Here is a 144179-nt window from a genome sequence, read left to right on the forward strand (position 1 = left end):
TCATCTTTCAGGACGTGGTGGCTGGTGATGCCGGGAATCTGCACCCTCCGCTTAGCCTGGCTCCGTACTGGGCCGTGTTCATGAGCAATGCCACTCTTAAATATCCGCACCTTTAATTTCTGCTCATGACCCCTGAGTGCCCCTGTATATAATTTTCTTATCCTATGTCCCTTTTGGCATGGTAATTTGGATTAAAGTGGTTTCGTGATGAGGTTGTGCTTCTTTTGTCCTACTCTGAACTTCCTGAGGATAGAGGTGCATCTCATTTATTCATGTTTCTCCTGGGTTTGGTGTTCATGCACTAGGTAAGTAGCAGTCACTTTTGACTTGAATTCCCCTCTGGTTGCTCATGAAAGTCCACTGCAATGCCCCCCACCCCCAACCGCATCCCTTTTGTACCCTTGCCCAGCTCCCGCCCCTCACTATCAACCTCCAGCGCCGCGAGCTCAGAGGTGACTCCTGTCCGCTGTGTGTGATGTCCAGCGTGGTAGCCACCAGCCCGCCTGTGGCTGTGGAGCCCTTGGAATGTGGCTGGCACGAATGACTTTTAAATTGAAAGAAGCACTACTGTCTTGGATAGCACAGCTCCTCAAACGGGGAACAAACCAGCTCCCCAGCCTGAAGTTTGACCGAAGAGCAGGTGTTTGCGAGAATTCTGCAGAAATATGTTCTGAAGGACAGAAACGCCGCTGACGCAAAGCCGTGCACTTCACTCCCAGGCGGGCCGTCACTCACATTTGTTCTCGGGTGGTCCTCAGCAAGTCAGCATGCGGCCAGTCCACGCACTGAATGCAGAGACGCCACTGTGGCCTCGTGGGGGCAGCACCATTAAAATGACATTTGTGCCTGTGGCATGAAATGGGGGCGACTTCTAAATGGCCTGTTACTGAATTGCCCCCAAATCCCTTCACAGGCATTGAGGTGCTAACTGGAGAAACATTCCTCCTTTTTCCTCCCCTCCATGTCTGTCAAATTTATTTTCTTGTCTTCTTTTCCCAGAGCTCTAGTAGCTGTCCAGAATGCATTGCTGGGAGTCCAATTTGTCATTTCACCTTTGGTGGTTGAAGAACTTGATTTTCCTTTCCGGGGGCAACGCGTCCCCTGTTAGAGGACAGCTCAGTGAAGAGGTGCTCCCGAAACAAGGTTTGTTCGGCAGCTTCCTCCAGTTTGTAAAAAAAAAACAAAAACAAAAACAAAAAACAAAAAACCACACACATACAAAACCAAAAAATCCCAGCAGCCCCATTTTGTCATAATGCTCTGAAATGACTTGGAATTGTCTTCTACCTACTTTTCTTGTCTCTATTATCTAAAATGTGTTGCAGGGGAAAAGAAAACAAATGTACAATTTAACGTAATACTTACACATGCATTGTCAAAGCTAATTGTTTTAGGCAAGGTGTCTTATCTTTGACGAAAGTGATCAGTGCCTAGTGTGTAAGAGAAACCAGAGTCGAGTTTCATGTGGACTGTGGGGCCTTCTTCGTAACAGGCCCCATACTTAGCCCTTTCTCGGGCTGACACCGATAATTAAGACGCCAGTCCTGACATCAGCAATGGTTACCCATCAAAATAGAGAGGTCAATGGCACATTCACTAATTAAATTTTTTGAGGTTCCTCTGTGTTCTACCCAGTTAGAAAGAGAGACACTTTTTAAAAATATTTTATTTATTTATTTTTACAGAGGGGAAGAGAGAGAGAAAGAGAGGGAGAGAAACATCAGTGTGTGGTTACCTTTCATGTGCCACCTACTGGGGACCTGGCTCGCAACCCAGGCATGGGCCCTGACTGCAACCCTTTGGTTCGCAGGCCAGTGCTCAAACCACTGAGCCACACCAGCCAGGGTGAGAGGCATTTTTTAAAAAATTCTCATTTGCAAAGAAGGAAACTAAGACCACCAATCTTAAAGCATTCCCAGTCCAATGGGTATCAGCAATATTGAATATTCAGCATAACTTTTAAGCTTCCTCAATCCCAGTGCCATCTTCAAAGCACATGCAGCATCTCTCCAGGCTTAGCCATTCGCTCTGACACAGACCTGATGTCTACTGCTTGTATGTTTGATGTGAACAGCGGGTCATGAGAAAGCACAGGGAGATTTTCATTGTCTTCACAAGGTAGGTGGGGTGGAAAAAGAAGAACACCACCTCATTCATGCCCGGGCGGTGTGACCAACAGCTTCTCTTCCCTGGATTCCTGCCCGTCTTCTCACCCTTCATCCCTGTCACGGGCAGGCTCATCCTGACAATGCTACTGCTGGGAAGATCAAGTTCACTGTCATCCAAGAGGGTCTCCTGGAGATCCTACAATGCATCAGGCCCTTTCCACAGCTGGTCTTCCATCCTCACGTCACCCCTGAGTGTTGGTGGCATTTCCACTTCACAGACAAGGAACCTGAGGCTAAGCGAGGTGCAGTGAGTTCCCTGTGACCCAGCTGGTAAAAGGTGACAAGACCTGAACTCGAAGCTGAACCTTGATTTTAAAGCGCCACACCCTGCAGCTTCACTGGGGAGAAAGAAGGTTCACCTGGTGGATGTGGAGGCAGGACTTCCCGGAGCTTCTGGTACTATCCTGTTAGACCTCACCTTGGCTTCCGTGGTGGGCTGGCTCACGGTCACCCAACCATGTCCATGTCCAAACCCTGGAACCTGGGAATATGTTACCTGGCATGTAAAAGGGACATTTTAATGATCTTGAGGTGGGGAAATTATGCTAGGACCCAATGCAACCTAAGTGTTCTTCTAAGAGGGAGGCAGGACAGTCACCGTGAGTGGCAGTGGCAGCAGGAGCAAGAAGGTGGAGGAGGTGGGGGGGGGGCATCAGGCAGGGGATTTAAAAGCCACAAAAGGCAAGAAAGTAGGTTTTCTTTGGAAGTCCCAGAAGGAATGCCACCCGGCCAACACGCACCTTGATTTTAGACTTCTGACCTATAGTCCCGTAAGAGAATCAATTTGTGGTGTGTTATGTCACTAGTCTGTGGTAATTTGTTGCAGCAGCCGTAGGAAAATGATACAGCTTATTAACACAAGGGAAACAGCCACTGGGCGGTTAGGTGGGCCTCCTGCTGTCCTCCCTCACTGCCCTCCCCGACGATTCCTCCTGCCCTCTCTCTTCTCACGGCCCTTCGGGGGCCTCTCATGTCACAAACACCATGAAGCCCTCAATTTTTGAAAAGTTGTTGAATTGTTCTTGTGTTAAATCTATTTGTTGGTATTATATATACGTGTATTTGTATATGCATGTATAATATGCGTATATAAATATATATATACACACACTGTATCCGCTGCACTGCTGACTCAGAAGGAAGCACAGAATTAAGAGAACTTGTTTTCTGTGATTTAACAAATGAAAATGAGATCTTGCATAACACCATGCATCTCCTCCAACAGAACACAGCGCCAGGCTGGGAGGAGCCTGCAGGGGCAGGTAACTGACAAGCAAAGGTGTTAGAGATGGAATGCCCTAATTCAGCACACGTGGTGAGTGCCTGATTGAGAAAAAAATATATCCGTCTAGAGCAAAAACACCTTTCAGCTACACCGGTTCTCCATTAGGGGAAGGTACTTTCCAGGGAACGTTTACAAATGTATGGGGCGATGGGGGCGGGGGTGGGGGTTTGGTTGCTATAGCAACAGGGATGCAGGTGGAAAATGAGGACAGGTGATGGGAAGCGGGAAGGGTGGGGAATGACAGTGTTTGGTGTCCGGGGTCGGGAAAGCCCAGTGCCTGTGGTTCTCAGGACAGTCCCGGCTCAGGAACTGTCTCACCTGAAACGACGATAACATCGCCACTGAGAGGCGCTGGAAGGGACGGACACTCAGATAGAGAGTATTCCAATAGATGGTGACAAAGGCTGTTTGGAATTCATTCTTTACGTGTGTTTCACATATGTAATATATACTGCACTTCATGTATAGTTTACTCTGTGCAGGAAGTAGGGTACATGGTAACAGGAAACTCTTGCCCCCCGCAAGCTGCGTGCAGTTTGGTGGGAGACAGGCCAGTTCCGTGATGACAGCCTAACCCAGGGGCAAGGAGAGCAGAGGAGGGTCTGTGGCACGTGCGTCCCCCCCTGACGTCAGCGTTGGAGTCAGCAGGGAGACGGTGGGCAGAGCCGTGTGCAGGGCAGCAGGGGTTCCAGGTGGGAGGCAAAGGCCTAGTGTCAAAGGGCACAGTGCCAGGCGGTGGGGGCGGGGATTCTGACCTGGGGGCGGCTTCAGGACTGAGTCTGGGGAGGGAAGCCGGGTGTGATGACACAGGGCCCTGAGGTGCTGGTCGGGAGCTCGGGCTTTATCCGGGGGCCACGAGAAGCCCCTGGGGAGTTTCAAACAGGGGATGATGACAGGAACCCAGGTCGGAGACGGCATCACTGAACCGAGAACTTTGTTGGTGTCAGGTCTGCATCACCTGCTTTGGGACACTGGATGGGAAATCCGTGGAGCCTCCTGGGCTTTCTCGCTCTCTCCTTGTGGCTGCATGACTTCCAGGCTGCACAAAGACGGGACCGGCCTCTCGCGCCCACCTGGGAAGGAGGGCCTTCTTCGGGCAGGCCATGCCGCCTCTGTGGTCACAGATCACAGGCTGGTCTGGGAGGCTGGCCCTAAGGTCTAGGGATAAGGGTGGTTACGACCAAACTCTCTGACTCGGAATTCCAGCTTCACCGGTTGGCAGTTCTGTGACCTCTGGCTCTTCGTTTAACTTCGGTTTCCTCATCTGTAGAATGGGAATAATGACAATAACTACCTTACAGGGTTCTCATAAAGATCGGATAAGACTACGTAAAGAGTTCCGCACTTGCTCTGGCTGGCGTAGCTCAGCGGATTGAGCTCGGGCTGTGAACCAGAGCATCACAGGTTCGATTCCCAGTCAGGGTACATGCCTGAGTTGCAGGCCACGGCCTCCCAGCAACCGCACATTGATGTCTCTCTCTATCTCCCTCCCTTCCCTCTCTAAAAATAAATAAATAAAATCTTTAAAAAAAAGAGTTCCACACTTAATGAGCACTCAGTAAGTTTTCGCTGTTACTGTGATGGGAGGCAAAGAGCCCTGTTTAGCTCGGAGAGTAAAGGGGTGCTGGTCAGAGCCGCACTGTGGAGTTTAAAGTTTAGTCCCCTCGTGTGGGGCTGTGGGTGCCCTGCCTGAGCCCATTGCACCTCATTTTCAAATTTTCTGGAAAAGGGGTAACGATAATAGTTTCTATTTCAGAGGGCTGACGTGTCTTGATTTGAACCATGTAACCCTCTAAGAACACACTTAGATTTCTCTTAGAAGTCTCCTGGCCCACAGTGAGGCATCTATAAACCTTCATTATTGTTTTAATAGAGTCAGCCAGACAAGCAACGTGGGGAGGAAGCCGGACTCCGAGGGACTTCCAGTGAGTGTCACACATAAAGTGACGGGAGGGGGAAGAGAGCCAATAGGTGCTTTTTATAATTTATATGATATATTGGTCAACTACAGGTGACATATAACAGTCTGTTAATTCCAGACACACAACCCAGGGATTAGACATTTATATAACTTACAAAGTGACCTGCTCTGTGAGTCTAGTGCTCATCTGACCCCACACAGTTATTACAATACTGTTGGCTATATTCCCTGTGCTGTCTGCTACATCTCATCACTGTTTTATAACTGCCAGTTTGTACTGCTTAGTCCCTTTACCGGTTTCACCCAGCCCCTAACCCTCCTCCCCTCTGGCAACCATTGATAGAGAACCAGGGGTTTTTTAGTGCTTAGTAACTATTTGGAACTCAATATCAAAGGAGATGTTTTGAGGGTCCAATAAAGTCAGATACCCCCTTGTCCAATGTAGGTCATTCTCTCATCCCAATGTTACAGCTGGGCTTACGGAGTTTAAGTAGTTTACCCAGGATCACGTGATAGGTAATGGACCTGTCCTTCCCCTCCCCCTTGCTGTGTCTAGCTACAAGGAGAAGGGACGTGACCCGGGAGGGTGTGGGGACATGAGGAATTAGTTCATCTGCAGTCAAGGTTGTGACCCGGGTACCAGGTCAATGCTCTCCTTCAAGTTCAAGAAACTGGGGTGCTGGCCCCACGATGGCCACCAGGTGTCAACGCTAACAACCAGTTCCTCCCCTTGCGCCTGTTTCCGGGGCTGGGTACCAGGGTGCACTAGCTTCTTCACTGGACAAGCAGTGCCAGCGCACCCGTCTCAGGGAGGTGGAACCCGGCCGTGGTGCCCGTCTTCAAATGCACCAAGTGTGGGGTGGTGCTGGAGGCTGGGCCAGAGGAACCTCTGCTGGCGGAGCCCGGACTGAACTCAGAGGAGGTGTGCGGTGGGGCACCTGGCTCTTTAAGATCAAGGCCCGCACCTTCCCTCCCCAAGGAACCATTTGTGTTTGGAGGATGGAAGTTCCCTGAGGGAGGTCGACCGTGGAAACTGAAGGTCACCTGAACCCGTGGATTCACTAAGTGAAAAACTTGTTGATGGGTCATTGGTCGTTAATCAGCAGAGGCTTGGAACTGTAGCTTTAAAGATTGTTAAATCATAAAATGTAATTTACTCACAATGCCAAACTACATGTGCAGACACACAATTAAAATAAAAATGTCCTGTAACAATGCTTTTACAACATGGGAGAGGTACTCTGATATTTTCTATTCTACTCTTCTATTCTGTTCTCTCCATAAAGAGAGACCAGCTGAGACCCACCGACCGGTGACCCCCAGTGTGGAGAACGGCGACCTAGGAGAGTGTGTCGCAGCATGTTTCAGGAGCCCTGGGCTTGCACTGCTTGACCGCGGTCAGGTGCCAGGATGAGAGTAGCCTAAGGGACAAAACTCCTGCTTTGGATGGGGACCTGGACTCAAATCGCAGCTTTTCCTCAAGCAAGTTATTTATTTTCTGAAGCTCCGCTGTCTCGTGCGTAAAATGGGTACAGTAGTGCCTCCTCACGGGACTGCTGCCAGCTGTCTGCTGCCTCGCAGGTTTCCGGCACACGCCCACCCATCTGTCCTTGAAGGGCTGGCTGTCCGTGGCCTGTGGTTAGAGGCCTTTACAGGGTAACTGAATGAAGGCGTTCTGATGTAGGAGCGGGGGTCAACACTAAAACCTATGATCCTTTAGGGTTAAGGAGGATCCTTTAGTGTTACGGGGAGTTACCACTAAATCCTTAGCACAGAGCGAGCCTGCGGGTGCGGTTCCGGCGTGAGAACACTCAGAGGCAGAGGGCTGGAATGACGCCCTCAGAGGTGTGGGCGGAGGGAGGTCTGTCCAGACGACAGTGACGCCTTTCACTGGAATTCCCCTATCTGTCGCTGTCCTGGTACTTACCGCATGAATAACACTTAGTGATTTTCCCTGCGAACATCTGTGCTTCGCTGGTAAACAGTAAGTGCTCACAATATTGCTGGATTAATGCATAATTATGAATGAGTGTGAGACAGCGGACCAGAGACCCCCCCCCCCCACCTGGACAATTCTGGCAGAGAGGCTCTGTGAGGTGCTGAGGGAGGAGCTTGGAAGACTGACCTTTTAAGGTCCAAGGTGAAAACACTAATCACAGGTGCTCAGACTTGTCTTATCGAGGAGCAGCTTATGCAGGTGTTTTCCATCTGCAGTTGCCACCTGAGCAAGAGACGGATTCCCTAGAATTTCAGCTCCCCTGAACCCTTGGCATGACTAAGAATTCGAACTCTCGTTGGAGCTGTTTCCTTGTGATGTATTTATATCTCTCATCCTCATTAGACTGCAAATTCCTTGAGCCCATTTTAAGGTACACTCCAGTTGGTTGGGGATTACCTGCCCTAGGCGTGCCGGAGTACCTCCCCTCTCAGCTACCCGAGAAAGGTGGATGTTGTTATAGCTCTGTCTTACAGGGGAGGCAGCCAAGGCCCAGAGAGGCTAGGAAACTTCCCTGAGGTCACAGAGCAAACAGCGGAGCCAGGATTCAAATGTGCCGCTCTAAGGCCAGTGCTGGGGCATGCACCCACAGCCCTCACGTCACCCCCCTTCCTCTCGGTGTTTGCCAGCCTCGAACCCAGAGCCAGCGTGTGGGCAACGCCCAACAGACACCTGCGGGTGGTTGGCCAATAGACCCAGGGCTCTTCTCTACATGCAAGGAGGGCCCTGAATCCCCGAGCCCAGGCTGGAATTGCTGTTCCAGGGTCCTGGGCCTGGTGGGGAGCAGCGAGGGGGTGGGGTGGGGGGGCTCTGCTTCAGAACACAAAGCCAGGGACTGGCGATGTGAGGGAGGATGTCACAGAGGGAAGAGAAATGGAGAACCACTAGGCTTTGGGTCCTCGGGATGAGAGCTGAGGAGAGAGAGACGGCGATGGAGAAGGGGAGAGGAAGCGCAGTCGCACACCATCAAGGGGGTGCAGAGGATTGCAGGGGAGACAGGCAGGGAGGTGGAGGAGCGCTCTGAGCCCCAGGAGCACCCCGGACTCTCCAAAGGACACGGAGCAGGACGCTCCTCCAGCTCCCACGACCGGCTGGTTTTACCCCTCCGTCCTCGGGCCTGACAGCATTCCAGCTCTAGATCCTTTTCATGAACTCGCGAAACTTGAAAGCTGGGCAAGACTTCGGAGATTATTTGCTGCCATCTTGTGGCAGAATCCTTCCTCTCTGTCCCCCGCCCCCTCCCCCTCCCCTCCTCTGTCTCTTCAGATAAAGCCACGCGGGACCCACAGAGTGAAAACAAAAGTAACAACAACATCAGTACTAACAATAGCCAGAGGTGGTAGTAAAAACCTTTTACAGTTGCTGACGCGCGGATGCTGAGCTGCTGGTGAGGCTGTATCCGCGCACTGATGTGTGGCTGCATTTCAGCCCCGGGGACAGCTAACAGCCTGTAGAGTGCCCGAGCTAAGGGTCACCTAATGACATCCCCAGAAAACATGACGATCCCAGGGGCACTTCACCCGAGGAGGGGACGTTCGGGTCGGAGCAGCGAACTTCCTGTGCGCTGCAGGACGCAGCGCACCTTGGGGCGGGGGGGGGGGGGGGGGGGGGGTCAAACTGGGAGCTCCTCGCGCTCCTGCCCACTCACTCTGGGGCGACTTACTTGGGAGCACAGAACTGGGACCAGGCCGCGACAGGAAGCGTCTGCCTGAAGTCTGGGAGTTTGAGACACGGGAGTGAGGGGATCTTTTCCGTTCTGCTTAGATCCTTAGATTTCTTCCAACAAGGGCCCCGAGAGAGGTCATTGCCGTCCTGGTCTCGGATTCCCGTTTGGGCAGGAAACGAATGGGGACCTTCTTCCTATGTTCAGGTTTTCCTTGCACTTTTGGGGGATGGGTTTGAAAACCATTTCCATTATTGTTACTTCCAGCCTTCTGCCCACTTCAGAAGGGCTCTTATCCAAGGAAAACGGCCGGACTTGATTCAGGCGCGACCCTGCAGGGGCCGGTAGCCCCAGCCTGGGTTCCTTCACAGGGTCCGTGCTCTCCCGCTGCTCCGCTCTTCCTCCGACACGGGCCCTTAGTCTTTTCTCTCCTGGGCCCCTAAGTGCAGCCAGGAGGCCCCGGGTGGCCTGGCGGCGTGACCTGGGGCGAGTCACAGCCTCACTGAAAGGTACATGGAAGAAATTGAGGGGTGAAAACACCTCGGCCTGACATGTATGCCCACAGTAGTTTGAATTTCATAAACAGACAAATCTCAAAGGGAGAAGTAAGGATTTCTCAAGCAGAAGCACAAACATCAGTCTATGAAAAGACACTGGGAAAATCCACTGAGCAAAAAAGAACCCCGATAAAATTTCCCTCCCACTAGGCCTCAGTTTTCAATAATAGTAATAGTAATAGTAATAATAATAACAACAATAATAATAAAGCATAGAATATTTTGGTGGGAAAAGTTGACATGATTTTCTTGTTTGCTTTTGTTGAATATGCGGGAAGGGGCAAAAGTAGGTGTACAGTTGTTCATATGGAAAATAATACAATCATTAAGAAATAATAAGTAATACAAGAATGAACTCTGTGTTTTGCACACTCACAATGGTAAACCTACTTTTGCCCACCCTGTTCTTTCTGCCGAGTCAGCCATGGGCACAGGCATCTGCCTCGAGAAAGGAGGATAATTACAAGAGAAAGAAACGGGTCGTGTTCAGGTTCTGCTTCTCAGAACGGGATCTTGTTTCAAGGCAATAGACTTGAGAGCAGGCATTGTGCGGAGAAGATTCTCTCAATGCCACCATTGTCTTCCTTTGCTCAGGAAGACCCAGGGCTGGTGAAGCAGACCACAGGGTCTTCTCCGGGGAATTCGTGCAGGAAGAGGAGTGGGAAGCAGACACACATCCCTCCCGGCTGTGGGAGTGGCTGTAACAAGAAGGCCCAAGAAGGGAAGATCTGTGTCCAAAAATGCAGGTGTCACAGAGGCGGAGGGGCCAAGAGATGTCGGGCAGAGAGCCAGCAGGCTTGACAGGGACCCTGCCTCGGTGGGAGCAAGTTTTGGGGCTGGAGGAAGCACGTGGAGAACAGGGCAGGGAGCAGAAAGTCTTGGGGATTGCACGGAGAGATGCTAAGCATTTAAGTAGAGAGTTACCCCAACTTTCAATAGAAAGTTACCCAAAGGTGACATGGGGCAGGGGGAAGACGGATTGCCCACCTGCAGCACGAACAGGTAAGTCAGAGATAAAATAAAGGATGCCCTGCCACTCAAACTGCCCGTGATGTCCCAACACACTTGGAATAAAACCCGGAGCCCTCACCCTGGTCTGCAAGACTGCTCCTGACCAGGGGTCTCCGTCATTGGGGGCCAGAGCCGCCTGCAGGGCTTGTGAAGGCGGGTCTGCTGGATGCTGCCTCCACATTTGGGTTCGGTAGGGCTGGGTGGGAGCTGAGAATGTGCATTCTGAAGGCAGACCACACTGAAAATCACTGCTGTGGACACAAATGGCTTCAAGTTCCTTTCTTCTCTTCAGACTTCTGAACTATTTTCTGTCTCTATAGCCTTTGCTTGAGCCCACAGTAATGAGCTTCTTGTGGATGCTCTGTGCTTCCCAAGTCTGTTCTGGCTTGGCCCTCAGGAGCCTAGAGGAAGACCTTTGCCACACGGTGGCAGCAGCGTCCCAGGTATTGGGTTGCTGGGCCGGAGGTGGGGACAGCTCATTAGCACACATGCCCCAGGTTCCCACAGAGCGGGTCTGACTGCCTCTCCATTTCTGCTTGACAGGGAGGACGGGCAGGGGCCTGGCTGAGGGGAGGTCACTGGCACACAGAGGGGCAGTTTTGTTCTCTGGGACACTTGGAGGAAGCTGGGTGGTCTCCTTCACAAAACCTCCATGCAGCGCGGGGCTGCTGGGCGAGCGGGCCTGACAAAGGCCTCGGACAAGTCTGGCAGGGGCTGGCCGCCTGTCCTGGGCCAGAGGCCTGGCAGTTCCTCTTGGTGCTGGTTTCCAGGGGCAACGGGCCCCTGCAGAGCCTCCCTCTCAGGAGATGAAGGCCTGCAGTCCCCTCGGGGAGTTCCGTCCTGCCCACAGTGCACCCGGAGGGAGCCTGGACCACCTCTCCGCCCCCAGTGTCACCTCCACGCCTCTTCCTCCTTCCCGGAGCCTGTTTTGTTCTAAACATCTTAAGACTCTTCCCAAGTGACAGGAACTGTGCTGAGAATTGTATATTATCATCTATTTAGTTCTCACTCCATCCTCTTGAGAAGGTATTACTATACCCATTCATGATGAGGAAGTGGATTCACTCTGGCACTTGCCACGCTTAGCCGGCCAGGGATCCCCACTTTCACACCACCCCCTGTAGGGCACAGGGGACCTGGTCTCCAAGGCTGGGTTGGAGATCGCAGTTCTCTGTCCAACCCCGCACGCACAGATGCTGCTGCTGCTGCTGCTGCGGCCCAGGGAAGCGGAATGGTGAGGTCAGGCTACCAATGTGGGCTCACGGCAAATCAGAGTCTAGGACTCCGCTTCCCTCCTCCGGGTCTGCTTCCCACTCCGTCTGCCCAGTGAAGAAGCAGCCCCATGAAAGCTGCCATTACCACGATGTCAAAAGATGTCCTAAGGTTCGCCAAGACGCTCCGGGCGGGGACCCTGATGAAACTCCTCGAGGATTCGGTGGGTAGCAGGTGTGCGTTCCCCCCCAGTGCCGTGCGTGGGCTTGGGTCCAACCTCCACCCTGGAGCTGAGGGCCTTCGGGGTTGAGGGAGCAGGAGGCCTATGTTCAGTCTAGCGGTGTTCATTTTCTAACACACACGCAGACTTCCTTGATTTTTCTCTTTCTTTGGCTAACAGCTCGTCCTCAGCTTCAGTGACACTACCTCCCAGAGACACTGTCGCACGCCGCGGCAGTGGAATCTGGTGGCCGTTTGCGGGCGTGGGCTGCTCACAGAGTCTTTGAGTGCCCAGCTCTCCCTGGGGCAGCCCCACGCTCAGTTCCTTTGGGGGCTGTCGGGACTCCTGGGTGGTTTTCGTTTTCTCCCCCCATGTCTTCACGCTCCTGGCTGGCTGCCTTCAGGACGTGGTCTGATGCCCTGAATCCACTGAGTGGGAAAAGAAATTTAACAGCTGTCATCCGATGCCATCTTCCAGGAGATTCACCGCTCCCTTTAGGACGGAAACACTTGGGAAAGTGTTTACGATGTTAAGGGGCCTGTTTTGCCCCCCCCCTCCCCCCCGTAACACCAGTTCACATTCTTCAGCTTGGGCTTAACGAGGGGGCTTTTAAGGGGCAGTGTCTGTCCGTGGATGCCAGAGTTCCTTGAAGAGCCTGAAAAATGCCTCATTCCCACCTTTACGACGACTGGGAAGTCACGGTCTCCGACTGGTGCAACATGAAAGCAATATGGGAGCCTGTGTCAAAGGAGAACCCCAGATGCAAAAGCCATGTGTTCCCCATTGGAAAACAGGGTGTGGGTGCCACATCTCCCAGCCGCCTGATGGATCGCACGGAGTGCTTTATGTTTGAGGTGGAAAGGGAGGACGGGGGGGAAGGAGCAAGCGAAGGAAAGGAAAAGGGAACAAAGGGGAAGACAGATGGGAGCCTTAGAATACTTCACACATGGGTAACTGAACCGTGTTCCATTTATTTAAGATCATTCGGTGAAGTCTTAAAGGTGGCTGAGCAGGCTTTTGGAGAGCAGCCGCGGGGCGTATAAGAACATAACGAAGGGGAACCTCTCCAGAACAAATAAATAGTAGGAAGTGTCCCAGATCTGGGCTGCCTTTGAAAGCTTATTTTTTTTGCCTGCAGAGAGGAATTAAGCATTAGATAGTCATTTTTAATAACGCCACAAACTCTTTCACCTATAATAGTCACGTCACTGAATCTTCATTTCACGTTAGGAAGGGTTGCAAGGAAAAATACAGGCTGCCCCACGCAACGTCAGGGGAAATACATGAAAACAATGGTTATTTGATCCTTATGCTAAAACATTTTTTTTGTTACTTATCTGAAATTCAGATGTAACTGGGCGTCTTGTATCTTATATAGGGGTGTCTTACTCCTCCTCCCTGTGTGTGCAAGTTCAGTAAAATGCCACTGTTCCCAAAGTGAAGGTGAGACAGCGGTCTCGTGGAGATGGTGAGCAAGTCCCTCTGAAAATGTTTCCATGCTGTTCTCGTAGTACCTGCCTGTGTCTGGGAAACAGAAAGGAGGGGGCTCCTGGGAGAGACTGCTGCAGAAGCGGGGTGACCAGAAGGAAAAGGGAAATGGGGACAGTGAAGAATTTGAAACCCCTCGATGGCTTTCACATACTGATTATCCCTCTGCACTGCAGACTTGGAATTCCATAGGCGCTTAAAGCGAATTCTATTTAAGAGGACATAGTCCTGCCTCTGGAAGAGCTTGGAGCTCTCCCTAGTGGCTGTTGTAGGTATCGCCCCCCCCACCTGACCTCCTTTATCCCTGAGATTTCTCCTCTCCCACTTTCCCTCTTAGAGCACTACCCACCCGTTTCCTTCGTTCTTCCTTCCTTGCTGTCTTTCTGTCGGCTCATTCATGCCGAGCCTGCCTTCGGGGTGACACCTCCCGACTGCTCTGGCTGTGCCCCACCCCCGGAACAGGCCACACAGAGTTGGTCGTTGTTGCCCCAGATCTGGGACCACCCTGGTGGAGAAGGCTCCCATCGGCCCCCCCCCGCCGCGCTGCGGAGGCCAGATGATTGACAGCCATCTCGGGTCAAGTGCCCAGCAGGCGTCCGGAAAGGGGGCGTGCGCTCGGCGCCACCCCAGCTCCCCCGGGAGTATCCTCCTTGATCCGGCCCCCAGCCTTCGGAAATGAGCCCTTCCTCCCAGCGCTCTTCAGACCCAGCAATCACTGGCGTTAAAATCCCTGTTTTCCGCGTGGTGCACGGGAACGAAAACTTCGCAGAAGAGGGTTTCACGGGGAAAGCGGGACTTCTCCGCTTGGGAGAGGGAATCCTGCCTGGGGTGGAAAAGGGGTGCTGCATGGATAAATACGGGCGGGGGAGTACAGAGACCCCAACTTCTCCAAGTGTAGGGCTTAAAGCACTCGTCAGGTAGGCATTTACTTAATAGAAACATGTAAGAAGCGTTAACCTGAAAAATGTCCACGAGTCCACTTGGAAGCAGATCTGTGACTCCCACACGGGATCTGTGCTGGCTCCCCTCCGCGGCCTCCAAGCGACACACTGATGGACGGCCGCCCTGTCCCTTCCAGCAGCGACGTCTCCGTGGATCTTCCACAGGCGGGTGCCCGGCTTCGCAGCCTCTGTGGGCGGCGAGGAAAGGGCTGACCAGCAGGAAGTGTGCCCTGGCAGTCATTTATCTCTCTGGGGGACCTCGCGGAAGGCCGGTGTCCTGGATACCCCAGGTGTGCACCAGTGTGCACCCGTGAGCCCTGTGGATCCCCACAGGGTGGTCTGAGCCAGTTCGGTTCCCTCCGGGCTGTGAGCAGCTTCCCTCCGTGGCCCCGTCTGCCAACCGGGCGTCACAGATGCCTGGGGAAACGTGAGGATGCACTGATCGCACTGTGAGTTGTACGCTTATTGGTCAGAAGATCCTTTAGAGAAATGGATGGAAATGAAAGATTTCTACCGCAGAAAAAGGCAAATGCACAGAACGTTCCTATGCTTTCCAAAGGCTGTAGGATTCATTGACGTCTTCCTGTGGATGTCCTGTGGGTTGTGTCCTAGCAGAGGCTGCCCCAGGCCAGGAGAGGGTCCGATGAAAGGGTCTCCAGAGACGTCAGCTGGGGCAGTCCATGGCATTGGCTGCCAATTACTGACTAAAAAGCACAATGGAAAAGAGCTGCCGCCCCCAAGTCATCCTTTTTGACTGGAGCAGTTCACCAGCACGACGGCTGGTTCTGCTACATCCTTGAGGTCTTGTCCAACTCTTCACAAATGGCAGTAATAATCCCACAGATAAATCTACATAATTTAAAGTCAGATGGGAAATTACCTTTTTTTTTTTTGGAAGAGCCCATGGCAGCATTTCACTTTTTTGATGCCAGCCTAGGAAGGATTCACTTTGAGAACTGGGAATCTGATGTGGACAAGCATGGGCAGATACTTGTTACAGCCAAGGGCTTCTCTCGCCCGCTCCTGTTTCCAGTCAGGTTCTAGGAGTCGGGCGGGGCAAGTGCGGTCTTACTTACTTTCTCGTGGCTGCCTTCCCATCGGGTCCTTCTGAGACGTTACCCAGTAAAACAGAAACAAATCTGCCTGGTATCCTTTCCCAGCATCGCCCTGAGCTCATTGCAATGCTTTTTTTTTAAAGATTTTATCCATTTTATTTTTTTTAGAGAGGGAATGGAGGGAGAAAGAGAGAAAGAGAGAAACATCAATGTGCGGTTGCTGGGGGCTGTGGCCTGCAACCCAGGGATGCGCCCTGACTGGGAATCGAACCTGCGACACTTTGGTTCACAGCCCGCACTCAATCCACTGAGCTACGCCAGCCAAGGCAATGCTCTCATGAGAGGAAAACTTACTTTCCTTCCAGGAGAAGAATAACCACAACATGCAAAGGTATAATGTAAAACTATCTTTTTTTTCCTTTATTGAAAATACATCTACAATGTAATGCTTCTCAGTCCACACGGGTGCATGTATACATGGAGCCTGTGATGGGCTGGCGAGAGGGTCATCCTAAAGGACTTGCTTTCCGTAAGAAATGGTTAGTATAAAAAAAGATCACACCGCGTAACAGAATTAATGGACATGATTAATTTTTGCCCTACCGGCGTCAAAAGAGGACATCCATGTACAGTGACTTTTGTAGTGTATTTCCCAAACCAAGCCTCGACAGGGCTACTCCATGGCAACCTATCTTCCGTGCACACAGAATGGTTGGGATCTATATAAAAATATCTCTAATTGTGTATCAGAGGGGATGCGTCTAGATTTTCAGTCTGTTAGCATAATTAAGTCCATTCGTCACCATTTGCAATCAGAAACTCAAACACAGATGGTGTTGTGTGACAGCTCCCACTCCATGTCTTTGAGTGGATGTTCCTTTGGGCGGTAGAAAATTAATCTCTGAACCTGGGAGCTGCCTCGCCTGGAACCAGTGCCCCTGTGGGTTTTTTTTTTTGTTGTTGTTGGAACCGCACTGGCAATGTCTTCGTGCTGATTCATCTTCCACCGTTTCTTTCAGAGACTCAGAGAAAACAAAACCGAACCCCACTTCAGCTGAAGGTTTTGAATGATTTGGTAAGTGGAATTCCAACACAAAGAAGTATCTTGTTTCCCTCATTCTAAGAGCTTTTGACGATAGTCAAAAACCTCTTCAAATAAGAGACCACCCACCCAGCTCACAGACCTCTATTAGAGAGGGCTCATTCATTCGACTTGTTGAAAATATATAAGGAGTAACCTTGTATTTTGATATGCAGACTTCCTTGGGGGATGTTTTTGATTCGAAGAGAAAAACGTGTTTCCAGCTTAAAAAAATAAACCTCTTTTATTAAAAAATTCTTCCTTAAAGATGACCTACATATAACCTTGGTGTTTTAAAATCCTCTCTGTATCATGTCAACTGCGCTTCATTCTTTCCTAGCTGGCTCTGTAGTGTTCCGTAGTAAGACCACGAGCACCCTTGCTAGTTGCTAGTCTTACATTTTAGTTTCTAAAAGTCTATTGTCAGTTGAGCAGTGGTGGGAGACAGCCTTCCCAGAGCAGTCCAGTGGAAGGTAGGAGGAAGGGAAAACTTCCCTGCTGGGAAGAAGTGAGTGAAGAGATTGTCAATCTTTCCACTCCTAGAATGCCTCTGGCCTGGTGACTTGTACACCTGACACATTGGACACAGGACCTAGTAAACCACACCGCCATCCCCCCCTGACTTAGAAGTGTTCCTTTCCAATAAAGCCCTTTCTGAAGGTCCCATCCTCCATGGGGTGACACTTGCTTTAGGGTGTTCCCAGGAGAAACGGAGGACAGGCCCTTGCAATGATGCCACAGGATACTGGGCTACAAGAGACCACAGGGACATTTAGGGAGCTCACCCATTTGACAGTGGAGGCCACTGAGGCCCAGAGATAAGACCTAGCTTGCCCGTGGCCACGTGGAAATTTCACTTTGTGCACCTGCTCACAGCTGCGCTAGGTGTGAATTCATATTGTCCTGCTGCTAGTAAAACAAGAACACAAATCAGGACAGGAAGCGGAAGACACCCTCCTGTCCAACGGTTAACCGATGGCAGTCTATCGAGTTGTGTTGTTTTGATGCTAACACTGAAGTGTGTTCCAAAGAAATCTGAAGGATTTCTAAATTCTGAATGTCGATTTAAATGCCTGTTTTTAGCCTACGATTGGTTTGACTCCTTAACTTATAAAAAATATCACATTTACAGGATTGTGTCACATGAACTTGCAAGATCCGACCAAGACTACTTTTGATCTCAGTACCTTATTGTAGATAAGACTAACATGAAATGACTTCAAACTTTCCAATGTGGGATGAAGACTATACATTTTGGCCGCTGCAAAATCCTCCCTGGTTTTTGGATGCAGACTTTCAAATCCTGTGACAGCTGGGAGGAGGAGGGAGGTAAGGGGCTTACTGACGAGAAGGAGTTGTAATGAGATGGAAGCATTGTATCGTGGCTTTCAAATGCCTGCTGCTCACGAGAGCCCGTTCTTGCTGTTAGTCTACATCTTGGTTTCACTGTCGAGGGGCTTCTCAGTTTCGCTCTCCTGGGCGATCAGCTGATAGGGTTTCTTCATCTCATTCTCTTCGATCACTGAGTTACCCATCTCAGCGTCTTGGTTCTTCAGTTCATGTCGAGACAAATGCTCAACGATGCCGGCCCCCAGGGAGTCTCCCAGCACGTTGGTGGTGGTGCGGAGGCGGTCCCTGGGGAAGGGCGGAAGAAGGGACAGTGAGGCTCCTGTGAACAACGTCATGGGACATCAGCTCACCTTCTGAACCCCCGGGGAAGTATTCAGAAGCACCTCCTAAAATTCTACTTGGCGTACCCTCCAAATGCATCATGAAAGAACAGACACGTAACCTCTATCAGCAATTATTAGAAGGGATAAGGACATATAGGTGATTAATTCCCAGTCACTAGTTAGATTACCACTCGTTGGGGGAATGGCTCTCCCTTTCTCCTCTTATTTAAAATTTCTCTTTGACTCTCTTTCCTCAACTCAGCTTTCTTTACAGCAGCAGTTTTCAAAGTGTGGTCCAGAGACCCCTGGGGATCCCTGAGGTCAAAACTATTTTCATAGTGATGCTGGGATGTTATCTGCCCTTTTTGCTCTCAGTTCCTCAGAATGTCTGGCAGAGTTCTGCAAACACTACAGCACAACTCAGAAAGTCCCACAACTGAGTGGATGCCGAAGCAGTTGATTTTACAGGGGAGACGACTTGGGGTGGCTGGGTAACCTGCCCACGTCACACAGGGCTGCGATGCAAACGCTGCCCAAGCGGCTCTGGAACTCCTGCTCTCCGATTACCCCGCGCCCCTGGCCCTTCTGCCTTGGGCACACTCTCGGGCTCCTCCTCGTGGTCATCAGATGTAGTGAAGTCAACGTATGCCGGCTCCGACATCTACTGTGTCCTTCTAGGCATTGGCTTTGGAAATCCTGGGTAGAAATTTACTTATTTTTGCAAGTGGGTGGGAACTTATGAGGGGAAAGAGGCAGAGAATGTCAGCTGGAAGGGTGAGGGGGAAAAGGGCGGGGGATGGGCCCTAGAGGGTACTTTTAGGGAACCTTCCCCAGAGCCCAAACTCAGCCCACTCAGGAGGCTCTCTCTCTTCCCACTGTCCGCAGGGGCTCGCTGCTGGGCTCAGACGGGAACATCTGTGCTGCGTGGTGCCTTTGGAATGGGAAGCACAAGGAGGCAGGGCCAGAGCCAGCACGTGAGGCCGGCAGCTCTGTCTGTCCCAGCCGCTCTGGGGAGGTTGTGCAATTCAGACTGGCCTTGCTGATTGCTGTTGGCTTTGCAGACCGGGTTTCCCAATCCCCGAATGGCTTTATGGAGTGAGAGGTGTAGCAGCCAGATGCGCGTGCCCCGCAGGCTGATAAGGGAGTGAACGCCCATGGCGCCTGGGGCGTGGTCTCCAGAGGAGGGCGGGATCAAGCAACAGAGACCATTTCACTTCTGGCCCAGCTGCCCCTCTTTGGGGGGCCTTTTTGGCAGGCACGCCAGGCTGCGTGGTGCCCTAGGACGGCAGAGGGGTGCCCCACGACTGGGAGCCCAGACACAGTCCGAGCATTCTCGCATACTCACAGGAACCAGTCCACCGCGATGATGAGTGTGATGTCGTCAGTGGGCAGGCCCACAGACGTCAGCACGATGACCATGGTGACCAGACCCGCCTGAGGAATCCCAGCTGCCCCGATGCTGGCGGCCGTCGCTGTGATGCTGTTCAAAGGAATCCCCAAACAGAACACATTGGTACAAATCTCCCCAAACAGAAAGTACACCCTGCAGACACACACAGTGCAATGTCTTACCAGGTTAACAGAAGAGGCTGTGCTTTAGAAAAATGTAAGTGGGATTGTACAAAAGCCCCACCAAACTAATAATCATACTACCTAGTATCGATTAACTGCTGATTAAGTGCCATCTGACATGCTAAACATGGCTCATCTCATTTGCTCCTCACAACACCCCTTGGGAAGTAGGTTCTACTATGGCGGCCCTTTCTAAATGAAGAGACTGGTGGCTATGCACTTTCCACGTGCCTGAAAAATTCAGGGTCCGGCACAAATAACGCCCCTTTCTTATTACAAAATCTTCTATTATAAAATCATACGCATGTCATTTTGTAACATAACAATATCCTACCAAAGCACATCCTATGACCTTTTAGGTGAAATGTTCAAACTGCTGCCCATCTCGTGTGAGACATTCACGTACGCCACCAACCCCACTCAAGCAGGCCTTACTTCTGCCGGACCCTGCATGTATGTTGTAAGGTCTAAAACACTATTTAGTTCAATAACAACTTGCTTCTAGTAGCTCCTATGTCCAAGTAGAGGACTGTATGGTTAATGAGGTCAGAAAAAAAATCAGATTTATCAACTAAAAAGCAAAAGGATCATGAACAAATTTCTGTAGCACTATAAATATTTTTTATGGGGATAACATGGACCTGCTTTGTAAGGCACATACCCCGTCTGGGACTCGATTTGTTAAATACCTATTTGATAGGCTGATGTGGGAATGTGAGAATGTTTCAAAAATAGCAAAGTATTACCTAGATATAAAGCAGTAATAAAGTAACAGGTCTGTGGAAGAGACTGTTCGTGGTTCCCTCACATTGTCCCCTTCCATGGTAATGGAATTTGTAGCTGGGGTACGGCTGCCCGGAATGAAGGCTACATTTCCCAGCCTCCGTTGGAAGCCCTTTAGACGAAGTGCTGGCCAAAGAGGCAGGAGTGAAAGTGATCCAGCGATTTGCAGGCTGTGCAACTCCTCCTCTTCCCTGGGGCTAAAATTTGGAGATGGTGACCAGCTCTGCTGGACCGTCTGGGTGAGGGGAGCAGCACCCGAGGGGCGACGGAACAATGAGCTTGGCAGCTGTTCCACATGAGAGAGACACAGTTCGGTCTGACTGAAGTTGCTGTGGTTGTTGGTATTATTTTTTCACTCTGTCACATGCAACTACAACTCGGGGCTTTTTGACCTGAGCGCCAGGGCACGCCCGAGAGCAGCTTACAGAGAGCTGAGCCACTGATCTCCTGGCCCCGGTGTGGCCAGGCTGGGCCGGGGGCTCCCAGAGCTCCCACGCCCGTCTCCTCCTTGGCCATGATCGCTTTCTAACACAACATTTTAAAATAATTGATGGCACGCACTCACTCGCACACACACACACACACACACAAGTGTGGGAGCTAGGAAAGATTTGAAAAGATTAAAGTGACATAAAAACCAAATGCAAGCCATAAATCTGAATTTGATCTTGGTCTAGGGAAAAAAGCTATAAAAGATACTTTGGGGAAATTTAAATGTCTAGACTAGATAGATATTCTGGAAGTATTTTTAAGATTCTTACTATTGTGTTTATGTAGAAGACTACCTTATTCTTAGCAGATGCACGCTGAACTGTGTACAAGTGGAATGTCATGACGGGGAAGGGAGACAGCAAGAAAGAGAGAGAGAGAGAGAAGAGAGGGAGAGAGGACAGAGAAGGCACGAAAGTGGCAAAATGTTAGCAGTTGTTGGATCTGGGTAGAAGGTATTTGTTGTAATGTTCTTTCAACTTCCTTTTTTTAATTGTTGTTCAAGTACAGTTTTCTGCCTTCCCCCCCACCCCTCCCCACCACCCCAGTCCACTTTCTTATATGAGACAATTGTTATAATAAAAAGTTGTGAAAAAAATCTGACTTATTTTGATCTCCAAAATAAACTGCTAACAACACTTAACACACACACACACACAGTGCTGAGCAGGGTCTGATCTGGATGGAGGCTGCAGCTCTCCTCTGCAATTACTCCTTGGTCTGCGTGCAGGCTGACTCTCAGAGGGACGGTGCCCACCCGTGCACGCGGGGATGTGTGGACTCCGCGGGAGAATTCTAGGGAAACTAGCAGGCAACGGTGGCTGTCTCTCAGGGAAACTGGGTGATTAAGGGAAGTTATCGGGGGGAACCACCTTTCACTAGACACTGCAAATACAATAGCTAAAAAAATAGTCCCCCCCACCCAGAAATAAAATTCTGAACCTCTTTGTCAGGATGGCCTGTCATCTACCTTATACTGCCTAAAAATGAACTCAGGAGAACTCATCAATCCAGTTTTTCAAGTATAGTTTTCTTTTCTAATACTGCCAATAAAAGCAAACATACTTTAATGCCTTTTAAAATTCAAGGATAATCTAAGACTTTTTTAAAAAGAGAAATAGCCATGCTACATATTCTGCAGAAAGATATATTTTTCTATTTCTCTGTGTTTCTTCAAAGAGACAGAGCTGGATGTATTTATGGATGATCTATTGCTAAGTGAATAATCGAGTGGCAAGCACCACGGATGGTGTGATCCCATGAATCCCAAGTAAAGGAGTGTGTGTGTTTATGCACAAGACAAGGTCTTTGTACCCCAAACATCAACAGGGATCACCTGGAGAAAGATGGGGAGAAATGGCAGCAAGCAAGTTTCACTTTTTACCTTATGATTTCCGTATTCTTAGAATTTCATTATTAATTAATGTGCATGTCTGTAACTTAAAAAATAAAAATATCTAAATATCAAAAAATCAAACCATTCCCACCAACCCCAACCTCCTATTTATGTGTGAGCCCTTCCTCGTCACTTTCTTCCCCTAATCCCTGATCACCATCTCAACATTTGCAGCGATTCTTAAGGAAATACTGTGCAGAACTTTCCTGGTACCTGATTGTAATAATCTGTCCAAAGTTCAGCTCGAAGTTGTTGACCTGAGCGATGAAAATGGCAGCCAAAGCCTCATAGAGGGCGGTCCCATCCATGTTAATGGTGGCCCCTACCGGGAGCACGAATCTGGTGACCCGTTTGTCCACGCCATTGTTCTCTTCCAGGCACTTGAAGGTGATGGGCAGGGTGGCAGAACTGAGGACAGGAACACAGGGCATGTCAGCTGACCACCCGGACAGTTCGGACCGTGCCTGCGTGTGTGGTAGTTTGGACAGAGAGTTCCTTCCTGTTAGAGGGAACTGAGTCAGCACTCATGGAGTGGGAAAGCGTGTGGGCTGCCCCCTGGGCCATTTGGCAATGCTCCTGGCTTCTGGGTTCCTCTGTGAAGCATCCCTCGTCCTTATTTCCCCATCACAACAGCCAGTGCCCAGTGGCTGCCCTCTGTCCCTCAGGCAAATGTCAGCTGGAAGAGGGAGAGGGCCGTGTGCGGGGAAGGAGAGTCGATTTCCACTTTGCGTATAACCAGGCATTCCTTGACTCTCAAACAAGTCTGATGAGCACTGAAGTGCCAAAGGCAATTCGTACACCTGGAAGTTTACATTTCCACTCCCCCCACCAACGTGTCCCATTACTCTGAACCTGAGGGCTCTGGTCCAAAGCAACGTTTGAGTCACATCTTCTGATCGGAGTGAGCCGCACCGACACGTACCTGGAGGAGGTTCCCAGAGCTGTGATGAGCGCCTGCAGCAGCCCTCCGATAAACACCCAGGGGTTTTTCCGAGTTACGAAGAAGTACAGGAGGGGCAGGACGATGACGGCGTGAATGAGCAAGCCCACGATGACCGTCAAGGTGTACATGGCCAGCTGGCCCCCGATCACGCCCATGTCTTCCATCTCCACAATCTTCCCTGCAATCAGGAAGAGGATGCCCAGTGGGGCGTACCTGTGTGGGAGCAACACAGGCACAGTCGGAAGTCTGCTTGCCAGCCAGCCCTTCTACCCGCAGAAGTTACCAAGTGGTGAGAACAAAGGAAACAGTGGGTTTCCAAATGTTTCTGCCCAGGGTACCGTTAGGACTTGGGAACTTCTTTTCTTTTTTTAAAATAGAAACGTAAATATAAATACTGCAGAATGAGGTTTTCTTTTCACTCAGTCTTTGTCTAGGTCACATGTGTTTCCCCCTAAACTTGTGAGAAAAGACAGGTGCCCCTGTTTTTCTAGACGGTTCCTGCTACACCTGGGTCCCGTTTGTGGACTTCAGATGCCACCCACGACCCTGCTCCCGCTGTGCTGCTACGGGCCCTGAGCCACCGGAATCCACCCAAACGATCTTTCCCGCATCAGAGCCCGATGCCCAAGTTAATGCGACGTCAGTGTTTTAGATTTGCAGTCAGAGCTCTCGTTCGAGGACCACTTTCATTTGTTCTCCCATGTCACACGTGACTTACAATATGACATACCTAATAGCAGTCTTCAAATCAACTCTTTCATTTAAGTACATTTCTCCGAAGAGGAAATGTTGTTATAGTGCAAATGGAAAACGAGTACCATTTGCCATAAATAGAAGGCAACCATAAAAGAAACTCAGAGCCATTAAAATGAACAACGTGCATGTATGTCCTAATGCAGGCAGGTGACAGGTGTCCTAATTAAGTCATTATTACCCACGGGCTGCTACTGCCATTGGGGAGCTTCCCCCTGCAGACCCGGCACAAACGAAGGACTGAGACACAGGATGACTTGTGTGTGGGCTGAGACAACCCTGCCGCTTAAAGGCCCCACTGCCCGGCGTTCACCTCCCTGTCTGGTGTGTGCGGCAAACGGCAGCCAAACTCACGTTCCCAGAACCAGAGAGGCCGTCGCCCTGGTCTGCTGGAGACTGTGGAGGACTTATTTCAAATAGAAAAAATACAATGTTGCTTTTAAAAAGTCCTTTATAAACAAGGACCAGGAAATTATAAGAATACCTGTTTGCAGAAATGTAATAATTCAATGTTGCATGTGCAGGCAAAAAGCACAGCTAGAAATGCTACATGTGAGGTTCATTCAGCAGCCTTGAATGGGCCTCTTTCATAGAAGAGGTGAAAGGTGCAGGCATTTTAATACTATGAAGATAAATGTCCACTTTCAGCCCTGCCAAGAATTCAAAGGAGGGCCCCCAGGATTTCGTTTGGGGGCTCCTGTGGAGACTGTATTCTGATCCGTCTTCGTGTCCAACTTTTCATATCCGTCTTGTGCAGACGTCTGAAAAATGAACTTCTCTGGGCTTTGGTGGCAATAAAGACAAAGAATATTTTTTAATCATGTTGGTGAGCATTTTTCTTAGAAATGGATGACTTCCTGCCCCAGGTGCCTGGAACGGGCCTGGATTGGAAATGCAGGCGAACCCAGCGAAAGGCCTCTTTCCCTGCTGGAGAGAATGTACTCTCCAAGGTCAATGCCCTTCTTTGGATTGAGTCTTCCCTTTGTCTCCTGCTCTTGACTTTATTTGAAGGAAGTCTATCACAAGCTGTGGCCTATTCTCTACTGCTTCCCGTGAGGGCTTCCGGCTTGCCGAAGAACCACATTGGGTTTCTTTCTTGGGGCGGCTCAGTCTTTCTGGCGGTCCGGGGGCCTTCGTGTTGGTTTCTCCTGCTGCTCAGAGTGCTCGTCTCCTGCGCGTTGGGTGGCTGGCTGCTCCTGGTCTTCCAGGTCTTCGCAGAAAAGGTCACCTCCTCAGAGGCTTTTCAAGGCAGATTTTGTGTCTCCTCCCCACTTTTTATCACATCACATCAAATAAAACCTGCTGTTTTATTTTTCCCACAGCACCCGAGACTAAAGCATATGGTGGATTTGTTTTTTTTTTTTTTTGTTTATGTTGTCTTCCTTGAAAGGATGTAAGGTCCAGGACATTCTTCTCTGTTGTCTTCATTGCTATACCCACAGAGCCTGGCATTATATAGGTATACAATAGATATTGGGTATATAGTAGACACTTGAGGAATGTGCCTTAAATGAAAAACTAAGCAGATGTAAAATGGAGGGGTGAGGAATAGGATCCCATCAGCACAGAGGTAAAAGAATCGGCACCTTTCCAAAACCAGGAAGCACATTTACTGAGAGAGGCTGGCAGACAGGTTCAAGACCGCTGCCAGCCCCAGAAAGTCATTGATTTTCCTGTGCTTACGGGAAAGAGACCCCTGCAACAGGCCACGCCGCCTGGGGCACCTTCCTCAGAACAGAACGCAGGTCGAGGGTAACAAGCACCTGGCATACGGCACGGATGGCAAACGGAAACACATACATACCACATTATCACCGCTACCAGTCTCATGATGGCTTCATTAAGAGAGTCAAAGAACTCTTTCAGGGCCTGCCCCTGCTCCTTCATGTTTCCGATCACCAGGCCGAAGCACATGGAGAAGACGACGAGGCCCAGGGCATTGACCCCGTTCACCGACCCCGGGACGGGGACCATCTCCTCCGTGATCCGCGAGAGCGTCTGCATGGCCTCGGACACGTTGTTTATCACAGCACCCACGAGCGTGTCGTTGGGCTGGGCGGGCACCTTAATGCTTCTCTTCTCATAGTTGGTTTTAAACTTAAAAGGAAAAGGCACAACATGGATTACAAGTGAGGTTTTTTCCTTCTTTGTACTTTTCTGTTGTCCAAATTTTCTGTGATATACATTACTCTTCATTCAAATGATAGTGTTATAAAAGTATCATCTATCTATTTTATCTATCTACCATCCAATCTGTGACAAACCCCACTACTTCCTATGTGCATGTGTGCACACACACACACACACACACTCATATATATACACAACAAATCACAATAGGAACTCCGTATCTGGTTGAAGATGCTTGCCTGCATGTATACAGGTGCTTTTGCTTTGCTCTGGAACCCTAACAAAATGAGTACAATGGGCTTTAAAAAAACTGCAAATCCAAATATCCACCAGAGTCCCTTATTCTCAGTGGGATCATGCTATGTGTGGGATGACGGGCAAATCACCTAACATCCTTTTGCTCACGTTCCACAGCTGTGGACCGGGGGTCACTGTGCTGGTTCCGCCTCTCAGGGTTAGCGTGATGATCAAGCTGAACAGAGTATACAAGGACACCTTGTAAATGTTCAAGTACTACACTGATGTTGGCTAGTGGTGCTCAGTCGTAAAGCCCTTCAGGGACTAGACTGAGCTGGAAATTTCAGTGGGTTTTAAAAACGTTAATTCTCTGGACAATAGTCTGGAGAAGGCATTGCCAAGAGTATCAGTTCTTAAGAAGAGGTGCTTGATTAACAGTTGGTCAACAGATGACAGCCCACTCCTCAAGTCCATAGCAGCCTTTCTGTTCTTATTCAAGAGACGGTCTTTTCCCATAGATTCTACGTAGATGTCCCAGACAGGAGCATATGACAGAGGCCAAATAAAACCATTAAACCCATCTCTCTATGATTTTAACGCAAGCAGAACGCCTGGCCTTCATGCTGATTGCACAGCGTCAGAGAGAGTAACATACAGACACTGACCGGACCTAGAGAGCAGGGGACGAAAGCACAGCTGTGCATGAAGGGCTGGGCCACTTCTTCACCAGGAATAAATGGGAGACTTTCTTGTCCAACGGGAGACAGATTATTCCCAAACACAGACACGGCCAGCTATCAATACCAAGGACATAGCCCTGAACGGTCAGCGGCACTGCTGGTAATTTCAAGTAACAAAGAAACTGGCCCCTTGTCGTTTACTATTCTGGTCAACTCTCCAATCTCTCTTCGATTAAAGTGTTTATGTATTTACGGATTGTCCTGGGTCAATTTTCATTTTTGATGAGCCTTCCTCTGCCTCCAACAGCTTCTCCTTAGACACAGTTTATAGCCTCCACAGAAATTGCAGCTGCTTGTGATTTCTGATCTAAGACAAATAGATCTGGGAAGGTACACTGGCTTCCCCTTCCAAATCCTGTAAATGCCATCCAAAACCAAACACGAGGAACTTGCGTGAGCCTGTACTTCCCCCAGCGCTGCTGGAGATCAGCACTTTAGGGTCGCCCAGAGCCAGCGGGCTACCCGGAACAGCCAGCCCCATGGTGCTGGGGTTGGCTGGTCAGACTGAAAAGGGTTTATTATTCGTGGTTACAGTTGTTTTTGAATTAAAAAGTTAGGTTTTGGCCTCTTAGGTTTTTTTTTTTCTTTTTAAATAAATAAAGAAAGGATTCTGTTAGGACAGGAGTCTCCAAACTCGGGGCCTTGGATCTGTACCGGTCTGGGCCTGTCAGGAACCCGGCTGCACAGCAGAGGATGAGCTTGAATGTATGCCCTTGAATCATCCCCAAACTGTCCTCCTCCCCCTACCCCCTCACCCCCCCGCCCGCCGTGGAAAAATTGCCTTTCAAGAAACTGGTCCCCGGTGCCAAAATGGCTGGGGTCTGCTGTGTGAGAATTTTGCAGTGTGTGTATGTATTACCTATTAAAAGTGGTCAACAAAATGTTTAAAAAGTGGGAATAAACAAAGGGTGGCTTCTCTGTGTAACACCTGGTCCTCCATGAGGTCAGGTCGGGGGTTGTTTTGTCTGCTTCACGCATCCTAAGCAGGAAGGTTAGGGAATTACAAGGAGGGTGAAATGACACCATCTGGAAAAATGATGGGGAGCTACTATTGAACCCAGAAAGGCTCATTATTTCCTTTTACTATCTGGGCAACAAAGCTTTTTTTATTCAAGTGGCATTAGAATGGACTTTACCAATGTTATCCCCTAACAGCAAAATACATTTGCATCCAAAACACAAGAGAGTTGCGAGCTGCTTGGACATCGGGGGCTCAAAGGACCTGGATCTCACTATAGTCTCTGGGCAGGGGTCTCATCACTGTGGACAGCCCCTTCTGGAAGCAGACTGCTGGAGCAGGAAGATGACAGAACTTGGAGGCAGGAATGGATTTGAATCTGGGTCTGCCAGTGACTGCTCGGGAGGTCTCGTGCCCGTCATACGTCCGATCCCTCTGCGGTATTGCGGTGGGCGGCCTCCTCCATGAAGGGAAGACAGTGACACCCACTGCCCTCAGGTGAGGACTGAATATGACGTCAGTGCTTGCCACACCGCGGGCCTTCACCACGTGAAGATGCCTTGGCTTTTTGGTAGTGTTACCCTTTCAGAATGCACTTTTAAATAATGGCCCGTTGGTATTTAAAAAAAAAAAAATCAGACCCAGAAACTTGACTCATCTCCCTCATCTTTAAAACAGCTTGTAGATGTATTCATATTGGAATTTGCCTGCTTGCTGGGGCTTTGTTTGTGGGGCTTGGGGGGAGAGAGAGGAAGTCTCCTGGTCAGCCTTCTCACAAATCAACAAAGATTCAAGAAGCTATTTGTACATAAGACAGACAGTGTTTGGCAACTAACAGGCCTTCAGGATAAGGTAGAGACCCACCCCTGCCTTCTAAATTCATTAGAAAACGTAGTACTTTCCCATCTGGTTGAAAAGTGCTTCTTGTTAGAGAGAAATGTAAAAAAATAAAGAAAATAATATAAAAAAGAGGGTCCCACTCAGTCGGACCTCCTGTCGGACGCCAAAGAGGAATTACTAAGGTAAATCGGTAGCTGTAGAGTGCTTACCTGTTTAAAGCAGGCTTCCACCAGGTTTGGAGGGAACATATTCCTACAAAGAAAATGACAGTTATTTATGAAACTTCCCAACTAATAAGTTACCTCCTTAAATACTGTTTCATTGTGCTTATCGTAAAGACTGCATTGAACCGAGCAGCAAATGGAAAATAAGAAAGATTTTTTGTGGATTTTATAACTTAAAATGGGACATATGGCCACCCCTAACTGTGGCCCGTGTAATTCATATTTTTCAGGGAAATCCCAGATTCAACACATCTGTTTTCTTATCAGACAATGGGATTCTTTGATCAGACATTGCCATTAAAACCTTGCTCCTTAGAAAAATCAAAGTGAGGATGGAAATGTCTTTTGCCAATTGCAGTATTACTCCATAATGGCCACTGTGGTATTGTGCCGTATGTCTAGGGACCAAATACAGCATTCTGAATTAAAAGTCATGGTTACACTGTGGAATGTCATTCCCTGAAAAGTCCTCCTAAAGGTCCCCTGGGGGATGGGGCTCTTCTGTTGACTACTGGGAAGAAGGACCACAAAATTTGACCTTGCGTCCTGTGTAGCTAGATCTGTGACTTCCTCGGAGCAGTGTTTGAGTTTACGGTGGGGAGAGGATAAGGAGCAACTGTCTAGCTGGGGAGTCTCTAACCAGACATATAACCTTGGCCAAGTCGTGGGACCCATTTAGGTCTCAGCTGACTCATCCGCTAAAGAGGAAATTGCATTAAACTTGCATAAGCGCTCCAGGATTGAAGACTGTGGGACACGGAGACATGAGCCTGGCAGTTGCAGAGCCTGAAACTAGCAGTCGCAATGCTGTCAGGGTCACACTTGAAGGCTGTAAATCCTTGTCCCTTTCTTCCTACTGCCTAGACCATCTTGTTTCCTTTTCCTTCCCATCCACGCTCTGTGGATCTGTTTCTATAAACCTTGACACAAATGGGAGTTCTGGAGATCTCAGGACAGATGCTTAAGCCAAGTGATTGGGTGGGGACAGGTTAGTCATATAGTTGCCGCTGGGACAAGGAAGGGCAGAAGCATCATCTAGACGCGAATGACAAGATCTCAATTCTTCACACAAGGAATAGAAATGATACAGAAGGAGAATATAATAAAAAAAAACTTCTAGAAGGAGGCCTGACTCGGTTTGGTGGACACACACTACAGTGTACAGATAATGTGCCGGGGAACTGCGCACCTGAAGCCTGAACACTTTTGTAAACCAGTGGCAGCCCCCAATAAAATCAATAAGAAGGAAAAAAATTTTTTCTAATTCAAACTACCTGTGGATAAATAAAGTGATGAAAAAAATGGTGAAAAGCCTTAATAAAGTGTACGAACTAAATAAAAACATAGTTATTGGGTGAAAACTTGACATGGAATTTTATAGGGTAGCTTGTTACCTTCAGATCACTGCGACTGACTCCCTGGACAAGGCTTTCAAGAGGAGGCTCTGTGGGGCTGGGTGTTCACATACAGGTGGTACAAAGTCACCTGTGGGAGGGACTGAGAGGTGTGGTCACAGAGACCCTTTGTTCCCCAAGCCTCTCCTGAATCTATGTGAAATCAAGTCCCTGGGAGGAGTTTCCTTCCGATGATCCATGGGCATCCCTTTAGGTTGGTGTGCAGGATTGGCAAACCAGTCACTTTGCAAGTAGGTTGTTGTAAGGATTCTAGGAAAGGGCTCAGTTTGGGGACGACAGGATGGGTGGGGCTACACAGTGGGTGGGGGATGCTAAGCAGGTGGGGAATCTAGAGCCTGTGCTGGGATATCTTTCATTCACCCTTCTAGATCCACTCTCTACTCTCTCTGTGCCCTGGGGGGAGCTGACCCCTTGGCCTACAGCCTGTGGGTTCTCTTGCCATATGGCTTCCTGTTAGGTTTGTCCAGTGGGATGCTCTGAAAGATCACAGGGTGGGAGAGAGAGAAGTGATGTTCATACCCTCCCAGCTCTCTCTTTGACAGTTTAGCAGCAGCTCCCCCCCCCCCCCTCCAAACTAGAGCCCTAGCCTCTCTCCTCAGGGCCTTCTCCAAGGTCATGGCTCTTCCTGAGTTCCAGTAGCAGCTCATGCTTTCGCCCCTCAGAGCTAGGGGTGGTAATGAAACAGCTTCCCATCACTGCTAGTGATCTGGTACCTCACTAGCCCTTGTAGGTTCCCTTAATGCTGCTTGCACTGTTGCAAGCCCTTTTCAATGATCTTTTCAAAAATGCAATATGCGTCCTGCCAGGACCTGACTGATGCAAGCGTGGAGCAAGCAGGAAGGTTCCAGATCACATTTGGCTTACGTCATAGTTCTGTGTAAGATTAACTCTATTATAAAACCTGTTTCAATATTAGATAAGACTCAGTTATAATCAGCGTATGGTTTGTACATAAAACAATGCTAAAGAAGCCATTCTTTATTCTTTTATTACTGATCTGCCAACTTCTATCTTCATAAATAGTACAAAAGAAAAAGACCTTAAAACAGGTATGAACAGATGATCGTAAAGTCCCTTTTGGAAAAAAATTGCTGTTTACAATAGATGATCATTCAGATCACAAGTTCTAAATTAGAGTCTCACAAACAGCTTGCACTGGAATGGAAAGTAGCCTTAAAGAGCAAGACCTGAGAAAAGTGAGTTAAGAATTATAACTGTTCCAAGGTGAGCTGCACAGTTGAGAGGAGAACTGAGTGATCGGATGCTGAATCCTAAACGCAGAGCTCTCAAAACGCATTCATGTCCACTCCTTGCTCTTCTTACCCCTTTCACGTAAGAGCAAATAATGGATCCTTACTTCAAATTCTGTTAGAATGAAGGAAAGTTGTGAGCCTCATTTCAAGCCCAGCAAAGCTGGTTCAGATTGGACACCATCTTCAGGATTTGATTAGCTACCCCAGATCAGAGGGGCTAGGTGGTCAAAATATACCCAAAGGGATGGGCTTGCAAGGACATACCTGATCAAGTCCAGGAAGGCATCTGCAGCTGTCACTTGTACAATTTTGCCTTCTCTGTGCATGTTTTCCTTTGTGCCCTTCCCGGGATGGATGATGATGACAATGATTATGCCGATCACCACGGCAATGATGGTCGTAGTCATGTAATAGACTACAGCTCGCATTCCCATCTTCCCTGACGCCTTACTATCTAGGGCCGCCATTCCTGGGGAAGGCAAACAGAAGGACATTTTCAGGAAGTCAGTCCAGGGAATTCTCCAGTGGAAGGTGATGGGAACTGTATTTCCTTCTACACTTCCCTACCCGCAGCCCACCCGGCCACAGGATTTTACACACGTTATGAGAACTGGGCAGCCAATGTAGTCCAAGCATCACTCAAGGTGAAAGGGAAAAGCCACAGGAAGGCCCTGCACCAACGGTGTTTGCAGACACACAGCACCTGTGTTCTGCCGTCAGAATGGATTTCACGTGTCTCCCTAATGACTTGAAAGGGCAGTCAAGTTGTTTCCCAGGTTGCTGCTAGTTGGGGCAGCTACAGGTGTGAATAGTAGTATGTTGTGTGTGTGTCTGTGGACAAAGAGAGAGGCACTTAAAACACTCTCTGGCAGGATACTCTAAGCATTGCTCAAGTCCAAGCCCTGTGGTGACTCACACAGAGGAACTGCCATTAAATTCTTTTAACAGAGTTAGGATTTTATAAACGTACTAGAGAGTCCTTTTTTTGATCTTGTAAAATGTAAGCAGTTATTCCCATTACCTACTGATTGATCTTCATTTTGTATTTAGGGTAGATATTGGGTGACAAGGCCAAAGTTCTCAAATAGCTTCTCTGCTCTTTCATTTAATCTCACTTAATCAAAGCGTTTTCTAAAGAATTACTGGGATGAGGGCTTCTCCTTTTTGTACCTGCCTTCTGCCACCTTGTTCCCCAGTCCTGGAGTACTTCTTCTCGTGTTAAACATTCTTCTCCTCCTCATTTTCACGGCATTTTCAAAGTTTACCTCAAGCAAGGTGTTATCTTGGGAGGCGTGACTTTTAAGATTTTCCTAACTGTTCTAGCAAACAAAACTTATCTCAATGCTGCTGTGGTGGAAGAAAGGTAAAGGGCACAAACATCTCAAAAGATAAGATTATGGACTCTTCTGTTTCATTAGCTTTTTCTTCCTTCTTTCTCTTCCCTCTAAAATGCTAAGATCCAACCATAGGAGAATCTAATTATGGTTAATTTTACTACTTTCTTTACTATTCAAAATTGTGTTTCTAGAAATATGTGAAAAGTTTGTATTTTATTTCAATGATCAGTATCAGATTCTAATAATGGTTTGCTGTTCAGGCTGTGACCTTGTTCATGCCAAAATATTTAGAGTAAAGTAAAGTATTGAAAAAATAGTGTCTATGATCGCCAGACAACTGGCTGGATTTGCCCCCCCCCCCCCAAATCTTAATACAATAGCAATGAGCTTATGTGGAAATTGAGGCCATGATCTTCAATTTATAATTTCATTTGTATTCGAGTCATATTGTCTTAATTTTCATATTAAGCACTTGCTTAGTACCTGATATGTTCTTATTTTTAACCACAACCACCTAAAAGGCAGATTAAAAAACAACTAAGTAACTCCCTGAGGCAGGGGTGTCCAACATTCTGATGTCTCTGGGCCACACTGGAAGAAGAGTTGTCTTGGGCCACACATTAAATACATTGCAACACATAATTATAAAAAAAAAATCTCATGATGTTTTGAGTAAATTTATGATTTTGTATTGGGCCATATTCATAGCCATCCTGGGCCGGCATGTACCCCTGCCTAAGGCCGCAGTTAACACCAGAGAAAATGGAGTGAAAGCTTGGACCCAGAGCTTATGTGACTAAGCTTAGTGTATTTTTATTTATTTATTTATTTATTATTATTATTACTTTTTAGAGGGGGAAGGGAGAGAGAAAGAGAGAGAGAGAAACATCAATGTGCGGTTGCCGGGGGCCGTGGCCTGCAACCTAGGCATGTGCCCTGGCTGGGAATCGAACCTGCAATGCCTGGTTCGCAGCCCATGATCAATCCACTGAGCTACGCCAGCCAGGAGCTTAGTGTACTTTCCGTACCTCCTTCCCTCCAGAAAAACAATTGCAGCTCCCACAAACCAGGAGGCCAACTCTGGCTTTAATGTATGAACTTAGCTTCCTTTAGCCTTGCTTTAGGCTTCCTGGACCCGAGGAATAAGTATCCATTTGTGGGGATGGTGCCGCTTCAACACGTCAGCATTAAAAACAAGCTAATCTGTTTCCAGAGTGTCCCATCCCCCATTTTCATCCTCAGGCCTGAACCCCATCTCAAACATATCTTGGCTTCCCTGTGCCTGAAGTAACTGCCTTCAGAACAGGCCCTCTCTTCCCCACTGTTGCCCGAGCTTGTCACCACTGATGCTGCCCCTCTTTGGTGGGGAGCGGTGTGGGCGCGGTGGCCTGGGTAGCTCTGCTAGGGGGTACAGGCAGTGGTATGTTCTACCTCCGATTGCTTTCCTTCCCTCTTGCTTCCATTCTGTGGGCTGTTCCGTCCTCACTCCAGCTCTTCTCTGCCACTCCTGCCCACGACTCCCTACCTACAGCTATTCAGAGAGAGCGCTGAGTGCTCCACGCAGGGCGCTGGAACCGATGTGGCAGAAAGGAGGAGGAGGCTGCAATCGCCCCCCACCCCCACTCCCACCAAGGGCGGAGGGTCCGGGAGGTTATCCCGGAATCCACAGCTAAAGGGTGATCAGCTCTAGGAAACCAAGTCCACAGGGGTTTAGTTTAAAATTTTAAATGAAAACCAACATGAAAGTCTTTTCTCCCTACTTGCTAATTCCAAAACAGCTGAAGACAACTATTGAGGCTTTTTTTTTTAAGCAGTGACCCCTGAAGGAGACTCAATAGTCAAATGAGATGCCTCACCAACCTCGACATACTGGCTTTTTCCCTTTAAGAGAGAATAAAGCAGCAGCTGCTATGGTTTCAAGGAAGGGGTGTGTGCAGGGGAGGATATCTTCATTAACCAAATCTCCGTACAGGTCCTTCCCCTGACAGGGGCTGCTGCTCCACCTCTGTTCCTGGTGCCCCAGCGTCTTCCTCCTCCTTCCTTCCAATGCTAACCACTCCCCTTCTCTCTGAGGCAGGCTTGTAAAACCAAAGGGACCACCAGAAACAAGGCCACACGCTGCCTTCAGGGCAACAGAAGGGCAGATGTGGCTAATCTGTCCACACACCTACCAGGCCTGAGGCAGAATGGCCGTGATAGGAGAAAACGGAGGAAGAGCTCAGAAGACAAAACCCAAAGTGAGTAGTGCATCATTACCCCTCTCCCTTCCACTAATGACCACCTCCTTTCCCCAGCCCTGTGACACTGGAGACGAAGCTCTACCCCAGAGGTCAGAGTGTCTGAGGACAAAGAGGAGTGCTCAGTCACGCTGCAGAAAAGGGAACTGTTGCAGAAAGCGTCCTACATGCCTGGAAAGGGGAAAGTCTGCTTTGCGCCTTGTCACTTGAGAATACAGGGAAGAAAAGAGCACGGGGCAAGGGGGAGATAGGTGGCTTCTGGGGCGTGTCAGTGTTTACGGAGTGTGTCACCACAGCTCGTGTCCACCTAAACGTGGATCGGAGAAATGCATTCCAGAACAAGGCGTACAGATAATGATCTTCACGGGTCTCTTCTGCTTCTTTTGATCTGGGCTTAGCTAAACCAGCCCCATGGAAGACATTCTAACATCTTTACCGTGAAAATAATCTGTCAGCTCGAAACCCAAAGAAAGTCTATCTTGTACAATTGCTACAAGTGCTGTGATTGGTCTTCCAATTACAGTGATATGTTCATATGTTTCATTGTTTTGCATATCTTTTTTTAAAAGATTTTATTTATTTATTTTAGAAAGGGGAAGGGAGGGAGAAAGAGAGGGAGAGAAACATCAACTGTTGGGAACCGCCCTGACTGGTATCAGAAGCTGAAACCCCTGCCTAGGCTAAGGCTAAGGGAACACCCTTGGAACCGTAAGCCAGCAAGGAGACAAAAGCTTATCTCCCTGGCAGGAATGCTGCTTCTGCTGCTTTATTCATAACTGAACCCCAAAAAGCTTGGTCGGTTAGCCAAAGATGGGTAAGATTCCCCAAGGGGGAAACGACCTAAGACAGGCATGATCACTTTGGGAGCCCCCCCCAAAAGAAGGACTTGGGGGGCTGCAGCAAAAGGGGGTGATGGACCCTCGCTCCTCGGCTTTGATATAGCCTGAGTTCTCATCGTCTGGGAGAAAATCTCCTTATTGCCTTAGTTCCCTTGCTCCGCCTAAGCCTGAAACAATGACAGGGTGGTGTAGCTCTGTGCTGAAAAGGGCGGATTCCCCGGGTGATCAAGCCTAAGAAAGAATATGTAAATTACTGTGAAGCCTTCTTTGTTTAGAATGCTCTCAGTTGAATGAGAGGGGTCCAAGGAGGAAGTTAGTTTGTTCCTCAAAGTCTTACAGCTCTTTGACCCCGACTCAATAGACCAGCAGAGTTCCTTGTTTTCTATAGTTCCTTACTTCCCCCTGATAAGTACTGTACTTTACCTGAATTATTATGCAAAATGAGCCCAATAAAAGCAGGTATGGACGGTAAATCGGCGTGCTCCCCACTAGACGGGGTGGCCATTTCATCCCTACTTCCCCACAGAAACTGGTCTGTCTTTGTGCATGTTTTTTTTCTCGCGTGTTTTTTGATGAGCCATCCACAGCGTTCCGTGATCACTGCTGGCCAGTGACCCACACATAAATCAATGTTTGGTTGCCTCTCATGTGCCCCTTGTTAGGGACCTGGCCTGCAACCCAGGTATGCGCTGTGACTCGGAATCAAACCAGCAACCCTTTGCTTCACAGGCCAGTGCTCAACCCACTGAGCCACAGCAGCCAGGGCTGCTTTGCATATCTTGAGTTGAATTTTTAATGCTGGTTCACTACCTCACTCACCAAATTCCACCTCCAACCAATGGCGCATACTCATCTAATTTCATGAGAACTGGATATTGTATACTGGCGATACCACTTTAAAGATGAAGATACAAGAGGCTGGAGAAGCCCAGTATTGCATGGCTAGCAAGCGGCAATGGCAGGATTTGAACCCACTTTCTACTATACCTCTCTATATATCTCTACTATACCTCTCTTTTTATGGACAAGCCAGAAGCTACCCACATTTCATTTGCTTGTTTTCCATGCTGGCTTTCTTAACTTTCTTGCATTTGAGTTCAATGCTGAGATGAGCCAGCTGGCTGGAGGAAAAATTCCAGGAGGAGGTAACTGGAAAAAGTCTGGCACATTCCTCAGCATTCCATACCTTGAGGGGAAGTGAATAACGTTGGTCACCAGAAGGGCTAGCTGGAGAACTGGTCAATCAGATCAAATGCCTCCCCCTCCCAGGAAAACAGCCCAGAGCTTGGAGTGCAGAGAGCCATGAATACTTGCTGGCAATGGGCACACAAGTCTTATTTTCCTTTCCAAAAACCAGCCCAGCAATAACCAGTCATCAAGAAAGCAATCAGTCAATCATTTCTGCAAACCTCGTACATGTTCATCAATGAGTTAAACATATAAAAGAGATCAAACAAGATGTTCTCCAGAATATAAAAGATTAAGACTTGCTTCAAATATATGGGTATTTTAGGCAACAGTCACTTTAAAAAGAGAGGAAGAGAGTTTCTTGATGCAAACGGGTATTCACTTACCTCATTATTTATGAAGTCTTTTGGCAATCAGTTTAGCACAGTGAATATACACCAAATTCACGGTGTTTTTGAGGGGTGGGGGTGAGGACGAAGTTTTTTATAAACATATATGTGGAACTCTGTAAGTCTCTATTTTAAATCAGATTTCTTTTGGCATGATCTTTTGCATGGCTTCCTGGGTAAATGAAATGTGTCTGCAGCCAAATATTAAAGAATAGTATACAAATAATGTCACATTCCCAAGGCTCTATCACTTGCATGGATTTTGTTCTCCCCCTGCTAAAAACCTACGTCCTACACATTAATGTGTCATTTCCTCCAGTACTTCCTGTCTCTGGTTTTGCAACATGAACTCTAAAGAGGAAGTCGTGTGTTATGACTGGTCTTTCTACACGTCCTCATGGTGTTCCATTGCTCATCCAGGGCCATTGAATCAGCCCCAGGAAAAACAGAACAGGGACGACGGCAACTGCTGGTTCAAAACTATTGCTTGGTTTCAGTTTTTACCTTATTTTAGATGTTTATTCCTTCTCCACAGTGGGCTTCCCAAACACTCCTCTGATGAGAGTGGCCCTCCTGGTGTTTCAGGACTGGGCAAGCTTACAACAAGGAAATCAAGGGTGAGCTCTAACACGTACCGTATTCATTTGAATATAAGGGGGTGTTTTTTTTTCCCTAAAAGAAAGTTACACTCTAAAACTACAATATGCTTCCTATTTACGGATTGAAAAACGTACTGAAGCAGCTGTGCAGTGCTGGAGCAGGTGTGCACCGGGCCCTCGGGAAGGAGGGTGGGCAGGAGGGCCAGAAAGCTCAGGGGACAGGGAGTGGGGGGCTGGGAGAGAGCACGAAACAGGCAAGTCACATAGAATCTCTGTCTACAGCTACATTGTGTTGTTCTTTTCACTGACACAACTTCTTCTTCTGAACTCCTGAAGACTAGACTGTAAAAAAAAAAAAAAAAAAAAAAAAAAAAAGAAGCGCTTTGCCTCTGTGGGTTCTGGAACAGAAGGCAAAGCTTTAAAAGTTAGGTTAGAAATTGTTGGTAAGTGATTGTACCTCATCTCAGTTTTGAATCACAATTAATAAGCAGGTGATAGCCTCTGAACTTAACCTAAAAGGCAATGTTTCAAACTACTCATGGACAACCTCGTGCACTTTTTAGAAGCACATTTTTAAAAAAATTACGGCACAGTGACTGCGAGTGCAGGCTCCTAGGACAGAGTACTCGGACCCTGCTACTGTCTCTGGCCTCGTATGAGCTCTGCGAGCCTCAGTTTCCTCATCTGTAGGAGAATAATGAAAGCTCCTCACAGGGCTTTCCTTGCGATAAAAAATTTCCATACAGCCTGGCTGGTGTAGCTCAGTGGATTGAGCGTGGGCTGTGAACCAAAGTGTCGCTTCCCAGTCAGGGCACATGCCTGGGTTGCAGGCCACGGCCCCCAGCAACTGCACATTGATGTTTCTCTCTCTCTCTCCTTCTCCCTCCCTTCCCTCTCTAGAAATAAATAAATAAAATCTTTTTTAAAAATGTCCATACAGAAAGCACTTAGCATAGAGTTGAGCACATAGTGAGCATTCAGCAAACCTCAGCTGTCGTTAATTACACAGATAAATAATCAACAAGCTGCTTACTAAGAGTTATTTGACTCTCTAACCTGTTTCCCCCAGACAAGAAGCTGATCAGACCTACATTGTACGCCTAGGAAAACTTACAGGAATCAGCACAAAGTTGGCCCCGGATAAATGCTAGGCTAGCTATGGCTGTGGCATGCCTCTTTACTAGAATTTGCATGCCAAGAGAGCAGAACCAGCTGTGTGATTTACTGGCACAGCCTTATGCCTGGGGAAATGCCCACACGATGAGGCACCCCGAGATACGTGTTGACAGTCATCCTTATCCCCGTTATTGCTGTTGTGCTGGGTGGAGGCCACGCACTTAGAAGAATAAAAACATTTAGAGTAGGGTATAAATTACAAGTTCTAATGTTGCTTTTGTTACGAAATACTCCGACATTCTGACTCATCAATTTTGATTGCTCTTCCCCCAATTAATCCAAAATAGTGAAGGTCATGCAGTCTTTCAGACCTTGTGGAGACAGTGACCCAGCATCATTGGAAGCTCCTCTGCAGAGCTGGGCGGTCAGTCTCAGCAGGTGCCTCCAGGCTGGTCAGGAGGGTGGGGGACTGGCAGACCTCTGCTCCCACCACCAGGGGCACCTCTGCTCCCTCTCTCCCTGCCTTCTCCCTCTCCCACCCCTGTATCCTTTTCCCTCTTTTGCTAACCTGGTTCACTCTGGCAGATGAGCCTGTATGAGTAATTGCTGTAGTCCCATCTGTCCACATGTTAACAGAAGGACGAGTGAATACATTAAAAAGTAAGCACAGAGAAGGGAAGGGAAGGGAAGGGTGTGGTCTACCGAGCACCTGTGGTGCAGATCATAAATCAAGTAAGTGGGCCTCACCAGTATCTTCATGCATTGTAACGAGGGAAAAAGTTTCAGAAAACGCTTGCTTCCTGCAATGTTGAGCAAAGGCGGCTTTTACTGTAATCAGTGATTCTTAGTGAAGAGAGTTCAACCATCTCCACAGAGGGCAGAGAACGAGTCTGCGGAATTCACAGTCAATTAAATCCCGTATTTTCACCCTGGCCACAGTTTCCTGCCCCTCGTGGCTGTTCCCAGAATCCCACAACCTGACATTTCATTCTGCTGCAACACCGCTTCTTTGACGAGGCCGCAGTGCATGGGGATGGCCGGGAAGCCTCCTCCCAAACTCACTGCTTGCGATGATGGCACAATATTTGTCACGCGAATTGATTTTTTCATCTGGCCCTGAAAACTTGTCAACAAAAGTCTTTCCTCCAGCTGGAGTGTTCACTATGAAAAAGAAGGGTGGGAAGGTGAAGGGGAACCGTTCTCTTCTGAAAAAACAGTTAAATAAAAACACCAGCGGAGCAGACAATAGTATTCCAAGCAGAAAAATCACATAAATCACCTTTTATCCTCCGTCTGGTAGGACTAGCAGACCAGCCAATCCTTTTTTACCCTGGCTCTAGTTGTCCTTTGAAAATGAACTTTCATACAGGGAGGCCGAGTGGCAGACTCAAGTTCAACGTCAAGTGCTGGTGCCTCTAATAACAAAGAGCTTCCAAGGCCCTTCTCCTTCGCTCTGCGGTGCAGGCTGCCGCTCCTAGGTAACCAGCTGCCGAGGTCCCGGGTGGTCGGCTCTGCTTTTCTCTACATTAGTCCCACCCACCCATCAGACCTCGTTACAGCCCAACACAGCCCTGCAGTGGGTCCAGAATGGCCATCTGCCAGGTAGCCCACCGCAGGGACTTCCTCTTCTGCTCAGCAAGGTCTCAGGACACTCTCCCAAGGGCCAGCTCCGAAATTCCCTTCTCCCTGGCCCGCGGCAGCCGGCGCAAGGCCCGCTGAGTGTGGTTTAGACACCCATTCACCCCTCCCACTAGCCCGCCCTTCGCTCACGGTGTTGGAATGCACTGCACAATATGCTTTTCTGAAGAGGAACCAGGGAGTCATTCATCTTCTTTATGTGTGCTCAGCGGAGCAGGAGGCAGAGGCGAGCGGGCCCGGGAGGAGCTGGGGAGTGTGATTAGTAACAGCTGACAGCCCCAGACCGGGACCCTTTCTTCGGTTACCGCATTGTGACAGCCGCGCACAAAGCCATCACTGTCCTCTCGCCAAGGCTGAGGCACTCAGGACCATGGAAAATAGCCGCGACAAGTGTGGCTTGGGCAGTGGGGGCAAAGGGCCGGTCCGATCAACTCCTGGTGACACCTGTGAAGCCCGGCTGGTTAAAGAAACCTCTGCCATGTGGAAAGACACGCCAACATGCGGTGGGCCACCAACCAGCACCCACCTGGGGAGCAGTGACCTCAACGGGGACAGTAAGGTGACTCCATTCACAGTAAGAAGAGAGTGTGGAGAACAGCAAAGTGCTTTGATTTAATGAGAGGAAATTCTCTGAGGGCCAGAGCTCCAACCTCCTCTGCCTTTTCCCCCCACGAGGAATCATGATTTACAACCAACCACTAGATGAGTAGGTTGCAGTTTTCAAAAGGGCCCCTCTGACTTGCTGTGGACAAGCCCCTCACGGGCTGGGGCCTGAGAGACCTTCTCAGGAAGAGGGTGGTGAAGACAGCATGTGTCCTAGCAGGCAGAATGCTGAATGGGACCCAATGCTACCGCCGGGCCAGGCTTGTTGGAAGCCCATCAAAAGGCATCTCAAGTTGACTGCAGAACATGGCAGCCTCGAGGGGTGCCCCTTCTTCCCACGGAGGGTCTGTCCCTCGCAGAAGAAATGGAATTGAAAGGCTCATAGAAGCTAAAAGCAACAAGTGGACATTAAAAACCAGCGCAGCCTGGTTCGGATTCCCAGAAGGCTGGCTGAAGCCGGAGCGCGACTCCAGGCCTTGGAATGAGGCAGGGAAGCAGCACAGATCCCTGGGGCCAGAGGAGACAGGCAGGCCATGTGACCCGAAGTCCACCTCTACCCACAATGCCTTGCTGTCAAGGATTCTGGAGCCCTGACCCAACCTGCCAGCTCTGCAGCGGACCGAGTGAGGTCAAGGCCGCTGCTTGAGACCGAAATGAAGATATTTTTAAAAAGATATGTTTCTTATATATAAAAAAGAAATGATTGAGAATAGAATGTGTTCACCTCAGCTGTTTTCCAAATTAAGTCCAGAATGTAGAATCTTTATTATCTAAAAGAATAAATTAAAAAAAAATTTAAGTCCATGTTTTTTGGCTAGTTAAGAAAGGGTGCAAAATGAAGTCCTTGGGGATAGAGTTGGGGTGGGCAAGAGGAGGAAGAGAAGACCGTGGTGACAAGAGAGTGGAGAGAGTGACAGACAGGAGGAGAGGAAAGAGAAGCCGAGAGGCGGGGGATGGAGAAAAAAGTCCGAGTAGTTCTTGGGCTGTGGCCAACGCCCCCACCCCCCTCTCAGTATTTAAAAGTTCATCAGTTGTTCTTATCTAATCTACAAAGGAATAGTCGCACCCACAGAGTGGGAGATTACGCTCCCAGCTACCTGGCCCACACAATGCCGCCGTACCCCTTCCCAGGGTAGCAAAGACGGTGGAAAAATCTGAAAATGGTTGGCTTCCCTCATTTCTGCCTCGCTTGTAGCAGGAGAACTCGCTCCCCTTGGAACAGGAAAAGCTGCATTTTTGGCCCCGACAATAGAATGGAATGATCGCTGATATATTCCACCAGCGGTGGCTGAACGCTCCGGGCTCTTTTCCTTCTGCGGAAAGGGGTTGTTTCCGCAAATTCTGCTTTAGTTTCGTAACATTTAGGTACATAGTTTCTGTGTGACTCAGTTTTGTCTCTTGATGTTTTTTCTCAAGGGGTATTTAGGAATTCCCAAAATCACTCCAAAGAAAATTATGGGCAGCCCCTTACATCAAACTTTGCTAAGTCTGGATAGAGTTCAGGGATCTAGGAGGGTGTCAAGGAAGGGGTGTAGAAATGGCGTCTGGTTGACCTGAGACTGATGTGGTGGCATGGATTGGATTGGTAAAATTATTCTTTAACTTGGAATTTATGGATAGCGTGGGTAACGATGCTGCCACCAGTGTCTGAGAAATACACAACGTGTAGGCGGGTACTTCTGGGTAATATCTGGTAACACTACATGATGAGGGAGAGCGACAGAGACAGAGAGAGGACATCGTTGCTAAAAAGGGATGTGGGGGTTATAAACAAGGTAAAGGGTGCAAGACACTGATTTCGAATGAGTGACACAAAAGGCTATGACTGCTCCAAATAATGGAAGGAGGTGGTGAAGGAAACCCAAGTTCTGCGAAACTACAGCTGCCTTTTGGGACATTTGAGTTTTAGTGGGTTATTAAGAAATGAGATGCAGAAAGACCCTTTGGTCCTCCCCCATATCCTGCCTGAGAGTTTCAGATGGAAAAACCTGCTCCACAAAAGAAATCTTAACATGTCTACCTTCGTCTAATTTGAATTCAGAAGGGCAGAGGGGAGGGTGGCAGGCCGGGGCCTGTGGGCTAGGTACCTCAGCCCCACTGTCTCCGAGTCGCCCAGCAAGAATTTTCCTGCCATGCACAGTGCCCTCTTCCTCAACTACCTGTAAACCACCCATTCTCACTTCTGAAATCGAATACCTCGTCCTTCCCCCTTTCCTCCTCTGACCAAAACGCCTTATATACCCAGTGTTGCCTCGCTGTCTTTGGAATTTTCATGCTTATGTGAACTCTTCATGAACATGTATTAAAATTTGATTTTCTCCTGTCCATCTACCTCTGTCACCTTGATTACTAGCTCAGCTAGAAGAACTTAGAAGGTGTAAGGAAAAATATTGTTTTTATTATTATTTCTTTTTTTTTTTGAGCCCCCACAATGGTAAAGTAGAGAAGTTATATTAAGGATAATTTGCTCCCTTTACAAGTAGCTATATGAACGGCTTCTACAATTTAAATTTTTTCACTTATTCTTGCATCATTTGACTTTTATTAAGGACCCCCTCAATGCTCTGGCTAAAGGGGACATGATCATTCAGGCCCTTGTGTTTTAATGTAGTAAGTATGACTTGAAACTATATTAATGTGAAATAGTCCTGACCAGATAAAATGGCATGAAATTATACAGCAGAGTATTTGAAATGAACTTGGGAAGAAAGTCAGAAAATTGGTTTGTTTCCCACATTTGACATTGCGAGGAAATGGTGGTAATAACCTCCGTAGTTGGCTTGGTCTGGACCCTGGCTCCCTCATTGACTAGCTTGGACTGGTCACAACAGGTAACCTCTCGGTTTCTCCATCATGAGGGATGATGGCAGAGTTTGCTTTATGGGGCTGTTCTGAGGACTAAAGGAGTTCAACGTGTGAAGCCTCAGAACAATATCTGGCATGTATAAATTAGCCACGTCAGGAGGGCAATGTTTCTGTTTGCAAAAATACCTTTAGCTTGGAAGAGCTCCTGGGAACGCCACTGTACAATGGGAGAACTGGGTTTGTGAAACTGGACCCTGTGCTGCCAGGCGCAGGCTACATGCGTTATCCCGAGTAATCCTCCCAAGCAGCCTGCAAGGTCAGGGCTAGCAAGGGCCCATCCCCACTTACGGATTAGGAAAGAGGGAGGTCACACCACGTGCTCAGGATCGCATGGCTAGCCACTGGGATTGCTGGCACTGAAACGCAAGCCTTTCCGCCTCTGGAACCCACTGAACTGCAATCCCTGCACCCACAGCCATGGGGATTCTTTGTCAATAAAGGCTTCTCCACACTGGACTTTATCAATGGTTGATTTGTGTTTGATTTGCCTAATGGAGAACTCTCCCAAAGATCTGTATTCCCATGCGAAGGATGCCATACCTCATAGTAAAAAAGGATGGTGCATGTGTTGGTAAGTCAAGCGGTGGTGATGCGTGGCTACAGTTAAAAGCACTGGACACCTGCCCTGGAGTCAGTCTGACGTCTCATTGAACTGGGGGGTCATAACGTGCCAGCTTCAGAAGCTGATGTACTAATTGACAACCTAACAAAGAAGAAGGGGAAACTCCACACTGGACAGTTACGCACTGGAAGGCCTTGGGCACTTCCCAGAATGCCTAGGTCCCTGGGTGCAGCTGCCGCACCGCCTCGCCACCTGCCCTTGAGAGTGTCAGTCTCGGGCTTCCCCTCAGCCCATCCATGAGGATGCCATCACCAAGGCTAGCTCTCCGTTGTTGGGCAGCTTTTTTTTTTTTTTTAATGATGCTTAGCAAAAACTGAAATCTGGCTCTTTATAACACTTTTCCCCTGCGATACATTTTTGGTTTTGGAGGAATGCCGAGTAAGTCTGGTCCACATTTCCCAGAGGGGCCTTGGTCTTCTTGTTTCCAGACTAAACACACATCATTTTTGCAAAGCATCCTCATGCACCGTTATTTCCAGATGCTCGCCAACCTACAATCCCTCCCCTTGCCTACCAGTCAGGACCTCACACTCCGGTCCACACCTTCTTCCCTCAGCTTCATCTCCTACTACAGTCGACCCTATTTTTCCAGACAGCCTAGACCACTCAGAGTTTCCTAGGCATGTGGAGTTTTCCTGTCTCTGCGTCTTTGTTGTGAAGGCTCCCTTTGTCCTCGGCCTCATTCTCTGTGGAAAGCCTGCCACTAGCCCAGCTCCCGAATTCCCACAGCACGTTCTCTGTGTTTCTTGGCTTCCAAAGCCTGCTGCATGTCACGGTCATGTATGTACCTGTCGGGCTTTGTATTTAAATTCCCGGCTCCTTGAGGCTACAGACTGGCAGTCTCTTCCCATCTTTCTTTTCCACACCGGTTAGCACCTGGCCTGCCCAAAACAGGAGCCCAGGAAATAAATGTGTCTTGGATTGGTTTCAACACCCTCTTAGCAGCCACTCTGCTTTGTCAAATTCGTTCCTGAATGTTCTCGGAACTAAACAAATTATCCCAATGCAGTGTGACCCGTGTGGAGTATGGTGAACTATTAATTCTACTGAGGAAGCACACGGCTACATTCATTCTTTTTAGCCACCACGTCCCACTATGAGTTCATACTGAGCATTTAGTCGCATGAACTGCTGCCAAGCTCGGCCGCTCCCCATCTTGCAATCGTGCAATTGCCTTGAGTCTAAAAGCAAAAATGTACATTTATTTCCTGCTCCATTTCATCTTGTCAGTTTCCATCCGGCCGTGCAGCCCACTGAAGTCATTCTGAACCATGACCATAGACATATGTGGTAGAAACTACGGTGGCAGGGCTACCTTATGCCATCTGAAAACACAATGTATGTGTCTTCCAGGTCTTTACGTTGTTGATGAAAGTACGGAACAGAGCAGGGTTTTAACAAATGCACCAGGTACTGCACCGGGTGTCTTTCCAGGTTGATGTGGAGGCTTATATACTCAGTAGATCCCAATGTTCAGCCAGTTGAAAACCTACTTCACCGTTTTATTAGGTTCTATTTTATTCTCAAGGTATTATCGAAGACTCAAAAATGTTCGGAATAATCAAAACAAAATGTGTCAGGAACTGTACGGCAGAACGTTATTATAGGAAGTATTTTTACACTCTACAAAGATTCCTTGTTGCGCATGGTCTCGGAGCTCGCCTGCATCTACTCAGCCCTCATCCTTCAGGGTGATGAGGTGAGGGTCGGGGAGCAGAAGGGCAATGCCTTCATTAAAGCAGCTGGTGTGAAGGTCGAGGCTTTCTGGCCAGGCTTGTTTGCAAAGGCTCTGGCCAGTGTCAACACCGGGAGCCCCATCTGCAATGGAGGGGCTGGCGGACCTGCCCCAGCAGCTGGTGCCGCACCAGCAGAAGTTCCGTCCCCTCCACCACTGCTGCCCCCGCTGAGGCAGAGAAAGTGGAAGCAAAGACGGAAGAATCTGAGGAGTCCTATGAGCACACGGACTTTGGTCTTTTTAACCAAACCTCCCCTGTAACCCAGGCAATAAAAAGCTGAACTCTGAAAAAAGAAGTAATGTCTTTCGTTTATCTTTAATCCTTCCACAATAACAAATCAGCTGTGGTGTTCCAGATTACAGTTCTTTGACGATAAATGTACGCGATGGTCTCTATTTATTTCTCTATGCCAGGGGCCATCACAGCAGTGACTTAACAGATTCAATAGATACATGACCAATGGAGAATGGTGGCAAACTGCAAGTTCAGAGGAGGAGAACAATGAAGCAACGGCACCCAACCCACGAACCCATGCGTTATTTCAGTAACATCCACTGCCACAAGAGCTCGTTATTGCAACTAGTGCTGGGATGCAAATATACCACCAGTAGTTCCTACTCTCAAAAAGTTCTTTTGTTGAGAAGATTAAGTCATATTCTCACCAAATAACCCAATATTCAACTACATGTGATATAAGTTAAGTGCACAAGTATGAGAAAACTGTGGAACATGTTTAACTCATGTGGAGAACAGACTGTTTATCATGGGCATAAATTAAGGCAACGGATCCAGTGTAAATCCAGAGGCCATGCTGCATGAGGGGTTGCCCGGCATTACGGAGAGGGTGCTTTAGTGACAAATGGCTCTGAGTGTGAATTCAGGCTCAGCCACTTGCTAGCAGGGAGACCCTGGGAAGTCTCCTCATCTGTAAAACAGAGATAATAACGACATTGCAGAAGGGATAACAAGCAGGTGTGTTCAATGCCAGGCATGCCTTTTTATACTTGTTAACTGCTAGCAATTACCATGCATGTGAAAAAGTCACTGATGGGTCAAAGAATAAATCTGTAGTCAAGATGATCATGTTCACTACTTCCAGGTGGAAGAGAGTAAACGCAGTCTGAATGGCAATGCCAATGTTCTCCTACACTCACGGCTCATTACTGAGGAGTAACCGTGAGCCGGGCTCTGTCCCAGGCTCAGGGAACCCTGTAGCTACGGAACCTTGATTGCAGAGAACACAATCCCACAGGGAATCTGCAAACACCCTTGGAAACCAAGTCTGTTATCAGAAAGCCAAAATTAAATGCCTAAAACTGGGACTCTCATGGCTGAGGACGTCCAGGTTTTGGGGAGTGAGGCCCAGAAATCAAGAGGTTCAATGATGTACGGAATGACACCAGCAGTCAGTGGTGAGGCTCGGACAGAATGGGAGCTTCACCGCGGCCTCTTGCAAAGCAGTTTCCAGCTTCGCTTCGGCACACCAATTTGAAACTGGTTTACCACAGATGCAGTTTTCCCTGGCTTGGGAGGTCACAGGCTTCCTTGGCAAGTGGGTTTTTTATTCTAACATAGAAAAATAGAAGCCCTGGCTGGCATAGCTCAGTGGATTGAGTGCGGGCTTTGAACCAAAGTGTCGCAGGTTCGATTCCCAGTCGGGGCACATGCCTGGGTTGCAGGCCATGGACCCCAGCAACCCCACATTGGTGTTTCTCTCTCTCTTTATCCCTCCCTTCCCTCTCTAAAAATGAATAAATAAAATCTTAAAAAAAAGAAAAAGAGAAAAATAGAACGACTTCAACTGTTTACTCAGGGTCATCCCCAAGTGGCTTTCTTGTCTAGAAATACCGACAAGCTGCTGCGAGCGTGACTTAGGAAGGAGCAAGTCGGCCGGAAGGAGGTGAAGGAACAAACAACGCGGTCTGAGAAACAGGCTTCCAACTGGTGACAAGGTGGTCAAGGAGGACGCCTTCACGTGGCCTGGGCCAGGACTGAGGAAAGGATCCTCTCTAGGCAGACCCCAGGTGCACAAGCAAGGACAGGCCTGACCCTTGACACTCTCCAGCAAGGAGGCCAAAAGGGCCTTGGAACTTGACGTTTACAGCACTGAAGTGGAGTATGAGAGTGGCCATCATCACTGACATCAGTGCAGCGCCTGTGGTTCTCATAACCATGCTTACAGCCATGACTGCCGCTGAGCCCCCTTTGGGGTCCCCATGTGGCACGGATGACAAGTGTTCTATTACTATCACCACCATTAAGTCCACTCCATAAGTGAACCTTGAATGCCGAAGCGATTTCCCCCACAGCCAGTCAGTGCTGAGACTGGCATAGAAATGAGTCTGGGAGGATGGAGAGCAGATGACAGATGGAGGGTGGGGGGACTGAGCAAAAAGGAAAGAGGACTCACTGACATGGACAACAGTGTGGTGGTTGCTGTGGGGAGGGGGGCATAAGGGGACTAAATGGTAATGGAAAAAATTTAATACAGATTATGTATTTTTAAAGAAAGAAAGAAATGAGTCTCGTAGCTCCAAAGTTTGTGCTCTTAAGATCCAAACAGGGATTACCACAAGGAAAAGCAGCCAGAGCGAGCCTCCTCTTCTTTGATCATTAGCTCTGCCCTCCCTGCTGGCCCCTGTTCTACTTTGCAGATGTAAGCACCTCATTTCTCCGCAGGGGGCGGGGTGGGGAGATCCAGGGCCTGGAGTCTGTGTGGTTTAGCTGCTCTGTGACTTCCTTCCTCAGCACCTAGCCCAGCCGCCTGGAGGAGCCCAACGTGGAATGAACGAATAACCGCAGCTGCAGGGCGTGCCCCAGAGCACAGCGCAGGGGGGACAAGGAAGGGAGTGGAGGGTGGAGACAGACAGGGGGCAGATGCTGCGGGCCCGTTTCCTGCGTATGCAGGGGAAGCACGGGGCTGCCGCAAGGTTTGACGGGGAAGGTAGAGGAGCCCTGAGAAGTGAACCCACAGTCCCTGTAAATGCCGCAGGAATGCTGGTGGACTGACTCTCCAACCCGCAGAAATGTCAAGTATTTCAAGTAGGGAGATAAGCTGTGTAAGGAGGCGAGATGAATGGCATCGCCATTCACAGGGAACTGGGCTGCCGGATAAACAAACCCACCCCTTCGCCTACCACGGAGTGTCTGAGGCCTGAGGACATGTCCACCAGCCTATTCGACTCACCTCGGATTCCAAGGTGCCCAGTTTTCTCTACGTTCCCTAACAGCCCTGGAGGGGCATAAGAACCCCCTCAGAAGTGGATCCTGTCTTCTGACGTTAAAGCTGATTAATAAGAACACGTGACCATTTTTGTTTTTTCATCGATAATCATCCTTGGCTTGTTTGAGGCCGATTTATTGAGCACTTACTATGTGTGCCAGGCCCAGGGCTGTAGAGGGAACTACAACCCAGGGCTCGCTCTCTGGGCTCAGCCCCTGGGGAGGGCAGCATTCCACAGGCACAGCGCGGTTGGGCGAGCCACGGTGCGGTGCGGGGCTGGGATGGGGGACACGTATGGGAGGGGGAGGAGAGAGGGGAGCCCTGGAGGAGGGGCTCGGGGAACTGTAATAACCGATAAGCTCCAGTTCCGGCCACGCTTGACTTGGCTGTCAGGGGCAACTGGAAAAGCTCACTTAGAAAGGAGTCCCACTTAGTGCCAAATTGGATCTGCCTGTGCATGTTTACCAGCTGGACTTTGAGAGCCAAGGATTTAGTAGCGGTGGCGTCAGAACCAATAAATAGGTTAGGAGAACTCCCGAGGGGTAAGTGTGGAGTCATGCGTGAGCTATTTATGCGAACACTGGAACACACTGAAGGCATAGAAGCTGTTGAATTTTCATTATGAAACACGAAGGAACCCCACATTTGAACACTAGTACCCTTCGCAGCACTGCCAAACGCCTAGCATCTGTCCAAATTTATTAGGAACCGTTTCCTCAGGGAGCGAGTGAGAAAGAATTGCAAGCAGCTGCCTAGAAGTGTGCTGGCAGGGGATGCCACTTCCTTCCACTCTGCAAACTGACAGTACGTGCGAACTTCTTCATTAACACCGGTTACTAATCACTAATCACGGACATGCCACAAAACCCACAAAGCAGGCAAGCGAGGAATTGAATCACAAAGTGCTTGTGAGGTCAACGCTTCTAAGAGGTTGCATTACAACTTGAGAAGGAAAAAAGGCATTAGAAAGCAAGGTAGCAGATCAATCTGGCCTCTCACCTTTGGTTTATGAAGCTGTACCTATGCTCTCCGGTGGAAGCGTGCCCGCCCACAGACCCCTGCCCTAACCAGTCCGAAGCCTGCAATTCACATGTTAGTTTCTCTAATTCAACTTTTAGGGGTTTTAACTGTCCTTTGTTTTCTGGTGCCTAGGAATCAGTCTGGGTGACATTTTCTCCCACTGTGCATTTGGACCCTCGGGTCACTGTGCGGGGAGGAGAATGAAGCCCTGTGACCCAGCAGTGTTAGTAACACAGAGCTATATTGAGTTACTTTCTTTTTCTGAAACGTTTTAGGCCCAGATCTCGCTCCCAGGTAACTCTGGGAATTCTCCCGAGGCGCGCAGAAGATGTGAATCTAGCTCTTTGTGTCTGTAACTATACACCTGTTATTGATGCGGAGGGGAAAAGGAAAACACCAAACACACATTGTTCTATTTTTAAGCTGTCGTACTCAGTTCCAGGGGAGGGAAAGATGCCCTTTCTCCCCTTGAAAGTTAGCAAGAGCCAGCTACTCGGCTGCAGCAGAAACTCACTCTCTGAACTCTTAACAGACGATCTTAGGCCCTGAGGGAGAAAATACGGAGTGAGTGTGAGTGCGTGTGTGTGCACGTGCATACCAGTTGGAGCTAGGGGTGCCAAGATAAATCTTTCCTCATATCCAGAAATGCCTATCAGGGAGGCGAACTGGCCGGCAGTCAGACAACGCCCCTGGAATGCTCACTGTGTTAAACGGCACACATGTCCCAGGGCAGAACTGCATGCCGTGGATTTAGCAGGCACTCCACCAAATATTAACGGAAAGATTGAAACAGTGATCTTTCCAGAAAAAGCATGGCAAAGCTCTTTGCCTGTTTAAAAAGAAGAAGAAAAAAAATTAGCCAACCGCATAAATTGGCAGTAGGGTGCGATATTTCTCCAAGAGTCCAGATAGTGGCTCCTCTGGTCTGGTGGTGCACTAGGAAGCAGTGTGACAGTTTCAGGAGAAGCCGGACCTTTGCTAGCCTCTCTGAAAAATGTTAGGCAGTGTATCATATGATTGTCCATGAAAGTGGAGACTTTCGTGACGCTTTCTAAAATAACTGAGGACTCTCTGGGATCTCAGAAAATGATGGTTCCAGCCCCCGAGGATGAAGCACCAAGCAAAATGGTCCCTTGTTTTCACGAAACTTGTAGCTGGCTGGAGGAGATGGAGGAGAACAGTGGGGACACCTTCTGGGTCAAAAGGTTGCCTGGCAGACGTGACATCCAGAGTAAGACCTGAGGGTAAAGGGGAGGGGCTTCAGGGGGAGAGGCTGGAGAAGAGTCCAGGCAGACATGAGTGGGTGTGGGGAGAAGTGAGATGGAAAGGGAGAAGCAGGAGCCATACGAGACGTGACCTTGATTGCAAAAGCGATGTGGGGTAAGCTCCGAGTTGAGTTTGAGGAAGTTCATGCTGCCTTCATGTGAAAAGGCAGGTTGGAAAAGGGCAAGTCCCTAGGGGGAGAGGGGGTAGGCATGGGGGCTGGCGTGGGGACTGGCAAGGGAGTTGCTGCTGCAGAACTGAACTGAGATGCTGCAGTGTGGACTGACGGGGAGGCAGCGGCCATAGTCAGAGGTCAAGGCTGAGGAGGTCAAGTCAACCAGCCTGAGGATGGGGAGGAGTCAGAGCAGGGGGCTAAGCTCCTGGCTTAGCCCCTAGTTTCTACATGTCCTTTAATGTATAAAACAACTTTTCAATCATTTTCCTACTCTTTCTGAATCTAAATAGCTGAATTCACTTTTGTTCCACATGCACTCATCATCTTCATCAAAATGAGCCGGCTCTGTAAAAATCTTCACACCTTGAAAGAGACCGGTAGGTCCTTTCTAGGAAGCAGAAGGGTTTAGGACTATGAAGTGGGAAGTGTGTCACTAAGCATGCTTTGCAGACAGCTCCAGGTAAGCATATACCTAGTGACTCGTCATGCAGCTCCCTCCCCTTCTGAAACAAAAGAATTTCTGTGAGTGTAAAGAAGTTGGTCCCAGGGACAGAGGAAGATGTTAAACTATGGTAGGGAGCTGTAACGAGCAAAATCCAGGTTGTGGGGAGCAAACTGCAGAAGAAAAGGGTGGGGAAGACACAGAGAAAGAGAGAGAGGAGGAAGAGAAAGAGCCTGTGGATGAAGAGACTGAAAGGATGAGTAAAGCAATCCACCTGTGGCTTCATTCAAACCCACAAACTAAAAAGAGAGAAGTAAAAAGAAGAGGGGATTTTTGAAAACTGCCTGGATAATATTATGAAGGGATTATTGTTAATTTTTAAACAAGTGATAATAGGGATTATGATCATATTTAGGAAAAAGAATCCTTATCTTATTAGACGTAAATAACTGCAACACAAACCAGTCCCCCCCCGTCCCCCCCCCCCCCAGAATGTAGGAAATCCCTATCCCGTGTCTAGGACAGAAGGCTTTCACTCTCATCCTGGAGCTGGAGGTCAAGGTAGAGACGGTGGACAAGTCCACTCAATGTTTAATCTAGTTTCCCCACCCGCCTCTACACTAACAGTTGAACACGCCTGATAAAAACAGTGAGGTAGACCGACAGTCCCAAACTTGACTTTCACATCTGTCCAGGAATTTATTCCTGAAAGTGAACCGTAAGTAAATCAATGTTCCTAAGAGTCTGAATCAAATTTTAAATGCACTGATGTAATCCATGGGGAGTATTTTATAATTCTTTATTTTCAGAAAACTCACACAATTATTCTCACTTGGAAAGGTACCTTTCCTTCCAGGGTTGGGGAGTGGGGCACATCAGTCTCAGGGTATCAGAAAAATCTTTCGAGTCCTTTTAAACTGTACACATTCTGTCCTCCCCACACCAGTAAGAACAAAAGTGAGAGATTATGTTAGCTACTGTTACTTGCTAAAAAGAGTGCTTTTATCACTCAAGTGTGGTGGGACTGGAAAAATTTTGAGAAGCCTTGATTTAGATTTCTCTTTAGGGTATTTTCTCAACACGAACTGTATATATTGTACCTTGTCTTTCAACACGGTCAAGAACTGTCTTAGAAGAACTTTGTTGGGAAAAAAGTTCCTGAAAGAGATAGAAAAATCTTTGTTTGTAACAGACAAACAAGCTGGAGAAAGGCTAGAGCCCTGCTCACTTTCCAATCCCCGATCTTGTCAACCAAAGGAAGATAAGATTGTGTTTTCCTCTGGGAAGACCAAAAACGGGAATTTAATCTATTATCCACTTTTGTGCTAGACATAATTAACTTTTCAGAGAGTCTTTTACCCAAGAGCCAATCAGATAAATTCATTCAGCTAGGCTAGACTTGTGACTTTCATAATCAAACACACAGAAAGAACATGGCCAAACTATACAAGTAGGGCTGTTCATTATATGGAGTACAAAAAAAAAGTATATTTGTGCTCTTTTTCTTTGCATGTTTTTTGTTTGTTTGTTTGTTTTCTTTCACTGACATCTTAATAACCCTCGAACCACCCAGGTCATTAACGCAGTTAGAGCCATGAGACGGTCAGGCCCTACGCGCCCCTCAGCTGAGTCTTTTCACAATGCATGCGGCTGAAGGAAAAAATGGAGTGAAGATCCGCTGTCTGTCATGGCCAGTCACACGCTGGGTCTGTTCGAGCCTTAACAAATCCTTTTGGGGCCTCTGCTAAGGGGGCTGCGCGTCTTGAGTGTGGATGTTGACTCTTTGTGCATGTGGGGAGTTGGCGGCAGTAGCTCCGTGTCACAAGAAGGCCGGAGGGTTTATCCTACCAGCGCACTGTGTAAACAAAGCCCACCGGAGCCTTACGTACCTCCCAGGGGCAACCAAAGCGTGTAAGAGCCAAATTCCTACACTCTGCAGAGGAGCCCGTGTGGGGTGTGGTACGGAATGCATTCGGAGCCTGTGTCCAAAGGTCGGACTAATTATGGGAGCAAAAATGGTATCTTTCTCAGGCTCGAATTAGTTTGTGTTCCAAATAATACTAGTCATCAGTAAGAGAGGTTCACGGACACAAATCTCAACTTTCCTTGAAAAGTTCCTAAATTAAAGTTTTTAAACTTAAAGTTTGTTGGTCAGAGTGGCATTGTCCTGCCTGTAGATAAAATAATGGAACATACAAATCCTTTTTACTTCCTTTCAACATTGAGGCCGTACAATTATTTTTTAAAACAATAACAGAAGTGCTCAGGAGGATCAAGTACTCTTTCTTGCATGTTTATGTGCTTGCCCCGCCCCAAAGGATAAATACAAACCAGTGGTAAATTTAATGCTAATTAATGCCTTAATTAAAAGAAAATTCTCAGTGATTACATGGAACAGCTTATAGCCTCTACTTTATAATGCTACAGGAAATAATGGATGATCCAATAACAGAACCCTACAATACTCACTACAAACCCACAGCAACCAGAGCCTCCTTCAGTTTCCTCTGCATAATGGTTGGGATACATTAAAAACAAACAGAAAAAGCCTTGAAGTTAATGTGATAAATTGCAATAAAAAAACCCTCCTCTCTTTAAAGTATCATGATTATAACTGCTGCCTTTTCTCAAAAACTGACTTCAGTTGTAAAAGGAAAGTAAAAAGAAGGACTGGAGTCTGGATATTTGTTAAGAAAATAGTCTTTCAGTCCAATTTGACCAAAATCTGCCTTTTTCTGGTGCTGACAAAAACCTCTTTCCATGAAAGAATCACTGATTCTCTCTTGGTTTTTACAGGTACTGTACTCTTTGGGTGTGAGCAGACCGGTGGGTAGGCTGGCAGGAGTAACGTGATGAAGTAAAATGGATAAAATTTGCTTTAATACACTTGATCTCTCCTTTTCTCTTTTCTGAGCAAAGTTTGGAATCATTTCAAATGCCAAAGGAAACATCCTACTTAACAAAAGATATATTTGAATTTGAGTGTATCCTGATTGAATGTCAAAAATGAAAATATTTACTTGGAAAGATCAGATATGCTTCACTCCTGAGGAATTCATGGCAGCTAAATTTGCCATTTGTACATTGAAATTGATTAAATGATTTCATTCAGTCCTCTTAATAAGTTGCATTATGACTGGAATGTAGCTGAAAACAGAAATTGGTTAACAGAGAGTGTTTGTTGAATATTCACAGGGCTCCTTGAGTATTTCAAGAGGAAAATGATCGCATTAGACTCCTACTTAAAACTGCAAAAAAACAAAACAAAACAAACAAAAAACCCCTACACATTTCCAGTAGGGTAATTTAAAAAAGAAGCAATGAAAACCTAAGAATTGTGCAGAATCACGAAGCATTTTCTGCATCTCTCGTGGGTGAGCGTGAAGTGGGCGGAGTCTAATTCCATTACAACTCTCACAAGTATGTGTTTTGTAAAGTGGTGTCACATGGGATCTCATTTCACTAGAATACATACATTGTGACTAGTGACAACAGGGCTGTGGACAGAGACCATTTCCATGAGAAACCTACCATGGGGCCAATTCTACCTCTGACTTGAACTTGACATCCTAATAGCACGAGGGGGAACAGTGTCCTTGTAAAATCCCGCCAGTGTATATGCCACAGAGGCAGGAATGACTTGTACCCGCAAAGTTTCAAGGAATTTTTTTTCCCCCTCAAAAATACCCCATTGAGCATTATTTGTGAGTCCTCTTGAACTAGAAATGTTGAAATAAGACGTTTTCAAAGATTTAGAAACCACTTGTTAGAACTTTCTCCTTTACAGAGACCACAAATATGATGCTGAAAATCGCTTTCCTTCTCACATCCAAACCCCACTGCCCAGGAGGGAGGTTAAATTGTCGCTGTTAACACGCGCAAACAGCTGCATTGCACCGGGTGGCGCCGTGCCAGTGTGTCACCTATCGAGGAGCTTGACTACAAAGCTTGATCAGGGCAGAGACACACGGTCTGCCCTCATGCGGCTTGCACTTGGAGCGGACTGGCTGGCCCTGAGCGCCCAAAGGCAAGTCACAGGGCCGAAGAGTAAGGCCAACACACATACCGGAGTGCGGTTTTGTCCAATCACGGAGGAAGGGGCAGACATTACTGAGCAATCTGCAACAGTCAGTTTTCCAAAAAGCTTGGGATGGTTTGTTATTTTTTTTTTGAGGATTTTAATCTTATGACCCTTGTGTGGATTTCAACACAGAAAGGATAATCTGAAACAGCAAAATAAACAGAGGAAACCAATTGTCAGTGAAAAAAAGCCAGCCCTTGTTATTGAGGACAGTCTGTGTGGTACTTTATCAGGGTTCTTTAAAATCCCAGAGTTTCCTTTGTCAGACAATGATCCATCCTGCCTCTGGCACCAGCGCCAATGCTGCCCTCCTTGGCATCAACCTCAGAAGACCCAGCTGTCTTTGGTTTCCCTACCAATACAGTCTTGTTTCTTTAAAGACACTTCAGTGGCTTACGTTTAGCTTACACCAGAGAGTCTTCGGAGGTTTTCTTTAACTTACACAAAGAAATGACTTGTAGTCAGTCTGTGTGTTACTTAGATACTTGTAAGACAAATGTCAACAATCAATGCAAGAAGTTGCTTGGACTCTAGCCATATTTAGGCATAAAAATTAGCAATAATCAGTACCATGATAAAATATCCCATCAAGTAAAGCTCACTGCTGGGGTTTCCAGACACGACATAGAAGCAGAATGAAAAAAAACAAACCCAAGTTACTGAGAATGGTCGGTTTGTAAGCTTCACTTCGGCTCTAACTCATGGTCAAAAGGCAGAAGAAGTCTTTCCTCGATGATGCAGCATTCAAGAACAGAATCTGAGGTCTAGCTAGCGCTTTAAGAAGGGGGTGTCCTAAAAGAGCGCAACTTGAGGGGCGGTTCTTACAGTCACCCAAGTGCAGACACCCAACGAGAGCAAACATTTACTTTCTTTCTGAGTTGGAAATAACTGACCTGGAAGCAGAGCTCGCAGTAAAAGGACCTAATACATCTGTCTAGTTCATCAGCACTGTGAAAGCCCCGCTTTCAGTCACGGGACCTTTCTGTACCTTGAGATGCACCCAGCCACTGCAGAGCCCCTGAAATCCACCTCCCAGCAGTGGGGTTTGTATCGGCACTCCAGTTTTAGCATCTGCGGCCTGGGATGAGCTTGAGCTTCCTTCTGTCACTCCCCCCCACCCCCACCCCAACCACCTCCTCAGGGCAAACCACAGGGACCGCTGAGGAAGGTCTCCGCTTAGAGAGATGATCGGATCACCGTCCTCAGGAATGAACACTAGGGATAACCCAAGTATCTGCATGCCACATTTCCAAAAGGGAAAGTGAGGAGGAAAATTGGGAGGACGCTATGGGCCTTGAGCCGTGTATAGTATACGATGATTGTATACGATGATTGTCCTTCCACAGCTTTGTGTGAAAATGCTAACCGCAGGAGGTGACATCGATGAGCAAACCACCATTTGGAATGCCCCTTTCAAGAGACTTGACATGAAACTATTGCATCTAGCTCATTGAAAGAAAATTTTAATTGTGGTAAAAAAACATAACATTTACCATCTTAATCATTTTTAAATGTATAGTTCGGAAATGTTAAGTGTATTCACATTGTTGTGTCACCTGCCTTAATGTTTAACTTCACTTTTATTCACTATAACTAAAGAAGTGAACACATTGTATTTTAATGTACCAAAAACTTGTAATTGATGCATTTATATCTACATTTTAAAGGATTACAACAATTATTTTAGTATAGCCAAAGACTTACTATTTGAATTTTACCATTTAGAAATGTAACATGCACAATTATAATACCCAGTACAACAGTAAGTACAAATACCCAGTACCCAATACCCAGCACAAATATAAGTACACATCTTGTGGCTTTAAAAGTTTAGCTAAGACACAGGTCTTTACAGATAAAAGCTACAACAAAGACAAACAAAATGCCACTGTATTAGAAAATGCCATCCAACTATTTCCTTTTTGGCAGGGAGGGAGAAGTTTTATTTCGAAAGAATATAATATTATAGAAGTAGTCATTTTTACCATTGTTTTACCATTTGCTTTATACTTTGAAACAAGAACTTAAGAGTGCTTATTTATAATAGGACATAATGCCAGTAAACGATCTTTCTCAAGAGTGACCCTAACTGTGATTTACGACAAGCTGATAGTCATCACTGTTATAGTCTAATATTTAGAGCATTTAAGAAGCTAATTTTAACATATAATGCTCAATAATAAAGACAACCCAATTAAAAAATGAGCAAAAGATCCAAATAGAGTCCAACCTGCAGCCCACGGGCCAAGAATGCAGCCTGATGTAACATTGTACCTTTACTTAAAACCTTATTTCTGCTCATCAGTTTTCGTTATTGTGTGTGTATTTAATGTGTGGCCCAACATAACGCTTCTTCTCCCAGGGTGGCCTAGAGACGCTGAAAGGTTGTACAGCCCTGGAACAGACGTTTCTCCAAAGAAGACACGCAAATGCTCAATGAGCACTTGAAAAGAGGCTCAGCATCACTGGCCACCAGGGAGATGCAAAACAAAACCCCAGTGAGGTACCACTAGGATGGCGTCTCCTAGATAACCAGTAGGATGGCTATAACCAAAAAGACCAAAAACAAGTGTTGGTGAGAGCGGGGAGAAATTAGGGCCCTCCAACACTGCTGGTGGGAAGGGAAATGCTGTACCCACTTTGGAAACCAGTCCGGCAGTTCTTCAAAGGTTAAGCAATAGGATGCAGCAATTATACTCCAAAGTATATACCCAAGAGAAATAAAAACACATGTCCTGCAGGTTCATAGAAAACATTCCTCATAACAGCCAAAAAGAAGTGAACCACCCAAATGTCCACCAACTGATGGATGGATAAATAAAAGGTGGTATGCACACACAGTGGAACACAATTGGCCATAAAAACAAATGAAATACCAATACATGCAAAAGTATGGATGATCCCGGAAGACATTATGCTCATTGAAAGAAGCCATCACAAAGAACCATACACTGTATGATGATTCTATTTCTATGAAGTGCCCTGAATAGACAGATCTATAGAGAAAGAAAACTGGCGTTTGCCTCGTGCTGGGGGAATGGGGTCCTTCAGGCTTTATAGCGAAGATTGTTTGTTCTGAATCGATTGTGGTGATGGATGCACAACTGCGAATAAAGCCACTGAATTATACACTTAATATGACTATATTGTATGCATGTGAATTATATCTCCATAAAGCTGTTAACAAATAAGCGCAATCTTGAAATAAGATAAACCTGTCCACCAGTTCCAAGAAATAACTTTCGGGCCCTTGTATAAATGAGAGAGCCTCTCCTTCTACTATCAAATAGGTTTCTATCATCCCAAGGAACAAGAGGAGCTTAGCAGCGAATGGCGAGATGGGGTGAGAAGTGCGCCTCCGACGCTGAACGTCTGACACGCATCGCTACGTCCTCGCCTTTCACGGAAGGAACACGTGCTTCTGTGACGTGCACGGCGCTTTCCAGGCACTTGGCCTCACTGGCAGCAGCTAAGTTAGTGTTCAGAGGTTTAATTACCGGGAAATTACACAGTGACTTCAAGCCCTGTTCCCACAGAACATCTGTGTTCTGCAAGTTCAACCCAAAGCTTCCTACTAAAACAAATAATGACACTGTGTATCCCGTTCAGAGGGAAAACGGGAATAGATGAAAGTCAGTAGAACGAATTCTCATAATTCATACATTTTTCACGGTAAGTCTTTAAAGCCTCTCCTGCCTTCTGCTCCCCTGAATGGTAGGATAAAGGCTTGAAAACTATGAGATAGGACACCTCACTGACATCAGAGACCTTGAAACTGTCCACCATGCTTGGATGTCACAGTGCACGCTGTTCACAGAAGTCCGCCTGTAGTTCTGCTCCCACACTGCGCAAGAGCCACATCATCTCACAGTAAATGTGTTTCTATGGCTCATAGAGTCCAACACGCAGGCACTTTTAATGCACCTAGAGCAGTGCTATAGATTTTTGGTTTTATTCCTAAATATGTGTAAGAACTACAGCACTGATGTCTGTCCTTACGGCTGTCTTTGGGGTGCACACCAAAGGAACGCTCCCAGGGACGTCGTCAAGTGTAGATTCCAAGATTCTGGTGTAAAAACTCTTAACATTTCCATTTTTTTCTTAAATACTCAGTGTGCGTAGGTTAGGTATGCTGATAGTATGAATGGTTTGTATGTATCACTATATTACAATTTGGGGAAATTTTTGCAATACATTTCCAGGAAGATAGTTTCAAAATAATAAAACTTGAGCTCTCAGCACAAACACCTCTGAGAACAATGCACTCAAATTACAGCTTAACTAGAAACCATCGAGTTGTGAAACCTTATAAAGTACAGGAACCAATTCTAGAAAAGTTGTGCGTTCAAGAACAATCACCAACAGCAGAGGCACGGTCAGACTCCAATACTTTTTAGAGTTGGCAGGACTTTGGAAAAAAGGACAAACACACACAGCTATGTGTGCACAAACACACACTCAGATTGTGTCATAATGGCACGTTGTGTCCCCAAATGTCACAGTGTACACACTTTGTTGCATTATTTCCTACTAAAGCCCTGTCATGCTCAGGCTGCAGGGGAGTGTTGATAATCGAGAGGACGCAGTGGTGGGGGGACGTGGGCGCCAGAAATGGAAAGAGAGTAAAGAACTCGGTAGGCAAGACCTTCTTCCAGTGACTGACAGCTGTTGAAGTGTATGTGTGTGTGTATGTGAGGACACGAAAGAAAACATAAAACATGTTAAAAATCATTTAACATATCACACCTCTCTTATGTTTCCTTTGCTTTTAGAAATGTAATGAAACAGTTGGTGTTTGCTTTAAAATAATCCAGTTGTTGGAGGGGGCATATATGTGGCAGGGGGCCCAGGGATATCACAGGTCAAACAAGATTGTGTATGTATATGTGCACATGTGTGTGTGTATGTACACACACACAGTAATGCGATACTGACAAGTCCTGGTGATGTGGAAGTTGCTTCAACGGGCTGGATCTAGGAGGCCTTCCACTGTCCTGCTCTTCTTGTAGAACTCACCCCCAAAGATCAGCCAGCAGCCCCTCTGTCTCACTTGCCCCCAGACAGAGCGCGGGGACTGGCCACTCTTAATCCAACGCCCTGTGAGAGGAAGTCCCCTTAGTAAATTAGGGGAAGTGTATTCCCTCCAAAGAACACTCAGATGGAAACTCATATATTTGTTTTAAAAAGTAAATACCCAGGTGGCAAAGCCTCTCTCCCGCATGCGGAAGCGCAGGAAATGAACACTGGAGAGCAGTCTCCCCGAGGTGAGGTTGTCGGGCGAGGAAAACGAGCTCAGACGTGCGCGGGGCACCCGCGTGCAGCCTGGGGCCCTGAGGTCGTTGCAAAGACCTTCTCCAGGAGGAAGCTACCAAGAAGTTTATCTTGCCTGGAGAAAGGAACCTGCAGAAACCTAGATTCTACCCAGACTCAGAACTGGCTGGATCATCCCGGCAGATCAATCCCCCACCAGAGAATACCCCCCCAACCCCCTTTCTGCTTATTGAAGTGTCCACTACACCTGGAACACAGGGAAGGCAGGGCGCTGCCCCCTGGAAACATACGACCCATGACCTTGTCACAGAAAGCCTTGTCTGGCTATGGAAACTTCTCTCTGTGTGTCTGTCTGTCTCTGTCTCTCTGCTGCTGGTAGAAACTCCAGCAGCTTTTTCTTTGACTTTATGAGACACAGAGAAGTCTTTTACAGTGAGTGCAGGTTCCCAGTAATTCCTGAGATCAGCAGGTCCCCTAGCATGAGTCCATTGAATCGGAGTCACTAGACCGGCACCTCTGTGTGTGTGGGAGTAGCTTCGTGGTTTGCTTGGTGTATTCTATGTTGTTTTACTTACACAAATGGTAAGCACTCCTTTTATTTAAATGACTTTAAAGACAAGCGTATGGAAGAATGAAGCTACTCCTTTGGAAGCATGTATTAGTAGGGGCCAGAAGCAAGCCAGGGAAGGCTTCCTGGGAGAGAGGGTATCTGAATTAAGAAGGACCTGAATGAAGTGGTGACACCCCAAAGAACAACGACAGAAAAACCGTCAAGTGGTGGCTCTCAACCCTGGGTACACAGTAACGTTATCTGGAGGACTATAAAGAAACACCAATTCCCAAGTGTTGCTTCAGGCCCATTGAAGTATTCTGGGGTGGGTGTGTGGTGGACCCCGAGGGCTGCGTCCCACACAGTGTAACTGATCTGAATCAGGCCGTAAAAAATTCTCCCGTGAATGCCAGAAGCTAGACACGCATACACTGGTGGCTCCTGCAGGAGCATCCCCTGCCCTCAGCCGCCACCCACCGCTTCTAGTCCTTACGCACAAATGGCTCGTCAGAATCCATCAGGCAACTGGGTCTATGGGCCGCCGCATTCACAGAAGGAAAGCACCTCTTCCCAACACTGTGGTTCCAACAGCAACTTGAAGGAAATCGCCAAATTCGTAAAATCTTATCTTTCTTAGGGAATAATTTAATTTTAAAGGAAGCTTTAACATTTCCGTTTTGGCTTTTTCCTTTTTGAAGAAAATTTCAGAAATTGCTTTCAAACCAGAACCGATCAAAACCACAGGCAAACTCGAAGCAGCCACAATTCGCAGATAAGAAAATCCCAAGTCACGCGGGCCCCAGCCTTCTGGAAAGTCTCATCTCACACGGAGCCTTGAGCCTGGGCCTTCTGATCTTTCAACTCAAGAGCAATGCCATTTCTACCAGAAAAATTTCTTCCCCCCATAAATGTTCCATTCTGAGGGATTAGGTGACCCCAGGCTGAAATCCTCCGAGCCAATGGTTTGCGGCAGTTTACACAACGGCTGGCCCAATCCCTGCTGGTATTCGCAGAGGGCTGGGTCCAGGCACCCCTGTCCCTACGCAGTCATGTGACATCTGGGACATCGGGTTCGATTCTGGGAATGCAAAGGGGTGCAGGGGAGCACAACCAGGGTGGTGAAGGGCCTAGGGGAGTCGGACACGTGACCAGAATGGGCACACCTGGGCTGCGCTCAGGTGCCCTCCTGAAGCATCCGAAGGGCCATAGTTCCCTATTGCTCCATAGGGGCAAGGAGGACCCCTGGCGGGCCTTAGACGGCGCAGACTGACTGAGGATGGAATCTGCAGATGGCAGCTGACGGCCGCCTTCCGGGCGTGCTGGAGAGGGGATCCCCGCTCTGGGTGGCAGGAGCCAGGTTCCAGTTCTACCTCTCCCTGCCTTCCCGCTTGGGCAGCCTCCCACTGCCTGGCTTCCCCCCCGAAAAGCTGAGTGGCTCCCATCCAAAAAGGCACATTTCTGGGGCTGAAACCCCATCAGGAGCCTCTTCTCTCTGACTTCCCCACCTGGGAGGCCACACGGCCCCAGGTGACTTTTGCTGGGCACTTCACAGGGTCTCACCCCAGCTCTTATTGTATTTAATGGTGAAAAAGTAAGGTGTGAGGAAAGCAAGGCAGGACCAAAAGCCGAAAACAAAGCCTCCTCCTTGGCTGACAGAGTGGCCCCCTCTCTAGGGAGGTGGAAAACCGGAGTCAGGGAGAGGGATGGTGGCGTGGCCTGTGTCCTGCTTCGGGCCCCCCTGGCGCCCATCCTGCCCGAGGCACCCTCACCCTGTGCTGTTTCAATCCCAAGTCTATGTCCCCACCAGACCTTGAACTCCATGAGGTCAGTGACCTCCACTTCTTCCTTTTGGGACCCTTGGGTCCTAGAAAAGTGGCTGGTCCACAGAAACCTCGGGGATGCTCATTGAATTTGAGTGTCTGCAATGGAAAGGCAGACACTTCCCAGGACAGCTAGAATTAAATGGCTCTGTCTACACTTTACCAAAGCCAAATCCACTTTAAAAAAAAAGAAAAATTTTAAAAAGCATTTAATTCCCCAGATTTCCTTTCTTATATGATGTGAAAAAGCCAGGTGGTCTCCTCACCCCGCAGACGGGTCTTACCATCTTACCCTACAACCTCCCTCTCCGCATGGGCATCGCTGGGCCTCCCCTCCCAGGATCCTGAGTAGTGCTAGAGAGAAGACAGAGAAGGACCAGCCAGTTGGCTTCAAACGGGCCGGGCCGGAGCTTCCCTCTGGCACGTTTCCAGGCTGCCAGGACCAGCGTTCACGGGCTGAGACACAGACTCAGTTTGTCTGAGGTTGCAGTGAGCAGGAAGGGCTCGGCCCCCGGCGGGGGAGCAGAGCGTGGAATTTGCTGCCTCCCCGACTCCAGGTGCTACAATGCACACTGGGGCTGCGGTTCTCAGGGAAGATGGGGGAGCTGGATAAGGAAAGATAACACTTAGACTTAAACAGCGGTGGTAAGGTCATCACGTCCCATACTGCAGGGCAGAGACCGGTCCCCTCCAGTGGCGAGGAAGGAATTCTCCGGCCCCCATGTGGTTACTCGATGAAATTCTGGTTTCCTTAACAGGGATGTCATCGCCTCAGGGACCACAGACAAATGAGATGCATGGGATCAGGAGGCTTAGGGACAGGCCCCTGAACGGAGCTCTCTCTACCTGCCCCAGAATTTTCATGTACGCAATGAGGACCGCCAGGACAGCTCTTACTGCAGCATCTCTCATTGCCAGTAGCCACCACTAACTGAGCAGGTACTATGTTCCAGGTGCAAATCCTCACAACACCCCCATGGCGCAGGTACTACGCTCACCTTCATTTCACAGAGAATGACAGAGAGGCACAAAGAACCTCCTCCCCACCCAGGACAGATACTTTCCAGTTTTTCTTCTCCCTCCAGTAAAATCTACGGGTGGGGAAGAGGGGATACATGGACAGTTGACAGTCCCTTTTCTTGTACAGAAGCTTTCCTGGAGCATTTCAAACAGGCCTCCGCTGTACACTGGAGCCAGGCGAGGAATAGTTTAATACATCAAGTTTTTCTTAAGTTTTGGCAAGTCCTAAACAAACCCTTCACGTGTCCACAAATTAAGAATTGTCGAGCTCATTGTTTGCCGTCTTGTGTTAAATGAAGTGAGAAAAATGGCACTGTTATTGCGACTGTCATTTTTTCGGAAGCCGAGGGTCCTCCTTGGAGGTACACCTATCATCTCTCCTTTCACCTTCTCAGGTAGGGAGCCCTTGGCCGGTGACCACAGCTTGTTGGCCTCAAGTCGAGTTAAGTCTCCTGTCACAGGAGGCTGCCTGAGGAATGGGTGACACATCTCAGAGCTGGACCCATGGAGCAGAGATTCCAGGCGGGCAGGTGTTTCGTTTCGTTGGATTTTTTAAAAATGTGTTTGTTTCATTTTGGATGCAAAACAGAACCGTGGGAGAGTTCCGGGGACAAGCGAGTTCCAAAGACCTCTTATCCCTGGAAATGTTTAGGCAGAAGCCGAACAATGACTGGGAAGCGAGGCTGGACTAGATCCCCGTTTCCCAAACTGGAGTGAGTACAACGGTATTTATTTGTTCTGGGAGTACACAGACCCCTCCTTGATCTTAAATCACACAGTCCAAGATGTCCTTCCCGATTCTCTTTCAGTCCTTTGGATTGCAGGTAAAACAGAGTCTTGTTGGTGCTCGCGGGCATTAACACCTCAACAACACCTGCAGCCCCCCTCAGGTCCCAGCCAACAGTATCCTCTAGACTTCCACTGCGGTTTATTATCTCCTATTATCATCTCCATTGCAAGACAAGGAACAGGGGGCATCCATTTCCCATAACAACCTGAGGCACCAGAAGAAATGTATGTTGATGTAAAGAATATTTTCAGTAAGTGATGGAGATGCCATGACTCAAAAAAATCAGATTTGGGATCACGTTCTTACAATCAATCAAACTGTCTCTTTTCTGCTGGGAGGACAGAGGACCCGCTGGACTCCTTCCCTTCGAGTTGAAATTGGCATTTACATATATCGCATGACTTAAGCGGTGCAGGGAAGCTTCCCCTTCCCCGCCCAACATCCAAACATACATCTTCTTGGGGGCGATACCTTTCTGTTCGAGTATCCCCCGTGCCCAACTCGGTGTCTGGCGTGAAGGAGTGAATGTTGGAAGATAAACGTCACGCATGTCGTAACCCTGCCTCCAGTGCCCCTAACCCAAACACGGCCATTCCTTTCACTGCTGCTGCTGACGGCCCCCCCACCAACCTTTCCTTACAATTTGCCCAACTCCACGGCAATTGCTTGTCAAAAGTGAAGACCCCCCCCCACCCTTCCAGAAAGCCGGACACACAAAGGACTTCCCTTTCGGGGAGTGATCAGGAGGAATGCTCAGTTAGAATGAGAAAAGGAGAAGGCACTAGTTTTCGGAGAAGATTTGGGAGTCTAGGGGTGGTGGTAACTATGACGGCCCCGCACGGCCTGAAGCGGGATTTAATTATTATCTAGGGAATTTAATCAGACACAGCCAGCCAAACCAACTCATATTGCTGGCATGAATATCTCGTTGGGCTGTCTATCCTGACCAAATCAATAGAAATCAGTGCCAAACTCCTATTTTATTGTGGTGGATTGGCACAGACGTACTCTTCTTGTTTAACAAAATGTTGCAAATGCAGCCATGGGGCTTTCTCCCAGACCTCTCTGGCAGCTTCTGGAAGAGTCACACGCACCACCGATGCTTCCTCGACTCTCAGGTCCAGGAAGAAGGGACCATGGCTGGCAGGAGCTTCAGGGCCACAGCTCGAACACGGTGTTTCAGGTACAGACACCTAGCTCAGGTGTCTCAGAGCTTAAATGGGACTTTAGTACCATGAAATGGACAGAATCTTCTAAGAGCAAATGCCTAATCCAAGAAATCGATAAAGGTTTCGTTCATGTCTGTGTCTGTCAGCCCGCACCCTGGGGCTTTGGAACTTCAGCGCACCATGCCTGTCGAGCACTGTCCCACTGGGAAATACATTCTGTGAAGGTGTGACCTCTGGGTTCTTACTCTGGCGTTCCTGTCCGGTGCCAAAAAAGAGCAGCTTAGCTATGATGCAGCGTGGTGAAACCCAGAGGGCAGAGGGGAGAGGTCTTCCAATGGCTGTTTGTTTTGAGAGCAACAAGCGTGGTGTCCGATAGCTGTTCCGTGTGGAGTTAAGCTCTGACGCGGACCTGTCAACAGTGGAAAAGGCGACATACGAAACCCCGCACGAGCCTGGCGGGGGCACACGTTTCTCAGGTCCTCAGCCCTGACACTCCAACCTGCGCCCTGACATTGGCAGCCCGAGGGCTGCACTAGGTCTACAGACATACTCTGTTTCGCAGACGTGGTCTGCAGTGCCGTGTTCTGTTCATTGTATCAGCGCGTGAACATCTAGAGGTTCTTTCAAAGTTCTGGGTTTCTGGATCCTCTTGAAAAAATGAGAAGACTCAGTCCTTGTTGGCACATGGAAACATTTGGCCGGAGCTGATCATTTTCAGGTCGCTAGAGTCTCCTTGCCTCCCTGTGTCTACTCTGTTCTGCAAGCTGGGTCACCTTCCCCTTATCATCACACTTGTCCATGTCACTTTTCCTGCTGAGAAATACTCCCCTGTATCCATGACTCTAGCAAAGGAGGAAAACAAACAGTGGCCTGAAATGACAGTTTCATATATAGAGGTCACCTGCTTGGCCACTGGAGGCATCTGGGTTTGCTTTTCCACTCTACAATAGTGGACCCTGACTTTGACCCTCCCTGGGGCAACACATTTGCTAGTGACACCTCCCAACATACCCAGGGATCCTCCAGGGCCTGTGTAATTTGCAGAAATACCCTTCCTTCTCATTTTGCCTGGGTCACACCCCACTTTGGTTTAGAATCACTGAACTGACAACTTTGAAGGGAATTCTGATTGAATCAACCATGCATCCCAATCAGTCATAAGTGTCTAAATTGCTGTGTAGCTCGGAAATGACTCCTTTGAGACCCACACCTTAAAAAGACCTTTGGCAAACAAAATCATTACACCCCTTGTCTTAACACAGTCCTGGAAAGGAGCTGAGACCCTCTTAATGGTCCCAAGTGACAGCATTCCCAACTTGGGATTAGGTTACATTTTAAAAGCTCATGTCATAGTAGTTGTTTGCAGCTTATAATTCCTTTTTCTTTAACAACAATACTATAAACATTGATGACTTCTCTGAGGTTTGCCCACAAATTTTCTTTTAACCATGCGAAAGGGATTGCATCACAGTAGTTTTTCCTGCAAAGTTACTCAGTGCACTCTCTTATTCCTTCAAAAAATGTAGTGTGTTAAGTTTTAGAAAACACCAGGAAATCCCACTGCAAGGTAACCATTGACCAGGATTGCTACTAAGGGGAAGTGTTAATGGCATTTCCTCAAATGATACCTAATGAGGGCTCTTCCCTTATAGGGGGTAACATGGGGTTTTTAACACAATTACCAGAGAGTGGAAACCTCTAAACACAGACCCCGCCCTTGAAGAGATAGGACAAAGAATCCGGGACCCCCTCCGTTTGCATTCCAGAGAACTGCAGGGACTCCGTTCAGGCGCCAGCCAGTGGGATGGTGAAGCGGGACTTCCTACTCCACAAAAAGTGGTGCTGTGAGTTCTGTCCTCTAATTGCTTCCCACAAAAAACTTGCTTCCCGGTAAAATGGCAGCATGCGGCTAGTAAAATGAGGTTGTGCCCTCACGTCGGCATTAGTCTAGCCCCTGTGATAAGATAAGACCTGAGGCTGCAATGGGCCAGGCCAGTTTCAAACACCAGTGTCCCCCTGCCCCCCATCTCCTGTCCGCACTCACGGTCAGTTCTTCCCCTTGTGCGAGCTTCCTGTGCATGCAATCACTTGTTTAAAGACCTGGGCAAGTAGAAGCCAGCAGCCAGGCATTAAGGAAAAATCTGACATAGTTTCTGTCCAAGTAATAGCCAGTCCCCTAAGGCATGAAGTATACCTAGACTTTCGCTCCATGGCTTTCGAGTGGTACTATGGAGCTCTTACTGTGCACAGGTCTTGAAGGGAGGGCATACATATCCTTGAGGACTCCCTGCGAAGGGAGGAGGTGTGCAGAGCCGGCTCACAGAGGTGGAGCGGCTTGCCTAAGGGGGGACAGTGAGCCAAAGGTGGGGGATAGAGCAGGGTCGGTAGTCCCTGAGGTCTGGGCGCTGGCTACAGATGCAGAAACCAGCCTGCTGGCATTCCTCCTCTAAGCCGGAGATGGGCTGTGGGGAAGAAGAAGAGTAGGCAAAAAGGAGTGTACAGGTACATTTTCCTGCAACTTCTCGGCTCCGTTTGTGTTCAGCAATCACACACACACATGACTAACCATGTCCCACGCAGGCGTAAACTGTTATCTTGCTGTCGTAGAAAACAGAATCCTATCCTGCCAAGTTTGCCCTCGCTGGAAATCCAAGTGTCAACTGACAAAGCATCGATGGGAAAATCTCCCACCCCCTCCCCCTTCTCCCACAGGCGTAAAAGGTAACGGGGGTGGGGGTGGGGGGGACAACTGGAGAAGGACACGAAATCATGCGGGTTCACCAGGAAAAGGCAGTGTTGGTGGCAGCAGAGGTGGTGAGTGTGTTGTAAGCATTACCTCTGGATGAGGCTTCCAAGAAGGCTCCCACTCAAGTCCGGGTGGCTCTGAGAACAAGCATTCTTGCATCAATAGCTAATAGGCTGTCCAACCAGATGCTATCTGGGTGGGATGAGAGGGTGAGAAAACAGACCTGTTGTACGCTGTTGTCAACCGGATCGCTGTGGTCAGAGAAGGCGGGTGGTGTGGTGTTTAGCAAGGCGCCTCTTTCGTAGGGAGGCAGACCAGATTACATACTTGTTTAAATGCTTCCTCTTGTGATTGGTAAAAGACAAGTTATTATCATTCATGCATTACTAAAGCTGCCTTTCCATCATTTTGAAGGGATTTTTTTTTCTAGAACAGAGCATGCATCCAGCAGAAACCTAAAGCTTTCGTTTTCCTAAGCAAACTTCGAGCACACTTTTAACAGAACTGCCTGGTACCTGTGACGAGACTGGAGACGATGAGAGGCAGCACCAGCATCTGCAGCATCCGCATCAGGAGCTCCCCGGGGAAGGAGAAGTACTTGACCTCCCGGTAGCTCATTCTGTATGGTCGGAGCGCAAATCCAAGGATCGTACCTGAGGGGGGAAAAGAAGAAAAGTTGAGTCTTTTTTGAAACTGAAGTGACAGTCCTAGAAGAATGAGCACAATGCTTGCCCGGGACGTGCCTGTCCGACAAAAGAGTCGATTTATTTGAGCAACAGATATCTGTGCTGTTTGCAGAGGAAGGGGTGTGGCCTTCGTTATCAGTCAGACTGGAAGGGTCTGGCTGAGTCCAGGGCTTCAAGTAGAACTTAGAGGGGGAAAAAAACCCTACTGTTCCTGGTTTTAGCAAATGAAAAATTTCTTTGCCTAACTTGAATGCAGGGGAATCAATTTTGACATGGCTCAGTACAGAGTTCCCAAGATTGGGGCATCACTACGGAGCATGATGTATCTCTGAACAAGGCCATGCACAACAATCAAGGCCTTGTTATAATGAAGACCCTTCATACCAGTGGGTGTTGGAACGGCTGGCATAACCACTTCTAAAGGGTAGTATCATTTCATTTTTTCCAATTAAAAAAAAAATCTTCTTATTCACACTGCTAATCCATCTCCATCATTTCCCTCCCTGCACACCCCATTTTCTGTCTTCATGGTCTCGATGTCGCCTTGGCAACTGTATTGTACAGACTTGTTAGCTGCTGGCAGGAGAAGACCGCAAAATGGGCAGAGACTTTTCCCCAAAAATTTTCTCTAAAAACTTAGGGGAAATCAGGGGAAAGAGAAAGCACTTTTCTCTTTAATTACCCTTCTGCTCTTGGAAATTTAAAAAATGTTTTTAAAATAATAACTTTATAGATAAATCCAATTATGCATGCTATCTTTGGAAATGTTTGGAAATTAACAAAGGTATTGAATACATGTACTCCTTCTCCTATTTCCCTGATTTGCTTTCCTTGCCCTAGACAATTTGGTTACTCCATTATTGTAAATATATTCAATTCTTTTTGGCACAGCTGTTACTAAAATATGTGTTATAGAGAAGTGTTGGGTTGTCTAGAAGGTACTGGTTAGGGGATGGGGAGAGAATACTAGGTAAACACAAGCTATTCCAAAGAATGCAAGCTGTCCTTTAAGGAAACTGAACAATCCCAACTTCTTATGAAGTGGGACAGAAGTTCATTTCAACTGTCACTGCAACTCCAGTGTCAGCTCTTGGGCCACAGCAACCATGAAGCATCTATGTTTTGATTACATACTGTGACACTCCAGTTAAGGGTCTGAATCTATGTGACTAGAAAATCTAGCTGACCCAGTTTTTAGGACCTTTAGGAAAATTCTGCTCCCTGCTCTCCAATGTAACAGTACTACATTCAAGAGAGCAAAGTTCATTTGGAAAATGTAGAAAAGTGTCGCAAAAGTCTGCCCATATTGGTTCTACCACTTAAATAGCAAATAGCTAATGTTTCACCGAGCTCTAAGTATATTCCAAATACTGTTGGCAGGACTTTACTAGTATTAGAAAATTTAATCCTCACAAAAAATCCTGGAGGTAAGTACTGTTTAATCACCAACTTAATGGTGGAGAAATCTCATCATAGTGAACTTAAAACTTGCCCAGTTCCAATCACTACTCAATATCAAAGTCAACTAGCTACTCAAGTGGCAGAGCTGGGATTCAAACCCACGGCGTTTGGACTCAGGTCTCACATTCCGGACCACCTCACATACTCCCTACCTCTCCAAGCAGGGGAAAGACAACCACTGTTAGTGCTTCTGTGAGTTTCTTTCCAGAATGTTCCATGGGAATCACGTGCAATACACTTTTCCATGTATGGTCATGATCAGCTTCAACCTCATGACATCAGACCCAATGACTGTATTAAAATTTACTTGATACTTTGTTGTTGAACAGTTAGGTTGTTAGGCATTTTTGATCTTTGTAAAGAACACCATGATGAATACATATAGGCTGTTTTATATCTAGGAATATATATTTTTAGTGTAGCTTAGAGAAAGGAAACCAGTGAATTAATGAATATGACCTCCCCAATTCATGTTATCCAATTGCTTTCCCAACAGGTTGCCATAGCAGTTTAGGGCTCCATTAGTGAATGAGAAGACTTTATTTCCTATACCTCAGAAGCTAGGTGTATTATCATACAAAATTGTTAAAACAAGCAACATTTATAAGTGTGATGAGTAAACAGAATGCATTTTTGTTTTCCTTTGAATTCACTTGTTATCTAACAATGTTGACCATTTCTCCTAATTCTATCTTCCCCAAATGTTTTCTAAATCCAAATAATTTGTTTATATGTGTATATATGTATTTGGTATAGGTTCTTTATATAATCAAGATAATTACCCTTTGCCTATGTATAAAATATTTGCTAAAACTATTTTACTCATTTGCCTGCCATATATTATTATTTTAAAATATACGGGTATTTTTTCACTTTTGTTAAATATCAGTGTACCTTTTTTTATTAGATGATTTCTTCAAGAGCTATAAATGGCCCTGGCTGGTATAGCTCAGTGGATTGAGCACAGGCCTGCGAACCAAAGGGTCACCTGTTCAATTCCCAGTCGGGGCACATGCCTAGGTTGTGGGCCAGGTCCCCAGTTGTGGGCATGTGAGGGGCAACCACGCATTGATGTTTCTCTCCCTGTCTTTCTCCTTCCCTTCCCCTCTCTCTAAAAAATAAACAAAATCTTTAAAAAAAGAGAGAGAACTATAAATGCCGGACTGGGTAGCAAAAGGCTGCAGGTTCAATTCATGGTCAGGGCACATAACCTAGGTTGGCAGTTTGATCCCCAGGGGGAAAAGAGTTATAAATTTTAGTGTCTCTCCCCCTCCCAAATTTAATAAATCTTTAACTCATTTTCCGTTTTTGATGGTTTGCTTGCTTCAACATACTTAACTTGTAATCTTCCTGAACTTGGTCTAGGTATGGCATTGAAGTCTGAGTTACAGTGAGCGTATTCAACCCGGCACCACGGGAATTATATGAGGCTCTGGTTATACCTGGATCTTCCTGCTTGTTCATACAGAGGCCAAGTCACAGTGAGATAAGTGCTTCACCTTATAACAAGCAAATCAGTAAAGGTGTATAAATTTTACTTTACTTCCAGTCAAATGTAATTTCACTGGAGTTGATTGTTTTCTGACCTTTATTTAAAAGCATTTAAACTTCTGCCATTCAATCATAACAAAAAAAAAATATGCACAGGAAACACAAGAAGCTCATTTTGGCCAGTTGGAATCTGAGCTATTCAAGCTATTAGGAATTTTCGATATCCTCCAAGTAACAATTTAAGACAGGGTTGGTTTTATAAATTCATCTCTACGTCGGCTATTTCTAGGAATGTATTTATTTGTATGCAACATTTCCAGGGGTGGATAGGATCCAGGCTAGTTCAGTAAAACTATTTAAGTTATAATTTAGAAAAAAAATGGATAGAATAGCTGCTCTATTAGTCATACAGAGTCTAGGAGCAAGAGCTAAGTCAGTGTGGATGGAGGGGGGATTATTCTTTGTCACACTAGGGGCACCTGATCCCATCCCCCAAGTCTCGCCTTTGCCCACACTGACCCTACTCCCCTCTCTACAACAGCACCGGCTGTGTGTGCACCTCCTCTCCTCGCCCCTCAGCGAACCCCATGTTGGCTCAGGGCAACCGCTTTTCATCCCAGTCTTAGAGCGAAACTCGGCCAGCTCCATGAACGGTGCTGGGCAACGTGGGAGTGACGACGTCTCTTAAATATCCAACAGAGCAGCAGCAAGCCGGCCAGGGAGCCAAAGGCTCAAGGGGGTGCTGATATTTCCCTTCTGTCTCCTTCCAGTCGACAAGCTGGTCTTGCTTGGGAGCACAGCCCTGACACCAACAACTCTAGAATGTCTTCGTCTCTTTACATTCTTCAGTGTGGAACCCGCATTTTCTAAAAGCTCCTATTCGTAGTAGCAGTGGCAGAGGAGACATCACTTATTTATAAGGGACAGTTCCAGTCAAATGCTTTGAGGACAGGAGTTGTTTACAGAATAATAAACAATGTTAATACTTTAAAGGAGCTTTCTCCCTGACTGTGCTTCTGGCCTGTTTACTATCTCTGGGTTTACCAGGTGAGCCCTGTCCACTCCTGGAGAAGAGATCATGGTGGGGGAGGGAAAATAAGGCCTTATTGAGGCCTTACTATGGGTTAGTGGTGGCCTGATCCTCCTCGCCCCTTTAGGAGGTAGATATTGTTGTGTTCATTTGCAACACGAGGACACTGATGCTCAGACATTGGTTAACTTGCTCAAGGGTACGGAGCTCGTAAGGGGGGATTCTAAACAAAGCCTTCTATTCCACTTCAGCGCCTCTCAGACACAAACATATCCTCGTAGCCTGGGCCCCAGAACAATTCTCAAATGAGCCTGGCTCCTGGGTCCCCAGCATCTCTGACCCCTAAACTGTGGAAGCATTGGAGGAATGATCTCATCTCCACTGGAGGCGTCCAGGAGGCACCCAGCACAACCTGGGACCCATCACAGCTCCTACCCACACGGACTTCAGCATACGGTTACCTGTCCAAGGTCACTGTTGGAAAAAAAAAGGGTTACGCTAAATCCCTTTTAATGGGATTAAATAAACTTATATAAAATATGTTAATTAAACTGGCCCGCCTTTTCCCTCCAGGGCACACGCTTTAATTCTTGGAAACCGTCAGCAGCAAAGGTGAAAGGGATATTACCTAAAACGTGCTTCCCATGCATAATGATGACAGCTAACGGTCCTCAGCACAGGCAGGAGGCTCACCAGCACGCTGCCTCCCAGACCCCACGGAGGCCAGGGCTCCCAGAGGAAAAACCGGAGTCACTGCGAGGCCAGGCGCACTGCCCAAACCACACAGAGCGGGGCGGGGTGCTCCCCCTGGGCCAGGGCCAGTCGAGGTAGTCTTCACCTCTGCCGGCGCTGTCCAGCGCCAGGCCCCACGCTCGCCCTCACCGAGCTGGGCTCACCGCCTCCCCACGGTCACGGCACTCATCTCGAGCGCCCAAGTGAAAGCCTGTTTTTTTTCCCCCTATTTTGAATTAGGTTCACTAAATGTAGAGCTTCAAGTGGGAAACCGTTTTGTTGATTTTATTTAAGGAAGTCAACACCTAGCATTTTTCAATCCATCTGTGCCATGAATACACAAAAGTCTTTTTTTTTTTTCTTTCTCCCCAGCTCCCTGCTCCGACGGGCACCGTGAGCGGTGCGATGAGGTCAGCCCCAGCTATGGGCGTCAGATCAAGAGGAAGGGCTCAGCACGCGAAGGCTGCTTTTTTGGGGTAAGCCATTCGGGTTTCTGATTCTGTTTTGTGCCAGCCATGACAAAAACTTTCCCTGACACACGTTCTCACAGCCCGACTCACAGGCTTCTCGGAGTCCCCTCCCTGCCCTCCTGACCAATGGGAGGCGGCGCGCAGGGAGGCCTGCCTTGCCTCGGCGCTCCTCGGCAGAGCGGAGCTGCACTGGTGGGTGTGTCTTTGAAGCACGATTGCTATTCCCAGAGCTAATAAAACCCTTTACGGCCATGCAAAAGAGAATGGATTATTCTGGAAAACTACCAATAACAGTAATAATAACAGTCAGAGTGACTTCCCGATGGGATTTGGTAGGGCTGAAGCACACTTTGCTAAGCTGCCATCTCGGTGGCATCCTGCCATACACGGATGCGCCGGCACTGTCCACAGGGCGCCCTCTGGGTCCACAGTCCTCTCTTGTCCCGTTTTAGCATTTTAACCAGATTTCTAGACTCTAGGAAATATCTTAACTGGAAGGTTTAAGGTGCTCAAAATTAATCCTGCTGGTTGAATGCTATGAAAAAAAAAAAGGATGCATTTTTATTTTTCTCTTCTCATGTACAAAGCTCGAGAAGAGAGTCCTTCGGGGGTTTGCTGTTTCCCCTGGGGAGCCTATACAACAAACGCTTCTTTGGGAGATTAAATATCACTTCCCTCTCTGAACCAGGACACAATACGTGCACCGGAGCCGCAGCGAGGAGGCCTCGTGGGCTTGCTGTTGGAAGCCAAACACACACACACAACTTAAAAGTTAAGACTTATTTTAAGAATGGGGTCCATATTTACTTTGAAAAAAAATTCTAAGAATATTAAAAGGTCAGAAAATATTTAAAAGTAAAAGAAGGCATCACAGTTTGAAATAAAATTTGGACCAAACCACCCAATTGATCTTTCAGTAAATGCTGGAGTTTGAAGCAGTGAAATACTACTGAAGTTCCTACCTCATCTCCAAACTGGATCATACACAGATTGGCAGACCAGTGCCTTCTGGAATTATTTCTCAAAATGCAAAATTCTCCAGAAAAAGAGATGATGCCCCTAAAGAGGTCATATGCCAGAAGAGAATCTAAAGTAATCATGCATTGATCTTGAAAGACTTCACACTCTGAGGCTGGACATAGGAAAACTACCAAACGCCCACCAAGACGGGCCCACTCGCTTGCCAGCCTTACACCACAAACCAGTCAACAGGCACTCAGTCTGAAACTCACAAAAAACTTGGTCTACTGATCTCTAGCCAGAGATGGCACCGTGCTGCCACTGGTATGCAAGATGGCCCAAGGAAATAACAGTATCAATATTTTTGTTGACAATGGACCACTGGTTTTATACAAAAAAACACGACTTCCCAGCTAGGAATTTTTTTTCATTTTTGTAACAACACCACACACCTAGCACTAATTTGTCTCAAGGTTACAACTATCATGAGATGTCATGTGTTAGCTATGACATGTGATGCGGCAAAATCGCCAGAGTGACATCCATCACCCTTGCCATATTTCTTTGGTTGGAAGCAAAGTCACAGGTCCCACCCGCACTCACAAGTGAGCCGCAGACAGAGGACAGGGGGCTGTCTAACCTGCAAAGTCTCCAGGCCTCCTGACTGAGCCGCTTCTTCTGTGGGACAGACAAGCTCCTGGTGAAGATGCTCTCCAGGTGTTCGGTGAGTGAGTGAAGTTCGGATTCTAGTTCTAGCCCTGGCTTTTCCCCTCCATGTGACCTTCGGCACGCCTCAGTTCTCCCTCCCCCAATTTATACACAAGAAGCCTCCAAGGTTTAAACCTCACTCTCTTTTTTGCCTGGACTACTGCAGTAGCCTTCTAACTGGTTTCCCTGCTCCCACTGTGGTCCCCCTAGAGTCTGCTCCCAACATAACATCCAGAGGGCCCCTTGTAAGACCTAGGTCAGGCCTGGCTGGCGTAGCTCAGTGGACTGAGCGCAGGCTGCAAACCAAAGCATCACAGGTTTGATTCCCAGTCAGGGCACATGCCTGGGTTGCAGGCCACGGCCCCCAACAACCGCACATTGATGTTTCTCTCTCTTTCTCTTTCTCCCTCCCTTCCCTCTCTAAAAATAAATAAATAAACATCTTTTTAAAAAGCTGTCATTCATCTTAAAGAAAAAAAAAAAACAAAACCTAGGTCACAATGTCACTCCTCTCTGCTCCCTCCAGTGGCTCTCCATCTCAAGTGGAGTGAAAGGGTCAGGCCGTGCAAAATTTCTGCACCTGGCCTGCTTCCCTAGCTCCACGATGCCCAGAACTCATCTCCTTCTCCCCTCCCCCTCACCTCTGTTCCAATTTCTGCTTCCTCGTTGATGTGATCCCTCTTGAGGGCCCTGTGCTGGCTCTTCCCTCTGCCTAGAACATTCTTCCCATATAGTCACAAGGTTTACTTCCTTTAAGACTTAGTTCAAATTCCTTCACCAAATTAGGGAAGTTTTCTTTTATTTTTTTTCAAATAGATTTCCAATTTCTTGTTCTTCCCTACTTTGGTGAAGGAAATAGACATGCAAGTCCAGGAAGCACAGAGAGTCCCAAACAAGATACAGGCAAAGAGGCCCACACTAAGACACATTATAATGAAAATGCCAAAGGTTAAAGATAAAGAGAGAATCTTAAAAGAAACAAGAGAAAATCTTAAAAGCAGCAAGAGAAAAGGGGTTAGTTACCTACAGGGGAGTTTCCATAAGACTGTCAGCTGACTTCTCAAAAGAAACTTTGCAGGCTAGAAGGGACTGGCAAGAAATATTCCAAGTCATGAAAAGCAGGGACCTACAGCCAAGATTGCTCTACCCAGCAAAGCTATCATGTAGAATCGAAGGGCAGATAAAGAGCTTCCCAGACAAGAAAAAAACGAAAGGAATTCATCATTCTCCAAACTACTATTATATGAAATATTAAATGAACTTATTAAAGAAAAAGAAAATCAAAATTGTGAACAATAAAATGTCAACAAATACATATCTACCAACAATTGAATCTAAAAAACAAACTAAGCAAATAAGAAGAACGGGGACAGAATCATAGATACAGAGAGCATTTTGATGGTTGCCAGATGGAGGGGTGTGGGGGAATGGGTGAAGAGGTGAGCGGATTAAGAAGTGCAAATAGGTAGTTACAGAATGAGGACATAAAGTACAGTATAGGGAATGGAGTAGCCAAAGAACTTATATGCATGACCCATGGACATGAACAAAGGTGTGGGAATTGCCTGAGGGAGTGGGGGGTGCTGGTGGAGCAGGGCAAAGGGGGAAAAACTGGGACAACAGTAATAGAATAATCAATTAAATATAATTAAAAAAACAATTCAAATGTCATCTTTCTTCATAAGGCCTACTTTGAACTTTCTTCTTCCTCATCTGGCTTTGTTTCAGTAGTTCTTACCACCTTGCAAAATACAATATAATTTTCTAATTTATCACACTGTTTATTATTAACTCTGTCTGCTAAAATATAAGCTCAAGATCAGAGGTTTTAATTGTTTGTTTTTTCCATTTCGTTCACTGTGTACTGAGCCCTCAAATCAGCTCCTGGCACAGTAGGTGCTAATACACTGTTGAACGAACAGACAGGTGGACTGTTCCCTTTGGGGTGACCAGTATCCATGAGTGCCTGCCCCCCAGCTGCTGTTGAACAGTTTCCTGGATGGAGGGGGTGCTGTGTTCCGCAGTCGATCCCATTCCCCACTGCCCTCCGTGAGCATGGGAGTCTGCTCCTAGGGCATCCCTCTCTTCCACAGCGTGATTTCTCTCTCCTGATCCATGAAACTGGTTCTTGAGCGAACTATGATTTCTCTTATGCTTAGATTTCTGGGTTCACAAACGAGGAGTGGTAGCTCCTGATCTCTAACTCTATCACAAGGTGGGTTTTCTGAATGTGACGGCCAGCCTGTGTGACAGATGCTGTAGAAAGATCACCAACTGAGAGTCAGAGACGAGGTTTCTGGACCTGATACTGCCAGTAAATGATGCTGGTAAATACTTTACTGAAATGACTTAGCCTTCATATCTAACCTGCAGGATTTAATATCAGCATCGGGTAGATGAGGAGACCGAGCCCCAGAAGGAATAAGCTACTTCTCCAAGGTTACACGGCCACTAAGCGACGTTGGCAGAATGCAGTCCCAAACTTTGATGTGCCTGTGGCCACAGCCCTCACCTTCCAATCACATAAGCATTTTGAGCCTCTGAAAAAAAAATGTGAAAAAATGGGAGGGATTGATAGCAATAGGCAGTATCTAAGATCCTCTTAAACTTCAATATTCTCAGCTAAATGTTTGAAGTTGAAAAGAACCATATAAACCATAAAAGGCATTATAAAGCTTAGCTTCTTTATAAGAATTCATCTTGTTTCTTCTAATGAGTTCTAAAGTCCTGGATAATGCATATGAAAAATGTAAAGTAAAAAATGCAAAGTAAAAAATGCTGTCAAATTTGCCATTACAGTTATTAAGACAGGCATGAGATAAATAACTACTTGAGAGAGTGAATAAAAGCGTTGTTTCATCAGAACTAGGCTGTAGCCCAATTTGCAGACGTCCTAAGCCCGTCTCATACCAGCCTGACGAAGCTGGTGGAGGTACAGTTCCATTACATTGTTTTCACAAAGAGGTCAAGGGCATACTAATGAATTTACCTGCAAAAGGAGTCTGCCGGCCCCTGGTCTTTTGTTTCAGCCCAGACTTCCAGGCATTTTCTGGTGAGAAGCTAGCGTTTGAGGTAACCTTTCAACCCCCCACCCCCACCCAGTTCCCACGTCCTTCAGAGATTTGGGCCCTGGCTTGGCTCACTCTTTTGTCCTTTGGTATTTCCTGTTGCTGGAGGTGTTCCCACCTGCTGCAGCCTTGTTCCACCCATGGTGGCCAGAAGAACCAGCCCGGAGTGACTGATGACCAAGCAGGGCACAGCCGGGGACTCTAGTGCACGGGGCATGCCACCTGAGAGACATCTCTACCAGGGGACATGAAAAGCCTGGGGCTCTCTTCCTAATACTGCACTTAGGTAGGCTGTGTGCAATGGTAATTCAGTTTACAAAGAATCCAGCAGCTCTTGTCAAGGCCCAAGACATTGTCATTTAAAAAAATCTTCTACATGATGCTGAAACTCAAACTGCTGACAGAAAAAAAAATTTTTTTTAAATTAAAAAATCTTCTAGCCCTGGCTGGTGTGGCTCAGTGGATTGAGTGCTGGCCTGCGAACTGAAAGGTTGTGGGTTCGATTCCCAGTCAGGGCACCTGCCTGGGTGGCAGGCCAGGTTCCCAGTAGGGAGTATGTGAGAGGCAACTGATTGATGTACCGTATCTCTCGCACATTTCTGTTTCCCTCCCTCTCTTTCTCCTCTCTCTAAAAGTAAATAAACAAAATCTTTGAAAAAAAATCTTCTATTTGAGAAACAAAAATTATCAGAAATAAAATCATCAGAACCTTGTTACCTTCCTTTCTGGTGAAAAGTATTGTTCTGAGTGAGTAGAAACTGGAAATGAAGTATAAGTAATGTTGCTAAGTTCCCCTTATGCATTTTTCCTGTGTCGTTTGGCTGCAGCCCCCACAAATGACAAAGTCCACTCATCCTCACCTGTGGCAGCGGCAGCAGGGGCCCAACCTGTTTTTTAAATCCCAGTTTGGGAGAGGAAATTACAACCTCTATGGGGTGCAAATTAGCAATACTTATCCAAATCACAAATGTGTGTACCCTCAGTCTCAGCAATTTCACTTCTAGGAATGCATCTCACAGTTACCTGGATGAGTAATTCCTACAAAAAATTGTTTTTAAAAATAATATCTAAGGGTTGGGAACAACCTAAGTGTCCATCAACGGGGAATTGCTGAAATACAGCGTGGTACACCCATAAATGTAGCCCCGGGGGAGAATGAGGAGGCTTTCTGTGTGCTAATGAGAAATAATACCCAAGAACTACGGTAGAGTGAAAAAACGAGGTGTGAGGTGGGCTATATGCAATATGCCACCATTTGTACACAAAAGGCAAAAAAAAGTATTTACTTCTGTGCTCATAAAATACCTCTAAAGGCACACAAGACACTTGTAACTGGGCGAACCAAATACCTGGGAAGGGGTGGGTGGAACATTTCTACTCTTTCGTTCTGTGCCATTTTGTGCTTTTTGATTTGGGGCAGTATAAATGCATTTATTTCATAAGTAAAACAACAAAATGAAAAAGTAAAAAGAAGTGGTCCACGACTAAAAAATAAATCTAACTGAATTGTATGCTACATCTCTTCTGCTAGACACTTTGATCTTTCTAAAAAGTCACTTTGGGTCTGGCTTGGTTTCTTCCAATCCTGCTTTATTTCGCTTTAACAATGAGTTGACTTCACTTGGGCCACGAAGAGGAAGGTCACAGGTGCTCCAATTTATGGTGAGCGGGTCGCTTTCTGACCAAACAGCTTTTTTTTTTTTTTTCTGGAGACAAGGAAGTGAATCTAAAAAAACTTTGAACTCAATCCCTACAGGCTCACGTGCTGCTTCCACCAGTGTGCTGTCGCAGTCGCAAGAACACGGCGCTGAGAATGCATGCCGTGAGCCACGGGGCAGAGGTACCACGCTCGTTCCCCACCCATCACCTTGTATGGAGCATCGCAGCGCCCTGGGAAGCGTACTGAACCTCGGCTTTGTTTGCACAACTACTCCGTTTGCCTTAAGAAAGCGAATCCAGCCCTGGCTGGCATAGCACAGTGGATTGAGCGCAGGCTGCGAACCAAAGTGTCACAGGTTTGATTCCCAGTCAGGGTACATGCCTGGGTTGCAGGCCATGACCCCCAGCAACCGCACATTGATGTTTCTCTCCCTCGTTCTCCCTCCCTTCCCTCTCTAAAAAAATAAAATAAAATCTTAAAAAAAAAAGAAAGCGAATCCAAGAACACAAAACCGAAAAAATAAATAAGACAACTTTGGTCAGGGGCAGTTTCTTAAAAGACCTCCCTCCTTTACTCTCACATTCATCAAGACGCTGAAGACACGGGCAAGCATAGATATCCCCGGGGTTTTGCCCTCCTCGCTTTAAAGACGGAATGTCCAGTGATGCGATGTGTGTCGAAGCCGGGTGAGAAGGGCAGCGACCGCCCGTCTCCACTCTCATTAGGGACAAATGAGCTTCGTCTTACACGAAGCTGAGCACAAAGTGGCTCACTGACGGCCCACTGTGTTCCCCCTGGGAAGCCGCGGCAGCGGGCGGGCTGGAAGCGCTGCCGGAGAACCGGAGAAGTCTCTTTGGGGACAAGAAGAATGGAGCGGCCTCCTTTGGAGACAGAAACCCAGTCTTGAAATTCAAAACTCCAGCGTGCCTTTCAACTCGCTGCTCCTAAATTTACCTTCGAATCTTTGATACGGCGCACAGAGAAAACAAGGAGCGCCTTTCCCCACCTTCCCTTAATTCATCCAGGGTACCGCTTCCTTTATCGAGTTCTGGCATTATTGACTCTTCTCTCGTTTCAAAACCGCTTGGGTATATCTCTCTTTGTTGTTGTTGTTCTTTTTTTTTAAATTTTAATTTATTGACTTTAGAGAGGAAGGGAGGAGAGAGAGGAAGGGGGAAAAGGGAGGCGGGAGAGAAACATCAATTCGTTGTTTCAGTTATTTGGGTATTCATTGTCTGATTCTTGTATGTGCCCTGACCGGGGATCAAACCTGCAACCTTGGCATACCGGGGTGATGCTCCAACCAACTGAGCCACCTGGCAAGGGCTTGAGTGTATCTCTCGATTGGGCACAGTGGTAGGAATCTTCCTGGTCTGGGGGATAAGCTCTGGGCAACTTTAATAGCACTGACGCTTGACATGAGACATGATTTTTATCCTCGGTGAGCACCAGGGCTGAACTTTGTGTCCCGAAGCGCTCCACGTGTTTCCTCATCTCTCAGCACCCACACGCTCACCTCGCTGCCAGGCCAGACACGTGATGACTGATAGCATCCCCGTGTGCCACAAATAGCGAGCGCTCCAAGACCTGGAACGTACGACTTGGAAAAGGTGGTGCTTACATTCCAGTAGCCTCTTCCAAACGGCGGTGTGGGCTCTGCCCAACCTTGTTGACTCGATCGCAAAAACAAAGGCCAACGATGTCCCTCCTCTGATTTGCAGGGTCAGGCAGAAGGCTGGCAGGCGGCAGCGGCTTCTGGAGAGGTGTGCCTCCCTCACGTGTGTCCTCAAACCGTGGTCATCCCCTCCAGAGTCACGCACTTGATGGTTCTCAAGAATTCAACACACGAGGAAAAGGCTGCTTGTTAGATCGGACAGGATGGGTTGGGAGGTCGTGGGCAGAGGGAAAAGGTCCTTCTGATGGCACAGTCCATGGACTGGAAAACACTTGTCAATCTAACCCCATGCATTCTACTTTCGAGCAAGGCAAGTTCGACTTTTCCTGAGAGAATTCTGCAGTTGGAAGCAGACATGAGTCCAAGTGTACTTTGCTGTTGAAAAAATACGAGGCCCAGAGATTTGCCTGAAGTCATGAAGTGAGTCAGTGGGTGGCAGAGCTGGATCGGTAACCAGGACTCTGGAGTCTCTGCACTTTCTCAGCTGCATCCCGGACACACTCATAGACTCCAATCGGGGGGGGACCGCTGGGTAAGGGTTCGCCTGGCTCTAGAGGGCAGTGCTTTGTCAACTGCAACACCATGACAATGCACGGTATTATCACTGCAGGTAATTGTGCTGGGCACACCTGCTTATTTGATTATCTACTTGACAAAGAAACAAATTTAAAATCGACTGCTCTGTTTTCTCATTATTTGAATTAGCAGGAAGAAATAGAGCAAAAGAAAAAATCCAGAGATCATCTCAGAACATTAAGCCTTCAAAGTAACCTTTACCAATTCTGCTAGAAGCCAGGAACACTCCTCCCAAATTTCCCAAGCCCCTCATCCCGGCTAATGGGGGTGGCAGCGAAGGAGCAGCAGACACCAAAAACACTGGAGAAAAGGAGAAACCAGGGACGCGGTGACTCTCACCTCCATCCCCAGCGGCATGAACGAAAATGCACTACTGAATATGCTAAAAACATTTATCAAGAACATATTTTTCAGCCACGCCCCCTGTCCCTGAGAGAGGAGTCTGCCGTCAGGGGCTCCCGCCACGGAGCCGTCTGTGCTGTGATAGCAGCTGCCTGGAGACTACTTTCTGCTCTGGCCCAGGAGGCCAGGTAGGGAAGGGAGAGAGGAGAGATAACGACAGGATCACTTACTCTGTGGCTTTCATCTCTGCTTCTCAAAGCTCTTTACAACTTATTAAGGCTCTGCCTACAACCCTCTTGGCTCTCTTCTCTAGCAGAGGAAACGGGAGCCGCTTCTAGCCCTAAACCAGGTGACTGTCCTCTCTCCTTCCTGCCCCCTCTTCTCCCCGCGCCCCTAGGTCGCACTTCCCTGGCAAACCGGCAGCTTCAGATTAGTGTGTATTTTCACACCGTACCAGAGCACAGACAGAAGCAGAGCACAAGGGCTTTACAGTGTCTATGGACATTTTGCCTGCCAGGCATTTAGGAAATTATTTAAGGTTCCATGGTTATAAGCGGCAGAACTGGGATACACCTCTTGGCAGAGAGGTGCTCCAATTACTCTCTTTTACACACGAAGACACAGAGGCTCAGTTCTAGAACTGGGACATAACCCTCAGTGTCTGACTCCAGGATCCATGCTCTGACCCACCCCACAAAGCTGTACTGGACCACACCCCCACAACAGGGGGCAGCCCCCCCAGAATGCTTTTGGAGAAGGAAGAAGAGAGGCTGGGGTCCAAGTGTGCCAGGGGCGCACAACAGCTATTGCTGTCCCTGACAATTTTCCTGTGTTTCTGCTCCCTGGGGGAGAAGACCAAGCAGAGAGACATCAGGCTGTATTTGCACACGCCCATGAACACAGACGACAATGTGGGGATTGGCTGAGGGAAGGGAGAGGGTGGGGCTGGGGGAAGTGGGGAAGGGGAGAAAAGTGGGAGCTTTAACATCAGAGAGAGACTCTAGTCCTTACACCCTGTTCCTGACTCACCCCTCCAGAGCAGGGCAGAGCGCATCCACCACTTCTCAGCTCTGAAGGCCTAACCCTTCTCTCCCAGCCTTCTGCAGGGGAGCCACGCCCCTCCCCGGCCTGGTCCTGAAGCTCCCTCTGCGCCTTCTCATCTGCAGGAAGTGTTGAGGAAACCATACATCCGAGCCCAGACACCCATTCACCATTCTCTGGATTCCTGTTGTGCAGCCTGTGCAGAGATGCCTTTTGTGGGCAAGCTGAGAGGATGTCAGCAAGGGCACCAGTCAGTCTGCACCCACACCACTAACTCAAGTACTTGGCTAGTCTGGTCCCAGGGCCAGTCCCTTCCGAGTAGCAGCTGATAGTGACCCACATCTGTGGCCCTGACATGTTGCACGTGTGTCGGAGAAACAAGATAACGTGGAGGCATTCCTGGGAGATGGCCGCTCTTAGTCACTGAGTGCCCTGGAGTTCACACAGTCCTGCGTGCAGACAGACTCACGGGGTAGTGCAGTAGGAGATCCCTGTTCACTGGCCGTCATTCAGGGAATGTTCAGAGAGAGCACCTGTCCTCGCTCAGTCTAGAGACAGTGGGAATACCTCACAGATCTTTACAGTGAGCTTCTTGCACTGTATCTCCGCTGCTCAAACCCACGTCTCAAACTCAACACGCCCCAAACCGAACTTATTATCCCTCCTCCCATGTCTTCCTGTGTTCTAGTTCTACTGGAGGCACTCTCACCCCTTGGTCACCTAAGCCAGAAATCAGACCACTGCCTGGCAGGACACCTGTTCTGTCAACACTCACACGCGATCCATCACCAGGATTCAGGAAGACCCCGATAAAGAAGGTCTTTACAGTATGGAACTTCCTCAGAAAACTAAAAATGGATCTGCCTTTTGACCCGGCAATTCCACTGCTGGGACTATATCCTAAGAACCCTGAAACACCAATCCAAAAGAACCTTTGCACCCCGATGTTCATAGCAGCACAATTTACAATAGCCAAGTGTTAGAAGCAACCTAGATGCCCATCAGTAAATGAATGGACCAAAAAACTGTGGTACATTTACACAATGGAATTCTATGCAGCAGAGAGAAAGAAGGAGCTCCTACCCTTTGCAACAGCATGGATGGAGCTGGAGAGCATTATGCTAAGTGAAATAAGCCAGGCAGTGAAAGACAAATACTATATGATCTCACCTTTAACAGGAACCTAATCAACAAAACAAAGAAACAAGCAAAATATAACCAAAGACACTGAAATAGAGGAAAGGCTGACAGTGACCAGAGGGGAGAGAAGAGGGAATTTCAGGGGGGAATGGGTAGGGTTTACAGGAACAAATTTGGAGGACACATGGACAAAAACTAGGAGTGGGGGGTAATGGGGGGAAGGGGGGAGGGTTGGGTGGGTGGGCTGGAATGGGAGTAGGGGGGAGAAAACTGTACTTGAACAATGATTAAAATAAAATTTTTAAAAAAAAAAGGTCTTTAACCCTTTCAATTCCTCCTTTCCATTCTCCTGTTGGTAGGTCGGTGCATACCCTTAATTAACTACCTGCTTCAATAACACAAGACTGGGTGTTCCCTGAGGACGGAGACCAGCACCCAGGACCGTGTGGTGGGTAACAGTGTGAACGTGCAGCCAGTGCAATGGCTTTGAATCCCAGTCAGTACGCAGTGACTGCGGGATAAGAATCTGAGCCTCAGTCTGCTCATCTGTAAGATGAGAACGGAAGAACCTTCCTCCCTGGCTTGTGGTGAGGACTAAATAAATTAACGCACCCACCACACATACAACAGGGTGTGGCGCGCAGTGTAAGTTGGCAGTACATGTTATACGTGTGACGTAGACGAGGAAACCAAGGCTTGGAGGGGCGAAACGCCTTCTTTAGGAGCACACAGCTGCTAAATAATACAGCTGGCTCATGAGTCCAGGCCTAAAGCACTATCATTTTTTTTTCTTCCACACGGCACACTTAGGTTGTTAATGAGAAAGTGGAATCTCTGAAGTGTCAGTACAGAAAGCCATATATAGAACAGTGCGTATAATATGATCTCATCGAAAAAAGACGTTTCGAGTGAATCACAGACTCCCCGAATACCACCTGCAAACCTGTATATGCCTTTGTCACCTCATTTGCATCCATCTCTCCCACTAAACTACCTGAGGGTAGACTCCCCGTTGCCTAGCAGCACGGGGCCGGACACACCGTATTTAATATTTGTTAATTGCTGAACAGCATTTGAATCTTTTTTAAAAAAACGTACTTATTTAGCAGATAATAGATAACAGAAGATAACACATGAATGTGGTTAATGAAGTCAAACTATGTAAAAAAATTATTTGGAGGAAAGCACTAGTTCTTTCATCCGGTTCCCCAAGCACCCAACTCCTGTCTCAAGAGGCGGCCACAGTGACTAGTCTCCTATACACACGTGTCCTTCGGAGACATTATGAAATTGCATTGGATTTCAGTGCCATTGAAACCAAAGATTAGTTTGCTGAGGGTGCTTTATGCACATTTAGGCAGTAAGTTTTCTTTTCTGAAAATTCACCGATTTCTCTCGACTCCATTTAAGGACAACCCAAACACAACCTCCGTGTGTGTGCAGGTGTGTGCATGCGTATACCGACCACTGAGGAAGGTGCCAACCAGCTGCCGTGTTAGTGAACTCCTGTGGGTAAAACCCCCATCCGGTTCCATGCGATGCTATTCACAGACTCCCTCCCCTTGCAGCTGAGCTTATTAGCCATTTCTGTGGCCTGAGATTTCATCTTTCTTGTGCGATTGATTCTCTGGATGTGGGAAGAGGAGGCCTTCTGAGACAGGGACATGACAAAGGACTTTCCACCTCTTCCTGGGGTCTGAGGTCACGCTGATACATAACTGACCATGATCTGAAATAAGAATGTGCTTCCTGGAGGAAGAAAGGCAGCAACTGCTCTCCTCGGTGTGGTTGTTGGGCAGGTGTCTGCACCAGCCCTGAAGGCCCTTTATTGCTCTAATAATGAAACCGCTTAAAGGGATGCGGCACTTAGCATGGCCTTCTCTTGGGCTGCTAACCTGCTCCTGCTACATGGGCTGTGTTACACAGGTGTGGCCCACACAGGCTTGGACCTCACTTAGAGGTGACATCAAGTTGCACGAGTGGATTCCAGCCTGTGCTGGCAGGGGAGTTAGTTGGTATAAAATACGGACAGTTCTCCACTTTATTCTGAACATACGGATTCCCATGTCTGTACTCCTCCCTAACACTTTTAGTTTCCATTTCTACATACTAAAGGCACGTTCGCTTTATTTCTAAAAGACAAAACAGGCTGAACATTTACCCCAATATATAGGTTTTCCCAATCTATTTTTACTTTTAAGTGATTAAAACATAATAATTTGAAACTAAAAAAAATTGCTCTGGTTCTTCTCATCACATCTTTGGGGAAAATAATTATTTTATTCTTCCTTGCTGGCCTCTTTTCAGTTTACCCTTTTTTTAAAAAGACATTTTATTTATTTATTTTTAGAGAGGGAAGGGAGGGAGAAAGAGAGAGAGAAAGAGAAACATCAATGTGCATTGCTGGGGGTCATAGCCTGCAACCCAGGCATGTACCCTGACTGGGAATCGAACCTGCGATGCTTGGTTCGCAGCCAGTGCTCAATCAGTTTATTCTTATGCTGCGGCAAATAAATGAGGAAATTGAGGTCAATTTATTTTTATTTTTAAATTTATTTCATGTTTCATGGCTTCAATATCATTTCGAGGGTCAATGTTTAGACATGTTCTTTCCATTATTTCTTTTAGGGCTGATATAGACATGGAGTCAGTGACGAGCTAAATGGGGCCTTTGTTTTCCCTGGGGCCCTCAGCGGAAGATGCGCCGAGAGATAACTGAAGGGTTCTTCCTTCTCTCCGAAATCTGGTTGCTACTAAGTTGTCTGTTTGTGACTCCAAGTCTTCGGTGTAGGCTCAGGGGTCTCTCTGACTGTCAATGAGCTCTTTCTATTGGTCTCTTTGTTAGTGCCTTCTTCTTGTTACTTCTCCCTCCTCAGTTTCCATTAGAAAAGCCAACCACAAGGGCATCCTGCCAAGCTATCTGCTCCAGCTCGGCCAGCTCACTGTGGTTCTCACAGATCCCAGGAAAGTCCTCACCGGGCTAGGAAGCGATCCCAGGACTCCCAGAGAAAATGGATTCTCTAATCCTGGCATCATCTTCCTTCTATTCGGGCCGTTATTTCTTCATAGTCACTCACTTCCTTCTCCACCGGTCTGCTTTCTATGCTCAGGTTTTTATCACCTTCCGTTCCTCTGCTCTTTAACTGAAACACGTCTGTCCTGGAGACTGAGCTCTTCTGGCGTTTAGAACACCATTCTGAATCAGCATTTCTGCGCCTTTTCCAGACATACTCCAGCACCACTGAGCTCTATTACTACACATATAGAATCACGAAATAAGTGGGTATTTTTGTTTAATGAATGAGAGGGATGCGGTTTAATCATCGGTAGGAGATCTATAAGTTTTCTGCTGAGTTTAAACAGATAAATCATATAGTAAGAGGATGGCGCTATATGAGTACCTCTAGCACTGCTTGCTTGTCGGCTTCCACCAAGAAGCAGGACGTTTCCTGGCCTGGCACCTCTAACCAGATGTCAACTGGTCAGCAGAGCAGAGCGGTGGGAAGGCAGAGTGGTTAAGAGAGTCACCTCTGGCACGAGACAGCCTGAGTCAGACTCCAGAATTTGCTAGCTGCATGTCCTAGGTCAAGTTGCTCGGTCTCTCCTTGTTCAGTCTCCTCATCTATACAGTGAAGATTGCAGTCATCATCCCCACCCACTCATGTCATAGACTTGTTTAGGGATTCAGCAAGCTAATCTGTACCGAACCCCTAGAAAGTAGCTGGAATAGTGCTATATTATAACTGTGCACTATTATTACACAGCTGTTTCTTGTCTTGACAAGGACTATAATTCCAAGCAAAAAATGAGGTGAGCGTACAACATTTTACATCAACTTTCAAGGCAGTGACTCAGTCCTCCAATACTTCTTCCAGGAATGTACTTGAACCTGGGAACCTACTAAAGAAAGCCATTACTTCCCTCACTCAGTCAGGACACTTTGTCTTTGGACATCTCTAAAATGAACTCAAGTCATTCATCAGCAACCAGTACTAAAAAGAGCCAAGCTCTGGCTGGTATAGCTCAGTGAATTGAGCACCAGTCTGTGAACTGAAAGGTCATGGGTTCGATTCCCAGTCAGAGCACATGCTTGGGTTATGGGCCAGGTCCCCAATTGGGGGAGTATGAGAGGCAACTGATTGGTCTTTCTCTCACACATCAATGTTTCTCTTCATTTCTTTCTCCCTTCTTTCCTTTCTCTCTAAAAACAAATAAGATCTTTAGAAAAAGAATTTTTTTAAAAAGGAGCCAAAGATGTTAAAATAGAATATATCTAAAGTTCTGTGACAAGCTACTCTTCTGCTATATTCTGACTTAACTGCAATTTAAGAATTCTATTGGGGGGGGCGGGTTAAAGTTATAAATGCATTTATATGCTACAGAATTTTCTTAGTTTTTATTGTCATTTCCTCTTTATGTTTGCTGGAGATCTTGGCAAACACCAAGGTCGAGATTGAAACTACACAAATGCCATTTTTGCTGACAGATTATTAGAAATTTAAGTTAAAGCATTTTTTTTGTAATATCATGGCATTGCCTAACATGTTTATCAGCCAAAGGATTTCTATGTGGGTTCAGTCAAAAGTTCCAAGTATGTAAGTAGTTTTTTAAGTTATATTATAATGTAGGACCAATGCCACCCATAAGTAATAAACTATTATTTCAGATACCAATACAGCAAACAAAGCAATAATGTTTTATTAGTACAGATCGCTGTCAACCACACTAAATTTGTGAGGATAAAATGTTCCCCAAAAGGTATAGCTATTTATGGCAGGCACTTCAAGGCAACGAATGAAAGAGATCTGTGTTAACATTTCCCCCACTTTCCCTTTCCCAGTCACTTTCTAAGAGAGTGAAAGCACATTAGAAGATTCAGCCTTTACGACTAAACGTTGGATACTCAGCTTTAAGTCAGCACCAGTTAGATTATAATTACTGTCAGGGACCCGCATCTCATTTTGGGTGTACTCATTGTATAAATTAGTTTTAACTGAAAGTGACATTGTATAATAATTACATTTTGGCCAAATGTAGCTTGCTTTTTTTTTTCATTGTTATTTAACTGCTGAGGCCTAATGATGAAATGATTACTCCTTTGTTCTTATATGAGATAGAAAAACATTTTATTTACTTCCCTTTCCACACAATCAATTGATTTGCATGATGCCTAATGATGCCTCTTTCAGATTCCCAGGGGTTTATTGGTCCAAACAGGCCAACAGGCTGTCATTTAATGGGAAACAAAATCTTCAAAGGCAGAGAAAAGCCAGGGCTGGGCTACCAGTTTGAATACCACCATCAGGTCTATCTGATAACATTCCTAGGCAGCCAGATGCCCCAGAGCAACAAGATCCAGTTTTTTCGGTTGTCATCCCGTGACTTACCCACAATGACCGCAGTGACAGTGAGCAGCACAAAAGCATTCCGAAGCAGGTAACTTTTAACATCCTCCTTTGTGATGTTCTGCACTTTCTTCTTGGCCAAGAGTGTGCGTTTGCGGACTCCTTGCTGGAATCTCTCCATCCTGCCTCCCACCCTGGGCTCTTCCCCATTGCTTTTAGTCATACTTGGCCTCTCTAGGAGTCTGTCTCTCTTCTTGGCACTTCAATGTCTAGGAATCACCCCCTAAAAACGCCAGGCCTCTTTGACGTTGGAGAACACAGCTGGAGGGGAGAGAAAGAGGCAAGGGTTAGTTAGCCCTCTGGGGGTGAGAAGTCAGTGAGCTCCACACTAGGAGAAGCTATTGGCAGACTGCATAATCTCAGTAGGAATCAAGGGCTGGAGTCACAAAGCCTAGAATGCGCATATTTTACAGATCACGTGTGAGAAATGTGCGCAGATTCAGAATATATGAGCAGAAACCTGTGCCCTGTTTATAAAAAATTGTCTTTCCCCCTCCAAGGAGGCTATAAAGGGGTCACCAGAGCTGGGTGGACTGAGTGTCCCCTCCCCCAGAACCTAGCTGGATGCTTTGCACAATATTCACCCTCAGTAAACACCCAATTGAACTGAATGCACAGGAAACGCTCGATGATTACTTGATGGCTTATGTTGTATGCATGGGGGAGGCACCACCAGGCCAGTGGAAATGAGTATTGGTAGTTCTCAGTTGGAGCTTTCTGTCATGTACAATAAGACCACTATTTTCCCCATTAAAATAATCATGATAATATCAACTAACAAATAAGGCCATGAAAAGGTCACAAGGAACCACAGGACTTGGGAAACACATTTGACTATTTCACAGGGTAACATTTATTTATTTATTTATTTATTTTTGTGAAATAAGGAAAGTACTCTGGGCACATTTATAAGTTATCTGAAACCATAATTAATTTTCATTTTTGTTACAAGCAGAAGGACCAAGTAGTATTGGTCTTTGTGGCAAACATACTGAAGTCTTCTGAGGAAACTATCACCAACTTGTATTTGAAACTTTAGGATTTCTGGAGCAGAGGAGGTGAAGCCGGTTTTCATGCCAAACACTACAGTGTGTGGTTTCTCATTTCTTTACAGTGTCCCTAGGTTATTAAAATATATCCAAGTAAGTCTTTCCAGAGGTGGAAATCCTGCTCTGAAAAATCAAGGGATACCTCCCGCGGCTTTACAAGATTTCTAAGGCTTAATCTCTACCACGGATCAAGCCGAGGAAAAAAAAGCCAGTCGTGCCCGCGACGCGTTCTCTTGGCAGCGCGAGCGACCAGCGTGGGCAGTGTGCAACAGTCGGGGAGGTGATTGCAAACACACTCCTCGGGGAAAAAGACTTTGCTGAACAGATTTGACTTTCAAATAAAATTATAAGGTGAGGTCAGCGAATAATAAGACCTACAATCTTTTTTAACACCTCACAGCAGGTTAAAAATTTAGGGAGAAGTGATGACCAGAGGACGCCAGAGACCCGAGTTTCCCCCTTTAATCTCGGACTCCCCTCACCGGTCCGTCGCTTTTAAACAGACCAACTCGGTCTTGATTATTTTCTGGATCTCGAGCCACTGCCTGCCCCTCATCGCCCCGGGTGACTCAACTCCAAATTAACACAAGACACGGCACACGGAGACCCCACACGCTCGTGGCACTCAATTGCCAACGCGGACTTGCTCTACCAAAATGGCTAGCTTTTACTCTCGCTGCTCCCCGGCTTGGGAAACCAAATCCACTGGCAGAGACGTGGAGCGAGAAATTCAACCCGGCAGGGACACAGGGCGTCAGACTCACCTTTCCTGGTGTCACGAAGGGTGGGAGAGGTACCCCAGGCAATGACACGGCGAATTCCCGAGCAGGTAAGAGCGGGGGGACCAAACGCCGCGAGCCAGGCGTGCATGTGCTCTGCCACTGCTAGTTACTATCAGGGCAACTTAAGGAAAGGGGCGGAGCCTGCGCCTGGGCAGCGGGAGTGGGGAAAAAATGAAAACACCGCCGGGGACGGAGCCGGGAAGCCCGAGGTTTCTGGAATATTGATTAATCTTGGCGCACCAGAGGCATGCTTGCCGGCTTTGTTTTGCTCCTTGGACCACTTGCACGCTTTGCCAGTTCGCTTTCATTAGAAATGCAAAACCGGGCACCGGGAAGAATGGGAGAATGAAGCGAACGCACACACTCAGAAAGCTGCAAGTCTTGATTAGAACGTTTCAAAGGAGACTTTTCTGAGGCTAAATTTAATTATGCCCCATTATTGCGGGTTTCCTCCCTTTAAGGAAACACGCGAGTGTGCTCTTTTGCCTGGTTGTACAGCTGTTACGAAAGAGTTCCCCTTTAGAATTGGGGAAATAAGTGGCATTTCTTGGGAAGACTCGGAACGCAATCAAGTATGGAGGGGAAAAAAATGCCTACTACAATTCTCTCAAGTTGCCTAAAGTTACTCAAAACACAAGACGAGACATGCCCCTCTTTAAGCAGTCTAAACTCTATTATAACAAGTCTAATGTAGTTCAAAGTATCTCGTTTGCAAAGACTAAAACGGTTAGATGCACAGAGACCAGGGTCTTTGCTAAACCGCAGTCAAAATTATTTTGCGAGCACGAGTGTAAATCCACGTTTGAAGCTTCGTGATTTCAAGATACGTGTCTGTGCAGACAGACGCCTCGGTTTTGAAGGATGCTCAGGGTATCCCCTCCCATCCTGTGTAGGAACTAGAAACTTCTCATTGCCTTGAGAATATATCTTGCACGTCTAGTGTACTTTTCTTAACAAGGAAAATAGATGAAAACTTTTTTTTTGATCCTGACTCAGCTGTAAAACTTTAACACGAAGAAAAAAGTGGAATGGGAATAAAAACCCATACCAAAACGTATACAGCCAGAGGCCTGTATTCCTGTTCATTAAGTCCCATATTCCCCCAGCAAGATCTACTTAAGTTTTGTGTGTCTGTTACCCAAGAAGAAAGTATGACTTTTTCCTGCCTTAGTAAATCCGAGGGAGATTCTAAAGATATGTCTCCTGCCTGCTCCCACTGCTCCGTGTCCCTTTTGAAGATAGCTGCTGGTTGGAAAGCAATGGTGAATCACATAAATGCTTTAAAATGACAAATTAGCAGCAAGTATAACAACTTTTAAACATGGCATAATTTTAAGAGTGTATTGCAAATACATACTTTTGACAGCCTCGGCCTTCAACAATCTTTCTCTTCCACTGACACCCTAGGTCACTTAGCATCTGTACCACATTGTTCAACGCTTAATTATCTGTCTTCTACTGTTCCTTTCTTTACAAAGTCCTGTTAAATTTTGCCTCCTTGACTAGATTGCAAGTTCTTTGAGGACAAGGACCAGTCTTATGCCTGATACATAAACAGTAAGTAACTCTTAAATGGATGGCACAGTATACGGGTATGAAAGAAAACGCTTTTCAACCTTCTGTGTTAAAACGAAACCACTGGGTTTTACGCTGGCCCTTCCCGTCTAGGTGTGTGGTGTAGAGGTCGTTTCTCCACACAGTGACTGCACATTAAAGCATTTATTCACTATACAAAGTCCCTTCTGGGCCATGGGTTTCAGGTTGATTTGTCCACCTTTCTTGTGGACATGACCTATATTTCAAGGGGACTTAAAAGAGAAATCTTTAGATGATTTTACATGGAGTTACAAGCCAAGTGGCATTTCGGCTTTTTAAACCCGTTTTTTTCATAGGGCAGAAAAGGGACTAGTAAAAAGCACATGTTGATTAGCACAGAGACGAGAAGGCTCTAGCACCCCCTTTTGCTCCTTTTTTCTAATCCCTAAAGTTCGGTTAAAAGCCCTTTCTTTATGATAGCTTGCACAGGCATTATGGGAGTCTGGTGTACCCTTGAGAAGGGGAGTAATTCACCGCTGAAAGTTTTGTTGGCTGTAATAAAACCTAATGAGAAAATGAGATGCAAAGAGTCTCCGTTCAGAGTTCATCTGAATTACAAGGTTTTAGTCTGGGAGAAATATTGGGAATTACTTTTTTTTTTTTAAGTTCCACTTTCTCTTTTGGAAAGCACTAACAATAATGCCCTGGGGGCAACCTGGGCTCACTCAACACATGTTTTTACCTCCGCCCTACTTTTAAATAAAATCCTTGAGCGCTGAGACATTTTTTCCTTCACAGAAATACTAAAGGAGTAAAAGATTAGCCCTGGCTGGCATAGCTCAGTGGATTGAGCGCCGGCTGGGAACCAAAGTGTCCCAGGTTCGATTCCCAGCCAGGGTACATGCCTCGGTTGCAGGCCATAACCCCCAGCAACTGCACATTGATGTTTCTCTCTCTCTCTATCTCCCTCTCTTCCCTCTCTAAAAATAAATAAACAAAATTAAAAAAAAAAAAAGATCAAGGAATTGTGAACAAGCCTCTGTATGCTTCATTTCATGTAAAGCTACTCTGGGTAGGGAACAGAGCCAGGGAATCAGTTTTGGTATTTCGGAGTCAAAAAAAATATGTTGGCAAATGTTGCCCCTTTTGAAAAATCTTTCAAGAAATTTCTTTGACTATATCAATGATGTTATAAAGTACGTTGTAGGTAATTTTTTTTGAGAAAAAAATGTTACTCTAACAACACATAACCAGATCCAACCTATCCTTAAATGGACTCTCCCATTCATTAGTTTGAAGTGTGAAGGATGGTGATTAACAAGTAGGTGCTATAATATAGCACAGAACAGTCCAACTTCAGCATTCAAAGTAAAGGAATTCTGGAATTTGAGGAAGTAAATGGATTAGCACACCTTTTAACGTGTATTGAATAGTTGCCACTTTTATTTTTAATTTCATGAGGGCTCTTGTCATTTCTTGAATCATCTTGTACTTGAGAATCATTACAAAGAATGTCAATTCTCCTTCCAGAAGCTGGAAACTGTAGAATGTTACCACAGAGGATGGGCCAGGTTTAACCTCAGTGGAAGTACTAGAAATAGGGAGGCTAGAAGTAGCGCTTGTGAAAAATTAGTTTTTTTACTGTGTCTTAAAATTCTTTCCTTCTTGGGTTTGAATATTTAAAAAAAATTTGTAGTGAACTCTGGTTAGTTGGATTTTTAACTGACTGGGTTTATTTTAAGCCTGTGGGAAGCCTGAAAAACCCAAATAGAAGTGAACTATAATTAACCTTTATTTCATTCACTCATTCATTCATTCAACAAACCATAAGCAAGTACGGTGCTCCATGTACCAAATATCAGTCTCTTTGCTCAAGGAGCCCACAAACACAGTGCTGTGCAGTGTGCCGTGGGAGGGCCCACGGAAAGCTGTGGCGCTCTGTGCTGAGGCCTGTGTACCAGGTCCCCTTCGAGACCGAGAGCTCCTGAGGGGACTGTGCCTGGCTCAGCACTGTGTGCACAGAAGACCCCAAACGCCAAAGGGAAGAGCTTGGACTCTCTTCCTAGGCAGGAGAGAGCCACAGGATTTAAGCACAGAAGTCATTTTACTTGCAGGTCGATGCAAACTCTTTAAGTGAGTAAGACTTGAGTTAGGAAGCCAAGGGAGAGGAGGAGCATTTGCACACTGGGACAGTTTATTTGTTAAAAAAAAAACCATAATGAATTCCATTGGGGAATGCAGACAGTCTCACAATGTTGAGGCCCTTCAAGGGGTAGGCTGGCGTGAAGTCAAGACTGCTTCCATTACATGCACTGTGTGCTCACCAGGGCACTTGGCCGGCTCAGCTCATTCATTGTAGTGACCAGCCTGTTCCCCTAGCACCTTCTAGTGCGTGGCTGCTGGTGAAATTTAAGAGGCAGTCTGAGCAAGGGCAGGGACCTGGGAAACCCCAACATAAAGGGGAGGAAGATGAGGAACCCCTAAATAGATCTGCAGACGGTGAGAAGTTATGCTAACCATTTTATCACAAGTTAGCTAAGAGTTGGACATCATGGGGGTTTAAAGAAATTGAAACACATTTTCTCTATTTTAAAACTAAAAGGGTCTCTTTTTTAACGAAGACGTTATTGGTATTAATTACGAGCCACACTGGGAAATGGCGTTTTCCCCAGTTACTCAAATGAGCCAACACTCTGAAGGAGCCGAATTTTGGGTTAATTGGGAAAGATCGTGTAGGTTAATCAGAGTTAAAGCCTTCAGCAGAGTGCTAACAACAGTAACGGTCAACATTTTTGTAACGCTTGATAGTTTTATAAGCCATTTTACACATATTACCTAATTTCAACTTTGTGACGTGCTTTGAGGTTCATGGAGCCTTTCCGGGGATTCCGCCATTTGCCCAGGATTCCAGGCAGCGAGTCACAAGCGTTCTTTACACTTTTTGGAACTTTGGTTTCTCATCATTTCCCAAAAGAAGTCCCAGTAGCTTTTATTGAAGACACATAGAAAAGAAAGAAAAGAACATTAAAAGGAAGGTTTTCCATCAGTTATTCCTTCTGGGAAGTCAGCTCTAAACTCCTCCTCCTCGAATCTGTGACAGGTCGAGCGCCCCTCCTGTGGGCCCCCAAGGCTCCCTGGACCTACATTCCCAGAGCTCCCACCCTGCTCTGAAACTCTCCCTTCCCAGGCTGTGGGGTCTCTGAGAGCAGAGCCTATGTTTGTAGCTAGCGCATACTCAGTGACCAGTACTCGGTGAAGAGCCGCTGCATGAATGAATGAACACAACACAGCCCCAACTATGAGAGTTCATCAATCCCTCTCCAATCCTAGGGCTTGGAGAAAGGATTGCAGTAACATCAAACTTTTAAAAGGTCGGGGAGGAAGCCAAGGGATTCCCTTTTCAACCATTACAATGTCAAATAGATACAAGTGAGGCTGCTCTAATGCAATGCGAGGAAAGGGGTGGTCACAGCCACAGGTGAGGCCCCTGAGGCTCTTCATCAGCTCGTGGATTCAACTCACCGTCCTTGCAAACAAGAATGACTGAGGAAGTCAGGTCCTCTTGTGCTGATTCCTCAGGGCCAGGGCCAGGGCCAGGGTTGAGAGCTTGGGTTTTCTATCACCAAACCACATATCCCTCCCTCTCCATTTAGAATGGTATCTGTGAAACGAGGTTAGATTAGATGATTTCTCTCAAGCCGCTTTCCTTATTAACATGCTATGATTCTAAATCACGTCCTGCCAATAACGGGCTTGCCCTATTCACTTTGGTCTATGCAGTTAAAGACGCAAATTTTTATATGCACTCAATGATTAACAGCTTCTCATTAAATCTCTCTGCCACAAATTAAACACAAACATATAAACAGTCGCCAGAGGAAGCTTATTGAAGGGCATGGGTTTTATGAAGCACAGCGATGGCATGAATCTTTTGTCAGCATTTGCTTGTATAGAATCATAATTACAGCAATCAAGACAGATACACATCTTTTGTAAGGAAAAAAGTAATTATAATTTAAAAGCACACAGCTCAAAGTTGCCATCACAAAAACGACTATTATAGCAACTATTTCACATTTGGACATTTTTTTGGCAGGAGGTCTGGGCATTGTTTATTGTGAGTCAGAAACAGGCACTGAGAAAATATGCAAATTTTGAAGCAAGAGAAAATGCAGCTTTGAGTTAAGAAAACAGGGTGAATGGCAGAAGCTGTCTAGGCGTTGAACACAAATCAGCCTTCATGGCTGAAGTAAGTTTTGGTCATTGGCTGCTATCATAGTCACCTAGGAGAAGGTCAGAATGAAGTTATTTTGTGCTTTAAAAAACATACGTTCAAGATTTGTGTTGTGCCGCTGTGCTACCGTTCATCTTCTGCTAATGTGTTTATGGATTGATTCTAAGTAGAAAGACCAGGGAAGAAAGGCTCCAGAACCCTATTGATCCCCTTTTCCTTGGCCAGGCGGAAGAGCTGCTGTCAGGGGGCGAGGCAGGTCGCATCTGGGCCGCAGAGGAAGCCGAGGTGAGCCTCCTTCCTCACCCACCTGCCTGCGCGCACCAGCTCACACCTGCTCCAGTGACGTTCACTCAGGGCGGCCAGTTCCTTCCTGCCAACAGGACTCAGGTGAAAAGGGATGTTTCTATTAGTAAGTCCTGTAAGTTCTTCAAAAAAAATTGCTTAACATCAACAGGTGAAAGTAGGGGAGGTAATAGGTCATTGCAGAAAAATACCCTGAGACTGGGTTGTGTCAAGTTTGGGCAAATATTGTGATCCTCCCCTCTAAATGAAAGGTGAAAGAAAAACTGGGTTTCGAACTGGTTTTAGCCCTTTGTTCAAATAAAATCTCATGATGAAACGAGCAGCAGTGGCACATCAGAGATAAGCCTGGGCCAGGGAGGCCTGAGCCACCAGACTCACCCTTCCGCTGGCGTCCCTTCCCTGTCCCTTCCCTGTCCCTCTTCCTCCGTCCCACTGCTCGCATCTGGACCTCCATTTGGAGCCGGGTCCCAGGGCAAGATAGGGGAACGACTAGATCAGATAACTCAAAAGTTCCCAGATTCTAAAAATAATGTTCTCATAAGCTAGAATAACCTCTAAGGAAAAGACAAAAGGCATAAAGTCAACTCTAAGAACCCCGCACAGTGCAGGGGATGCCTCAATAAGCCTTACAGAAGTGTCGCTTCTTTTAGAGCATTCAACCACAGGTCATCTGCACTGCAGGTCTCAGCCCCAGGCCTGGGGTGTGGGGATGGCGGTGGTGATAAAAGAGACGGGACTGAGGGACCAGTCGTATTTTATATATGACCTTGTGACCCAGTTAAGCCCCATGAGAGGCATGGGCCATGAACAGGCCCACTTAGCGGTTTGCCCAAAGTCAAACAAGTGAATGTTAAAGTCAAGACCAGAGCCCGGTGTTCACTCCAGCCCCAATCATTTTGGGAGAAACATATAGTCCTATAACACTGGTAATGTCCAGTGAAAGCCTAGATCAGATAACTCATGACAGGATTCACTTACGAGACTGATGTTTCAGGGTTGTAAAAGCTGTGTTGTCCAATACGGTAGCCGCTGGCCACATGCAGCTATTGAGCACCTTAACGTGGCTAGTGCAAACAAAGATGTGCTGTAAGTGTCAAGTACACAGGATTTTGAAAACTGAATCCAAAAAAGAGTAAAGCATCTCATTCACAATTATTTATATTGATTATATGTTATAATGATAATATTTCAGGTATTGGGTTAAATAAAATGTACTACTAAAATATAATAAAATCAATTCCATCTGTTCTTTTTACTTCTTTTAATGGGACTAGTAGAAAATGTTAAGTTATGTAGGTGACTCATGTTTCTATTGGATAGCCTTACTTCATAGTGATTCCTCTTTCCAGAGGCCTTGGCTCTTTCTGGGTGAATGCTTGGAACCGGCAGAGCTAGGGAAATCCCCTCTCCAGCTAATTCTCTCCTGGTTTAGTTAAATAGATTAATATGTGGTGAGAATATTTTGGAGGCTGAATGCTAATAGTGACAGTAATAATAATAAAAATGGCTACCACTTACTAGGTCTTTTCTCCGTGCCGGGCACTGTGCCAAGTGTGTTACATTTGCCTCACTTACTTGTCACAACAACCCCGTCGCTCCTAAGTTTTATTATTCCCACTTTACCAGCGAAGGCACTGAGGTTCCGAGCAACCAGCCAAGGTCACAAGCTGGTTAAGTGGTTGGACCAGGATTCCATTTCAGGCCACTGGCATGGAAGGCTCAGGCACTTGCGTGCCACACGGTCCTGCTTAGCTGGGAGTCACATGCCCAGTGAAACACCACCTTCAGAATTCTACAAACTCCTACAGCTCTGAAGGCACCAGAGGGGAGGTAGGATCCACAGAGAGGGGCCAAAGGGGGGCAGCCTTTAAGGATCTGACAATACGGTAGGGAAAACATATGTGAAATAGACGACAACATAAAACCTGATGAGAGATTTAAAAAAGAAACTCTCTAGACAGTAAGGAGAAAGGTTCATTGCAGTTGTTCGGGGAAACGTAGGGTTTCACGGAAGAGGCAGCGTTTCAGGAGAAGCTTTGGAAATGAGGGAGTTTTTCCACAGTTAAAAATAGCGAGGGAGAGTCACCGCAGGCAGAGTTGCCAGCAGGAGCCCAGGCGTGAGGTGTGTGAGGGACCAGCAGGGACTCCAGGTTGGCCGTGAGTGATTGGCAGAGGTGGAAGACGAGACCGAAGGGATACGGCATACGATGTTGGGGACAAGCAGAGAAGTTGGAAACAGCATGTCTTAGGTTGGAAAAAGTCTTTAGGTGGGACTTTGCAATGTGAACAGAGGCCTTGTCTTAATGCATGTTGCGGAACACTCAATCCGTTTTCTAGAATCGGTGAGAACAAGCACTAACACCGACCACAATAAAATCAGCCCCTGAAACCTTCCAAGGGCTACCCAGTTTCCATGGACCAAAAGGGATACATCCAAATGTCATAAAGACATCAGAGGAGCAGTCCCCTGGCGGCCCCCTTCTTTCATATTCCAGCACCTGTATTAGCAGACACAAACAGAATGCCTTCTTATCCTTCCCACCCCCACCTCAATCCATTCACTGGTCAAAAAACCTAGTTTCCCTCTATTCCATTAGAGGAAGATCTGTCTCATGGGCAATAGATTTGATAGCAGAACTCAAGAGTTAAAGCTTTTAGCCTCAGTGGCTTAAGTGATGAATGTATGCAGAAAGCCTGTATTCTGGGAATTGGAATGCATGACTCACACGACTCCAGGAGGTCAACCAGAAATTCAACCTTCGTGCCCCGGGGTGTCTGCAAGTGATAAAGCCATCTCTGAGCCGTTGGGTCCAGGAAGGGAACTTCTCCACACAGATAAAGAATTGTTGGTCAATAAATAAAGAAATACTAGGAATATTAGGAATACCACTGCCTGGATAGCAACTCTTATCCAATTAAACTTTTTTCCAAACCTCTTACCTACCCTTTCTTCAGTGTGAAATGAGATGTTACATTGGTTTTTGAAGGTACGTAACCACCATCTTCTTAGATCGCTGGCATCTGAATAAAGCACCCGTGAAGATTCCGTCCTTGTCTCTGCTTGTTCATTCTGGTAGTGACAGGCAGCATGAAGGCAGACTTTTCTGGTTTCAGACTCGCTGAGGGAGAGACAGGATGATAAAAAGCTAGGGAAATTCCTTTGCAAGTAGAATAGGGGAACTCAACAGACAGCTGAACACAATGGCCGTGAACAGTTTATAGCCAGGTGCAGATTGTTACCGGGGCTGAAGGCCCCCAGTGCCTGTCAGGGGGCCAAACCAGGAAAACAAGGACCTCACCCCCAGGGTAACCTTTCCTTCCCTGGCCTTTCCTCTCTAGAGAGAACATCTAGGCCTTAGTTGTGTCTCAGCTCCAGGCCCAGAAAAGCAGCAAAACCAGGCAGGGGTGAGGGGAGGGGAGGGTCCCCAGAACTGATTGCAATAACTAAAGTCTCTCTGCCCTGTCACTGCCCAATCAGTGGAGACCATGACTCTGAAAGGGCCTCCCTGGAGAAGTGACGAGTATCCCCCTGAAACCCTCCCCTGGGACCTCTCCAAAGATTCCTGCCCCTAAGAAAGAGACAAGAGTCCCCTGACAAAGGAACCTTGTAAGTGTGCTCTCCCTCTGGGGAGCAGTCGGCACCACCCCCTTTCCTTTCTTCTCCCCGCTCCCCCCCCACACACCTTGGTCCCCTTCTTCATGGGCACACATCTCCTAAACTCTAAGGTGATGGGCAGCTGGCAACTCATCCCAAACTTCTTCTCTGAACCCGTCCTGGAGGCCCCTTTTCTCTGACTTCCCAGGGGGCTAAGGCAGCCAGGCCTAGTCGCTCCTGTTGTTTCTTCTATGCTAAGCCTTTCTTGCCATTCTCAGCCGACCCGTGCTCTCCCAAGGACACGCTAGTAAAATTCTTACCCACTTTTATCTCGATCCGTAATTCCTGACTGCATCAGTGAGAACAGAGCTCCAGTAACAATAACAAGTGCCAACGTGTATGTAGCAAGTAGAAAAGATTAGAAAAGGCAGCTTTCACCTGGTATAAGAGAGAGTGAATACTTAAAAAAATTTATTTATATACTTTTAGAGAGAGGAGAAGGGAGGAAGAAAGAGAGGGAGGGAAACACAATGTGTGAGAGATGCATTGATGGGGGTCTTCTCGCACACCCCAGACTGGGAACCTGACCTACAACCCTGGCATGTGCCCTGACTGGGAATCAAACCTGCAACCTTTCGATTTGCAGGACAGTGCTCAATCCACTGAGCCATGCCAACTAGGGTGAGAGTGAATACTTTCATTAGATAATCTGCTGGATGATCAGGTCTGGCTGGGTGGCTCAGCCCGTTGGTTAGAGCACATCCTGATGCACCAAGGGAGTGTGGGTTTGATCCCCAGTCAGTGCACGTGCAAGAGTCAACTAACGAATGCATGAATAAATGGAACAGCAACACAAAATAACAATGAGTAAATAAAATAAAAGGGTAACTCTGGCTGCTGCATGAAGGGTGTTCATAGGGTGAAAGATTAGGAGGTTCCTGAAAAAGCAGCAAGGAAAGACAACAGTGTCCTGGGTTAAGGTGACTAACCAGAGGGGTGGTGAGAGGTGGGATAGAGTTTGAAAGGCAACTGTCAGGATTTTATTATAAATTGGAGAAAGGGTAGGGAAGAAAGAGAGTAGTGAAAGATAAAATTAAGGTTTTAACTGAAATGGGGTGCAGAGCCAAAGGTTCAGGGTAGAGGTTGGTGAATGAGGAGTTCTGTTTTGGACCTTCTCAGGTCGCCAAATGGAGGTGGCAGGGGCATTCAAGGAGAGTGTAACAGGGTGCAGCCAAGAGGGGGCCCCCAAAAGGGGATTTGTAATGAACTCAGGGTGTCCAGGAAATATTAGAGTAAAATATGTATTGGATGTCCTCACCCCCACCAGTCCGAGCTGGGGGATGGGACGCATGGAGCAGGGCCCTTGAGAGCTGTTTTGCATAGCAACAGCTTTGCAGCTAACCTCTGGCATGGTCATTTAACATATCTATAGCCTTTAACTGGTTTCATAGATATGTTAAATAGCTGTGGCCCAGCTTTGAGCCAGGGGGATGGAAGGGACTTCCACCCAAGATGTAACTGGGAAGCAACTTCCCCTAGTTACAGTGCTTGCATGAGAGCTTGGAGATGATTGGCTCCACACCACAGAGCCACACCTGCCCGGACTCACAATGGCAGCCCAGTAAAGCTGGAAGGATATGGGAGAGCTGGCAGGTGTAACTGATTGTGGGAGGAGTCAGAAATGGGGCTGCAGAGGAAGATTGGCGTGGGGATTTAAACCCAGACAAGGCAGCCATACCAGTCAGGACTATGCGGCTTGGGAGAAAGTTGGGACCACGCAGCTCTGGGGTGCTCCCTTTTGCCATATGGCTTAGGCAGCAGGAGAGACATGGCCTTGGATTAAAGGGGTGAAAGGATTCTTGCTGGTGGGTCATGAGAAGGTGCCACATGGCTTTGGATTAGCTGGAGATCATGGCGACACAGCTGATGGGGCTGGGAGCCTGAATCACGGACTTCTACTTCTTTTCCTGAGATACGGTACCCCAGACTGGGCAAAGGGGAGAAGGAAGGACTGTGTGTGTTTGTGGGTATTCTAAAGAACTTTAGTATTTAGTGAAGACATTAAGTCATTACTCTAAATCTGTATAACTTGTAAATAAATCATTCTTTTCCTTTTTACCAATCCCTGGCATTGAGAGACGTCTTTCCTCTGGCAGTGGGCAAAACGAACCTACTACGGGGGAAGGAACCCCCGAGGAAAAAGGGGGGGCTTCTTTTGGTAATAATATATCATTCACCCTCCCCCCATGTCTGTTCTGTAACAAGAGAACTCTGCAACCCCATGTTTTGGGACTTCTCACACACGTGAAATTGAAAGCTACAGCCTCGCATGTACGTGCCGAGGGAATTCGTGAGAGTGCATAAAATAAAGACAGAAGATGCATCATGGAAATGGAATGGGGCAACTAAAATTTAGAGTGGCAGTTGCTTTGTTGAACATTGTACGTGCTAGTTCACTACTGCAGGGGGTTCTATGACATTATTACAAAATTGGAATGATATCTAGTGGAATCTCTATTATTCTGCCCCATACTTTAGCCACATTTTTATAGCCGTTTATTGGCTCAAAAAGGACAGCAAGGTCTTTTTGCCCAATAAATTGTAGGACTCTACTTGTAATGTACTGATTGGGGAAGACCAGAAACAGATTTGCGTAGGGTGTGGTCAGGGCAGAAAGTCAAGACGTGAGATAATCAAGTAAAGCTGTTAAATAGCCTGTTAGGCAGAAGAGAAGACATTCAGGATAGAGGTCTGGGTGGAGATCAGATTTAGTGTTATCAACATCTAGATAGTGTTTAAAGCTGTTGTGGAGCTTAATATTAATGACAGGGATGTCGTCTTAACAGGGCGTGAGCGTAGCCGGAGAACAGTAATTAAGGATAGACAGATGGCAAGGACTGGGCCTGGGAGCTCTCTAACGCCTCCAGGCAGAGAGGATGCGGAGGACCTCGGGGGAGGCAGCGAGGTTAGGGAGGAAAAAGTGGAAGCGTTGCCTCACATGTCAAATTATCTTAAACACGGCAAGAACTTCAAATATCAAGCCGTCACAGATTCTTTTTAGACTTAGCACAAAGGTAAAGTTCTATAGGTTTAATTTATATCATCTCTGACTTTAATTCTAAACATCCCTAGGACCATGTATCCTTGTCTACTGAGAGAATCAATACGTCATCCAGATAATGTGGGGCATGCTTTCCCAAAGGAATATTTTGGAGTCATGTTTCCAGCTCTACATTTCTGGCTAATCAGTGCTGCACATGGACCAGAGTTTTGGGCTGCATGTGACATGGATGTTACAGACATCGAGGTGTGACTTCTCAACCCCTGACTGCCACACTGAGATGCTCCTTAGAGTCTCTGAGTCATGAATTTGAAAAGTAGAAGGTAGCGTGGTCATATAACTTGACTCCCAGAAGTTGAGTTTTGTTTTTCTTTTCAGATTTTATTTATTTATTTTTAGAGAGCGGGGAAGGGAGGGAAAGAAACATCAATATGTGGTTGCCTCTCACATGCCCTCTACTGGGGACCTGGCCTGCAACCCAGGCATGTGTCCTGCCTGGGAATCGAACCAGTGGCCCTCTGGTTCACAGGCCAGGACTCAACCCATTGAGCCACACCAGCCAGGGTTGGGTTGTTTTGTTTTTGTTTTTTTTCAAACCTAACATTCAAATCAGGTTGGACTCTTTAAGCAACCACAGGGCAGCTACAGCATTTGATTGGACTTTGCGTGACTTTTTCTTTTGAGGTTCTGTCAAGATATTTCCTCGGAATTCTGAAGCTCAGGTTGGAGAAGCCCTCTACAGGGACTTCTGGGGAGAGCACCCAGGGGTCTGTGCACTTGGGTGGGACCAAACATCACAGCGCGGCTTTCATTAACTTTTAATCGAAATTCAGTAATTTCTTCAATTATGAACGTAGGCCACAAACCACATTAGTATTTGCAGTTTGTGGACCTTGCCACCAATAAAAAACACAGACAGTAAAAAACACCTTCCAATTGTTTCAGATATCTCAACATGTTATCTATGCCCCCTCGTTACTGTAAAATCACGGTAATTATTAGACCTGACACTGTATCTTTTTATTGTGCTAGTAAAGCAGCACATATGTAATCGTATTTCAATATAATTGGTTCCCTTTGTTATCCACTGTGCTTTCTTTTAGGTACTTACATTTTTAATTTTATTCTGAAATGAGACCTCATTAGACTGCCAGAAGGAAAAATGGTCCAGAAAGGTGGAGAACCCCTGCCGTCCCGTGGTTTCTTCCCATATACTCCCTTCTTGGCACCGCCTAACTCTCCCAGGCAGGGCAACGATATTCTACTGGGTACCTTGATGCTTTGGTCAGTGACACAATCGTTGTTCATGGTGTCTTTTTTTTCTGCTGAGAGTTTAAATTTTAGGTAGTGAAGTCTGCTATTGTTATTTTGTTCTCTATGGCTTCTGTGTTTTGAGTGTTTCTTGAAAAGACCTTCCCCTGTTTAAAGGTATAAAAGTGCTATATTCCCCAGTGCTTTCTTGGTGGATGAACAGGGCCACGTACTAACCCTGAGCAGCTCAGAGGAGGGCTGCATGGAGGCCTTACAAACTCAGGAACCGAATGTAACCGCACAGGATGGTCTGAACACTTTCTGCTACCATAGGTAGCTGCTTATTAGTAGAAGAGAAGGGAGCAATGCTGGCTAAGTTTAATTAGGTTGGAAGCTACGGCTTCATACCATTCAGAGGATAGCAATCTTGTCCTGCCAAGGGGATTAACATCCCTCCGTCATCCCCCCTTCCATAGGGAGGAAGGGTCAGCTTTCCAGTCTCCCCCGGGCATAACTGGTCCACCTGCCCAGACTAGGGGGGGAATGAGGAGGCAGCCCCTTTGCTGGGCGCATACCCAGTAAGAGCCAAGACAGCTTAGTTGGAGGTCCTTCTACTTTGAGGCCTGTGCAGCAGGAGCCAAGATGGCACCCTTAAGGGGGAGGTGTCTAGTCTGGGGCAAAGACTGGATTGGTTGGGGGAGGGCCCAGCCCAAGCCTGCAAAGGACTGGAAAAGCGAGTGGTTGGTATGCAAGCCTGAAGTAATATAATCAAAGCTTAGCAAAGTCCTCTCTCTCGGTAACACGTGTTCGTTCGCCGTTCATTCCTGTGATCTCCCTCCGCAGCAGATACGTGGCCCTAGCACTAGCAGGGCCCCAAGCCTGGGCTCCGAGCGGGGCCTGGGCACGGAAGAGCGCTGCTCGGAACAGAGACTGAGCTGGGGGCACAGAATCTCTGGACCCTGGCCCTTCGGGGCTCGGGGAAGGCAAGGCTGGACTTACTCCACAGCCGGACAGCGCTGAATCACCTGGCCGCGGAGGTCTGAGATGCAGACCGCAGGCACCTGAGGGCAATCCTTTGAGTTTGCTGCAGCTTCAGTGAACCTTGCAGCCACCCTTCATCTTCCTGTGTGCAGGTCTCTGGAAATGCTTTTCTTGTGACTCTGTGGAAGGACCTCGTGTCCACTGGCAACGTACTGGAACAGATCATGGTGGGTAGTCCTGTCCTGGGCCCGTAGTTTCTTGACAAAGGCCAATCTGTACTTTAACTGAGCCTGTCTATTGTCTTTTTGCATCTATGATAGCATAGCTTTGGAATGTCAGGGTAATTTCCTTTTTCCAGACCCCTCAGAGCACAATTTCCCACCAGAACAGGAGACCACCAAGCCCTTCATTGTTATCGTTATCATGTTAGTTGTTAACGGTTAACTATACTGTACCCACCTTTGTAAGAGAAGTGTGTGTCTATTTGTTTTACCTTTTACCCACTCCCAGAAATGTTCCCTTTTTTTTTTTGCATTCTCCCACCTCCCTAGTTGTCACTAATGAACTTCATGTAGTCCCCTTACACTCCCTCCTGTGACTTCAATGTATAAAATAAGATGCAAAACTGCCCTTCTCTGGAGCCTGCTCTCAATCCTTTGAGATTTTGCTCCCCGGCAATTGTCAATTGGGTTCAAGTAAACACATAAAAATTCTTACGTGTTTGGAGGCTTCTTACGTTGACATCTTCCGACATTTCTTAAGAGTGTTTTGTTTTTGTTTTTCACCTAGCACTTTAATCCAATTGGAATTTGTTTTCATGACTGCTGTGATGTCAGGGACTAACTTTAAATTGATCTAAAATGGTAGCCAAATATTCCAACACCGCTTATTGAATGGTCGATGTTTTCCTCATTTACCATCTTTTCAAAGCAGCTCTACTGAAATATAATGGATACACAAACTTCATATTGAAATTGTACAATCTGATAAGTTTTGACACGTGTACATGCCCATGGAACCATGACCACAATCAAGATGGTGAACTATTTTATTTTTTTAATAGCTTAAACTGTATTTATCTTTGGAATAGTGAATACACTCATGTGGTTCACAGTGTAAAGGCACAGCCCTGGAAGGTGTGGCTTGGTTGGTTAAAGCATGGTCTTGTAAACCAAAAGGCTGCAGGTTTCTTTCCTGGTTGCGACACACCCCTGGGTTGTGAGCTCAGCCCCCATCAGGGCTTGTGTGAGAGGCAACTGATGGATGTTTTTCTCTCTCTGTTGATATTTCTCTTGTCATCTCTCTCTCCCTTCCTCCCCTGCTCTCTAAAATCAATAAGCATGTCCTAGCCCTGACTGGCATAGTGTTACAGAACACACAAGGGGGGGCCTGGGACGATATACTATTATTGAAAGAAGGCCCCAGTCTGTTATGTCCGCCGCCCTAGGAAAGACGTCTCTCAATGCCAGAGATTCATGAAAAGGAAAGAAAATGTTTATTTAATGCTATACTAACTTAAAGTAGTGACCTAATGTCTTTATCAAAAAAATCCTAAAGTCCCTTAAAACACCCACAAACACACACAGTCCTTCCTTCCTTCCCCCTTTGCCCAGTCCAGAGTACCGTATCTCAGGAAAGGAAATAGAAGTCCATGGCTTAGGTAGTCTTCTGGTTCTTCTCAGTTAGAACTCCATCTCGACTGGGAGACCTCCCTGGATTCCCGGCACCCTCGGCTGAGTCGCCAGGATCTCTGCTAAAGCCAGGTGGTGGTTCCCCCTTCTAAAGCTGTGGGGGTCCTCACTCTGCCACAGGCACATGGTCCTCTCTCTCAGGGCCACGGGAGTCTCCACTCTGCTAAAGACACGTGGTTCTCCCCTCCAGGGCTGCCACGTGGTTCTCCCTCTCTCAGGGCTGTGGGAGTCTCCACTCTGTCAAGGCTGCGTGCTTCTCCCCCAATGGCTGCCGTGTCTGGGTTTAAATCCCCCGTGCCAATCTTCTGCAGCCCCATTTCCGACTCCTCCTACACTTGGGCACACTTGCCCTTAATCTGCTGTCTTCTCCAGCTTTTCTGGTCACCATCGTGGGTCTGGGCAGGTGTCACCCCATGTCATGGAGCCAATCTTCTCCCAGCTCCCACGCAGGCGCTGTAACTTGGGGACCTGCCTCCCAGGTCCCATCTTGGGGGGAAGGTCCCTTTCTATCCCCCTGGCCTTGAGCATGGCCATAGCTATTTAGCATATCTAAGTGACCAGCCAAAGGCTATAGGTATGCTAAATGACCATGCCATGGATTAGCTGCAAAGCTGCCCTGCATGTTCTTGCTCTGTGTGTCCCTTCCCCCAACTCACACCTGTGGGGGAAGGGGTGAAGACACCTTAAAATCTCCTGGACACCTTGAATTCTGGACCCCATTTCAAATGCCTATTTGGGGTCCCCCCTCTTGGCTGCACCCTGTAACAATAGCTCAGTGGATTGAGCGTGGGCTGTGAACCAAAGTGTCCCAGGTTCGATTCCCAGTCAGGGCACATGCCTGGGTTGCAGGCCACGGCCCCCAGCAACCTCACATTGATGTTTCTCTCTCTCTCTCTCTCTCTCTCCCCCTCCCTTCCCTCTCTAAAAATAAAAATAAATCAAATCTTTAAAAAAAATAAGCATGTCCTCTGGTGAGGAAAAAAAATCAATTTAAAGACAGAAAGCTGCTAAAATGTGGTAAATAAAAGGTTTAATATTCAAAAATAGAAATATTTATGTATATGTAAGCAAATACATGTACTATACACACATACAAAGTTGTATATAATACACATTCTTTTTCACCTTCCTGTTCTTCCCTAATATATTTTTGACATCATTTCATATCTGTATTTAGAAGGTTCCTTATTCTCTTTTATTCCTGTTTAGAATTCTGTTGTATGGATAGAGTCAACAAATATTTATTGAAATACCATGTGTGAAGCACTTTTCTAAGCTCTGCTATATCAGTGAACAAAACAAACAAAAATTCCTTTCCCACACAGAGCTTATGTTTTATTGAGATGTATCACAATTTATTTAATCAGGTCCCTAATAATGAATATTTCGACAGTTTTGAATCCTTTGCTCTTATAACAGTGCTGTAGTGAATACCTTATGTGTTTTGCACACAACCAAATACACTGGTAGAATGCGATCCGGAAGACAAGTTTCTGGGTCAAAGAACACTCACATTTATAACCAGTATGGTCCGATTATTCTTGTAGAGAATGTGACGATTTATGCTCTGGCCCGTGACACGTGGGTAATGCTGGTTCCTCCACACACCGTTCTATGCAGGTTTTTTAATTTTTGCCAAGTTAATGGGCAAAACAAGACAAAACCAAACCAAAGCCAAGCCTTTGTAGAGTTATTTATATGTTTCTTCTGATGAATGATACTGGGCATCTTTTCCTAGCGTTAAGAGCCATTTGTATTTCATATCATTTGATTGTTTACCTACTGAATTGTTAGGTTTTGTTGTTGTTGTTGTTGTTTATGTTGAATGGAATTAAAATTTTGCCACCCTGAAGCTGCCTTTTTGGGATATTGATTTTAAGCTGTTTGTTAAGACACAAAACTCAGGAAGAAACTTTGACCCTCCCCCATTTCCTGCTCCAGAGGTTTAGACCGAGAAACCTGCTTCACCAAAGGGGGGTGGGGTTGAGGGTGGGAGGTGAGGGTGGCTGGGGCAGGGGAAAGTGGTGGTGGGAAAATGGAGACAGTTGTATTCTAACATTAGTTTAAAAAATGATAAAAAATAAAAGAAACCTGCTTCAGAAGGGAGAGCTTAGGACCCTGCCTGCCTTCGCCTCACCTGAATTACATATGGTAAATAGAAGGCTGCAGGCTGGGCCTGTTGGCTTGGTACCCCAGCCCCACGGTCTCCGAATTGCCCAGCAAGAATTTTCCTGCCATGCACGGTCCCCTCATCCTCAACTACCTGTAAATCGCCCATTCTCACTTCTGAAATCGAATACCTCGTTCCCACCTTTTCCCCTCTGTCCAAAACGCCTTATATACCCAGTGTTGCCTCACCATCTTTGGAACGTTCATGCTTCTGTGAATTCCCCGTGTGCATGTATTAAAACCTTGATTTTATCTTGTTAATCTGTCTCTGTCAATTCGATGATTAGCCCAGCCAGAAGAACTCAGAATGTGGGGGGAAAAGAACTAATATTATTTTAGCCCCCACACGGTTTTATAGAATGGATGTATTAGAGAATTTTGGCCTTTATTTTGTGATTGAAATGCCTGATATTTCCACCACTTTGTCATTTCTCTTTTGGTTTTGGTTATGAAGGATTTTGCTACATATAAATTTTAATTTTTTAAAAAGATTTTATTTATTTTTAGAGAGGGAAGGGAGGGAGAGAGAGAGAGAGAGAGAGAGAGAAAGAGAGAAACATCAATGTGCGGTTGCTGGGGGCCATGGCCTGCAACCCAGGAATGTACCCTGGCTGGGAATCGAACCTGGGACACTTTGGTTCCCAGCCCGCACTCAATCCACTGAGCTACGCCAGCCAGGGCCCCAAAGTTTTGATTTTTATTTAATTGAACGATCAATATTTTTGTGGTTTCTGGGAAATTCTAGATATTTAGAAAAATTTTCTGCAGGATAATAAAACGACTACAATGATTTCTTCTTGAATTTTTATTATTTTACTCCTTGAATTTAAACATTTAATCTATCTGGAGTTATCTGTCCATAAAGTAAGGGCCCAACTTAAATTTTCCCCTCAGGTGCCCCAGTACAACTTGTTAAATAACCTATCTTTCCTAAATTTAATTTAAATGCCACTTTTTATAACTATCCAATTTCCACATATATTTAGGTCTATTTCTTGACTTTCTACTCTAATCTACTGATCTGTCCACATATGGAATATGCCAATATCATAATTTAAATTATTGCAGCTTTATAATATAAAGACCTTTTTTTTTAGTTTTATTATAATGAATCAAAGTGGTCAATTACAGAGCAATTTAAAATGAGGACATGGTCCTGTCTGGTTTGGCTTAGTGGGTTGAGTGCTGGCCTGCAAACCGAAAGGTCACCGGTTCAATTCCCGATGAGAACGCATGCCTGGGTTGCAGGCCAGGTTCCCAGATGGGAGCATGAGAGAGGCAACTGATTGATGTTTCTCTCACTCATCAATTGTTTCTCTTCCTCTCTTTCTCTCTCCCTTCCCACCACACCCCCCCAAAAAAAGAAATAAAATCTTTTTAAAAAATGAGGACATGATTATTTGCGATTATAGTGGAAACCAACATGAAACTATGATTGCCACACCTAATGGCAGAGAACATGACACCCTTTATTTTTAAAGACCTTCTTTAATTACTCTTATTTTTTCTATTGTCTTGGTTATTCTTGCTTGATTATTTTTCCACATGTGTTTATACCAAATCAACTTACACATTACAATATCTCATTAAATCCTGATATTTTATTGGGATTTTTCCAATATACAGTGTATTACTTCTTTTCTGTGTCCAGGTTCTGAACAAACTGAGAAAAAAAATCTAAAGAATTAGACATATGAGAAATCCAAATATAACCTTTGGTAGAGGACAAGGTTGAGTTGGATAGCTAAGAATGCCCTTCAAACAGGCTTGTGAGCTGACACCCAGATTTTTAAATCTGACACTCAGATTTCAGCAGCTACCCCGAGCCCCCTGCCCCCTGCCTGAGTCACATACAACCTTGCCGGGGGGACAGCCTCTTGACGTGGGAGCTGTCAGGGAAGACTTCTGGAATCGGGCCTCCTCCTGGCCCACTCGCGTCCAAGAACAAGGAAAAATGGAGTCAGTAATGTCTACTTTATGTTTCCCAAATTTGCCCAGGAAGGAGGAGGAGGAGGATGTGAGGGGTTGGAAAGAGCCCTTGAAAGTTATTTTTCATAGGAAAGGAAACAGTTTTTCCCTTCTGACAGTTTGATGCTGATAGGAGTAAATGATTTCATTTTTTAAGATGAGAGACATAATACCCAGTGATATTAAGAAGAGACATCTTTTACCTCAGTTCATTCCACATGCAAAGCCTGTGGCTGCCTTCAACAAATTTCCACATTAAGTATGGTGGTATATTCTCTCAGCCCATTGTAAACTTGAGAGAATTCATAAAGATACATTTCTCCACTGACTTCTTTTCTTCCTTGAAATGATTTACACATGCCTGAATACAATCTCATAGGCAAATAATCCTCAGTCCAAACTTCAGCCGCTTCCCATTAGAATTCGGACATCGAGTTCAGCTCTTTCCATTGGTGCTCATTGCAAGACAGCAGCATCTACCTTTCTTGGCATCTGTCACACAGCTCGATTCTTCCAGCCCTCTGACGTGAGATCAATTAACCCCCAAATGATACCAACTTGCATGCATGGTTTCCTCTGCGCAGTATGTTTTTCATGTCCTTGATGGTATCTGTGGGATTATGGCTGTGGACCCTAACACTGGTCGGGGGAGAGACTCAGCGTCCTCTCTGACACTTTGAACTTGAAGCCAGGGCCAGTCATCTACCCTCTATCCATTCCACTCCCATCCCACGAGATCTGGCCGCACTAAAACTGCCCACCAGTCGGTCAAACATGGCTCTTCAATCATCACCCAGCTCCTCCTAAGCCCCATGTTCCTCCTTTTACCCCTGTAAACTGCGCTCCTCAGCCCTGAGGCTCCCGGCCTATGGAATTCCAGGGCTGGGGCCTTATTCTCAAACATATGTTCTGAAACAAAATAGTGCTTGCTTTTAAACTGGTATCTCAATACAGCAGGTGCTCCTAGAAAAGAAAGAATAATCTTAAATAGACAGCATTCGAATCAAAAGAGAAGAGGGAATTTATCTTTGAATGTACCGATGAAAAGCAGGTCAGCTTTATTGCATAACTTCCCAGAGAACTAATGCAAGTTGTGATTACCACAAGTTTTTATTGTCCTCCTCTCACTCTGAGTATGTGCTGGTTTTTATGTGTTTTTTTGTTGTTGTTTTTGTTTTTAGTTTTAAAAACCCTTCTCCCAGTGCTACGGAGTTCAAGCGCACTCCACTGAAGACCTTGTTCACGTTCATCGCGGCATCTGTGTTGTATTTGGGGAGGTCCGTGGAACTTAATTAGAAAGAAAGTTGGCTCTAAATTCTTCTTTCAGTGCCCCCACTTGAAAAAATAAAGCCTGGCTGTTTGAAGACCTTTTAAAAAAAAAACCCGTTCTTTACTTTCCTCTTGATTTGTGTTTATTGCTACAAGTTTTCCCAGGAGAGGCCTGAAGGCAACGCTAGGACAGTTCAGGCATTCTCGGCTGTTCCTTTTCTGTCTGTCGGAGGGCTCCAGATCGGAGCCCCGAAGAAGGGAACACATTCAGCCCTCTCAGCGGGACACCAGCACTTCATAATAACCTCTCCCACAGCCCCAAGCTCTCAGCACTATTCACTTTGTACTGGTACCCTTAACACAGCACAAAGGGAGACTCTGAACGCCCCTGAACTCCACATCCCTGCTGGGAGCCCAGGATGTAGGATCCTGCACAGCAGTCTTCAAAAAGCCCCCTAGTTCTATTTCCATCTCTGATTTCTGAGCCGGAGTCTTCTGCTTGAACCAGGGGAAGAACAGCTGTGTAAATAAACACGGACGGCTGTAACAGGCGGAATGCTTCCCCCGACTGCCTGCTATAATCACACAGGTTCTCTATTAGTTGTGTATCGAGTGGATCAAGACGTGGACCGAAGGTGCTGCAAAAATGGCATTCCCCCGAGAGAAAACTTTCTCTCTGAGAATGTTGTATAGCATAGGGATTCGGGGCTGCTGGCTAGCCAGAAACAACAGTATCATATTATAGTTAGAAACTTTTAAAAAGACTGTTGCTCTAAAACCGATCAATCACACATCCAACAAACATATATTGAGCATCCATTATATATAACACATGTTCCTGAGTCTTTATGAGGACACTTGGCTGACCACAGAGAGGTTTGTCTATGCGTTTATGGCTGTGGATCAGAGCAAAGGAACAAGTACTTATTAAATGTATAGTTTCCAAAATCCACTGGCCTACGCCTGAGTTCTAATTTCACTACCTCCTAGCTGTGTGGCCTGGGGCAAGTTGCAAACCCTTTCTGAGCTTCAGTTTCCTCACCTCTAATATTATCTTCCTCGTAATATTGTTGTGAGGATTAAAGGATGTGACGCACAATGTCTTCCACACAACAACTCTCGATATAGAGATTAGCATGGTACTAGCTAGGATATAGACTAAACCGCTGTAGCAAAAAGACCCCAAATCCGGTAGCATAGCATAGCATAGTAGAAGCTTATTTCAACTGTCCAGAGGTAGGAGGTCAGACTGTATCTCTTTTCTTTTCAACATGTAGCTTCATCTCTAAAATCAGGATAGTTGATCCAGTCCTTACCACATCCCAGCCAGCAAAAAAAAGGAAAAAGGCCAGGAGAGGGTATGCTTATTCCTTTTAAGGGGTACATTCCACTTTTGGCTATATTCCTTTTTCCAGAAGTTAGTCATATGTTTGTGTCAAGCTGTACTGGAAGGGTCAGAACTGTAGCGTCTAGCTGGCCATGACCTCAGCTCTAACCCTACCATCTGTTGTGTGAAACAGTGGGCCACCAGCCATCTCAGCCATAACCATCCTTGTTACCTAGCCACAGGCCTCACGGCAATCTCTGCCATAGGAGCCTTGGAAGATCACAGGGGGTAGACTCCTGGATGCATGGGGTGGGAAAAAGACATCTTACGGAGAGAGAAAGAGCTTGGAGGCATTAAAGAGGGGTGAGCCCGTAGCAGAGCAAGAAGTCCCCATGATCCGAGCGCAGCAGGCAACAGAACTGTGCAGGAAGCAAAGCCAGAGCATCGCTCAGCAGCAGATCACGAAGGGCCTGAGAAATTTGCACTGTATTTTTCAGGCAGTGAAGAGATAAGAGTTGTTTTGCTTTTTAACAGGGGAGAGAAAAATAAAGGATGTCTGACTGCAGTGAATAGGCAAGGAGGCGAATGGCCAACTGGGGAAGTCGTTTCAGTAAACCCAGGATGAGATTTGGAGGGCTTGAACTGGGCCTCGGTGGTGGTGCTGTCAGTAAGAGACAGCCAGATGTGGGAAGAGAATCGACAGCATATGATAATTGACTGAGTGTGGGTATGAGGCAAATGGATCAAGAATGACTCGAATGCATCAGCCTCAGCTTTTGTCAGGACAGTGACACCTTTACTAGGGACAGGGAAGCTGGCAAAGGAAGAGAAGAGCCAGGACGAGGAAGTGTCTAGTGAGCCATGGGATGAGAGACTTTCCTGGTGCCCTTATAATTGAATTTTTCTGATAATTGTTCAGTGACTGCGCTCCTCCACTAGACTACAAACTCATCTGCTGCATGACAAGCCCTCTCGAACTTTGTGGCATAAAATAGACCAAATGAATCATTTAATACTGCTATTTGTCATAGGTCATAGGGCTGACTGAGTTAAGTGAGGTGATCATCACATGGGATGTCTCATTCAATTACGGGCAGACAAAGACTAGAACTGCAATCATCTCAAAAACTCACATGTCTGATAGAACAAGTGAATAGAGAGGAAACCCAACATGTTTCAGTGTCACAGATTATTCAGGATAAGGATTAGGGAACGTCGGTGCTCACTGTTTACCACTAGCCGACTGCCTGTATGGTTCTCACTTCTACACCTGGAGCTCGACTTCCAGCAGCTCCCACCGACACCCCTGGGAGAGGGAGAACACCACAGTCCCTTGTTATCAGGCCATTGGCTCCTGAATATGGCGCTAGTGGATCCGAGAGGTGTTAAAAAATAAACTGAGGTATATCAAAAATTGAAAGCGTTCATCTGAGCAAACATGGATTCGAACTGGGCAGCATCCAATCTGGCAGATGGAAAGGCACTCCAAGGAGCTGTACAAAATAAGAAACTTTTATAGGCAGAAGAGAGCAGAAACAAGGAAGTTATATGAGGCAAAAGGAGCAGGTTGGTTATTGCAAAGTCCCCTTCTTTTAGGGAACAGCAAAGGTCTGACACGCAGGTCACCTCACTAGTGTTGATCAGGTGATTCTGGGTTGACTGGCTTAAGTTTCTGTGTCACACAGAGCAGAAACTTTAATTAAGTCTCAGTTTGGTGACGTGGGGCTTAGCATACGTGACTCTATTTTGGGCCTCTGGTTTTGTCTTTAACAATTACCCCCTTTTGCATAGACTCTCAGTATAACTGAGAGGTAATGTATACATTTAAGGTGTAAATGCTACTTTCAGCTACTGCTCTGTAGTTCTTGTGTTTTTGCTGAATTCCTGTGTGATATTCACAGGTCATCGCATTCTTTAAGTTGGTTCTTCTTTGTTGCTTTTCTGATGTTCTATTCTTAGGGAGATCATTTGCTTGGTGGTTAGTGGCCATGAACAAGCATTTAAACTTTTGACAATGCACCAGGAAGACTACTATGATTATTGTAAGCAGGATTATTCTCAATGTCTGGCATGAATTTTGGAGCCATGGCATCCAAGACCTAAACCAATCAGAATTCAGCATGTCAAAGAAAAACTCCATTTGAAGTAGTCACTTTCTTAAGCCATGTGGTCTGTTCAGTGATCTTGTAATGCTGAGCCTCGGTTTCCCCAGAAATGCCAGTCCCAGTGCAGCAAGTGGTGTTGGCCGTAGCATAAACACATCCCTATTCAAGTAAAAGGCAATCAAGGGCTATCCTAGTATCAAGTGCAACTTCAGCCAGAGAGTCTAGAGATTTTTCCTGGACAGCTATTATGGCTTTAGCAGCAGACTCTGCAATATCTCAAGAGTTAAGTAAGCCCTGGCTGGCGTAGCTCAGTGGATTGAGCGTGGGCTGGGAACCAAAGTGTCCCAGGTTCAATTCCCAGCCAGGGTACATTCCTGGGTTGCAGGCCATAACCCCCAGCAACCGCACATTAATGTTTCTCTCTCTCTCTCTCTCCCCCCTCCCTTCCCTCCCTAAAAATGAATAAATAAAATCTTTAAAAAAAAAGAAGTAAGGAGAGATTCCTGATCATAGCCTCACAAATCCAAACGTGCAGAAGCTTGCATCTAGGGTCTGTACAGAGAAAGGGGCACAAGGCAAGGGTAAATGAAATAGTGTGGTCTACAGATGCTTACATTTAATTGACCTCCATGGCTGTCCCCTTTCCAGGCCTGAGCCAGAGACTCAAACAGGAATTACCGGGAGACACTGCATGATTCAAAATTAGCCTCCTCTGACAGATTCGTGCCCACCGGTTAGGAGCGAGTGCACTTGAGGCTCTGGTCAGGAGAGCTGACTTGGAGAATTTTCACCCTTTGCCGGCTCCTGCCAGTTTTCCCAGGATGCCCTCTGCAGGATCGGGAGGGAGCGGGGTGTTTCAGTGGGTCTCCTACTGGTCAGCAAAACTGTAGAGGAGTAAAAATAATTTTCCCTCTACCCTTCCTAGGGAATGCCTGGCTGAGAGCACCCTTTCTCTAGAACAAAATGAATAAACTGGTCTAGGTTACAAATTCTCTACTGTGGCCTGTGAAATTCCAGATTACTTTTGGTAAGATTAACCTACTGTTCAGCCTTACAATTTTGCTCACCTGAGGCCTCATACCGGAACTAGTCTGGTTTGTAAGTAGAACCTAGTTCTACCCGGACCAGTTTCTGAGTCGGACCCGATCTGGCTCCGGCCAGTTTCCGGAACCAGTCGGGAGGGGGTGGGGAGGCACGGAGAAGAAATGCTCAAATAAAGCCTGACATTTCCTAATGCAAAAGCCACAGAGCTAGGGTCCCAGAGGGACTTCCCCACTGGCTGCAGGTGCAGAGGGAGAAAGCGGCGAGCGGAAGGGGCTCCACAGGTGTCTCGGCCTGGCTGCTCATTGGTCCTCGGGGCCACGGGCGTCTCCTTCAGTGCCCCCTTCTGACGCTGGAATTGTTGAAAGACAAACGGAGGCCTATTTAAAAATGTAAGAGTTTATTTGAGCAAAAATCAATTTGCACCTGGTAGTATACTATCTACCAGACAGAAAGGCGCTCCGAGGGGCTAGACAAAACAGAAGACAGGCAGAAGAGAGCAGGAACAAGAAAGTTGTATGAGGCAAAAAAGCAGGTTGGTTACTGCAAATTAACTTTATTTTTAGGGGATGGTGGGGGCCTGTCAGGTAGGGGACTTTAACTAGTGTTGATCAGGCAATTTCTGATGGACTGATTTAAGGTTCCATTTCTGGGAGACACGAAACTAATTAAGTCATAGTTTGGTGACATGAGGCTTAGCACAAGGGACTCTACTTTGGGCCTGTTGTCTTGTTTTCAACAGAACCTGAACCACTTGCCTACATCCTACAGAGGACTGGTTTCTGCTTTTACCCGAAGGAAATAGGTGGGTGTAGTTTTTTTCTGCTGTGTAACCAACTACCATAAACTTAGTGGCTGAGAACAACACAGTTCTCTCGGTCAGAATCCTTGGGTTCTCTGCTTAGGGTTTTAAAGACTCAAACCTAGGTATCGGTCAGACTGACTTCCCATCTAGAGCTTGGGGTCCTCTTCCAAAGTCACGTGGTTGTGGAAAATGTCCAGTTTGTTGTGGCTATAATAGTGAGGTCTCCGTTTCCTTGCTGGCTGTCAGCTAGTGACCACCCTGAGAGCAGAGGCTACCGGCACCGTCCAGGCCAACAGTGGAGAGTATCTTTAGCATTGAATACCTCTCAATGATTTAAATTTCCCTTTCTCGCTGATCTCTAGACCCAGGTTTAAAGGGTTACTGTGATTAGGTCAGGCTGACCTGGATAAGCTCCCTATGTTAAAGTCAATTGACGTGGAGATTTAATTACATCTGAAATTGGTGTTGGAATAACTGGGAGTTCACAGCTTTTGTGTCTGAACAACTGGGAGAAGGTGCGTGTGCATCGGGGGCTAGGAATTTTGGAGGCTATTTTAGAAGTCTGCCTACCACAAGGGGAAAACCCCCAACACAGAGGGGTGTATGGAAGAGTCCAATGTCAGGAAACAAAATCTTTACAAAAGTCTGCCCCAGGAGGAAAGAGAATAAGAGAAGATACAGGAAAACCGAAAGGTAAACCGAAAGGTAAACATCTGAGACCGAAGTTACAAATTCCACGAAGAAGTCGAGTAGAGGTGAGCAAAAGGAATGCGAAGCAATGCTCGAAAACTTGGCTGAGGTTAGATGCAGAAAATATCAATCGAGGTTCTTGATGTTATTAGTGAATGTCTTCAGCAGGTAATGGCAGCAGTGAGGATAAAAAGATGAAGTTGGGGAGAGCGAATGGAGACGCTTGCACAGGGATTGGCAAGGCAAGCAGAACCTTGGTCATGGAGGCAAAGGATCACGGGAAGTGCATCATTGCAGGGAAAGGAGCTGAAGGTCTGAATTCTCTTTATCTATAAGGTGAGGTTTTGCAGTGGATTAAGTCCAGCTCTTCACACTGCGGCATCTGTGGTTCTACGTTATTGGCCACGGGGTCCTGTGAATTGGCATTCATTCTAGCAGAGTGGAAGCCCAGGGAATGGAAGTGACGATGCGGACAAAGACCGAGTTCGCTGGGACTTAAGGAATAAGAAAGTGCAGGGGTTAGAGGGGTTGGGTAAGAAGTTGATTTTATACTACTTCCCATAACATTTAAAAACTTTACAGTAATATACTACTTCCTCTTTCCCCTGCCCTTCTTTGTTCTATTATTGCAATGGATTTTACTTCTCCATATGGTATAAACCCCAGAGTACTTTTTTTTGGTTTGTTTTAAAAGTCAATTATTATTTAAAGACTTAAAATATTAAGAAATGGCTTTTATATTTATCTCCATATTTACCACTTATGATAGTGATTATCTTGTGTAGGTTTTCTGTCTGCCTCTTCCAGGTCCCAAGTTGGGATAGTTCTTACCTAGTGAGGGCAGGACCTGAACTTGATCTTGGGGCAGAGGTGAGAGTGGGGTACAGGCAGCCGGAGTGGCCTAGCCCCTCACTTTCCCATGTGCTTTCTCGGAGGCATTCCCCTTTTTCTTCTTTCTCAAATTCTGGTGGTGCACCTGCCTTTTTCCTAGGAGCAATACTTCTACAAAAGCTTTTATTGTGTCTTTAAATAAATAAACAAGATAAACAATAATAGAAGACATGTATTCATTGTAGAATACTTGAAACACATTGAGCGCCCTTAGAAAACAAAAGACACGTAAACTTCCACTAGCCACGGACAATTTTACCTTTGGTGGTATTTCCTTTTAATAATATAGGTGGCTGGAATAATATAACACATAAAGTTGTGCATCTGATTTTAAAAACCTAATGTTATAATAAAAACATTTTCTAAAATCTCTTGCTCTTAGAGATTTTAGAAAAAAATATCCTTTTACTTGTTATATTAGCTTGGGTAAGTAAACCTCAGTGTTTGCACCTATAAAATGGAGATAATAACAGTGTTTCCTTCACAAGATTTCTGTCAGGGCTAAATAAGATTGTATATATCTCTATGTAATATATATACCTATAAGATATAGATATAGCTTAGTTTGTGTCTGGCATAGACTTATCACTCAGTAAATGTTAGCTAATATTAACATTTGTCATGTCAGGCATGAATTCAGGATTATATTACCCAAGTACGATGTGTCATTGTACAATGTATCATGATCTTATTTAACTGTTCCCCTATTTTGGACATTTATATTGGGTACATTTTTCACTATTATTATTATTATAAATAATTTTGTGATGAGACTTCCTTGACTAAAAATCTTTGTCCACCTTTCACATGCAGGAAGAATGCTGAGAGCAGAAGGAATTGTTGGGGAAAAGGAAGAGGACCTCAGTGGGGGGTCATTTTCCTCTTCCGTCTCAGCTCAGACCCTCCCTGCCTCCTGGGGCCGCCTCCCGCGCCTGGTCCCTGGGAAAGGGCCGCAGGTTAGGGCTGGCTTCTAGGGAAGCTGGGCTGGTGGAGAAAGGAGGTCCCTTTGGGAGCTTCCTAAGTCTTCCCTCTTTTCTGTCTCAAATTCTCAAAAGGACTCACTGAACTGGGAAGGCCTGTGGCCTCTTTCTCATGACTAACTGTGTGACTTCGGGCAAATTGCTCAATTTCCCTGGGCTTCCCCCTGAGTTAAATGGGGAGCTGGGCTTCACTTCTCAAGTGCCTTTAAGCGCCAGCATTCTACACATCTACATCTCTGACAGCCTCCAGTATCCACACGCCCTACTTCCTAGTGAAAGTGGGGAATCTCATTTATGCTATCTTCAGTTCATTCATTCACTCATTCATTCATTCAAGAAGCATTTATCCAACACTGTTATTCACTTATCACACAGGACTCACATGCTCTCCTATCCTTGATGAAGTCACAAGCCAGTACAGAAATAGGACAAAGTTGACATATTGTGATAAGTACTATAATAGAGGCCGTTACTAAATCCCATGGTAGGACAGATGGAGGAGAAACCTGTTACGTTTTCAGTGCTGCTGGGTGGGTGGGTCATATTAGCACCAGATCACCTTCCCTGGAAAAAGGCAAGCTGTCCCCAACCCCCTTTATGTCTGAGCCTGGTCCTGAATATTAATGGAAGCTTTCTTGTCTGTCTTCCTATATACCCATGCAGCAAATACTGTTGAGGACCTCCAGGGTGGGGGAGAGGGGGTTGTCTGTAAAGATGAACAAGACATTGGCCTTACCCTCCCAGAGAGCAATGCAGAAAGGCAGCTACGACAGACAGTAACTGAGGTTGTGGGGAGTGGGAGGGTTTCCACAATGTGCTGAAGGAGAGTTGAGGAGGAATCGATTTTCTTCCTGAGAGATCTGGGAAAGTGCTCTTTCTGGCTCGGTGGAAAGAATGCTGGGTTTGGAGTCGGAGGGACCTGGGTCATAGCTTTGGGCTTCAGTGAGCAGCTGAGCAGCGCTTCCCGGGAGATAACGCAGGGAGAGCTGGAGTATCTGTGAGAGACTGAAGAAGATGGTCCTTTCTCCCTCCCTCCAGTGACTGATCTTTCAGTCTCAGGTTACACACGCCAAGCTCTGAATTGCACTGTGTTTCTCCCTGAAGGGGCGCAGATGCAGTCATAGGCATGAGTACTGGCACTGCCAGGGCGTTGCTGTGGTTCCGCGAGGAGGAGGTATGAGTTGGGATCCGCAAGAACGGACTTTCCCAGTTGGCTTTTTAAGGAAGATTCTGGCATTCCCCGGGCATTCTGGCTCATTGGCAGAAGGGTACTGTCCACAGCAGTTGCTGGAACAGGGCCTGAAGCTGTGGGGGCAGTGGCGAGAGCACTCAGAGGAAAGGGAAATGGAACAAGGGGAAGGAGGACAGTGTCAGCTGACCACGCTGCAGTCTGACTGGCCCAGTGCCAGCAGGGGAGGGTACTCAGGCAGCGCGCTCGGGGTCTGGGGATGGGGGTGGCTGCTCATGAGGTGCAGGTCACCTAGCACCATGGAGAATGTGACAAGGTGCAGTCACCTCTCCTCTACCACTGTCCCTCCTCATTATATTGCAATGGGAAAAGCTGTGTTGAAAGGGTTTGGGGAAATTACAAAAAAAACAAAAACAAAAAACAAAAGTAGGGCAAGGGAAAGATAAACCAAGCAGGGGTTGCCAGGACAGTAGTGAACAGGACAACTGCGCTGTGTGTTTTGGCCTGTGCAGTGAGGGAGAAATGCCCCGAGAAGCGCTGTGCTTTGTACGTTCAGACATCATGTACAAGATCACAAGATCCAGCGTGATCTTCCCCACCACCTCTCCTTCCCGCCACCCCCAAAACCCCCCCAGACATTGGGAGCAACGATTCGCTTGTGTACGGTGCTTTGAAAACAGCGTAGACGAGAGGGAGAACGTGGGCTCAGAGAGTTGGAACGCGAGTGTGATCTCTAGGGTACTTTCACGGGCCTCCAGACCAGGGGAGGAAGTCAGCCAGCTCAGCAGGGTGGTGAGTGTTATCTCCAAGTGCATGGAATGCCTGCTCTGTGTGTGCAGCTGAAATAGGGGGCTTTTTTTTTTTGACTGGGGTAGTATTTGCAGCATTTGCAATGTGTTTCTTGCAATGTGTTTTCGGTGCGTGCTGTCCACACCGCAGGTTTCCATCCCATGTGCTCTCCCTCCAGTGCATCGTCTGTGCCTGGTGAGCTGGCTGGGCGAGGCGCTGTGTCCGTGCCCGCAGCGGGGGGGGGGGGGCGGCCTAGTTAGCCGCAAAAACCATGGACTCTGGAGCCACAGTCTCTGGTTGAGACCCAGCTCTGCCACTTGGACAAAAACTTAACTTTCCTGGAACGTAGTTTCCTCATTTGTAAAATGGGATAAGAGGAGTGTCGGCTATAGGGCTGTTACAGGATCAGACAGGTTTATGTGGAGCACTGAGACGTCTGCCTGGCATGGGGCGGGCGAGAACTGAGAACCGTGTGAGTGCCGACATTATTATTGTGCATCTGGTTCTTAGATGGGGTTCGATCAACGTTAACTGCTGTCGGGGAAATCATCGTATCACATACTTCCTGAACACCCGTTCTGCGCTTATTTATGGTGCTGGACTGAAGACAGGTTTTCTGTCCAGGAACTTACTTTCTGGGGTGGATACACTGATTTGTACACAAGGAGTTGAAGAATAAAATAGGAATAAGGCATACAAAAATAACACACCAAAAAAAGGAAGAGCTGAGCATGAATGCCAACTAAAATTTGTGTTGATTCTTATAACAGGGTGATCTTATTTCCTCCCGGTAGGGTTTTGAAATTGGTCGACAGGTCCACGTGTAGCCGTTCAGCCGTCACCTGCCTCCCTGGCTGACAGTCTCTATTAGAACATCGCAGGGATCACTGTTAGCCCGGTGAACAGAGCCCCATCACAATATTTGATTAATTATTATAATAAGTACTAAATGAAACATTTAATGTTATGTTACTGTAGTCAATATGTTTATAGTGGTACTTTACTTCTATGGTAAGATATCAAGAGATATACCAGCTATTTTGACATTTAGTCATCCCAAGAATCCTGTGATGCAAAAATATTCCTATTTGACAGTTGAGAAAACTGAGACTGAGGTTGAAACTGCCCAAGTCCATTTAGTTAATGAAAGGTAGAGCTGGTTTTTAAGCCTACAACTCTTTGGATCAAAACCTATGTTCTTGGGGACAAAGAACCCAAAGTTAAGAAGTGGGTGATCACAAAGATCTAGAAAGAAATAGAGCTATGGACCAAAACTAAGAAGATGAGATAAAATGGAAAATTCAGGGGTAGAGAGAAAATTCTGAGTGTACCTTCATAAAGCTAGCTGTTTGAGTTTGAAATGGAGAAACCATGGCTTATAACAGTTTATGTGAAATACACTTACTTTAGAAAAAATTTTAGGTTTCATATGAGCCAGCAAATATGTACCAGGGCTCCCCATGAAAGCTGATTCCTGTGGTTGCAGCAACAGGAATATTATCTGCAGAAATGAAACTGTAAGAGGACAGGAACTGGCCCAGAGAACACTAAGGGGGCATTCATGGCAGTTGAAGGGTCTGCAAACTGTGCTGGTTTCTAACAATTTCAACAGTGAGGAATTGTTGAAGGAATCATAGTGTTTTTTTTTTCTTTTTCCTAGAAAGCAATAATAATGATAAAATAATAATACTTAATTTTGATAAAACACTATCCTTGCCCCAGGCATATTTACATGTACTAACTTTTATTCCTTACAACACTCCCATGAGTAGACCTATTATTACTCCCATTCCATGGATGACGAAAATGTGTTATACAGCACAGATATCAAAGAGAGTAGCCCTTCGCATTGTGCTTTTAGCTTCTGCCGTGTCACATTGTAAGACACATGCGTAGTGAACAGTTTTTACGTGACATGAGGGTGAGTCTGAAAGAGGCTGAATGATAACTGAAAGCTCTTTTCCCAGCTGTTTCCAGGTGCAATGCAATTCACCTCTGGTCAAGAACAGCATGCAGAGGGCTAGGGGTGAAAAGGAAATGTGTCCCCACTTGAGCTAACTCCTTCTGCTCTTTGACGAGTGGATGCCTCTGCTGGCCACATGGCCAACTAGCCAGTTACACCCAGGCGTGGGCCAGGGCCAGAGAGATTCACGAAGCCATGACACTGTCCTTTAGTGGGAAACATAGGAAATTACAGGTTAGGCATATACAAAATATATGTTGGATATAAGGGCTGAACAGTCCTGAGACAGATCGATACACAGAAAATAGTACGAACTCTCCTGTCATAAAGGAAATGCTACTTCAAAATGTGCAATGAGTACTTTTAGCATGAACAAGCTCAAAAGCAAAAGCTGCAACAGCAAAGTAGAACCAAAGACCTGAAAGAGCATATTTCATGAAAAATAATGTCCCGGACCTTCCTTTCTCAAGACAGTTGATTGCAAGTACAAAACTTGCACAAACGTTTGTTGGCATCCAGGGTTTTAGTGGTATCACTAACATACAAAAAGCAGAGACACACATCTGCTGAAGAAGCAACAGCACCTACTTCAAAGTTAAAAGTTATTTTAGGAGGATTGTGGCCAAAAAAAACAATTTAACCAGTGCAGCTGTGGAAAGGTAACGTTTACACATTACTCTTTGAAGTGTGACTTTTCATTTAGATCGAGTGTCCCTTCTTCTAAATGAATTTCAATCATCTTCAAGTTTAAGATTTCTTATTCATGTACAAAGCAGTGTTAAAGTGTTGGATTCCTTAGTGATAGAAGAATTTTGCAAATGGTTAAATAATTCCAGTTTCATGTCAAGGTCATCAGATACTTCAAGTAGAAAATCAGTCAAGTTAATTCCAGTTAACGATTAAATTCTTTTTCCATCTGAAAAATTCATGAAATCAAAGTAAAACTTTCAGAAGTCATGGACCTTCTATTGACATCATTGTAATACTGTGATAAATTCAGTTAAAAATTCAACATTAAAGCCCTGGCTGGTGTGGCTCAGTGGACTGAGCACTGGCCTGTGGACTGATAGTTTGCAGGTTCGATCCTGGTCAGGGCACAGGCCTGGGTTGTGGGCTGGGTCCTTGCTTGGTGGCATGCGAAAGGCAATGGATCAATGTTTCTCTCCCTCTCTTTCTCCCTCCTTTCCCCTCTTTCTAAAAATAAATAAATAAAATCTTCAAAAAAGTTCAACATTGAAGATGAAATGGTTGCTGTGGTGCTATTCTGAATACTAATTTTGGCAGAGCCCGGAACCATGGTAAAAACTATGTTCTAATCAAACCTGTGGAGCAGAAATATACTTAGAATGGATTTTGGTGCCCTTACAGCTCCTAATTGCATCCAAACAGGTTTTGCCAATTATAGTAGAAACCGATAGTGGTTAAATATTGCAAATATTGTTGTAAGAACACAGAGTAACTGAATTATAATTTTGGGGTGTGTGTGTGATGAAACTGATGTTAAAAAACAGACAAAAACTTCAGCTTGGCAATATGTACTTTCTCTGCACTATCAATTGGATGTTATAAATGTTTGAGCTTTTAACATCTTGTAAATGTTTGAAGAATTACATGGAAAGTCAACTTAAATGTCAACTATGGGAAAGAAATCCTCTAAATTTTTATTGTATCTTTTAAATTTAGCTGGAAATATTTAATCAAATTATTCAACAAAGGGAGCAACCAAAACTGTTAACTTTTAAAGCTTATGGCAAACTGCAGTTATTAAAACCAAAGCTTATAACCAAAGCTTATATTCCAGGAATCGGCCTTTTCTCTGATCAGTCCTGGCTGTTTAGTAAATAATGGTGTAAACCAAGATCTAAGAACTAGGTGTGCTTATAGTCACACATAATGTCATTGCTTGTAGGCCCCCTCAGTGGAAGTGCTAACACGCACACTCAGACATACATGCACGCACATGTATACATATGTAAATCTCTCCATGAATGTATGCAGATTAACCCAGTCCAATCCAACACCACAGGACACATTCTAGTACCTCCCTCCATGAGACATAATGTCCCATTTGCCCATGCCTAGAATGTATAGAAAGTAGCTTCAGAATCGCTCCACCATACTACTGTGAAAAAGAAACTTACTCACTGGAGTTGAACATATATTTATAGTTTCATTAGCTAAAAATTACATGTAGTGAAGTGTAGAATCTTAAGTGCACACCGGGATGGGAGTTTTCAAATGCACATACCGGTGTGACACAACCATTTTCGAGGTGAGGAGCATTTCTGTCACCGCAGCGAGGTCCCTCCTGCCCCTCGCACCCCCTAACACCCCCTAACACCCCCCTGCAACACAGCGGGCCCTGGAATAGCCTGGCTTCGTTCTCCTCAGCTTCATCAAAACGTTGGTGAGATGCCCTAGGAATTTAACTCTTATTATATCAATTGGCTTGTGCTGAAATTGGTTTCATTATTATAGTTTTGCTTAAAGCCACACACCCTCACAATAATGTTAAGTGAGGATTTACTGTATGCATACTTAAAGTTTTTTTTTCTTTCTGATTTTTAAAAAATAACTTAGTTTTACCTGTTTTAGCACTTCTTATGCAGGTCATGAAGATCTTCTCCTAGGTGCTCCTAGATGCTTTACAGTTTTAGCTTTTGTTGTTAGGTCTGTAATCTGTATCAGATTCATTTTTGTGAATGGTGAAATAGAAGTTGAGGGCTATTGCTCCCCCATACATTTTTAGAATTATCTTGTCAGCATCTGTAAAAATATCTGCAGGAGTAATAAGTGGGATTGCTGTGAATCTATACATCCAGTCTTTGGAGAATTGACATTTTAACAATATTGAGTTTTCTAACAGATGAACATGGTATATCTCTCCATTTACTTAGGTCTTTAATTTTTATCCTCACATAGTTTATAGTTTTGACTGTGGAAGTCTTGCATATTTCTGTAAAATGTACCCCTAAGTATTTTATGTTTTTCGATACCATTGTAAATTAAATTGTTTTTATACTTTATTTTTCAATGGTTCGCTATAAGTATATGAAAATGCTATACAGTGGATTTTTATGTTGACTTTTTATCCTATGGTTTTGATAAAATCACTTCTTATTTCTATATAGTCTTAGAGATTCCTAAGGATTTCCATTTATGGTGTCTGTGATTGGAGAGGGTTTTAGTTTTAATTTATTTTTGAATCTTTTTGCCTTTTGCCTCTTTTGTTTGCCTGGCCGCAGGGGCTAGACGACTGTGCGGTCTTCGGTAGAGTGCGAGTGAGGTTGGTGCTATTGCCTGCGTTGTTTCTCATGAGCAGTCGACTCATCATCTCCATCACTGCCCGCCTTCGAGTAACGTGTCTATTTTCTCTCAGCGTGGTATAGAGTTTCTTTTTATTTTGGGTTTTAAATTGTGTGATCACGATGTGCCTGTGTGTGTGTGTGTGTGTGCGTGTGTGTATTTTTTCTGCTTTTATTCTGTTGAGGCTTGGCTAAGCTTTCTGGACTTGTATGTTGTTTTTCACAAAATCTGGGGAATGTTTGGCCATTACTTCTCCAAATAGTTTTTCTTTCTTATTCTTTTTCTTCTTCTGGGACTCTGTAAGTATGTCGTTCATCTCCTATCTACCTTTTCCCCCCTCTTTTCATGCTGGATAATTTCTATTATCTGTTAATAAACTCATTGACCCTTTTTTCAAACTCCGTACTTTGAGTCCTCAAACCCATAAAACTGGGTTTTTTCTGCTGAAAGTCCAGCTGCCTTACACTTGTGTGGACTGGGGAGTCTCCTCAGGCAAAAGAGCTATATATACACAAATTTCATCCAATTTAGTTTTCTTTCCAAGATTGACTACTGTCCAGTTTCTACTGCTTTAGATGGCTTTCCAGACCTTTCAAATGGTTGTTTTAAAATGTTTTTTTTTGGCATTATCTGCAGAAAAATACATGCTACTTTTCCAACATCAGATATGAAAACAGTTATACAGGTACTATTTTCTAATTTATCTAATAAAGGAAAAGTATGTGTTTTTTATATACACACTTAACAATGAAAATGATAGAATAGTATGTTGTAAAAACAGATTTTTAAAATAGAAGTTTGGGTCACAGTCAACGCACATATCTTAGAGTCTGTCGTGTGTTAGCCTGAGCCCACTGTGCGTCACCGGACTGCAGCTCACGCCACGTGCAGTTCACCCGAACCAGCAGCCCCGAACTGCTCTGTTTGCTATTTCACGAGCTGAGTCTACGATTGCGCACTTGAGTGTCGTGGCAATGGCAAATCCCTGTCCTGGCTTCTAAATGCACGCTCTCCAACTCTGTGCTTATTGCACGGCAGTTGGGCCACCCGCATTTCACAAACTGGCACCAGTCCGTGAAACGCACCGTGAAGACCACTGATACATGGGACACTCTCTCCCTACTCTCTGGGCTGGATCTGCCCCCCACCCTCCAGGGCTATTCTTTGTCCTTTCCGCTCTGCTCTGTCCTCAGGAGGCTGACATGTATAGATTGTGATCTCCTGCCCTCCGGCTTCCTGGGGTGTTTGGCCAATGGGTACAGCCAGCAGGAAGTGGAGGGGCAGGAGAAGAGCGAGGTTGGCATGCTTATTCCCGCAGCTCTGTGGGACACTGAGGATTGCTTGTGTCTCTGTCCCTCCACCGAAGGCCGCAGCTCCCGTTGGGCAGCCGTCTCATTACGGCTGCCCTCTTTAGGTTCCGGTACCTACTCCGTTCCCTTGCCTCTTACACCTTCGTCCCTATTATGGCATTGCATTTTCTTGCCTGTAAACATTAAATAGCTCCTTTGTTGACTGTCCTCCGATGGCATGTGCGCCATCCCTTTGCTGCCAGCACTCTGACGGAGGCACCCCCCTCAGTTAGGATGTGTGTGTGGGTTGCGGTAGTGAGCAATTTGCAAAGATCCGAGGAGCCTTGTGGGAGGATTAGGATGGCAACGGCAACACCCTCTGTTTCACAGATTAGTCTTCACAGACCATTTCTCCGGTAAACTGAGGAGGCTCAGAGTGAGGGTCCGCTGGTGGGTGGGGACATTCCTCATGCAGGCAAGGAACCAAAGGCAGCAAAAGGGTTGGCTTGGAGCACAGCATGTGGCTGAGGCTGCAAGTTCCTCCTGCTGCGGCCTTCCCGGCACTGTGGTCATACCTCCAAAGACGGTTGTGTGTAGTCACTTAGAACAAGCCAGCTAACTAGTAAGTGTGCCCTTGCTGTGCTGTTGAGTATCATCAACCTTAACAATTCTATTTTTCCATATTCTACCTTGAGAAACTGCTGCCAGACTGTGGCGTAGCTGTGGATTGCTATTCAGGCCCCTTTCTTCAGTGGATGGGTGGCCAGCACATATGTCATGAATCACTGCTGTTCTTGTAACAATGACCAAGTATTGTATCTTAACTATCAAACCACCTGCTTTCTACAGCCACGCTGTGCACAGCATCTGCTGCGGATCCTGGCACTGGTCGGTGGATGGCCTTCTCATCTTCTTCCAGCATGAGGATAACGACTGGGCCTGACTTCCTGGGCTGTGTAAGACTTGTTTTTTTGTTTTTTGTTTTTCTCTTGGAATGGGAGGTGAAACATCGTGAGGAAGGAGGCGGTACTTTCTCATAGAGGAGGAGTAGGAGGCATGACTGTGTAATGTGAACATTTAAAAACACAGCCTTATCTTATACCCCATGTTGATAAAGAAGGACATGTCAATCACACAAAAAGGCTAAGAGATGGATCTGAAACCGCAGGCGGCAGAGTCAGTGACAACACGCGAACTGCCATCTGTGTGATGTTCTCTGCAAACACTGGAGATGTGAGGGCAGAGAGCTTCGTCGAGAATGGGTTTACGAAGTGGCCAAAATCTTCGTTTCACGTGTGCACAGCTTCTTCCTGAAGAAGGTAGAATTTTAGAATGCCTGCCTTTTCGTGGTATACATTTGGGCTTGGTTAGATGCTGAGACCAGTGATAAGGATGTTTATGTGGAGAGAAGAACACAGAGAACCAAGTTTAATGGTTGTATTTACCAGGAGTTGTTTTTACTGTGTCGGGGCCAGGGTATTCATTTTGAAATGCTTATCTGCCCTTGGAGATTTCAGTGATGAGAACATTTTAAGAATTCTTCAGAAAACTCTGGAGTTCTTTAAATGCAATCACCTGTTGGCCTGTGATCAAGACAATTCACAAGGAAACTTTTGTTCCTTGGAATTAATCCATATCCATCAGGCAAACGCTTGTCTAGTCGCTTTTTCCAGACATCTCTGGGGGAAACTAGCTGCCTATGTTGTTTGAAGAAGACTCACATCAAGGGTTATATTCCGTGATCCTTGCTGGGGTCACGTGGTCAAGCTTATGCTGTGGACAGTGTTTTTCTCCCCGCACTAACAGAGGCCATGATGCCCTATTCTTCCCCCTCCAACGTCAGGACCCCCCTCTTCTTTGTCCCTCCATTCTTCTCCATGGTCCCTCCTACTTCCTGTTACTTCCCACATAAGCGTTCTGGCTGGATGGGAAGGCAGTTGAAGAATTCTAGTTCATATCTTCATGTAGAAACTTTAGGCAATAAGCAAAGTGTACACAGTCTGGCAGGGCAGGTACCTAATTAGAGATGTCAGCGTTTGAGACAGATTGTTATGGGGCATATAAGGAAGCTCACCTGGAGAAGGAAGGTCTCAGAAGTTTTCCTGTATTAGAAAATACCCAGAGGCAGAACTTGAAATATAAACAGGGGCTAGATCATGATAGGCTTCAAATGACATGTTAAGAGATTCAGTCTGTAATCTGTGTTACAGGGATCCATAGCATGTTTTTAAGTGGCGTGTTAAGGTTTACGTCTTTGAAAGCTCTCTCTAGTAGCATTGTGGAGCATGAACTGTAGACAGAAGATCTCACGGAACACCACTGGAGCGGAGCAGGTGAGAAATTGTAAGGCCTAGCAAGTGGGGGTGAGGCATTTGCATGAGAGGACATAGATAAAGGAGATATTTTAGGACTTCGATTCCGCCGGTCTTGGATTGGCCTGGCTGGAGGGTGGGCAGATGGAATAGGGATGGGGAGGAGTTGGGGGTGAGGTCTCCCAGGTTTCAGAGACCGATGCATAGTCGCGGCAGTGGCCAAGAAAAGGCACACAAGAACAGAAGCAAGTTAGTCTGGGGGAGGGAGGGTAAGACCTTCTGAGTTTGGTGTTGAATATACTGAATCTTGATGCGTGGGTCACCGGCCAGCAGTGACCATGGAACGCTGTGGATGGCTCGCCGAAAAACACCTGAGAAAAAACATGCACAGAGACAAACTAGTTTCTGTGGGGAAGTAGGGACGAAATGGCCACCCCCCTTAGTGGGGAGCGTGCCGATTTACTGTCATACCTGCTTTTATTGGGCTCATTTTGCATAATAATTCAGGTAAAGTACAGTACTTATCAGGGGGAAGTAAGGAACTATAGAAAACAAGGAATTCTGCCGGTCTATTGAGTCGGGGTCAAAGAGCTGTAAGACTTTGATGAACAAACTAACTTCCTCCTTGGACCCTTCTCATTCAACTGAGAGCATTCTAAACAAAGAAGGTTTCACAGTAATTTACATATTCTTTCTTAGGCCTAATCACCCGGGGAATCCGCCCTTTACAGCACAGAGCTGCACCACCCTGTCATTGTTTCAGGCTAGGTGGATCAAGGGAACTAAGGCAACCAAGAGATAAGGAGATTTTCTCCAAGATGATGAGAACTCAGGCTATGTCAAACCCGAGGAGTGAGGGTCCATCACCCCCTTTTGCTGCAGCCCCGCAAGTCCTTCTTTTGGGGGGCCTCCCAAAGTGATCGTGCCTGTCTTAGATCGTTCCCCCCTTGGGGAATCTTACCCGTCCTTGGCTAACCGACCAAGCTTTTTGGGATTCAGTTATGAATAAAGCAGCAGAAGCAGCATTCCTGCCAGGGAGATAAGCTTTTGTCTCCTTGCTGGCTTACGGTTCCAAGGGTGTTCCCTTAGCCTTAGCCTAGGTGGGGGTTTCAGCTCCTGATACCAGTCAGGGTGGTTCCCAACAGAATCTGATGTGTCTATGGGAAGATCATACTGGATCTCTAACCATGGAATAAAAAGAAATATTATTTGTTATTTTCTTTTGACAGTTGTTAATACATAGTAACTTTTCAATCTAGTATATTTTTTTGCATTGTTAAATTCTTTTTTCTTGATCTATTTGGCCACTCATAGAAATATCCCCAACTCCTTTGTATTCATATCCTGTGAATTGTTTTTATGTCCTCTCTATTTTTGATTAGAAATGTATTTTACCCTGGCGGTTGGACCAGGTTTCAGGTGACCAGGTTCCTATAGGTTGCTAGGTCACAGACGCCGTGATCTTAGGGTTTGGAAGTCCCCGGCTCTCTCCTGCAAAGCTTCCATGAACAACTGGGTGGAAATAGAGTGTGTGTCAACTGTGGGAGAGAGGGCTGCGTGAAAAGGATAGGACTCAAGTTCACCTTGAAGTACAAGGAGGGATGAGCAGGTCCACCTAGCAGAGAAGACAGCTCGTGCTCAGGCACAGGCGTCAGCGATAACAAGGTGTGTCAGTGGGAGAGTGTGAAGCTGGCCTCCGACGAACGGAATGCTTCTGTCCAGGACAGGACTCATGCCAGAGAGGCTGTTTATAAAGCATTTTAATGTGATATGGGGAGACATTGCTGGCTGCTGAGCATCAGGTAGTCAAAGTGACTTTTTGGGAAGATTATTCTGGTGACTAGAGACCTGGGAGTCTTCTATTATAAATATATCCATTTTCAACTCCTGGGTTCTTATGAAATGGAAGAAAGCTTTCATTATTACTTTTATGACAAGCACACTCAGCTGACACCCATCAGCCTCCTCTTCATCACGACGGAAGGATCTAGAGTTTAGGGTGAGCGGAGGAAGTAGTTAATGAGCAACAGCCTGGAGCCTGGAGCCCGCGGTCAGAAGCTGAAGCCAGCAGGCAGGTTGTCATCCCTGGGCCCTGTGCAGTGGCTGTCCTGGGTGTGTGTGTTTTTGTTTTGTTTTGTTTTGTTTTGTTTTGTTTTTTAGATCTGTGTTTGCATCAGCCTCAGGGGACAGTCTGTTCAGTCACCAGAAGGGATACCTTCAAAGAGTTTTCTTGGCTAAGGTCCACTCACGTGGTCCACAGTGAGCTCATCGCACTGCTCCGGGGTCCCTGGTTTGGGGATTGATACCTTGATCTCCCTCTTGAATGGGAAGCAGGGAGGGCCTTCTGCTGAAACCCTCTCTCTTTGGAGCACACCAGGAACCACCCGTTAGCTTGCTAAATGTTTTTCCAGATTTTTATTTTTCATTTTAAAATAATTTAGACCATTGCCCTGCTTATTGTCAAGTGTCGTCAGAAACAGCCAACAACTTCTATTCTTTCCACAAATAAACACAAAGTGGGAGGCTTGGGGAGGTGCAGAGATGGGGTGCACAGGGCTCTTCATTCTGCCGGCACAAAGTTCAGAGCTGTGAGGAAAGGAGAGCAGACATACCGGTCCAGATTTCCCTAAACGGGTTTGCGACCTTGATGTTTCTACCAGTGACCCTGGTACTCCCTTCTTGCACGTGTTCATCCTTCTCTTTCTTTGCTGTGCCTTCAAACTTGACTCTTTAGAGGGGGCTCTGTGCTCCCCCATTTCATTTGTTATTGAAAACGAGGCTCTCTGGCTGCTGGCTGACTTCCACAGCCGTTTGGAGGGGAAGCCCAGCGTCTGGCACCTTCCTCCTGCCCGGTGCAGGCAGCTGTGGGGGCAGATGCAACCCCCTCCACCTGTTCCATCTGTCCCCAGTAGCACAAAGCTCCGTGCGGATGCGGCCTGAATAGCAGCGGAGGGGGTGGTTAGGAAGAGTCGGAAGGGACTCGGGACAGGTCTCTTGTTACATTCCCAGAAGGTGAGGCTGTGCACGGGGCCAGACCTGCTTCCCAAACAGGCCTGCCATCACTGCACCGCCAGCCCCTCTCACCCGACCCCACCCCAGACCCTACCCCCTGCCAGAAACGGCTCCTTCCCTGAAAAGCCTCTGACACAGGCCCCTAGGAGGACTGTTAGGGTTTCCTGGCTGCAAAGCTGTCCTTTTGAAATGCAGTGCGTGTTTTTTTGTTTGTTTGCAAATTTAAATTCTGGATTATCTGTAGAGATTAATTTTCCTGTTTCGTGCTTTCACGGTCCTTTTTGAAGCTCTCTTTACACTATCCGTTTGTCCAACCAGATTTTAAACTTCACTCATGCAAGGACTGGGCGTCTGCTCTGTTCACACACCCTGTATGTCCAGGGTCTGGAACAGTAAAGGGAGCATGGAGGCATGGGACAATTGTTTGTTGAATGAATGCATGAACGAACAAATGAATGGTATGCTTTTCCTAGGAAATCCTACCTAGGAAGAAAGATTTAAAGAGGCGGTTGACCTCCCAGGTTATAGCAGGGAGACAACTAAGGAACGTGCCCTGGAATTTCCCTAGGCTTTTGTTTGAGTCACAGTTCAGCAGGTGTGGCCGTTGATATTCTCTGCTGCTGTCAAGCACCAGTAGGTTGGAGCAGGATGGCGGGGAGCTGCCAGAGAGAGGCCGATAGACAAAAGGGAAGAACCTGCCTCTGACAAAAACAGGCCTAATTTTAGCCAAGGGTGGGCGCGTGAGGCTACTGAAGGCAGGGGCCGATCCCCCTGCAGACTTTGCAAGCACGGAGGTCGTCCCCACATTATACTAAACTGTAGGAACTGGGCCGGCAGCGAGCACTCTCAGTTATGCGGGACGTTTATTTACGTGATTCGTTTATTTGCACATGATGCCGGGGAACTGAGGCATCGGCACATTTGGGGGTGCTGACTTTATGTCTCCGAGTTGTTCAGAAGGTCTGCCGCCTTTCTCGGACACGCGTGGGAATAACGGTGTCCTGGTTCGTTTTTACTTCACAACACGTAAGACGCGGTGTTCCTTCATGAATGGCTGTAGCGTGGCCAGCCTTTGGAGAAGGAGAATATTCTCCTAAGTAGAACTCATAAAGAGTCCTTGCCTATTTGTGTCGGAAACCTTCAATAAAAAATAAAAATAAATAAATAAAAAGGAAAAGAGACAAGAAGCGCTGCTGAGAGTAGAGATGCTAAAGCGTGCGGCTCTCATTTTGACGCGGCTGCTGAAGGAGTAGAGGCCGGCAGCCGGAGGGGCGGGGCGGAGGGAGGGCCACCTGGGCAAGGGGCTGGGAGGTATTTGCTGAGCGGAGCTGCGGTTCTTCCGAAAACCTGTTCATGCTTTTGCCGCATTGAACAATATTTGCTTCAGATTTCTTGGTGGGAAGAAAAACATCGAATGGCTCAAGCCATAAAAAAAAGTGTATCTATTCCAAAATTCACTATTTGAGGACACACAGGGGTTTCCTCTCATCTGTGCTCATGCTAAGTGAGCACCGGGTTGTCTAGCTTAAGAGATGCCACTCCATTTGCACCCGGAGGAACATATATGCCGAGCACTATGAACCTGAAATATCAAGGAACTCTTACATTGAAATTATTGTTATTGGAGAGGGACTTAAAGGAAAAGGTGAGAAGGATGAAAAAAGTAAAGATAAACTCTTTAAATCTCAGTTTATATTAAGTGTGAAAGATTATAAAGAAAATCAACATAGATTTTAAACAGAAAAATGATTCCTTTTGAAGGAAACTGGTTTTCAGTTTTCCATGTTCTTGGTAAAAACCCTTGCCAACGTATTTCACGTAACTACGAGCACGGCGTGTGTGTACCGTGTGTTGTGTTTTCTTGTGACTCAGTGCTCCAGGGAGGCTGCAGGTTGGAAAACTGCTTCTCGTTTTGGAGGGAAATAGAGTTTGCTCTTTGTCTCATGCTATAAGCCCGTTTAATTCGCCGATTGACTAGATAGGAAAACGTAAAAATGAAACTTCTGTTAGAAAGTGAAAATGGAATAAAAAATAAATCATACAATTAAAAAAAACCCAAAGACAAAATACTGATAAATAACTTTAAAACATGTAAGTCCAAAGGAAGAAAACGAAACACTTTTCTGAGAGAACTAAAAGAACACTTGCTTAATTACAGAAACAGTTTCTAGAAGGCACACTAGAGTAAAGATGCCAATTCTCCCCAAAAATCTACATGGTAACATTTTCAGTCAAAATAGCAATAGAATTTCTTTTTGAATTTGACAAAACTTGTATATATTGAGAAATTGCTTGTAATCTTATTAGCCTTTTATATTGAGGTACTTATCTAGATGGTTATCAGTTTTACAATAAAATTTTACAATAAAAACAAAGGCTGTTTTTATTGATTGTTCTCCAAGAAGAGTCCACACTAAGGTACATGAGTCTATTGTCAGGTTTCTCTGAGACATGACAGCTTTCAGAAGAGGAGGGGACACTTGGCCACTAGTAAGCGGCCGACCAGCCTGTGTCGGGATCTCGTTTCCGTGTTTGTGTAGCACTAGTGCAGGACCCAGGGAACGAAATGACTAGTAGAGGAATAGTAACGTTATTGGGGTCGCCATCACCCACGGTCAGGATTTTGACCTAGAAGTGGGGGCCTGGGAGGCCCTGTCCCTGGGGAAGAGGCAGACCCTGAGGCATCAGACTGAGTCCCACATCCTGGGAGGAAGCTCAGGGAGCCGTGTGACTCCCCAGAGCAGGGTGGTCCTCCCAGACGGTGGGGTGGCGGGACAAGCACAGAGCCCGGATTGTGTCAGAGCCCTTCCCAGTGTCCTCCCACCCGTGGGGAAAGTCACAGCTTTCTGTGAACGACCCTCCTCTGGCACACGGATGTCTCCGGGGCTCTCTCTGTGCTCGTCTCAGACTCGTTGCGTAGAGTTTTCTTGGGACTGTTACAGCTCAGTTTTGCCAACCTTACGCTCTCCCCTTTGTGCCGACCTTTTACCTTTTGTTAGCTCCCTCTGCGTTTGGTGTTTTTCACAAACTGTTCCAAACCAAGGACGCCTTTAGATTTTTGTTGCATCATCCCTACTGCTCTGGAAACGAACTGCACCCACTTCCACTGGGCCAGCTCTGGGCCCTCATCCCAGCAGGCGGTGTGGACGAACAGTAGCTACAATGACTTCAGGTTTTGTTGTCAAACAGATGGATGCGATTCCCATTTCTGCCACTTCATAGCTGGGGCTGAGTTTCCTCATCTGCAAAAGGTAATGATAAAAAAAAAGATAGGTAGCTATGGAAGGCACTGTGCCAAGGGCTTTAAACATCTCCTTTAATCTTTATAAAAATTCCAAGGCAAGTGTATCATCACACTCATTTTGTCGATGAAGACATTGAGGCTTAGTGAGGGTAAGCAACCTGCGGAAGCTCACACAGCTGGTGAGCTGAGCTGCGTGGTTTCTCCCCTAGACCTGCTTCTGACGCTTAAGTAATATGGGGGGGGGGGTGAATTTTATGTGAGAAGGTGTACACGGAGAGCTTGTTTGCTAGATGATATCATTCTATTATTACTGAGAGAAAACCTCATATTTCTAATTTGTTTTTTCATTCCTTCCATACTCACGGGGTCCCTGGTATGGGCTAAGCTAAGCATTCCGGCACTGCAGTGAGAAGCAGGAAAAGGCTCCCGTCCTCCCGGAGCTTACCTCCCAGCGGCGGCTGACGTAACATTGGTTGGAGGATCTCACGAAATGCTAACTTCGCCTGAGGATGTGTGGTTGACAGAGGAAGGATCCCAGAGGAAGGATCCACCTAAGATTGCAGGTGGAATTAAGATAGGGACATTATCCTAGATCATCTGTATGAACCCCATGTGATCCCAAAGATTCTTAAAAGGCAAAGAGGGAAGCAGAAGGTGATGAATGTTAACTAAGCTTATTGTGATAATTACTTTAATATATAGACTTACATTGGATTGGCCAAAAAGTCCATTGTGCTTTTTCTGTAAAATAAAAGACACATTTTTTATTTTTACCAATAACTTTATTGATTTGGGTGCTTCGAGTGTGTTGCTTGTCTCCTGCTATTGGGTTCTAGTGGGTAGAGGCCAGAGATGCTGCTAAACATATTCCAATGGCATAAGACAACCCCACAGCAGAGAATTATTTGGCCAAAATGTCAACAGCACCAAGAAACTTTGCAAACCACTTTGACACATTTGATCAGTCACAGCACCTTCTCCATACACTATACAAATCTTTTTTTACATTACATTGTGTTTTTACCTTTCTTGAAATAACAAAGCACGATACGCCGAAAATGTTGTGTATTTTCTTCCATCTTCAGTATTAAAATGGCTGTATAAAAATTCACTAATTTCAATTTCTTTTAATGCACACTGATATGGCAGCTGTCATAATACAATCTAACAAAATTGTTTCGAATGAAGTTAAAGACAACGAAGCACTACTAGAGCCATCTTATGGAAAAAACTAAACGAACTTTTTGGCCAACCCAATATCACATTGTTATGTTGTATACCTTAAACTTAGATGTTATACACCCGTTACATCTTACTAAAGTTGGAAAAAATACATAGAGTAGCTTAACTGATGTTCTCAGACTGGGTTCCCCAGGCGGCGGCGGCAGGAGCCTGATGGTGTGATCTGGATAATGTCTCTGACCCCAAGGTCTCAGGAAAAAAAATCCCTCCCACAGGGATGTCCTTCCAGAAAGATGTTCCTCTTCAGCTAAAGCTGGCTTGAGCTGGCTCCGCGGTGTGCAACTAAAAACATTGGATGGTAGTGCTGCCGTGATGCTTGCTAAGTGATGTTGTGCTGTATGATACTTAAATTGTGTTCATAGAATCTAATTCTTAGATTACAAGAAATTAAGACCAGGTAAATCAAAGCAATGACAGTAAACTTTAAGATCACCTGTTGCAGGTCCTAGTACCGAGTACTGCATGCAACCTTCAAAATAGGAATTTGTTTCTTTCTACTAAGAGTCTGAAAACCCAGTGGCAGCCTGATTGATCACTGTACCCTGGAAGGAGTGTTTGGGCACAGGGCCAATAAAAGTTTTTCTTATTAAATCATTTCTGCCCTTACAGTTTTGGCTCTCTGTAGCTCAGGGTAAGTGTGTCTTTGTCAGTATGTGCCAAGTGTAGTACACAAAAGGTGAAATGCTTCAAAAACAAATCTAAGTACGATGGCATTCCTTGGTGGACTTTTATTTTCTTCTGAATTCTGACTCCTTTTCTAAGAGCTCAGAGTTCTGGGGAGCAACCAGAAGTGGATTTTATTGTTAAATCTTTGATTGGTGTTCCGTCTGTGAGGTTCTACAGAGAGCAATATCATTCTGCAGGTGAAGAAATGGAGTTCCAGGGAGGTAAGGGGACTTGCATGAGGTGTCACAACT

At 46.4% G+C, this 144179-nt stretch overlaps 2 protein-coding genes across 3 annotated transcripts; one reads left to right on the forward strand and one right to left on the reverse strand.

Moving 5' to 3' along the window:
- Nucleotides 1-15911: 15911 nt before the first annotated feature.
- SLC1A3 (solute carrier family 1 member 3) lies at nucleotides 15912-95484 on the reverse strand. Of its 2 annotated transcripts, XM_028523349.2 has the most exons (10): nucleotides 95002-95484; nucleotides 93171-93449; nucleotides 71259-71396; nucleotides 32269-32473; nucleotides 29322-29364; nucleotides 26012-26304; nucleotides 23434-23667; nucleotides 22725-22919; nucleotides 19617-19751; nucleotides 15912-18233 (listed from the first exon to the last, which is right to left on the reverse strand). In XM_028523349.2, the coding sequence occupies exons 2-10, from the start codon at nucleotides 93349-93351 to the stop codon at nucleotides 18029-18031; spliced, it is 1629 nt and encodes a 542-aa protein (XP_028379150.1). In that variant the 5' UTR covers nucleotides 93352-93449; nucleotides 95002-95484; the 3' UTR covers nucleotides 15912-18028. The 2 variants fall into 2 exon arrangements, with proteins under 2 accessions (XP_028379150.1, XP_035876100.1); XM_036020207.1 differs by lacking the exons at nucleotides 71259-71396; nucleotides 93171-93449; nucleotides 95002-95484 and adding exons at nucleotides 34535-34539; nucleotides 35645-35651 and having other exon boundaries at nucleotides 16480-18233; nucleotides 32269-32478.
- LOC114500779 (60S acidic ribosomal protein P1-like) lies at nucleotides 41718-48751 on the forward strand. Its single transcript, XM_036020007.1, is given in 3 exon segments — nucleotides 41718-41901; nucleotides 46997-47314; nucleotides 47317-48751. Coding segments are annotated over 3 exon segments (639 nt in total). The 3' UTR covers nucleotides 47454-48751.
- Nucleotides 95485-144179: the final 48695 nt, after the last annotated feature.

This window comes from Phyllostomus discolor, chromosome 3 (genome assembly GCF_004126475.2).
Source record: "Phyllostomus discolor isolate MPI-MPIP mPhyDis1 chromosome 3, mPhyDis1.pri.v3, whole genome shotgun sequence".
Lineage (NCBI taxonomy): Eukaryota > Metazoa > Chordata > Mammalia > Chiroptera > Phyllostomidae > Phyllostomus > Phyllostomus discolor.

What these genes read in the sequence shown, in the direction of transcription:
- SLC1A3 (XM_028523349.2), bottom strand. Translation starts at nt 93,351, where the DNA reads ATGACTAAAAGCAATGGGGAAGAGCCCAGGGTGGGAGGCAGGATGGAG. An exon ending in CTGGTAGCGGTGATAATGTG is followed by an intron (nt 23,668 to 26,011) that starts GTATGTATGTGT and finishes GCTCCCACACAG; the next exon opens with GTACGCCCCACTGGGCATCC. An exon ending in ATCGCGGTGGACTGGTTCCT is followed by an intron (nt 18,234 to 19,616) that starts GTGAGTATGCGA and finishes GCCCTTCCCCAG; the next exon opens with GGACCGCCTCCGCACCACCA.